Consider the following 144179-nt stretch of genomic DNA (forward strand, 5'->3'; position numbering starts at 1 on the left):
ACAGATTAAAAAGGCTTCATGCATAGAAGCATAAACTAGTTTATCTCATTCAGAAAGTTATATTAAGAATCAAGTTATGTTCACAATCTGTTATGTGTTAATAAGTTATATATAAAAATAAAATGTATTAGTTTCTATCACCTGATGCTTTTATAGTACTGAACTAGCAGAAGCCAAATAAAGCATTACAATGATTCCCATACCTACAGATGAATGAAATTTCTGCAGAGAATGGCCCCTGTTACCGGGAAGTAATAGGAATCCATATTCTCTTCCTTTCTAATTCACAACAATAAAATAAAGACCAAATAGTGAGTCAAGGCTCTATGCAGATTATAACATAATAAGTTTCCAAACTCCTTTGTTTTATTGTTTAGAAGAGAAAAACTGAGGAAACCCTGCATAAAATCAGGAAGGAAATAAAAATCATTGCAAACAAACTACACAAGTGGCTCTTCTAAAGTCCACCTCAAACTCTCACTCCATAACTGATCACAATGGTTACAGTAACTAAAACAACTTTAAAAGATGCCAAAATCCTATGCCCTGTATAGAGAAGCAGAAACAAACCATGACTCAAGGCTTTTGAAAATCCTTATTCTGAACATCTCCTGCTATGTGGGATAAAACGATGGTTGAAGTCATCAGGAGTATTCATCTTCCCAGTTATGCACACAGATAAGCACCTGAGTCAACTGAGACTTCACAGTCTAGCCACAATAAAATTAACTCTGATTGGTATTTCTTTTCTATGAAATAGACATAAATCTGTCTATTTCAGAAGCTGTAAAAGCTGAATTTACTCAAATAATAAAGGTGAACCTAACTCACAAAGAAAAAAAAAAGAGGCAAACTCATACAATGTATATATTCAGGAGACTAAATCTCTAATTCTAGTATTGAGAAAGTCTAATCCACCTGTCGGACAGTAACCCTTCCAAGAGTATCTGAGCATGTGGTTAGAAAAGTACTCATTACATTCAGGCTGGATAGAAATAGAACATTTAACAAATACACAGGTTTCACATAAAAAGCATGCAGGTTTTCCCTTATTTCCTTGAAAGTGGGATGAGATTCACAGCAGAGTCAGAACGATAACATTTGTCCATCCCAGGAATCTGCTTCCAGCCACCAGGGCCTTCTTAAACCAACAGAAAGAAACTGCACAAGATTATTGGCCACCTGTATCAGCGCTTTTAAGTGTATCCTCCTGTTCCTATGGGCATTCCTTTCTTGGTTTTGCTGTCTTTCCCTAGGAGGTAAAACCCCATGTCTTCTTATGGTCACCATGACCAAGACTACTCTCTACCCATACTTCCTTGCCTTGCCGAAGTCAAAGAATACAACATTCACTGCTCTTTCCTTGTCACCAAAGCCAAGCACCTCAGCAGAAAAAAGGTAGTCAGTGTGATCCAGTATGATTTTCCTTATATTTCCACACTTGCTCTTGCCTACAACTACTTGCTGTCACCAAGCTTGAGGAAAAATATCAGTATTCCAGCTTTCTTGGATGGTAATATCTTTGTTTATTTTTTTCTCTCTTTTTTGATGTTTCATTTTCTTTTTGATGATGTGCCAGTGTATTCTTTCAGTATTTCATCTTGATTCTTGAACTTGTGTGGCAAAAACCATTTTCAGATTAGGTGCTGAATGCCATCCCTCAGCTGAAGGTAACTCAGAGAGAATGCATAGGCCTGCTTTAAAAGTGAAATATTCAAGCTTGGAAAATGACAAGGAAAAAAAAGTCTTCTAATATAAGACCACTACAGAACTTTCATAACTAGGATCTCCTTCCATAAAGTGGCAGAAATTAATTAGGAAACTTTTTAGTATAAAAACAAACAAACAAACAACAACAACACACACACACACAAAACTGAAACTCAAACTCCTTCTAGCCCCAAATACTCACTCTTCTCTGCACTAAGTCCAGAAGCTCTGATGTTTTAGGATATTAATCTGTTATTCATCTGTTACAAGACTCCAGAAGCCAATATCAACACTCTTCTTCTGGATGTCTGAAATTTGACTTCCAATTACAAACCGCTTAACTATAGGAAGGGATCCCATAGATCTCAGAAGTTCTTATGGGAAAAAGGAAAGATCTCTCTTTAAGTATTTTTTTTTAAGTATTTGTTTAAGTATTTTGTTTAAGTATTTAACAGTAAATTCAAGTGCTGCATCTTCAAAATCCCAGGTGTGTAAATTTTTATTCTAACCTCTGAGCTCCAGGTTTTCTGGTCTTACGACAAATCCTAAAAGCATAAAGTAAGTGTAATGTGTAGATCAGTGTGATGTTAGCATCTGTAGCTCTTCTGTTCCTGCTGAAGCACCACCCTTATAAATCATACTGTAGCAGAGTCACCATTCCTCTCATTAATTGGCCTGTTATATAGGTCTGCCCAGATTAAACAACCCCATATCCACTATTGCCTTTCTACAATGAGGGAGGGAGAGTATCTTGGTGATGCAAATTTTACTAACACGTATCTGGTATTTGTCAGTGTCATGAAACTGATGGAAAAAACATCTACTGGGGATACTAGAAAACTGTTATGGAGAACCTCATTTCAGACTTTTTAATACTGCATAGGTGATAGTAACTCAGGATCTGAGAGCTGAATAAGAACCTCAGGCACCTTTAGGAATTTGATCCTCAGCCCCTTGAATGACCCAGTCCAAGGAGTTCTTCTTCTAGAAGTCTCTCCTTAAAAATAAAAAGGAATGGGAAAAACACATTCAACCCATGCAATTTTTTCATTGCAGAAAAGGCCTCTCTGATATAAAGATCATTAAATAAAAAGAGGAGCAAAGACACAATGAGAAAAACAGGAAAACTACTGGAATCCTAAAGACAACTGAGATAGCATGGAGAAAATTGCTTAGATAAGCCCAAATGGGTCCCAGAATAGGCTACAAATAAATAGCACTTATATCAGGAATCCATTCTTTTGCCATTTTTTAAGTCAATAGGCTTGGGATTGATTTTGCTCATGTTCTTTTATGTCTAAACACAATGTGTTAGCAGACTAAAAATATATTTTGTATGATATATTTCAGACACAAAAATACTCCAGAACTTTTCAGGCACATTTCACGCAGCTGCAAAAATTCAGCGAGCACATACTCATCTGTGCAACTTCCCTCTCATGTCACTTGGAGTAGAATTACTAACTTGCTTAAGGTTTGCAGAGTGGCAGAAAGTTGATACTTGGGTTTCAGTCCAAATAGAAAAAGAAACATTACTATCTGAGGGGTGACAATTGAGGGGGCAGAAGATTTTAAGGCAAAGTGCCAAAAGATCTCAGGCTGTAGAGATGCAGGCAATAACAGAAGACATGCAAAAAGAAAAAGAAACAGAACAGAAGGAAACTATAGACTGACAAGTCAAGCTATACCAAGTCTCTACTGTGTTTTGAAAATACATACAGACATACTTTCTCTTAAGTAAGAAAATATTTGACTACCATCACCCCACAAGGTGCTACGGAGTTCATCAGACCTGGGGTAAGAGGTCTGAAATGCCTATGCATACTTGGAATGATTGATTGATTCATTGACCTTCTTACGTTACATCACTGATCTTATTTCTGTCACTGAACTCCAAATTCTACATGTCACATTCATACCTGTAGATGTGAAGAACTCTGTGAATACAGAAGAAGACCTTAGCAGCTGGAGATAAAAGCATAGCCATCAGCAAATAGAAAACTGATCTATTTAATTGCTACATGAAATATACAAAAACACATGTATCAGAGGATGAGTAAGATTTTTATTCTTTCAGTTTTTAGTCTTGCCTTCCACTGAGGAAGTGTCATGTGGAACTTAGTAAGGGTAGAACCAAAAAGATTCTATAGAAATTAAATAAGTTCTGAAAAAGCAAGTTTAGACATATTTGTGGGATTTTTAACATAACCTTCCATTGGGTGACATGAGCACCTATGAAGACAGAAGACTGATTCAATCAGACAACTGTTAAGTTCACCAGTGAGGCATATGAGTACCCAGCTCATCCTCAGCACCAAGGGCCCTGCCTTCCCCCAAAACAACATCTATTATCCATGATGTTACTGTCTACCCTATGAAAACTCACAGTAAGAATACAGTTTGCTTCTAAAGTTTCTAAGAATCTTCTGAATTCCCAAAAAAAAAAAATCTTTTCTAAACATCTGAATTTCACATGGACATAATATACACTTCCATTTTATATATAACTGTTGACTTAATTAGAAAGCTGCCCTTTACCTAACATGAAGAAAAATGGCACTTAAAGCACCTCTAACTCATTTAGCTTTCTGTTCACTCATTAGCTGTACACATTTCTCACCTGTATTTTTCATTATTCACAGTAAGTCTATTTTTATGAGAGTATTTTGACAACTTTTTAACTGCAAATGTTCACTGATTTTCTGGCAGTCCTCTGTAGAATTTTTATCAGGATATGGTTCCCTGGCATAGTACCAACAGAACTCAATATTTGCTCTTCCAGCAGTTTAACTCAGTGTATTAATATCTTTTAAGGGTGCTTTAATCTTTTAAACTGCCCAGTCCTCAGCAGGTGCTGTTGATTTGTACAACTACATTGACCTCATTGGAGTAACAGCAAATAATATGTCATGGACTTTCCACACCTTGCTTAACATTCTACCAGGACTCTGCTATTAATGCTAGTTAGTTGATTTGATCACAAGGCCCTCTGCTGAGATAATGTGGTGTGTTCAGCATGACTAAATCATTACTACACTCATACACTTAATCCTCCCACACCTGATGACTTCTTGCTGGAACAGTCAAAGACAGGCCAATTTCTACTGAATGCCTAATGGTTTTATACTCATAAACTCATTAAGTCTAATATTATAGCAACATATTATTCATCTGAATTCAAGCTAACTTCAAACACAAGTTAAGAAACTTAACCAAAGTGTCTGCCCTGAAAAGTGTTGAACAGATAACTGCCTAAATCACCATGGCCTAAATAAGCTTTGTGAGCTGACCTTGGAAGAGCAGGCTAAGCACACACTGCTTTTCTTGACTCTTCAGTGTCTTCAATTTGCTGTTTACAAAGGCACATGGTCACAGTCTTTTCTTGGTTTCCTTCAAGTAAAGCCATTGATCACAGTCTCTGGCTCCTGTCAACTCTCAAATTAGACCTTTCTCAACACAGAAACTGCAACGTGTAACTTGCTTTACAAATGTAGTTCTTACTTTGTTTAAAATACTGCCAACGTGTATCCTAATTATTCCCTGATCATTGTTATGATTCTGCTGTTTAATGCAGGAGCAGTAACACAGACATCTCAGTCTCAAGTTATGTGTATTAGATCGTGTTCCAAATTTGCTACAAGACTCTCAGAAAAATGAAAGGATTGAGCAAGGAACAAATAGCACTGTTTTAAATAAACATGTGATTTTTTTAAGCTACTTTTTTAAGTCAGTCTGCAGAACTATATAAAAGCATGCATATTTTAGTCTTTTTAGAGCTTACTTTGGATTAAGATTGTTTCCCTGGGTGTTTGGCACTATTGTAACTAAACCAGTTGCTATATTAGACTAAAGAGATTCAACTTCTCCCTGCAGACAGGTTTACTCTCTTGACAAACTTGCAGTGCTCTAAATCAGCTCTGGGTTGTTAACAATGCAGGGACAGAACATCTAGCCCAATAATTTTGAGGCTTTTATTATCATTATTGGTCATAACCAAATAATTCATAGCGGCATTTGTGAATCTCTTTTTTTTTTTCTGTTCTGCAATCAGTCTATGCTGTTTTCTGGAATAATTGTTGTTCCCCAAGTTATTTGTCAAATGCAGTCTCACCTGGTAGATATATCAAAAGCATCTTCTGGCAGGTAGTTGGTAGACAGAATTTATATGCATGATAGGTTTCATCAGGCACACAGGGCTCAGGACAACTTTCTTATTCTATTAATTGCAAAACTATAACCACACGACAAGGATATGAGTCAGAACTCATTCATTTAATTGATCAGATAGGTATTTATTTGAGTGACTTAGGGAATTTTACCTTCTAGTCTTTCCACTGTAAAAATATGTGACACAATCATGCAGTTTCCATCCAGTCAGTACAGTTTAGGACTCTTATCAGGCCTGAACTGATGAAATATTTATTTTTTACACATATATTCAAAGAAATCTATTGTCCTTATGGAATTTCCTCTTCCTAATTTGTTAGGATATCTAGAGAAATAAAGAAAACCCAGGACAAAATATTGAATATATATGTCTAAAGACATATAGGGGACATTATAGGGGACAAAAGACACAGACTTTACTCAGCTGGAGTAGCTGAGTCTGCTATACAAAACTGAGTCAACTGCTGTAAACAAACCATTGGCATAATCAAAACCAGAAAGGTTTCCTTTAAAACCAGTATCGGCAGAAAGCACTTACCATTTTGGTAGGCTCAGACCATATGTCACGATGTTGGATTTCCTTCATTCACTTTTCTCCATTCCAAAATACTTACAAGTCCCTTATTAGAAAGAAATTTTCCCTAAGCCACATTAGGTATTTTTTGTTCTTGTTGTTCAGTGGATGCATTTCTGGTTTTGTCTTCTCCATTTCTTCCACTCCTAGCAAAACCAAGTATTTATGTACCCTCAGCTTACAGTTCCACGTGAGATATCCCCCATAGCTGAGTAATGCTTTTGGACATTTAGGTAATGCGTGAGGCTAAGCTACAGTTCTGCTTTACCCCCTATATATTTATTCAGCTTTTGTTAACGCATATTTTGTGTGCATGTGGGAAACAATTTAGTTTGCTATTGAAGATGACCCCTCCATGGCAAAAATTACTCTGAGACACTAGAACATCTCTCCCATTTATATCGAAATTTATCAGCTAAAATAACATCTTCCCAAGTGATGTTCCCAAAGAGCTTCCTGTTGTCTGCAGAAAAAGTCTGAAGTAGGAGACACTGAGCACTTCAAATCTGATCTACATTCCAAACACCCTCCAAAATTTTCATTTCTCATCAGCCCTTGTCAGCTATAAAAATACTTTTGCCATTAAAGTTAGGAGCAGCCAATACCCAGGATGCCAGCTGTTAATGTCACTGACATAATATCAGAAATGCCTTGCTTGCTCCCCTTGTGTAGTGCCGAGGTCAATTTGCCAGGGGCAAGCAGTACACAAATTCAGCAGCGGTAGCATTTGGCCTTCAGTGGTGTGTCAGAATCTTATTTTGAAAACTGAGTAAAGAAGAGGGCACAATTTTGTTTCTCTAGAAGCAATTCAGAGAACCATCTAAGCTCAGGGTGCCAGTGCACCCTGCAATTTCTTCTTTATTCCTAGAGGCATGTGTCATCAATAGCAGATTCCCCCTCTCTCTCTCTCTACCAGCTCACTTACAGAAGCTGCTCCACCGCAGAAATGACCAGGACAAGACAACTGTTTTCTTCTGGAGGCTTCTCATCTAAACTCTCTGTCGTCATATAAGCCTAACCAACTTCTTACATAACAATCCATTTAAAATATAGAAGGCAGGAAGGCAGGCTATCTGAAGAGCCTTATATAACAACCTGCCTTTCAAATGCACGAGGCTGCTTTGCCTTCCTTTTAAGTACTTCAGATAAAAGACAAAAATGCATTTATTGCCATGACTTACTGACAAGGGATAGGAGCACACAAGGCTTCAATCAAAATTAAAAAAATATGTCACATTCAACGTGTTATGATTATGTCCCCATTTTTGATGCTTTGGAGTCTTTCCTGGAGGTTTACACAACAGTGATTAGCTATACCATCTGTAAGGGTTATAGATGACATTTACTTTTACTCCAGGCTGCAAATAAGAGAGAAAAACCTTGACTTTCTTCCTACTCATAACAGAGCTCTTAGGTGTTTAAAGCAGCTTGTCAAAAGGATGTTTCAAGAATCTCTGGTGGTGCAAAAGTGGTGCTCTGTTTTCTCAGAGATGTTTCCTTCCCAGTAACACCCTTCTGTCTTCCTGTGACAGACTAGATTTGATAGCAAGAAATTGAAACTCAGTAAGGACTCATGGAGTGTATAATAGAGCTGAAAAGCACATCACAATTTCGAAGCCCGGGATTATATCAGAAAACCTGAGCTATCATTACCCTTTACATAGGATATACCTATACACAGCTATCCAGCACCATGTTATACATACTTGAGCTTACTCCAACACAACCTGTTTGTACAAAGGGAATATTTGACAATGGCATTAGCACTTGGGAATTTCATCAGTACATGGTTAAAGAGAACTTGTGCTTTTAAACATAGCCTTTATAAATATCAGACTCATTTGTAGTGAGCAGATGTGTAATTTTTTCAGTCTGAGCTTGCTTATAGAACATGATGAAAAACATTTGTCATATGTACACATCTGATTTAACTATTGCTTCTTCTGCACTATATAATCAGGAGAGCATCCAGCACCACATTACTTAACAACACCCTGGAATAGAACCCAAGCATCCAGTTCATCTATTTCCTTCTAAAACCACGACCTTGGGTGAATGCCATTCTCACTTGTACTTTATCTCATGTGTCAGCATTTTACAGGCATTTCCCTTCTGCCAATGTATTCTCCTATGTAAGCCTAATCCTGCCAAATTGCAGCATTATTTAGCCTTCTAAGACATTCACTTGCATCATGTATTTTTTCTCCTGATATAATTTTGAAGAGGACTTAGTTGTAATTTAGACTTTATTGTAGATTATACTTCTGCTGGATAGCCTGTTCTTGAGCTCAGATGGGTAGGAAAAAACTGCTGAACACCTCCTTGATACAGAAAAGTCTTATCTCTATTCATGCACATGCCTTTACTAGGGTATTTGACTCAGAAATATGGATTGGATTGTACCGCTGACACCTAGGACATCTCATACTGAAGCAAAGAGTGAATGAGGTGTGTGATCTCTCCCAGGGTTTCCCCACGTCTTTAACTCAGCACTATGCCTAGGCACAACAGAGCAGGTTTTGGTTTTGTTTAGTTTCGGATTTTTTGACAGTATGGCACGTCTTGAAGAACATTTCAACAAGAAGCGTCTTTAAAGGAATCCATTATTTGTCACACACATTTATACATATGCATGCCAGTGAGTTGTGCAGAAAAAGCAAGTAATTGGTGAGGCCAGCAGCCTGCTGCTCAATATTACAGCCAAGCAGAACTCAATCAACAGGTGTGGATACTATATCTGCCTGGGGGCTGGAAAGAATACTGTGCAAACACAGATTCCAAGGAGGTTTTTACTTCTGATGAAAGGTAGGGAAGGAGATTGCATGATGTCTGGATCTTCACAGGGACTCACATGCCTTTCAGAGTGGCATCCCTCAGATGCACCCCAGACAAGCTGCATCTTCTGCTAGACAGCTTCAGGCAGTGCCCAAAGGTATAAGCAAGCCCACAGACTTTCAGGAATCCAGTCATTATGACTGCAGCTGGAAAGATGACTCCTGCACAGATCAGATTTGCTTGTACCACAAATCCCTGTTAAAGCCAATAATTTGAGGAAGGTCATCGCAGTGCTTTGAGTAAGGGTTTACAAAATCAGTTCTTTAAACAGCAAATAGAAAGGATAAGCCCACGCTAGCTCTGCATGTCTCAGAGGAGATGAGGCAGTTTGCCAATTTTGCAGCCCTCAGTAAACTTGACAGAATTGTTTAGCTGGACAAATTGGGTGAGTTATCTCTTACACAGATGCTGTTGTGGCCTTTCCTCAGTTTGCTTATTCAGTCTTTTCCTGTTTTTTTACACCACCCTTATAATTTAACTTCGATAAGCACCCACGATTTTTCACTCCTACTCTTCCCCTTTCAACCTCACCTCTAAGTCTGAGGGAGCAGGAGAGAATGAACAGTAAAAAACATGTGATCTTGCCAGGGTCATGCAGTATGGGGTGCCCTCCTAACCTTACAGAAACTGAAGAATTTGCCTGAAACTTAAACAGTCTTTATTCATCTTTATTGAGCATTTACACCAAGTGGCCTTTTGAAGCCAATCGAAACAGTTCAAAGGCCTATAATCATTTTATACTCACAACAGAAGTGTGGGAGAAAAGTTCTAATGCAGAAGGCACCACAATGCCGGAAAAGTGGCAGGGATATTTTTTTCAAAACTATGGGTTTGCTCTGTGCGAAAGCACTCATCTGACCTTGCTACTCAAATGACATTGATATTGGTGACAATTTTGACACTCACTTCAAACAGCCTTTTCTCTTTCTTCTCCTTCCACATCCCAAAATTTTCACAGGAACAAAAGTGTCATTCTGGAATAAAAAAGCAAATACCTTCAGGGAAATTTGTATTAAATCCATCCTGGTCCTAAAGAAGTCCATGAAATGGCATTGTGTTTTCATGTGGGAATGTACTGAGAATGGCCATGGATAAAGGATCTACTACTACCCAGAAGAAAAACTGGGGGAGTAACTGCAAAAAGCCAGAAAAAAAAATCAATGCACTCAAGAGTAGTGACATACAGCACATGCACACATTGCGCTAGGAACTGCTTCCACATTTCTCTGCTCACGACTTGTCAGCTCAGAGAAGCTGGCCTCCAAAGCGGGTGGCTCCTTCCTCAACAACTCTCTGTGGATACTGGGATAACATATTTCTGGCAAATAGCTAGTGCTCTTTTTGTTAGAGATGAAGGGACCCTGGCCAGACGTCTTCTGTACCTGCAGGTTTGGAGTAGCCAGATAGCTCTTCCCTGTGCAGTTGGCTCCACCAGATTTTGACTCCAAGACTCAAAAGAAGACTACATTCAGCTAACCACTGGATTTCCAGATAACTATCCCCCTGAAATGAAGATCTTCTAAACGGTCTCTGTGCCATCTGTTGTGATGATGTAAGCAGAGCTGGGACCATTCCTATCTACTGGAGTTGTCCTCATCACCATCTTATTAACTATGAAGGAACAACACAGAAGATGTGACAACAGAACAGAAAAGACTTAAAAATAAAAACAACGAGCAGTGACAGAAACTTCAGGTAGTTACACCCAGAAGCTTAGTACTCAGCTGAGTCATTTGGTAACTCTCTACCAGTTGCAGCTCTGCTCAGGATTAATGTATCTCAAAGGCAAGAACAAGAGGGAACACTATAAAAGGACCTGCCATGAGAAAAACATGACTAAGTGTCAAACTCAAAATATATGGCACCAAGAAAATAAGTGGCAAGTGGGGATCTCATAGCAGTTTTATAGCTACTTGTTGAGGAAGATATATACCACCACCTCAGAAAAGAAGCAATAAAAACAATCAATCAGATCACTTACATTATCAGAGAAAGTGGTACTTTCACCCTCAAAGAAGCTCTTCCTTCGTCATTCAGGCACTGGAAACAGGTCTCACAGTAAGACTATACTCATACCTATATAGTTCCAGTGGTGGAAAGAAGCTGCAACTGAATACTAGTCACTTACTTTTTTTACATTTATAGGTACCTGGATGTCTTGAGATCTTCCCATGGTAGCATCAGTTTCAGAGAGGGGACTACCAAAATCAGAGGGGTTAGTGGGCTGTGTGCCACTATCTGGCAATGTTACAAGAACTCCTGCCTCCTCTGCTATCCAAAAGGGAGCAAAGATACAAAGTGGTGCACTGCATGCTTTCTTCACTGACTCTTTGAGTGTCATCTGACAGCATCAGAATTTATCCGGCTTTATACTGCCAGAAGAAACAAAATGGTTGTTTTCTTTAGGGGGAAAGAATTGTATCAACCTCTTTTCTGAGGCAGTAAAGCAGCACATAGCCATTACTAGTGAAAATCAATTTGACTTCAAAGCAGTTGTTTGGATTCACAGGAGGATATTGGCAGGCATTACTCTGGAGTGGCCAATGCACTGTTGAGTCACACCAGACAAGCACTACAGTGATGTGAAATTTTCAAAATATAAAACCTTACTTAGCATTCCTAATACAGTTTTAGATATCTGAAAGTACTTGCAAATTTCTTCTGGCTGGAAAACGAGTGTGGAGAACAGAAAGTAAGGAACTTCCAGACAACTTTTTTCCCTCCCTTGAAACAGCAATTCAAGAGAAAAACGTAGCATATTCAAGTGTTTGAAACTGCTTAGATAAAATGGGTGATCTAAATAGAAAAATAAGTCTATTCCTATTTCATTCTTCCTAAACCATTATTCCTGAATGGCTTATTTTTCCTAATTCTCATTTTTCAATAACAGTTCTGAAAAAAAAAAATAAAATAAAAACCCAAAAATTTTTTTCCAGGCTGACCCAAAATAAATCCCTCACATTCTCTAAGGCTAAAGAGATAGTCCTGGGAATGGAAACCCGGCATCTCAGGTAGTGACTTGGGTGCTTTGAAAAATGTAAGCAGCTAAAAAACGGGCAGATGAACGCGATATTAAGCAATGTGGCTATCACGCTCTGGCAAGCCCAAGAAGCTTCTCCATCAGAGGAAAGGGATCAGAGAAAGACGGACATGAATTGAAATGCAGCGATAACCTACTTCCAAATGAGCTAAGTTGCTCACAGGGAGCAAACCTTGCAGAAGGTCACTGTGAAACACACAGGATAATTGTTCTGCAGCCCAGAAAGCAAACAAAACAACTCTACTTCTCTACTTTAAAGAAATTACAATAAACCAAGCAAGCAGAAAGAGCAGAAGAAGAAATACAAGTGGTGATTTTAATCACATTTCCCTACAGCACTTTTCATCGCTGAAGGCTTTTCCCGAGCTTTAACTGTGACGCTCAGCCACTGATCAAGGATGACTAGTTTCTGTGGTCACCATTCCTCAGCAATCAATGCCACCAGCATTGCTATACTCATGGTTACCCAAGATGAAAATCGATTCAGAGGAGGTCCCTCCATTTGCCTGGATCTGCCTGGTCTTATTCCACTCAAATATTCAACACAGGAGAAGAGCAGAGTGGACATTCTGATCACAGCAACCACCACGAGAAAGGGAAAGGGGTGGGGTCAAGTCGGGGGAGCGGGAGTAGAAGGCAACCAGTCCTTTGTCTGAAGATGAAAAGACCTCAAGAATCTGTCAAAAAGCTTATTCTACTAGCCCCCTTCCAGGAAGGACCCAGCTAAAAAGCAGGATGCAATTGACACACAGCAGTTCCCAATTCTCTTGTCAGACTAAACAAATTGTGCTCTTTCCACATGCATATTTATGCAAATAAAGTAGAAAAACTAATGACACAACTTTCCAAGTCTCACATGTATATGCTTTGGCAGACTTTATGTCCTTTCTCATGTCACTTTCTGAAAATATTCCAGCCTCTTACAGAGCAGCACTTACCATTTAAATGTCTTCTTTTAAAAAAAGCCTAGTTTTAAGCTTTTTAGTGTATCAGAGGTAGTGTAGAGAAATTATTAACAGGAATATTTCAGCCAAGAATAAAAATAAGCACAAATTGCAAACAAGGCAAATTCATAATTTGTTGTTATAAATAATCAAGCTGAAAAGATAGTTACAAGGTCTAGAGCCATTTGAGTCAAGATTATTACATCGCCTGTGGAGTTCACCTACTCTGTATAGTTCAAGCTTCTAACCGTGACCACTTCCTATAACTTGCTCCACAATGAACTCCTGATCAAGAATTATTATATCAGTGGTCCCAAAAGTAGTGCTGCATGACCACCAGCAACAGCAGAGGTTTGCACTCTGGTCATAAATTATCCACAAATGAAAAAAAAATAAAGAAAAAAAAGATACTGAATAATTTCCCCTTATTAATCAATTTCTTGTGCAATTTTCAGAGCTGTTTCAATAATAGGTTTAATTACATTTTTCTGAAACTCTTGCTTCTTTAAACTACTGTCATCTGCACCCTAAAGCCAGAAAAAAGATCTGCTCCTATAATGAAGCTTCAAATAAACGACAATCTAGGGCTGCCTGTTAAGTCACAGAAGAGTAGCTGTTTCTTATAAAAATAATTCCCACATGAAAAACAGCAATTACCTAACTGTACAGCAGAGAAGTTATATGCTTATCAGTCTTCTTCCAAACTTGACAAAAAGAATGCAAATAAAGATTACGCCTCTGGAGTTGTACAGATCTCAAGTGAACTCACGCGCACAACTGGAAAGCAAACTCCCGTGGTGTTGTGAGGAAAAAAAAAAATTATAATATTTCACTGCACAGCGTGAAATTTATCATATTCAAAGCCTGTTCTCCCAGCCAATAATTCCTTATTGCTTGCTGAGGACACTTTGAACACCTATGTTAATATGATACACTCCTTCAAAAAAAAATGAGGAAAAAAGTCAGGAGGAACCTGGGTGGATAAGAGGAGACATCAAGAAATAAAAATGTGATTATGAGACTAGATGAAAAAGGAAGAAGATGGAAACAGGAAATTGTAATTAACTCTCAAATTTAGTATTAGAACACCATTATATATAGCAGCTAGTATAGTCAAGTCTTGGTCTATATACCACTGCTCACAGCTTTCCACCTGAAAACCAATTTGGCAACCACATATCAATTTAAACAAAGCAGTTTGAGAGAAAGACTAGCTTTGCAGGTCATTTGGAAGATGAGAACAGTAGGAGGATATGAAAAGGTGCTAATATGATGGAGATAAGAACATATGAGACAGAAGAATATTAGCACATCTGCTCAAGACCTTGGTAAGACCTCGCTTTGAAGACTGTGTACAGCTCTGGTGATCTCCCCTCAAGAAAAGATGAATTTAAACCAGAAAGCATGCAGTTCAGACCTGTTGTAGGGTAGTGACAACTCCTTTTATACAACAGGACAAAAAGTGCTTCCTTCTACACAGATTTTGTGCATACCAAATGAAGAAAAAAACAGCAACGTGTGCCTGTAGCCCAGAAAGACAAGCATATCCTGGGCTGCGTTGAAAGTGTGATCAGCAGGTCAAGAGAAGTGATTCTGCCCTTCTGCTCTGCTCTCATGAGACCTAACCTGGGCTACTGCATTCTGTTCTGGAGTCCTCAGCACAGAAAGGACATAGATCTGTTAGAGTCCAGACAAGGGCCACTGAGGTGACCAGAGGACTGGAGCACCCCCTCTGTGAGGACAGGCTGAGACAGTTGGGGCTGTTCAGCCTGGAGAAGGCTCCGGGGAGACCTTACAGCATCTCTCCAGTACTTAAAGGAGGGCTATAATAAAGCAGAGGGTGGGCTCTTTATTAGGAGTGCAGGGGCAGGACAAGAGGGAATGGTTTTAAGCTAGGAAAGGGGAGAATTAGATTAGATATTAAGAAGAAAATATTTCCTGTCAGGGTGGTGAGGCGCTGGCACAGGTTGCCCAGAGAAGTCGTGAGTGACCCATCTCTGGAGGTGTTCAAGGCTGGGTTGGATGAGTCTTTGAGCAACCTGACCCAGCGGAAAGTGTCCCTTCCCATGGCAGGGAGTTGGATCTGCAGGATCTTTAAGGTCCCTTCCAACCCAAACTGTTCTATGATTCCAAGAAAAGAAAAAAAAGAGCATTTCATGTATTTTCATAAAAAGCTGTGAGGATAGATCTCAAAGAAAGGGTTAAAACTCAGAGGAGAAGAGCTCTTTGAGTTAAAGAAGAGGCTAGCAGTCGGTCAAAGTAAACTGCTCATGAAGAAGTTACCGCAGGATTTCTAACCACTCCAGGAGTGAAGGTGTCGAACTGTCCTACGCGGGGCAGCAGACAGCAGGAAACCACAGCGCACTCAAACGGGGCTGAATCAGCGAGAGAAAGAGGACAGGAGTCCAATAAGCAGGAAACACATTCGAGTCTCTGTGCATCTCCCTTGTCGGTAGGCAGCCTGCACCTCGCTGCCAGGAGGGGCCGGGAGGCGATCTCCTCTCTGATGGAGAAGAGGGCATCCTCTAAGATCCTGGAGATTGATCATGGAGTGGAGATAAAACTCTGAGCGTGTTGGTGCCCTGATGAGAGCATCAAAGTCTCGGATCTAGGGATAGCACGGGTGTCTGCTGCCCAGGAATTAACCCAATTAGCAGAACCGAGACAGGGTAGGACATTCCCCAGCCTCCTGCAGACGCGGACCGAACGCCCACCGCGGCTCTGCCCCATTTTCCGTTAGGATACGGGCGTTGCATCATATTCACAATTTTAGAAAGTATCCTTGGCTCGCTGAACGGGAATCTCGGTTGCCACATGTTGCAAAATGATGCGGTTTGAGGCAGCATCGCATGAGAAAGGCATCGAGAGCAACCAGCGCTGCTTTTCCCCGCGGTTCCCTCCCGACCAACAGGAGAGGGACGCCCCCCCCGGTCCTCGTCCCGAAGCACCCGAGGGCTCTGCCCGGTGCTGGAAAACCGTTCCCGCACCGGCGCAGAGGCTGCCGTCGGGGCCGTCCCGGGACACGCAGGCTGCACGGAGGGAGCGGGCTGTCCCCCCAACCCCCAAACCCTCCTTCCCCCCGGGGCGGCCCGCGGGGACGGCGGCGACTACAAGTCCCGGCTGCCCAGGGTGGAGCCGGCGCGGGGCTGTCGCTCGCCGTCCCTCCCGGTGGGAGCGCAGCGCAGCCCAGCGACCGCACGCAGCCCCGCGGCAACTTTTCTCGCCTCCGGAGCCGGGCACGGGGAGTGCCCGAGAGGAGCCGGGCGAGGCGGAGTGGAGAGTGGGGGGCTGGAATTCAGCGGAGCCGGCAGGGGGCTGCGGAGGAGAGCGCGGGACGGGAGCGGCGCGGCGCGCTCGGGAAGGGGAGCGCGGTGCGGAGGGGGCCGGGGCGCCTCGCCGGCGGCCGCGGGGGGCGGTGCGGGGGCCGAGCAGCACCCCCCGCCCCCCCCGCCTCTCCCCGCCCGGCCCCGGCCCCAGCCCCGGGGCGTGGGCTCCGCGTCCCCATGGGCGGGGGCGGCTGATGCCGCTGCCGGCCGGGCGCGGGGCGGCGGATGCGGGCGGCGGATGCGGGCGGCGGGCGGGTCCCGGCCATGCGGCGGCCCGGGGTGCGCGGGGTCCTGGCCCGGGCGTGCCTGCTGCTGCTGCCGCCCTGCGCCCTGCTGCTGGCGGCGCCGCCCGGCGCCGCGTCCCACCCGCAGCCCTGCCAGATCCTGCGGCGCATCGGACACACCGTCAGGGTGGGGGCTACCCACCTGCAGCCCCGCGCCCGGCCGGGGGGCGGCCCCGAGGGGGAGCGGGGGGCGAGCCCCTCGCCTTCGCCGCGGGACGCGCTGCTGCTGGCCGTGGCCAACCTCAACGGCGTGCCCGGGCTGCTGCCCTACAACCTGTCCCTGGAGGTGGTGATGGCGATCGAAGCGGGGCTGGGAGACCTGCCCCTCTTCCCCTTCTCTTCCCCCAGCGCCTCCTGGAGCAACGACCCCGTCTCCTTCCTGCAGAGCCTCTGCCACACCGTGGTGGTGCAGGGGGTCTCCGCCATCCTCGCCTTCCCACAGAGCCGCGGGGAGATGCTGGAGCTGGACTTCGTCTCGGCGGCGCTGCGCATCCCCGTGGTCAGCATCGTGCTGGGCGAGTTCCCCCGGCGGAGCCCGGTAAGGCGCGGGGAGCCCCCAGCTCCGGGGGTCAGCGCGGAGCCCCCCGGGGACCCCGAGGGGAGGGCAGGGGACGGGGCGCGCTGGCTCGGGGTCTTGCTCCCCTCTCTTCTCCCGGGTGGAGGGGAGCGAGCATCCTCTCCCGGGAAAGGCAGAGCTCGGTGGAAAAAACTCGGCTGCGAGCCCGAAGTCGCGTGCCGCGTTAAGTTGTGGAGTTGGGAAACGGAGTCCGGGATCTGCGCTGCTGAAATGCTGCTCTTCCCGAGGTCCTTAGTTTGGCGCTTTGGAGACGGACACGGTTTCCAATCCAAAAGACGGTTGTTAGCCAAAAAAAACAAAAAAAAAAGCTAAATGCAGCATTACGGGTGTTTGTTTATTACTGGTCTGAGTGCTCTGCTCTGTCTCTGTTTGTGTGTGAGCACCATAAGTTGTTTACCAGATGACGCTTCTCGGGGAGGTTGTTGGCTGTAACTTGACTTTGCATTGAGCTATCAAAGCTTTAGGATATTCTTGTAGTTCATGTATCACTGCTAGATCAGGTTTCTGCTAAATCTAATTGCCTTAGCAGAGTAGTGGAGTCTGTGTCTGTGTTTGATAGTGTAGTTAAAATAGTAGAAACCGAATTCATTGTGTTTGCCTCTTAGGCAAAAGTAGTACTGTCCAAGGGGAGCTAAACTTTCTATCCTACAGAGATCGCAACTTTGTGTTACACACTTGGGAAAAAGATGATAGTTTGATGCCAATAATCGTCTTCGGGCAAAAGAGCTGGAAGGAACACTCCATTCTGTGTAGCCCGTGCAGGAGAAGTTGTGAGTAAAATGGCAGAAGCTGCCATTTAAGTAGCCAGGAGAAAGAGTTGTTTTATATAAAAAGCGATAGCTCAACTTTGCTCTGAAAATGTAATCAGAAAAAAAGATTACCAACTGGACTTGCTTTGCAAAAGCAAATGTGAAACCCAGCCTGGATCACTGTTAAACTTAGGTATTTTTTGGCTTCCATTATGCCAGAAAAGGTAGGGAAAGAAAGTCTGTACTATCCAGCTCCTAGTGTGTAATTGAAGGTGTGACTGCTGTATGCTGGCCTGAACTCAGCTTGTTTTCTCCACCTCTGCAAACACCACATAATTCGAGTGTCTGTAGATTTATGCAGAAACTCGAGGGTAATCACTGCCACTGAATGCTGCTGGTGGTGTGTATTTGGTGGCAGTAGCATCCATGTTTGCTCGGCTACGTCTGCCAGCCTTGTGGCTGTGCTTGCAGTTGTGCTGAAGCCAATAGCCAAAACTCTGTGAAGACCAGAACCTGAATCCAACATCTCCTTGCTCTGTCTGTTAAAGTTAGAATTATTTTCTCTTTCATCTTAGAGATGGGTGTAAGTTCATCCAAAGCTGACTGAGGACACAAGATGCATTAAACACATAGCACAGGGTTAGAGTTATTGTTCCTTTCCAGAGACTTCACAGCTCCTGCTTAACTTTCAAATTATTCTCAGTGAGGAGCCAAAGGGACCAGTCTGTCTAAATCACGACTTTGTCCTTAAGCAGACATTGCAGTGTCACTGTCTTCAGTGACAATGAAACCAATGCCTGACATTGAACATGTGCTGAGTAAAGTCTGATTTTTTTTGATAGAACAACAAAAATATCAATGTCTCAGAGTTGGCTTGGAGGGCTTGACATCTTTCTGAACATTTTTTTTTCATACCTTTGCATAATAAATACCATTTTAAGGCTAACTGTGGGGAAAATACTCCGACAGCCTCACCTCATGTACTTCCCAGAGTTACAGGACTTCCGACAGTGTGTTGGACCCGGAGGATCCCTGAAGTGTTGCCTTCAGCAGCCTCCGGTGTCTTACTGCCTGTTGCAGGAAGTGATTTTATGTCACTCAGTCCCATGGCAGCACTGGCATGAAACTACCATACCATGGACCTCCCACCTTAACGGACCCAGAAGTACAGACTGATTGACAATTTTAGGGGAGGCAAGTGTAAATGACTTCTTTGAAGGCATGACAGATTTTGCTAATAAGCCCTGCATGCAATTTTTCAGAGAAGAAAAGTCAGGAAGGCTGAGATCTAACCCTGCTTCAAAAGCGTGAAGCATTGGCCTCACTGGAGCCACCCTTCCCGCTGATAACTTGGCAGAACAATCCTCCCCTCCCTCCATAACACCACCTCAGCACACACTAGGGGGCTGCCTGCAGTTAGCTTTCTTCCAGACAGGAACAGAAGCAGACCTAAAAAGTGTTTGTCCTTGAAAAGCATTTCCCATTGTCTGCCATAATAAGGACTACAGCAAACATGCTAACGAGCATGGTGTTTACTACATGCTGTTTCAAGCTGCTTGTCCTCAGCATTCAGAATTTTTATTAGAATGATTTTAAGGTAGTGATGTCTAATGAAGTCTGATTTTCTGTGTTACACCAGAAGAGGAATATGTACATACAATGTTTGCACCATTGCTAAATGCTAACGTTATTGCTTCATACAGAAGTTTATAGTAAGCAGATATTAATTGTAACTGAAAAGTACATTCATCTTTGAAGACGTATTCCCTAACATGGCAAAAAGCAATACTTGAAACAGAAGATAAGTATCCGGAACTGAGTGTGTGTGAGTAATGTTGCCTCCGTGACATCTGATGATGCACCTCAAATATACCATCAGAGGAGATCCACAGTGTCACAGCTGGGCAGGTACTGTCAGCTGTATACCTATTCAAAAGTTTTGTGGTTGCTCAGGCATCTTTGTGAGTCTGTTTATCATTGAATTTTGCTTTTCTGAAGTTAAAAAAATAAAACAGCATACAGTCTTCCCCAATGACAATTAACAGACAGCGACCATCACAGAGTGCAGTACAACATTCATTTTCTCGCAACCGAAGCTTTTGCTGAAGGTTCGGGATTGTGTGTGGCAAAAGCTACACAAAGTAAAATGTGGCATACTTTTTTTCTATTTTTGTTTGTATATGTGATTTAATGACTAACATACACTGACAGTAAATCCTGACTGCTGTTGTGACCTGAAAAAAGCTGTTTACTTTTCTGAATTTACTGTCACTCCAGTAAATTTTTACACTCTTCATACGCAAAAGTAACAATTTTACACTTATTCAGCAAGCCAGAAAAGAAAAAAAAAAAGCCACTGGATTTCTTTACTACTAACATGAATGCAAATTCCACTGAAGCTTTGACAGATCATTGTTTTGGAAACAGCAGCTGACAAGAGTTGATGCCACTGAGATGAGGTTTGTTATGTATATTTGTATGAAGAAACACACTTATTTTTCCTTTCCAAGAATGCCAACGTCATTAATAATTTTTCCAGGGATGGAGCAGGGAACAGATCCAGGGAATGTGACCATCAATAAATACAATGATATCACTTCTAATACATTTCAGAGCTGGCAGTTTTGGAAGAATATCCCACAATACGCATTTTATAGGTGATATTATCAGGAACACAACAAAGATCTCTGAACTTCACAACTTAGGGGATATTTTCAGTGGATTGAATGGTTGGACTCGATGATCCGGTGGGTCTCTTCCAACCTGGTTATTCTATGATTCTATGATTTCAGGTAGATCAGTAGCTCTGTTGTCTTCTGTCGTGGAAAGGAATGTTCTCAGTGCAATGAAACAGAATAAAGTAAATCTGAGTCATCAGTCCCTGCATAGCCAGTCCGTGCTTTGTCTGGTGTCCTGAGGAAATGCAACTGCAGCACTGTTGATTACTGCTATGACTTCAGAGATGGTCAGAAGAATTAATAAATCAAACGAGAATTTTAGGTTAAACAGAGAATTTCCCGATGAAGGAGCAGGTTCAGCCTCAGAACAGATGCTGTAGAAAGAAACTGACAATTAACATTTAATTTTTTGTTTGGTTTTTTTGTGTGTGTTTTTTTTTAAAGAAATTAAGCTTTCTGTTGATAACAGCTTTATAGTTTATACATATCAAACCACGCTGGGTGGGGAATTGCACATCTCTCACTTTTGGAAATAGCCAGGAATATCACTATGTCTGTGGTATCCCCAGAAGTCTTACTAACCTGCAAGACACTGCCTGTGCAGAGTACTAGAGAGGACAGGCAGAAATTACAGCAGTAGAATGGAAATGTAGAAAACCTTATGTCCAAGTAAATGCGCAAAGACACTGTTTTCCCCTCCTTTAAGGCAAAATTCCATTTTTGCAGAGAAATATTTTTTATCAGGAAAAAAAAATGACTCTCATTTCCATGAGAGACTACAAATCACATACTGTTTGATAGTTCAGACTATCATTGTTTATCTGACTTAGTCCAAATGCTGGAGTTTGTATTATTTACTGTGCAGATGAGGAATATTTACTCAGTCTCTCCCTGTGATCACCAACCCTCTTCACCTCACACTGCATAAATAGTATGGCACATACCTTTTGTGCCATTCTAGAGGGTTTATGAGAGGTGCCCCATGGGGAAAAAGGAATGGAAATTGAAAGGACATGTTAACAAATGTTCAGCTGCTTCTCTTTCAGCCAAAAGTTGCTGTGCCATTTTGCTTATAGTGAGCTTTTGAAACTTGCATAATTTAAGCCGTATGTCTGCTGTGAAGTGCGAGTCCTATTACATTGTAATCTAATGTAAGGATGCTTTGTGTAACTAATTTTTACACTGTAGCCTGGTATCCTGTAGAGTTGTTAATTCTTTAAACACAGATTTCAGAGTCATAACTGATGTTTGCTGGCAGCATTGTGGCCCTAGTATTATGGGAGAGGTCTCCTTATTGTAAGAGTTCTCATTTAAGAAGTAATTATGCAATATTAGCTAACTGATCCAATCTCCTGCCTCTCAACACACTTTTTCCCAGTATCATACCTTCTGAAGTTGTTACTTGGAGAACAGTTTTACTTGTGACTCTGTGCTGTGTTGTATGTTGTCAGCTATGAGAGTAGCACAATTCTGATATTCCACTGTGTTGTTAGCTGAAGCCAATCTACCCGTTACCCTTTAAGTTGATAAATGACGTGTGTTGAAGGGAGATGAGTCCTTGTTTATTTTCTTGTCTATGGTCATTAAGCCCTCAAGTTTTATGAAAGTGGTGTTGGCTTAATGTTTGGGACTTGTATTGGCAACTTCTTTGTTTTGTCATTTATCACCTTGTTTAATGCTCAGAGTCTGTTTTCTCTGTGTGTTGCACCCTTGATAATACAAGAAGTCATCCTTGTATCCTAAACTATCAGAGTCATAATAAAAGCTATTTATAATGCCACTAAAGGCATCCAGTCCTATAAAACAGAGGTCTGCAGGCTGCTACCCATGAGGACTTTTTTTAAGGGGAGTCCCTCTATCAACAAGCTTTGCACAGTCAGAAGCATAGAACAATGAAAAGGGGGGGAAAAAAGTCTTTTTATTCCGGTTACAGTGTTTACAGAGTATTCAGTTCATCATGACTGCAAAAGAACCTTGTACAGAATGCGGGAAGGTGTTGAGAGTGTTTTGACAACCCATTGAGACAAAAAGGAGCCAGAAATCTGCTGGGATTTATTTTTCCAAGTAGCACTTTTCACTGCTATCTCCAACCCCTCTCTCTTGGAAGAAAGCCCCTCAGAAACCCACTGAATGTGCTGTCCCACCTCTGGGCTTTTGAAATTAAGGGATCCTGCAACTTAGAATGTTTTAGCATTGTAAAGGCAAATGTATACTACACTTTGAGGTAAGAGATTTATTATTTTCCCAAGTGTTTTGTTGCTTATGAAGGAGCAAATTTTTGAGCAGAAAAAGTGATTTCAAGCATATTAGTTCAGGAAGTTCCTTAGTATTCCTTACCAGCCAAGTATCAGTGAACTCTTTTAACGACAGGCTTCTTTCTTCAACTCCCCTAAGTTTTTATAGCATAAAGGTATTCTTATTTTATAGTATTTGTAATTTCTAATATAAGTTCTAACGCTTGTTTTTGACAACCACTATTCACAGCCTTATTCACTACCAATAATTTTCTGTATGCTCTTCTTTTCCTTTTCCTGGCAGTTGTGTTTTAAGGAAATTCTGGAGTTGGAGTGTCTGCTTATTCCAAGTTAGAGGGACATAAGTACTTGATATTGATCTAAGATATTGAAAACCTGATTGTGCAGCGTTATTTGAAATACATACACTAGAGCAATCTATCTCCAATGTAGCAATGGGTTATTACCCAGATTTACAACGTGCGCTGAGTCTGTAATTATTTAAGGTATCTGACTGTATGAATCCTTAGATAAAATTATGCCAATGATGACTTTGTTCTTGAAATGCATCCAATTCTGTCGAGTTTTATCGAATCACTTAGTCAACTTTATAAATTCTGTTGTATGCCCGTTTATATCAATTCCACTGGAAAAGGGTAGTGAAGAGTTAAGATTTCGGAAGGAGGTGGAGGGAAGGTGATTCCTGTAGTTAAATAATATTCTAGTAGACATTTCCTACATAAATGAAAAACAAATGTGTGTATTGAATTGATACAAAAATTCTGAAGCAAAGACACCTGCCTTGCAGTTTGATGTGCGGTTCTTTGTTAATCTTCTTCTTTGCTGTACTCGTGATATCACACTAGATTCTGGAGAAAATACCTGAGCTCGCTAATAACAAGATTTTCTCATTTCTCATCCTGTGCTGCTTCTCTGATGCAGAAACAACTGAGTTAATACCAAATTCAATACCATACATTATGTTTTCTTCTGTGTTTTTTTTTGCTGTTCTGGGTTCACAGAACAGCGTCTTCCTCATTGCATAACCTAGAAGAGTTCTTTCATAATACACTACATAAAGTCATGTTAATAATGAGTAATTAAACTATGAAAGGGTTAAATTGTTAATTATTATTTTATGGAATGGTGTGCATTGTTAAAAGAAACACCAAAGAATGCTTACCTGTATTCACTAAGTAAAAATTAAAATTTGGCCAAAAAAGCCAAAGTCAAAGATAGTCTGCTAGCAACTACTCTGTGAATACAAAAGTTATGGTGTCGAACAGGTTGTTAACAATGAAAACATTTTCTAGAAATGTCATTTGGGGTGTTCAGTATAACTTTCCATAGGAATTTGTCTACAAAAGTCAGAGAAAGCACCCTGTCTTTTCACTAAAAAACATGGCAGAACTAGGTAAGCAGAGCTGTAGAAATTATAAGACAGCCAAGGATCTTGTCATGCTAAATGTTATTTAGTTCAATGCTCACAATTAAATTCAAAGACTACTTAGAAATGTTCTCATCTAGGGTGTATTTCATGGTGTATTTATTAGTTAAGCCCGCGAAATATTGAAAACTCAGAGCATTCCCAGGTCATCAAATAAAATGTTTCTCTCAAGTGTTCTGTTCTTTTCCTCTGTGGATTTCTATGTAATTTTTTTAAAGTGAAAGAAATCCAGTCATAGCATGGTTAGAATTATGTATGTATTGTAATTAGTGGAAAAATGGGAAAAGTGCGGTTTCTTTTTAGATTCCGAATTTGTCTTTCAAAGAAGAACGATGCAATAAATGTGTGTTTCTGTAGATCTTCCTGAAGAGCTTTTCAGTTTGGTTGAACAAGAGAGAGTATACTGAATCTCCTGGTAATACCAGTAGCTATGCATTACAGACTTTTTTCTGAATAGCTAAAAGGAGCCAAAGGGGGGAAAAAAATAAGGACAGAAACATCAGCGACACGGGGAGAAAGAAGAAGAAAGTAAACTGCATTGAGAAAGAAAGAAAGAGGTGCCCTTCTCCATTTCCTGTTTTTTGTGATTCCAGAAGCATAAAAAGAAGGGAACTGAATTTTACATTGAAGCACTGTTCAGAAAGCTAGGATCACCAAGCACAGAATGAAAGAGTTTGTCCCATTCAGGGCTGAATTAACTAGCTGATCCCTGGCTAAGAACAGTTAGTTGCACTTCGTAATCCTTTCCCAAAAAATGGTGCTTACCTCCTAGGGAACTGCTAAGCCAACATCTAGGAAGCAGTAAAACGAAATGGGATGAGATCAAAGGTATAGAGACACATGCAGCATTGTACCAAGTAGGTACCTAAAAAGGATTTCCTAAGAAGTGGAAGCAAGTTCAGGCACAGTGGGTTTAGTATTACAGCTTTGGACTTAAGCAACTGTTCCTTACTTCTAGTCTGGTCCTGAAGGTCTGCGTGTTTTCCCAGACACCCTATAGATCAGTAAAATTGGTTCTCACCACGGTGGGGAGAGGATGTGCAGATGGTGGAAGCAACAGCAGAACTGGGAAAAAGATTTAAGCTTGCGTAGGCAGCAATGATAGATGATTCATTTATTAAGGGACTCACATTCAAGCAAAGCCATTTGTGCCAGGGACTCCTTGTTAGTGTGACTAAGAAGTTCACAATCTGGCCCTGAGTGCTTCACAGCTGTCACATCAAGCTGCCAGCATTACTCTTGGTAATTGTGGACAACTACGTGAAGAACTGAGATGAAACGTGACAGCAAGTGTACCACAAACCACAATAAACCATAGTAATCATTACGTGCCACCTCTGCATTGCAACCAAATGTTTTTGTAGTGCTGGCCATGGGAACTGGTTTTGCCTGTAGACAGCATTTTAAAATGTATGTGCATTCAAGCTTGGTGTTCAGCACTCATCCTGAGCTTACTACATCCTTTCCCCACAGTACAGTACAATACAGCCATTCATAAGCATCTTGCATCCCAGTAGCAGATACACTGTTAATATAAGCAGAGAGTATGTGCGTACTGCTGCCATGCTAACCAGCCATCCCTGTCTCTGCGAGGGGTATGAGTACATTATCAGCAAGTTGAGAGATGGTGCTGAACCTCGTGGATGCGCCCTGCTGCACAGCCTCTCTTGCAGTGGACTGCACCATGTGGAAGCAGTGAGCTGAGAGCCCTCAGGAGCTGACTGGAAGGTTTCTACTTCGTGCAGGTTTGAAAAGATCTGGTGTGCGGTGTGCTGGCTAATCAACTTTTATCTGGAATGTTTCTGTCACCTGAATCTGTATTGCTGCAGGCAGCAGATGGGAAGGTGGAGAAGGAGGGGAAAAAGAGTGAACATGAACACAGATAAAACACAGTAAATGGGGAAATTGCTGTAATCACTTGATTGTTATTATTATATAGGAGAAAATTAAATGTTAGAAATCAGAAGCAGGCACCATTTTTTCCTTTTCTTGCTACAGTGTTTTTATTACTTTTTCTTCAGTAGCTTTCATCTGTGATGATAGTTTCTAGACCCTGTTTTACAATGTGGAAAGTATTTGAAATGCATTATAAAAATCTATGGATGTGCTGCACAAGCATATTTTAAATTCTTAGTATTTCCCTGAAAGGCATGCTCTTCACTTCCAGCTTTTTTAAGACTGTGAAGAAAATTATTGCCCATGCTCTTCATAAGATATTTTACAAGGCTTTCTAAGTTAAGACAGAGTTAAAAGACAAGAGAGATCTTTAAGGAGGAGCTGAGATTTTAAGAATGAAGTTTTGCATTTGTTGCAAAGAAAGAACTTTTAGAACTTAATAGCTAGGAAGAGGAGCGGTATTATGCACCAGGCTGTCTTGATGCTGCTGATAAAGCAGTTGCACTCATCTTAATAGTGTGCTTACTAAAACCAGCTTTTTTATACATCAAATGAAAAGTAAGTGTTGTGAGTTCACAGTTTGATAATTTTCAGGTACTGTTTTAGATGAAAACGTAATTATTTATCACTTTCTCTGTGTAATGCTCACTCATATGTATCAGTTAAACATTTCTCTGTAGCAGTTGTTTTAAAGAATTTACTGTATTCAGTATAAGCAGCAAAACGTGAGAAGAGTAGATCTAACCTTTGCTTGGAGCTAATAGCTGCTCTTTTTTGAGAGTATACTGGACCTGTTCCAGCTGTGCTTTATATTTTCTTAGTATGCTAATACCATGGAGTTTATTTTACTCCTACATTGGAAGGGCAACAAGATGAAAGGTATGTGCCTGGGTTTCCTCTGTTCAAATTGTGTGTGATAGGTGCTAAACTGTTGAGCTCCAAGGGGGCAACTATATATCCAATAACAGCCTTGAGGCAAATATGGGTAAACAGTTAAAGCAAAAAGCATTGATTATTGTTGGTTTAAGTTTTGAGACGTGAAAGCTTCAGATGTCATTGCACCACGTTGCACTTGCCAAGCAGGAGTTTCCAGGAGCTTATTCTTATTTTCAGGTATAGAAATAGGCTGCTACCTTTAACACTACTGTTCTGGCCTCTGACTAGGATCTTGCATCAGCAGTCGACACTGAAGCCAAAACAATGATTATTCAGTCACCTCTGTGATCATCTTCTTATATGCAGGAAATATTTACGTAGTACAGAGTACTTACACATTTCTTAATTAAAACCTGCTTTTTTCCTTCAGATACACTCCTAAGATCTCTTTAGAGCATGTAATCCTTTTAACAGCATTTATTCATTATGCCATATTTAGTTTAATGTTATCTTTCATTGTATAAATAGAAAATCCTTCAGTGCAGAATACTTTGGGGAAAGTATTCCTTCACACTGAGAATTTCTTCAGAGAGAGAGAGAGAGAGATGGGTGATTTGGTCTATTTTGAATATTGATACCCAGAATCCCCAGGCACCCAGAAGTATTTTTCTGCTACACCATTTTCTACCTACTCTTCTATTTTCAGTGTGGCATGCTCATTTCACCCTTTCTTAATCCTGCCTGTTGGTCTTTGTTCTGAATTCCTGTCTTCCACCGCAGGATAATACAGATCCTAAATTAACAGTGACTTGACTCCAGAAAAAGATCTCAAGGCTTTATTGTGATACAAATGATCAGCAACATAAATTGCTCATCACTCACTGTTCATCACATTCTCTGAAGAGCACCAAAAATAAGATACTTGTTTATAAATAGCTTAGCCTGCTGGATTCCAGAGAAACTCAATTTCGTATCTTCCCACCATTTTGACAGTGCATATAAATATGTAACATGTAGTTATGTGAAAGTTAGCTGTGCTGCTATGTCCTCCTTGGGTGTTCACAACCGTTATGGGTTTATAGCAAAAGAATAAATTACAAATTGAGACCTCTGGTGGGTTACAGCACACCACATGATTACCATAAGAAAGATGCCTTTCTTGACAGAGAATTGGAGCTTGTTGCCTAGATCATGCTGCTCTTGTATTCCTCCCTAGAAGTGTACTTCAGGAACAAAATGAAGTGAGAATTCACAGTGAATAGTACATATGATAATAGCAGACTTTTTTTTTTTTTCCTGAAAACCACCTGAACTTTCTGGAACAAGCAAGAGCAATATACACATTAGGAATGACTGCATCCCAGAGCCATAAAAAAAATGTATGAAAGTGTTTCTGTTTACTTCACTGACTCTTCCAATCTAATAAACACAGGAACTGAAGATATACAATTGGAAGCTGGACCTTGCAAGTACCACAAGTGTTCAGTTTTGCTGTTCATTTCCTATGAACGTTTGTCGTAGTGTAATTTGATTACTGGAATGTTCATGAAAAGTAAATGTTGAGGAGAACAAGAACAGCTGAAGAGAATTTTGATCATGTGAGTATATATGTGTTGTTTCTGATGCAATTGCGATCATTAAAAAAACCAATATATTCAGACTTCCTGTTCATTTAAGTGTGGTATAACTTTGCTTAGGGTGAGGAACTAATTGAACAGGATCTGTGCGTCATTGTGGTATTAAAACTATTCATAACTGAGCTTAACACTTCTATCAACTTCAGCCTTTAATTTTACCTGACCTTGCCTGATTTTCACCAGAGTTCCCTTCACTTAAAAATCTATAAAAAGCCATTCACTGACTAGATCAAGGATAATTCAGACAATTCATCTTTTTTGTGGATCCATATTATGCCAGCACTATGAAAGCAAATTAGTTTCTTCCAGGAGTCATACAGAATTATTACAATCTTATTAGAGAATGGCAGGCAGCAAAATGTCTTATTATTCGCAGTAAAAGAGGAAGAAAGGAGTATACAGTCTGACCATTCAACAGGGGACTCAAATGGGAGATGCAGTCTTCTCCAACACTTAAAAATGTGTGGGAAAATGCACTGGTCTGAGTACTGGAGTTGTTAACTGATGTACCCATCCTGGTATGGAGAAGTCCAGCTGAATTTCCTTGCTTTGACTGAAGTATCCACTGGAAGGTTAAAAGTTGTCCAAGGCCGTCAAAATCAGCAGCAACACATTGCGTGTCTGTTAACAAAGTGCTGGGTCCACATTTGACCACTGCCCAATGTAATGACAGTGGGAGCTGTAGTGTAGTGCTGCAAGCATCCTTGCTTTTGAAGTGTTAACAGTGAGAGGAAGAAACAGTCAAGCCCTACTGTGCACCAGATCTTTATTTGACTTGACTGCTGCTTCTCGTTGCACAGCATGTCCAGGAGACTGACACTGCCCTCCTGGTGGGGTAATTCCCCTTGCCTTCGCCATGAGCTTGGAGGGTGGTGTTCCAGCAGCCTTCAGACCTCTTTGCCTGATGTGTCCCCTCCCCGTGTAGCAGTCCGCATGTATATCAGTCAATATGCTCACGCCTGTATAAAAACTTCAGTTATTTTAAGAGCGGTTTCCAGATGTTGCTTACCTGTCAGAAAAAATAAATAAATAAATAAATAAGCACACCTTCCACAGAAGTTCCTGCTTTCTGTGAGTGTCTATGCCTTTTATTCTCACAGTTGGCTGGCTTTTTCACGCCAATTTATTAATAAAACATCCTGATGTTCCGTGTTGTAGCTGGTAAAGTGTTTCAAGCAGGGAATTTTACAGAATATTTCAGTTGCCTTGCTCAGATAGCAGTGCAGCCTCCCTGTGAATGCCAAATATCAAAACAATATTACAACAAAATCCAGAGCTTACAACATTGCACCTTCCTTCAGCTCTGTTCCAGGTCACTGAAATGTATAGAAATATGATTAATCTTTTGGAAAACTGACCACGAATTTTGTTCATATGCCAGCATCATATAAACAGATAAAATTAAATGAGGAAGGAAAAAAAAAATCCTATTTCTTCAGGGAATACACCTTTTTTGTAATTGTTTTAAATTATAGATGGTGCCCCCCTGAAGCAGTACTATTTCCTACAGAGAGGGATAGCAGCATTGTTCATATATCCGTGCCAGACTCATAGGAGCAGTTCTGTCATCCCTTGCCTTTTGGTTGTCCTGAGGAATTGAATCTTCCTCTGCAACACTTCCGCTTGTTCAGAGAGTTAAAAAGAATTGATTAAAAAGAAAGTAGTCGATGTGAATTGCTTATCCCCAGGCTTGGTTCATCTGATTTTTCAGAGCCTTTACAGATTACCGCATGGAGATGGATCGACGCAAACGTCTTGCTAAGATTAGTGAGACATGATGCTTGTGTATTTTATCACAAGTGTTTATCCATGTTAAACTCCCAGGGCATGCTTCACTTTCAGTTGTTCTTACCCTCTCTTTTAGGGAGGATACAATCACCCACTCAAGAAGCAGAAATAGTGCATGACTAACTATGTCATGGAACAAATGATTAACACTAAGTAGTTTGTGCTAGCTGTTTGCAAACAATCCACCTGCTGACAATTATGCTAAAGCAATTTTGTGAATACCTAACTCAAAGTAATTTGCATAACTCAAGACTGGCTCCTGAATCATTAAATTCTTAACTTCCATCTTGTTTGTTAAATTCATAAATGTCATTAGTTCTTCTAGCCCATAGAACTGGTAGTGCTAGATTCAACTGTGATATTAGTCTACAACACTGGACTGGAAACAGCTGTCGGAAAGATGGTGGCTTTGACGAAAAGGGTGCTTTTCAAGATGAGTTACAGCTACTGTACTCTAAGAGTTTAAAAGCCACAAAATGTAGAGGAGGGCAGTCATGTGTAGACAGATCCATTAATACATCTGATGCTGTTGGATTTGCAGCTATGCATATAAAGACACTCCTTGCCTCAGCTACGCTCAGTCCACCTGCAGAGAGCTGTGATTGCTCATCAGCTGTCTGCTGATATCAGGGTTAAAGAGCTGACCTAGAGAAAGCATAGCATCCATTCGCTATATCATCATATGGGCCAGGGCAGGAAAAACAGAGCTATGAGGAAGAAAATGTCTCATATGTCAGTACGAAGCTCAAGCACAGACAAGAGTTTGTTCGTTGATTTGGTCTGGAGGATTCGAGAGCCTTTTTGGCTCAGGAATGTTCAGACTTAACCACATTCTAAAGCAGAAAGCTCTTATAAAATAAGTGCCCGATGTCCTTGGGTAACTGGGGCTTTGCAATGAGTGTAGAGGTTTTCAGCTGTTACAGAGCTGTACAAATCCTACATAACTTTAGGAAGAGATACATTATTTTATAAGAGGGGGATATAGAGGCAGTAGAAATTTAATGGAATTGCAGCAAAGAAGGTAGAGCCAGTATTGAAAACTAAATTTGTGAAGGCCTTTCCCCTCATTTCTGTGCTTCAAAGCATTCTTCCCATCAATAACATCCAACCTGTTAAATTGTTGCTGTTACTTTCATTACCTTCTCATGAAGGAAGCCAACCCCTGTTAGGCTGCCACGAGTTTTTTCCCCTTTCCCCGTCAAGCAAGGTAAAGTAGCAGCACCAATAATTTTTTGCATAAACAGGTAGAGTGAAGGACTTTATTTACAATGAAGTGAATTTGGTATTTAATTCCATCACAACAATGTCTCCAGCTACTTGTCACTAGCCTTTTCTGCAGCGGTAAAAAGTATATTAAACTTCCCCGCCACCGAAGGATAGTACAATAGAGCAGAAAGGAAGCAGTCTAGGAGGTTCCTGGAGTGCGTGGAAGACAACTTCCTTGCACAGGTGGTGAATGAACCAACAAGGGAAGGTGCCCTCCTGGACCTGCTGTTGGTGAACAGAGAAGGCCTTGTGGGGGATGTGGCAGTAGGTGGATGCCTAGGACTAAGTGATCATGAGATGATAGGGTTTTCTGTTCTAGATGAAGTGAAGAGGGTGGTTAGCAGGACAGTAGCATTAAATTTCCAGAGGGCAGACTTTGATCTCTTCAGAAGGCTGGTTGGCAAAGTCTCATGGGAGATAGTACTTAAGGACAAGGGAGCCCGTGAGTGCTGTGAGCTCTTCAAAAAGGAAATCCTAGCAGCTCAGGAGAAAGGCATCCCCATGTTCCAGAAAAAAAGCCGGCAGGGGAAAAAAACAGCTTGGTTGAACAGAGAGATCTTGAGTGATATCAAGAAGAAGAGAAACATTTATGGGCTCTGGAAGAGGGGACAGGCCTCTTGGGTGGACTACAGGAGGGAAGTGAGACTGTGTAGAGAAAAAATCAGAAGGGCTAAGGCTCAACTAGAAATCATATTGGCAAAGTCTGTGAAAGATAACAAAAAATCTTTCTATAAATATATGAATAATAAAAGGAGGAATAGAGAGACCATACAGTCCCTATTGGACGCAGAAGGAACAACAGTGATAGGGGATGAGGAAAAGGCTGAGGTACTTGATGCCTTCTTTGCCTCAGTCTTTAATTGTAAAGAAAATTGTTCCATCTGTGTACAAACCCAGGAGCTAGAGGAGCAAAATGAGGCTCCCATGATCCAAGAGGAGGTGGTCAGAGCCTTGCTAGCCCGACTAGACACCCACAAGTCTGTGGGGCTGGATGGGATTCATCCAAGGGTATTGAAGGAGCTGGTGGATGTGCTGGCCAAATCCCTTACCATCATCTTCCAACAGTCCTGGAAGACTGGGGAAGTGCCACTGGACTGGAGGCTGGCTGATGTTGTGCCCATCTACAAGAAGGGTCACGGGGAGGATCCAGGGAACTACAGGCCTGTCAGTCTGACCTCAGTGCCAGGGAAAGTCATGGAACAGGTGATCTTGAGTGCTATCATGAAGCACATGCAAGAGAACTGAGTGATCAGACCCAGTCAACACTGGTTCATGAAAGGCAGGTCTTGCCAAACTAACCTGATCGCCTTCTATGACAAAGTGACTCGGCTGCTGGATGAGGGAAAGGCTGTGGATGTATCTTCCTGGACTTCAGCAAAACCTTTGACACAGTTTCTCACAGCATTCTGGTTGAGAAACTGTCAGCCTCTGGGCTGGACAGGCGCACGCTCTCCTGGGTGGAAAACTGGTTGGATGGTCGGGCCCAGAGAATGGTGGGAAATGGTGTTAACTCCAGCTGGAGGCCAGTTACAAGTGGGGTTCCCCAGGGCTCAGTGCTGGGTCCAGCCCTGTTCAATGTCTTTATCAATGACCTGGATGAAGGCATTGAATGCACCCTTAGCAAGTTTGCAGACAACACTAAGCTGGGTGGAAGTGTGGATCTGCTGGAGGGTAGGGAGGCTCTGCAAAGGGATCTGAACAGGCTGGACCGCTGGGCAGAGTCCAATGGCATGAGGTTTAACAAGGCCAAATGCCGGGTCCTGCACTTGGGGCACAACAACCCTATGCAGTGCTACAGACTAGGAGAAGTCTGTCTAGAAAGCTGCCTGGAGGAGAGGGACCTGGGAGTGTTGGTTGACAGTGACTGAACATGAGCCAGCAGTGTGCCCAGGTGGCCAAGAAGGCCAATGGCATCTTGGCTTGTATCAGAAATGGCGTGACCAGCAGGTCCAGGGAGGTTATTCTCCCTCTGTACTCGGCGCTGGTGAGACCGCTTCTTGAATCCTGTGTTCAGTTCTGGGCCCCTCACCACAAGAAGGATGTTGAGGCTCTAGAGTGAGTCCAGAGAAGAACGATGAAGCTGGTGAAGGGGCTGGATAACAAGCCGTATGAGGAGCGGCTGAGAGAGCTGGGGTTGTTTAGCCTGGAGAAGAGGAGGCTGAGGGGAGACCTTAGTGGTCTCTACAACTACCTGAAAGGAGGTTATGGAGAGGAGGGTGCTGACCTCTTCTCCCAAGTGACAGGGGACAGGACAAGAGGGAATGGCCTCAAGCTGCACCAGGGGAGATTTAGGCTGGACATTAGGAAAAAATTTTTCACAGAAAGGGTCATTGGGCACTGGAACAGGCTACCAGGGAGGTGGTTGTTTCACCTTCCCTGGAGGTGCTAAGGGGCGTGGTTTAATGTTTGATAGGAATGGTTGGACTCGATGATCCGGTGGGTCTCTTCCAACGTGGTTATTCTATGATTCTGTGATTCTGTGATTTGCTAGTAAGAGCAGTATGCTGAGTTATTTTTGTCCATATGCTATTGAATTTCTCATTAACCCAGGGAAGATCTTGTATTTCTTTGATGCAGTATGGCTTTCCATATTTTTTTTAATGCTGCACTGTTTATTCAGCTTTCAAGCCTCACTAGCAGCTGCAGTGCTTGCCTCTGCTGCAGAGCTTGCCCTCGGGCTCTACATTGAACACCAGCAGCCCAACAAAAAGGGAGGGAAGCCTGTAAGATAGAAAGCTGTCTTTTTATGGTAGAGCTGCTACGTCCATGGCAGTTGTTGGGATCCATTGCCACCTGCAGAAATTTGTCCATATGGTGTATTTATGCAGGACCTACATGAGAGGGCTGACAAGGTGCTCTTGATGACGTGATACTGGGACTAACTGCACTTGCCACAAGCAGAGCCAAAAGGAAAAAGAATTACGTTACTTTGGCCGCTGCCAGTGCCTTGTGATTAATAGTAGCTTCTGGTGAATGATGTCAGATGGCGGTACAAATCCTCAGTACATCCAGATGGTCCCATCAAGCTTAGTGTGCTGTTTTTCCCAGCGTGCATGGTCACATACTTGCCTTCACTCTATGTCCACTATCACATACCATATACATGTGGATGTTCACAGTGCTTAAAGCTTACGAAGTATCAATTGCCACTATTCTACTGAGACCAAACTCAGTACAATGGAGGGATTAATAAGTATTATTTAGATTTCATAGTGATTTACAAGCTCTGTGAAATCACTTCATTGTTGGTCTAAATGTCCATGCGAGGTAGAGAGTAAGAGAAAACTTGGTAGCAGTAATCTGTGCAAATATTTGTACATAGTAAAAAGGTGATCATATTGTGTATTTTTTGTCAAGCATTTAGATGAGAGAAGAACACTGAGTCCTAACTAGGCTCTGTAAATGTTCACCTGATGTTCTTGCACATTATAAATCTAAGGATGAAACAGACATGGGTGATGATTTTTTGATGCATTCTCCCAAGTCTCACCACAATACTTGCTGTAAACCACTTTCTGCTCTGCAAAGGACCTACTACAGTAAAGTCTCCTTTCATGACTCTGTACCCAGGACTCTTTCAGAATTCGATTGTTAAGTAGTAGGGTGCTTATGTTCGTAGCATCCAAATGCTTGCAGGCATGGGGTCCTAATGAGGCGGTTATCAGTGTGAGAAGGACAGACCAGTGCACTCTAAGAATTGTAGTAGTATAAATGCCCAAATTATTTAACAATAACCCACATATAAATGGCTGTTTGTTACTTTTCACATTCTTATATCTATTGAGGCAGCTGTGCCTCATGCAGGAAAGAACAGGAGATTTGCATCCTAGATTCTGCTTCTGACAAAATCTTGGTATATGTGGAGAGGAGGGAGCTGGCCTCGTCTCCCAAGTGACAGGGGGCAGGACAAGAGGAAATGGCCTCAAGCCCCACCAGGGGAGGTTCAGGCTTGACATCAGGAAAATATTTTCACAGAAGGGTCATTGGGCACTGGCACAGGCTGCCCAGGGAGGTGATTGAGGCACCTTCCCTGGAGGTGTTTAAAATATGGGTGGATGAGGTGCTGAGGGGCATGATTTGGTGATTGATGGGAATGGTTGGACTCAATGATCTAGTGGGTCCGTTCCAGCATAGTGATGTCCTCCAAGAAATGTGACATAACCTCTTTTTTGTTTGTTTCTTTATTTTCCCCTCTGATCCCTCCCTGTGTAATAGGGTGTGAAGTACTTACCTTACTGTAAGCCTTACAATGGGCAGAGGACCATTTCACAGAGGGATGAGAAGCCTGGCCCTGACATGCTGATCTGTACCCCTGGGGCAGTGTGGAGGATGTTATCCCTATTTAGCAGAGAAGGGTTTGCTCACTAAGGGAGCAGGAGATTAGGCAGGAATTTCAGACTGGGTTGCTCAGTTTCCATACTCAACAGCCAGCCAGGGCCCTTTCCTCCTCCTCTTCCTGCGTGCCTTAGTAATGGGTTCTGTGCTGTCACAGACTTTTGTGGGTAGAGGCTGCATTTGAGAGTATTTGGTTTTAGTAATATGTTTGAATTCTAATTTTTTTTCCCTTGCTTACTCCCTGCCCTGAGAGCCCTTTACAACTCTTCTTTCTAATTTGCTATTTTCCTAATTAAATGCTGGGGTATTATATATGAAATGTCAAATGGCGATGTTTAGCTTCTGTTACTTATTTTAAGCCAAGCCAGTATATGCAAGAATTACCCTTAGAGCTGTGATTTAAAAGTCTAGCCTCAGCAAGATGCAGTACTAACTTAATCTACCCTGACCTCATTTAATAAAGTTAATAGATCAGTCTTTGCAAGCTTAATTCTCAGCTTTCTTTCATACAAAAAATCAATATAGAGCAAAACGCACCTGTAGGTAAATTTAATCCTGTGGAACCTGCCCAGAGCAAGGCCCAGCAGAAAGGGATGTGATGATGAGTTTATGCTTCTTTCTGGGGAACAGGACATGGGTCAGAATTAATTTCTGCTACTGCATTTTGCCGCATGGAGCTGTCATTTCATGCTCCATGCATGACTACATGCAGCACAACCCATGGGCATTTCCCTAACAGGCGGGGAATATAAAAAGAGGCTTACTGGTCACTGGTCATTGTCCTTAAGAAGCACCTCACGCCCTGCTAAAAGTCCAGAGAGTTCCAAAGCAGGCAGGGTTATTCTCCTCTGCCTGGAAGTGTTGCCTGAAGCAGGACAGCCCTGCAAGCCACATCCTGAACATCATTTTATGGCACTAGCTTAGAATGGACAGGGAAGGTTTGTTGAATTACCACCTCCTCCATTTGTGTGCAAGATCAAATCACCTAGTTTCACTCTGCTGAGCTGCAAACACTAGATAGGCTTGTACAGGCTGAAGGTAGGCACATAATAATTTGTAAAAATAATGAGATTCAGGTGCACAGTTACTGAGGGTGTGGGGAATGCAAATGCTCAAGAAGAACTGAAGACACCTTCAAGCCATACTGGAATTGGACTGGTGAGTGAAAATGGTGCTCTAGATTTTATTCCTTTCTGCAGGTGTTAATGATTAATAAAATCTAATTGGATTAAATGCTGCATTGGTGCACCCAGTGCTTATCAAAAAGGACAATAGCTCCTTTTGTAAAATAGATTCAAACTTCCTTTACCCATGTAACATAGGATCATAGAGTCATGGAATCATAAAATGGTTTGAGTTGGAGGGACCTTAAATATCATCCAGCTTCAACCCGTCTGCCATTGGAAGGGACACATCCCACTAGATCAGGCTGCGCAAAGCCCCATCCAACCTGGCCTTGAAAACTTCCAAGGAGGGGGCATTCACAACTTTCCTTGGCAACCTGTGCCAGAGGCTTATCACTTTTGTCATGAAGATTTCTACGTAATGTCTAATCTGAATCTTTCCCCTTCCAATTTAAACCCATTACCCCTCATCCTATCACTGCATGCCCTTGTAAAAAGTCCCTTCTCAGCTTTCTTGTAGGCCTCTTCAGGTAGTGGAAGACCATTATAAGGTCTCCCTGGAGCCATCTCCAGGCTCCACAACCCTAACTCTCATCCTGTCCTCATATGGGAAGTGTTCCAGCCCTCTGATAGTCTTCGTTGCCCTCTTCACACACTTCCTTAACCTTCTTATTTTGAGGATTCCAGAACTGGACACAGTACTTCGGGTTGGGTCTCATGAGAGTGGACTAGAGGGGGAGAGTCAACTTTCTTGACCTGCTGCCCACGCATCTTTTGATGCAGGCCAGGATATGGTTTGCCTTCTGGACTAAAAGCGCACATTGCTGACTTACGTTGAGCTTTTCTTCAATGGGCACCTCTAAGCCCTTCTCCACAGGGCTGCTTTCAATCACATTGTCCCCCATCCTGTATTGAAAAGATCAATTGACCCAATCCAGGTGTAGGACCTTGCACATGGCCTTGTTTAATCTAATGAGGTTCTCACAGGCCCACTTCTCCAGCCTGTCCAGGTCCCTCTGGATGACTTCCCGTCCTTCTGGTGTAACAACGGCACTACTCAGCTTGCTGTCATCCACAGACTTGTTGAGGGTGTACTCAATCTCACTGCCCATATCATCAATGAATATATCAAACAGCACTGGTCCCAGTCTGGACCGCTGAGGGACACCACTTGTCACGGATCTCCATCTGGACATAGAGCCATTGACCACTGCTCTCTGAATGCCACCATCCAAACAATTCCTTATACCAAACAGTCCACCCATCAAATCCTTTTCTCTCAAATTTAGAGAGAAGGATGTTGTAGAGGGTCGTGTCAAAAGCTCTACAGAAATCCAGATAGATTACATCCATCCGTGTCCACTGCTGTGGTCACCTCATCATAGAAAGCCAGTAGGCTGGTCAGGCAGGACTTGACCTGTGAGCAGAAATCAGTCTTCTCCTTACCCTTCACCTTATAGTCTACAGTTTTTTCCAAATTAATTTCTTTTTGTCCAGCCAGAATTTTGGTTATGCCTAAAAATACAAGTAATACAAGAAGTCTACTGATAGCCTGTTGTATATATGAAAAAGTAGGATTTTCTAGTGATACACTGCAACGTGTCCCATCTTACTGATGGGAAGGTGGAAGCTGCTATAACGGGGCAATTATGGGAATCCATTGCAGGAGCCATTTACACTGAGGAGTCTGGAAGGGGTGACACACCAAGTAGCCCAATGTGGAGCAAAAGTTGGAAATGTGCATTGCAATTACAGTCTTGTTTGCCAAATTCTCTTGTCAACTCTTGCGCTGTGTTAACAACACTCCTCAAGACCAAGGTGTCACAGCGAAAACTCCATGCAATTAACACGAACTCTAGAAACTCTTTCCATATGCAAAGGGAACAATTTGTTGTTAGTCTAATTGAAGTCCTAGCATCCTAATCAAAGTAGTATTGTTGATCCAATGATGCTAACACTTACAGGCAAATTATCAAAGTACTACAGCTCATTCTTAGTAGTGATGCAGTTCAAATTGTCTCACACACACTTTCCGTATGTTTCTTTTCAGGTGTTGGTTTCACCCTTCTGTATACCTTTTGATCCCAAGGTTAGCATCACAAATCCTCTTTAGGGATACAGAGCAAGCCTGTGTGTCTTTTCATGGGGTGAGCATTGTTAGTGGCAAGCCATCTGTGTCCCAAGATCTTTAAAGGTGGGAGTATTGTGTTGATTATGGGAGTTTCTTCCTCCCCTAGGATTGCTTTTGGTCACTTCTACATGTTTGTTAAGGCAGATGGCATGTCTGCTGTATTTGCCTCCCCATTTGTTTGCAGTACCACCTTGTATCCATATTTGTGTTATCTGGTGCTTATTATATATTGCATACTTGTTCTTTGCTGTCCCTAACCCAGTTTTACTCAGCTCCCAGGGCTGAAGTCTCCTCGTGCCCAGTAGCTGACCATTGGTGAGATGTGATTTTTAGCTCTGGCACGTCCTGTGCTTGCAGTGTAAGGCTTCTGCTGTCATCTTGTCATACCACTTTGGGGCATCCTTGATACAACACCATTTGGTTTTTTAGCAGCCTTTAAACTGTGGTTTCTTGATAACCCAAGTAACATTTTATTAGTGCAACCTGATCACACCTTGGTCTGGAGTTGTTAATAATCACTCTGAAAGACTAATTAGCCAACACAGACACAGAGTGCTTCGGCAGTTACTATTTTAAAACAGCACCACTGACATGTTACCAGAATTCTGTTACAACAACAGGGTCTTCCTGCATAGCACCTCACACATGAGGAGTGCCACTACCAAGGAGGCAGGTCTCATCAAGCCCAAAGAGCATGCATGCACTGTCTGCTCCCAGGTGCTGCCACAGTTTTGGCTTTGCTGCAGTCAGAAGTTGAATTGCCACCCACCCTCCTGAACCAAAAATGGGAAAAAAAAACCTTCGCCTGTGCATTGCCTGAATAGCACATGGGGAGACGGACTCCCTGCTTGGAAATTACTTGAAAATAGAGCCCTTCTGCCTGTTGGCCAGGATGTGAAAGGCACCAATGTTAGTGAGGTGCTTCTCAACAGAAAGCACACAAAGTACCCCTAGACAGCATGCTGAAGAACACTGACTTAGTTGAATGCCATGTCTCTTTAAGAAAAGAATTAAATTCTGCTAAGTGCTATTTTCAAACTTTCCAGGCTTATAGAGGCATTCAGAAGAAACAAAAAGATACACCTTTGTTAAACAGCCACTTGCAAGTGCATCCTGTGCATTACAAGTTGCATCCTTTTCAAGACCTGCTATGGAGTAGCTACAGCATGAATGCCAAATGAAAAATCCTGCTCACAAACATGACAGTCTAGCTGAGGCCAGTTGTAAGGAAATGTGTTAGTGGGAAGTGCTATTAGATAAAAGCCTGTGATGGAACAACTCAGTATCTCCATGCTCTTCCTGACAAGTGCTCATTTATTTGAGATAACCTAGTGCTGTGACAGTGTTGAGCTTCTAGAAAATAATACTATGCAGTAACAAGTTATCTATTGTGGCTAGTACTCAGCATCCCTTGGCATCACTTAATGAAACATTTGCCAGGGCTTTGCAGACATTGATTGCAGTACTGGAGTAATTGTGAGCGAGAGTCACAGGCATGGATCCATCCACCTCTTTCTCCCATTTGAAGTGTGCCATGGGGCAGAGGTGGTTCTCTGCAGTTTTGCATTGCCATTTTAGTGATGGAGGAAAGCCTGTCATGGAGAATTAATGCGGCTCTCCCTGATCTATTTGTATTAGCAATCATCTGTCTTAAAATTTTTAACTCTAATGACAGATTTTAGGGCAGGAAAAACTATTGGCTTTTGGCATCTGTATGAAATATTCTTTGTCAAACTTTAAATGTTGGATTTATTTTTTTTCCCTCCTGGAGCAAAGAACACCTTGAAGTTTGTGGAGTAATACTACTTATGATAATTTATAAGTGACCATGAAGATAAATAATGGCTTTTACTTTCCAAGAACAGCTGAAAGTTCATATTCTATACTGCCTCTTTGACCTTGTTGACAGCTGTATGTATTCAGATTAGTTTGGAATATTTTTATGTAAGCGTTAGAGATGCTAACCAATCTCAATTTCAAGAGAGAAATAATTTTCAGAACAAACTTAAGTCAAGATTTCAATTAATCTAACTCTTGTGGTTTTGTGGTTTTTAAAATCAACAGTTAGTGCATTTTTAGGATCTGCTTACAAGTATTGCCTGGATGAATGCCAGGGTTCTTTTGCTGCAGGAATCAGAGCAGTTCTGGCTAGTCTAAGCTAGTTTTTCTCTCTCAGAAGCTTTCAAACGGTCTGCAAAAAATCGCCTTTAGTGTGGAAACCTACCCTTTTTCTAACTACAGTTTTGGTCAGATAGGTGTGTATGTGGAGGCAGATGTGCAAGACAAGACAAAGAATTTGCAAAGTTGCCCTCTTTTGGGGCTGAAGCAGGTCTGGGATTTTCTTCCCCAGAGAAACAGAAGGCGGGATTATTCTTTCTAAACAGCAGAAGTACCTTATGACAGGTATTTTTAATCATATTGATGCTACTCCTTAAAAAGATGCTCAGGTTTTGATGGATCAGGGTCTAGAAGCCAAATCTAGGACTTACTGATGTCCATGACAAGGTGCTGGTAATTTAACTGGGATCAGGAGAGAGCTTAGGGGCAGCACAAACACCCGGATACAGCTCCTCTTTCACAAGGGAGAGGAGGCATGCATGCCTGCCCTGTGCACCAGTTATATCTCTGCGGAGGCTGCAGAATGGGTAGGGAGGAGGAAACCTGGATGGCTCACTGTCTGCTGTGGAGCCTGAGGGCGCATGGCCTCTTGTCCACAATCTCCTTTATGAGCAGAGCAGGCTTTTCACTGCAGCCTCGGGGGTGGTTGGGCAGGGTTGCAGGACCTCTCCATCCTTCCTGTCTTCTGCTAGCTGCCAACACAAAACCTTTTTTCATGGTATGGAAGGAATAAGCAATAGGAGTCCTGGTAGCCTCCTGGGTTATAAGCCTAAATTTTGTATTTTCAACGATGGAAGAAGATTCCCAGTGTTTGAAGCTGCAACATCAGCTTCTTCACAGCTGCCATTTAGCTCTGTTTGTAAAGCTGTGAGTTCTCACAGTTGCACTTTAAGCCAGAATGCTTTTTTATTTCTTTCAGTGGAGCTTTCTCTGATGATGGAATTTTAGTGTAATTATTTGTATATGTTTTCTTTTTCATGTTTCTTATCATAAATATATATTTAAGCACTGCCTTTGCCCCCAAGAGTCAGAGGGGAATAATATTTTCTGCGTATTATTTACTCTTACACTGTTAACATAAGAATATTCACATACACACTTTTAACTCTGGTAATTAAACTATCATAATGTCAAATGCAATGTCACTGTGACTATGAATAATTACCATTACAAATTTGATTGAAGAGATAAATGGCCAGATCCTTCAGGTTGTAAGTAAGTCCAGCTCCCAGCATTGGTGCTCTCAAGATTTAGAAGGGCTAAGGATGGATCTATAGAGTGCTGAAATGGAGACTTAAAAAATACAGCATTAATGAAATGCAAATTGTGTTGCAGTTGTTAGAGGAACCTTTTCAGGTGTCTCAGGTAATGAAACTGTAAAACTGCTCTGGTTGGGATTCAGAAAGCAAATAAGTGCTTATAGTCTCTGCTGATACATGGGAGTGAAACACATCACACCGTGTAAAGCTTAATATTCCATGAATGGCTTGGTCCAAAGCCCACTGAAAGTCAGTGGAAGATGGTCGATAACTGGTCTGAAGGTGATTAGTCAGAAATTAGGCATTCTCGGCTGTTTTTTACCCAGTAAAATCTGAAGTCAGTTGATCATGGCTGGTTTGTAGAACAGCAGGTAATGATGTGCAATAAAAAATTAAGCTCTTATAGACACAGAAGATTTTTTTTTTTGCTAGTGACACTACATAAAAGCAAATACATTATTAAAAATATATCACAGTTAACATGATTCAAATGAGGTTTAATTCTCTGTGTAATTTGAAGAAAACCTGATTGAAGTCATATCATCTTTAATGACAGCTTAAAGACAAATTTAAACAAAGCAATTGAATTTCCATGTGTGCCTTAATTGATAGTTAACTGAAATAGGCAAAATTTACTAATTTCCGAAGTGAGTTAATGAAGGAGTCTGCCTAAGAACTATAATAAGGATAAATGGGCACAGTTCAATACACCAGTACACAGAAACTATCTCATAAATCTCTGTTCCATGACAAGTACAAAGTTATACCAGTCTAAACCGTCATTTAAGTTGCCAAGAGCCTTTGCTATGAAATTATGCAGTCTCAATGATAGCTACTGAATGACTGAATAAACAATCTTCAGAAGTTCCTCATTAAAAAGCAGTAATTGTTTATTTTAAAGAAAGGCATATCAATACAAATATGTAAAAGCATAAAGAATACTACAGTATCAAATGATGACGTGTGATTTCTGTGTAATTTTTTTAGGGCCTTTATTTTCAACTGTGTCCTACAAATGACAAATACAGCTTTCAATATAAAATTAAGAAGGTATTAAATCCAAACATCTCCAAATGTTTCCACATCCTTTCCTAAAACGTCTTCTTTTGTACATATAAACTGGTGAAGTCAACTACCCACTCACTAGATGAGGCCAGAGAGCATTCTTCTTGGTTGAGCTGTGATACGCGGTGGTCTATCAAGTCTCCCCTTTCCTGAGTCCCAGTACAAAGCACAGCATCACCTAGCCTGTCAAGGGAGGTGATTGTCCTCACTACTCCACACTGGTGCAGCCCCACTTTGAGTCCTGTCTGCAGTTTTGGGCATCACAGTGTAAAAAACGGTATCAAGCTACTGGAGAGTGTTCAGAGGAGGCCACAAAGTCATTGAAGGGTTTAGAGAGGAAGCTGTATGAGGTGCAGCTAAAGTCACTTGGTCTGTTCAGCCTGGAGGAGACTGAGGGGAGACCTCATTGCATTTTTATGCTTCCACACAAGAGGAGGAAGAAGAACAGGCAGTGACTGGACCCAAGGGAATGGCGGGAGGATGTGGCAGAGGAGGTTTAGGTTGGATATTAGGAAAAGCATTTTCGCCCGGAGAGTGGTGCAGCACTGGAACAATGTCTCCAGGGAAGCAATAATGGCTCCAAGCCTGACAAGAAGTGTTTGGGCTGCACTCTCAGACACATGGTGTGAATGTTGGAATTGTCCTATACCGGGACAGGAGTTTGACTCGGTGATCCTTGTGGGTCCCTTCAAACTCAGGACAGTCTGTGATTCTTGGTACTGTGAAAGCAAACACTAATTGCTGTTCCTCCCCAGCATCTGCAGGGTTGTTTACATGGCCAGCTGAGCATTAGCTGAAAGTTGATCCTAAGACAAAACCACCTAGTGACTAAATTTTATGTGTATTATTGTATCAGAAAAAAATCTGAAGACAGGTTTGTAGTCCCAGTACACTTAATAAATAAAAGAAACTGTGTTTGCATCTTTTTCAGGGCTAAACATTTACCTTTCAAGCACAGTGACAGGGAATTCAGCAACTAATAAATCACAGTGGTGATAAGTGCTCATGTAAATGCACCTGTGGGTATTGCAGAGTGACAGATGAAGCACAGATGGTTTCACACCAGGAAGCAATTTTAAACACAGGCTCAGCTGAAGCCAGGTTATCCCAAGTCCATCTCCGTCTAGTGAAAGAACAACATCTCAGTACAAGAACAGTCTGTTGGACCACACTGAGACATCCAAGTATAGTGCATGTAAGGGAGGGATCAGCTCTAGAGCTGAGGACTAAGCCTGTAGTTGCACTGCTTGTAGCAGAGTCCAGCCCTGCAGCTAACAATACCAAGTCAAAAGGAAACTGCCTTCACCTGCTCTGCTGAGTAAAATTGACTCCAGTTTTCTGGCCCCAGTGCAGTTTTACTTTTCCTGGACTGTGTGCTTGGTGCTGTGTTAGCTCTGTGCCTAGTGTAATGCCCCATGACCCTAAAGTGTAGCTTTTACCTCTTGTATGCGTTTATCAGTTCAAAGTGTATTAGTATTGGAAGAACTGTGCTCTAAAAAAGCAGAAGTAGACTTGCATATGTGAGGCTGTATGTGTACTGGGCTCTGCATGAGAATATAGATGTCTTCAAAGGTCTAAACCTGCTGACTGAGATGGAGAGCCAATTCTCATGCAATTCTTTTTCGTACTGCCTACTGGGAGTGATCCCCAAAATGTGGGGATGGACCCAGGCTGCAGTGTGTGGTATGAGGAAGCTAATTGGCATGCACCAAAACCAGACCAGGGGCAAACTAAGCAGCACAAATGGTCACCTTTTTTTTCTGGGGCTGTTTTGTTATTGCTGACTTCTGCTGTTCATCAGGACATAGTTGTTTTTCTGCATCCAACAGAATTATTTTTTATACCTGTGCCTACACCGTAATAGACGTAGCACTATGCTTTGGATGTTATGCTTCTGAATATACGGAAGATACTTGCTCTTCCTCATACAGCTATGGTCATTTTGTGTGCTTTCATTTACATATGCATATGTTCTGTGCATGCTGAATGATTAATTGCTCTGAAATTAAGTAAGCTGATAGGCTTGCAAACTTCTGCTGATTGGAAGCAGGTCACCATGTAAAAAGTGTTTATGCTTTTGCTTGATCTTTGATAGAGAAGACATAAGGAAAATCCTCTTCTCTGTTTGCAATTTACCTGGTCATCTTATAACCTAATAAAAATATTTTGTTGTGATTCAGTTCACAGAGACTAATTTATTCAAATCACCTTCCCAAACCCAGATATTATGCATGATGTGGGTTTTTTTCCTGTACTTATGTATTTTAATTAGTAGGCAATGTTTTCCAGCATGGTACTCACAGATCCTGCACAGCTTCTTGTGTGTTCAATAACTTATCCTTTATAAAGAGTCAATCCTCTTGTGTGTTACTGGCAGTACCTAATGTACATTGATCATGGACCACGATCTATTTGATTAGTTTATTCATGTGTCTGTGTGAAAAAAAGGCCACAGGAAAAAAAAAACCAAACAAACAAACAGAAAAACCCATGGGATCACAAAAAGGCTGAGAGCATCTTCATCTGCAGTATTCTCTTCATCAAGCTCTGAATTTAATTTAAATTATCTGTTTGGGAAAACAGATGCTGAGTTCAGGTAACTGCAAATTAACACAATGAAAGATTGCTGCTTATAAATGGTGCTTAGCTTTTCAGGTTATAAATGGTTCTTAGCTTTTCAGGTTTTCTTTTCTTGTTTCACCCCTTACATCTGTATTGGAGAGAGGTGGGTTTTGTTTTAGTTAAAACTCATGCAGAATTGAGCTGTTGTCATATTACTCCAAATTCAGAATGACACATCTTAAGACCCATACAAACTAGACCCTATAATGAACAGTAAAATACCATTAAAATCAAAATTACAGCATTTAATATCAATTCTAAGCACAGTAAAGGTTTGATCCCTCTTACACACTTTAACTCGTAATATAAAAGAATGAAGAACAGACCGTAGTAAATTAATGAATAGAAAGATAAAATTCAGGTATGTGTGTAGGATAAAATACAGTTTGAGGGGGCATGAATGCAAATAAATGTTGACATAAGGTCACAACAATGATCTCATAAATCAAAAGATGAACTGAAACTGGCATCATAATTCACTTTTTTTTTGGACAATCTCATGGCTAGAATCAAATGCTGGCATAAAGTATAAGAACTTTTTTACCAAAGGTACGGGGAAGATTGTCAAGTTCTCAGTTGAAACCAGAAGTTGGAACCGTCTGTAGTATGATATCTGAAGGCCTGTTAGAAACATTTTGGTAAGAGAATTATTTTGTAGGAAAATGACAGAAATTGCATGGATTCTTTAATTTTTTTTCCTTACAGAATCTGTAGATAAAATTTAACTCCATTTTTGGGACCAGGGAAGGAGAGGAATAAGACTAAGGGAAAATTATTTATGGATGAAATAATAAGAAAGGAAGAAGTATTTACCTTAAGAGAACGGATGAACTAGCCTTACACCCTTCCTCCTTTTCTGGAAAAGATAAAAGCAAGGACAATGATGTGGGCAGTATAACAGGTGAAGTTCTGTTATAGTATCAGTGACGTGTTAAGAAATGAATATGGGATGCTTATTTATCAAATATTTTCCAGCTCAGAAATCACAGTCTGCTTATCTTAACCTCTTGTGCATTCAGTAACAATATCAAAGAATCAATATTCTCTTGCTTTATTGGCAGTACATGATGTGCATTGGTTGTAAACTGTGATCTGTTTAATAAGACTATTCGTGTCTGTGTAAGAAAAGGCCCAACTATTCTCTTCCTACCCCCCCTCCCAAAAAAAAAAAAAAGAAAAAAGTAACTAAGGGCTCTTCTTTATTTTTCGTATTGTTTACCAAAAAACATGTCAGCATCCAAAGAATTTGAACATTAATCTTAGGACTTAACCTGAACAATAAGGGTACACCCCTTCCTATCCCTGTTAGGCGAGCAGGAGAATCTTTGCTTGAGAATATCAAGAAATTCAAAAGTACAATTGAAAGGAATGCAGGTTCTCAGAAACAGAGTCATTACTGATTACTGAGGTTGACTCAGACTGTAGTCAAGGAAGCCCATGAATCATAGACCATTTAAGCTGGTTGTGTGTAAGTTTCCCTGTTTCTCACATACTTCTCTTGGTTGACAGGTAATTACTTTGAATTAAATAAGTGAGTAAAAATCAGCGAATTCGTTAATTAACTTGGGGTCCAGCATATTTCTGATCAACTGTCTCTCATATTTTTAACTACAGAATCCTCTTCACCTGCAGATGAGTTTAGAAAATTCACTGAGTTCTGATGCCGATGTCACTTTCTCAATCCTTGCAATGAACAACTGGTATAATTTCAGCCTGATGCTATGCCAGGAGGAATGGAATATCACAGATTTTCTCTTCCTCACACAACAGAGCTCCAAATTCCACCTAGGATCCATTATAAACATAACAGCAAACCTCACTTCAACCAGTGACCTTATGAACTACTTACAGCTTTACCTGGAGGGCATCAAAGATACAACTTCTACCATGGTGATGTTTGGATGTGACATGGAAAAAACACAAACGATTTTTGAAATAACCACCCAGTTTGGTATGATGCCTCCAGAACTTCATTGGATTATTGGGGATTCACAGAACGTGGAAGAATTGAGGACAGAAGGCTTGCCGCTTGGTCTTATTGCTCATGGCAAGACCACACAGTCAGTCTTTGAGCATTATGTACAGGACGCGATGGAGCTGGTAGCAAGAGCTGTAGCAGCAGCCACTATGATTCAACCTGAACTCGCTCTTATTCCAAGTACCATGAATTGCATGGACACAGATGAAAGGAATATCACTTCAGGGCAGTATTTGTCAAAGTAAGTTTTTGCTTTTTTTCTTGTTTTGTAGCTAATGTTTTTGTTACAGAAGAAAAATAATTTTCCTCACCCTCAGCACCATTGTCAGTGGCCTAGTGGTCCCTCATACACACATTTGTTTCAGTGTTGCCTCCTGCTTCATTACTTTTGGGCAAATAATGAAACTTAAACTTAGCCACAGAGGAAAACTAAGCCTGTTGAAGGCTGCTCCACAGTAAAGAACACATAGTAAACGTAGGCTAGGTTACAGATTATGCAGTAGAAGTGTCTTCTATTTGTGTTTATGGTTATAAGAGGGAAAAGCCAGGGCTAGTGTCAAATTCTCTGAGGTTTTGTGGTACCTGAAAGAATACAGAACATAGTAAGAATACTTATACTACTTACCAAAACAATCAGGGAGTATAAAAGCAGTTGTGTAGCCCTTGCTAATATGGTTCTATGGAAAAGAAACAAAAAAAAAAATCCATTTTGACCATTGCTGGTAGTGAGAGCTCTCAAAACTACAAAGCACTCTCTCTGTTACTTGATTCAGAAAGCTTCTCTTTCAGCTTCTGCTAAGAGTAATCCTGTAGAGCGCTGCCCATCACTATGTTGAAGTCATTCCCAAAACCACTTGGGGATTCTTCTCTAGAAATATTCTGAGTTTTAACATACAAGAGGAAAAAGTCTATGATTCTCTTTGAAAACAAACAAAAAAGTCTTTGCTAAGTATGTGAATTCATCAGCTAGTTTACATCCCATGACGGGATGATTGCATGTTTTCCCCCAGTTACACCCGATTATCAGTACAGATTTTGTTGAATGGAGCTAGGATAAAAACTGGGTTTGTATATTTGCAACTTTTTGTGAAACGGTACCTGAGATGTGCCTTTACAATAATAAGGCAACAGCACCACTCAAAACACAAGCATTTGAGAACCTAACGGTTCTTTAGTCAGCTCTCATCCAAAACTTAGGTGTCAAAAACTTTGTTTCCAAGTAGTAAAACAAGGCTTGGGAATAAATACTGAACTGGCTTGCAATATCCCTGGTGAATCCATTATATTAATTTTGTCTCATTATTCTGGGTATTTTAACTAGATCATACTAAAGTACATGAAAAGTAAAATTCAATAAGAGGCTTGTTAAAGTAACAAATATTTGAGGACAGGAGTTTTGCAAACAGACTTTTTGAGTGTTAAGGAAGGGACAAAGGAAAAACGGAAAGCTAATTGGAAGCTCTTAAAGGTATTCCTTCAAGATATTCATCAGAAGAATATTTCTTTCTACAGAGAGCTACTAGCTGTCTTATGAACAGTGACTGCTGTTAACTTTTGTTGTGTATTGAGAGACAATATGCAATTTGATATCTATGAAATTTCTTGTTCCTTCATCTGAGTACAGACGTTATGGAAAAGAGTATCATATGCTTAGCAATTGTATTTCCCTAGGCATCACTTATGAACCGTGTTAAAGACAAAATACCAGGTTAGATAAAACCTTATCCTGAATCACTGTAGCTATTTTTACAGCATATAAGGCGACAGATACTTGATGGCCAGTACCAATGTATTTGAGTTAGCAGTGTAACTATTAACTCTGAGTAGTACCCAAAATTTCTCAGGTGTGAAGCATCAGTGACTGGATTAGCTGTGACCAGCCTTCTGACTCATTGCATGAGTGCTTTTAGGCAAGTGGTATACTTCCAAAGATGAAACTTTTATCTGGTGCTTAATTGGGTGTTTACTAATGTGGATGTTTTTCCTGTCTGAATAGCCCCATCTGTCTTGATGTGTAGCCTTGGAGCTGCAGAGTGCGAAGGTGGAGAAGGCACAGTGGTACTGACCATCGCCTGCTATAATTGCAGTGTGTAGTTAAACAGAAGCACCACAAGCTGCCACAGCTCACACCTGAACTCTCATTGCCCACACTGCACTCATACATTGGCTGTGCAGACACTGAAATGACACCAAAGAGCAGAATAATGATTGTGAACAAGGCCAAGATCTGGTCCATGACAAAGCATGCTTTTATCTATATAGATACAGATGTAGCCTGAAAATTGTACTCATGTAAGTCTCCGTCCTTCATTCCTTTTACAGTGAGACCTATTCCTTGTTCTGTTCCTGCCTGTTCATGGGAGCATCCTTGTTGATGGAACAGGCATTAAAATTTTAAAGCTTCATCATCTTATAGGTATAACTAGTTTTACAGCTGTAACCCTGCTTCTTGGGTAATTTAATCAACCTGCTATTTGCTTGCGCATTTTTGCCTCCAGTAAACATTCCAAGAAAGATGTGAAGTGACCAAACCATCAAGCTTGAAAGAAAATCAAATAATGTAATTAAATCATTCTTAAAGGTACTACAAAGATCTCGCTGCTGGAGTATAGCAGTATTGCTAAAACCATAATGAACAGTTCTTAGAACAAAGCACATGAAAAATAAACCTTAAATGAGAAAATCAGAGAATCACAAAATCACTAGGTTGGAAAAGACCCCCAGGATCATCGAGTCCAACCATTCCTATCGATCACTAAACCATGCCCCTCAGCACCTCATCCACCCGTCCTTTAAACACCTCCAGGGAAGGTGACTCAACCACCTCCCTGGGCAGCCTGTTCCAGTGCCCAGTGACCCTTTCTGTGAAAAATTTTTTTCTGATGTCCAGCCTAAACCTCCCCTGGTGCAGCTGGAGGCCATTCCCTCTTGTCCTGTCCCCTGTCACTTGGGAGAAGAGGCCAGCTCCCTGCTCCCCACAACCTCCTTTCAGGTAGTTGTAGAGACCAGTAAGGTCTCCCCTCAGCCTCCTCTTCTCCAGGATAAACAACCCCAGCAGGCCTGTTCTCCAGCCACTTCACCAGCTTCGTCGTTCTTCTCTGGACTCACTCTAGAGCCTCAACATCCTTCTTGTGGTGAGGGGCCCAGAACTGAACACAGTATTCAAGGAGCGGTCTCACCAGTGCTGAGCACAGTGGGAGAATTACCTCCCTGGACCTGCTGGTCACGCCGTTTCTGATACAAGCCAAGATGCCATTGGCCTTCTTGGCCACCTGGGCACACTGCTGGCTCGTGTTCAGTACGTTGTCAACCAACACCCCCAGGTCCCTCTCCTCCAGGCATCTTTCTAGCCGCACTTCCCCTAGTCTGTAGCACTGCACAGGGTTGTTGTGCCCGAAGTGCAGGACCCGGCATTTGGCCTTGTTAAACCTCATGCCATTGGACTCTGCCCAGTGGTCCAGCCTGTTCAGATCCCTTTGCAGAGCCTCCCTACCCTCCAGCAGATCCATGCTTCCACCCAGCTTAGTGTCGTCCACAAACTTGCGAAGTGTGCACTCAATGCCTTCATCCAGGTCATTGATAAAGACATTGAACAGGGCTGGACCCAGCACTGAGCCCTGGGGTCACCACTTGTCCCTGGCCTCCAGCTGGATTTAACTCCATTTCCCACCACTCTCTGGACCCGGCCATCCAACCAGTTTTCCACCCAGGAGAGTGTGCGCCTGTCCAGGCCAGGGGCTCCTAAGCAGAATGCAGTGAGAAACTGTGTCAAAGGCTTTGCTGAAGTCCAGGAAGATACATCCACAGCCTTTCCCTCACCCAGCAGCCGAGTCACTTTGTCATAGAAGGCGATCAGGTTAGTTTGACAAGACCTGCCTTTCATGAACCTGTGTTGACTGGACCTGATCACCTGGTTCTCCTGCATGTGGTTCATGATAGCACTCAAGATCACCTGTTCCATGACTTTCTCTGGCACTGAGGTCAGAGTTCTGACTGGTCAGAGTTCTGACAGGCCTGTAGTTCCCTGGATCCTCCCTGTGACCCTTCTTGTAGATGGGCACAACATCAGCCAGCCTCCTGTCCAGTGGTACTTCCCCGATCTTCCAGGACTGTTGGAAGATGATGGTAAGGGGTTTGACCAGCACATCCACCAGCTCCTTCAATACCCTTGGATGAATCCCGTCCAGCCCCATAGACTTGTGGGTGTTTAGCTGGGCAAGCAAGTCTCTATCTTCCTCTTGGATCATGGGAGCTCGTTCTGCTCCTCTAACTCCTGGGTTTGTACACAGATGGAACAACTTTCTTTACAATTAAAGATTGGGCAAAGAAGACATTAAGTACCTCAGCCTTTTCCTCATCCCCTGTCACAGTTGTTCCATTTGCATCCAATAGGGACTGAATATTTTCCCTGGTCCTCCTTTTATTGTTAATGCCTTTATAGAAAGATTTTTTTGTTATCTTTTACAGACTTGGCTAATCACAGTTCTAGTTGGACACTAGATTTTTTCTCTGCACAATCTCACTTCCTCCCTGTAGTCCACCCAAGATGCCTGCCCCTTCTTCCAAAGTTCATAGACATTCCTCTTCTTTTTGGTGTTCCTCAAGATCTCCCTACTCAACCAAGCTGGTTTCCACCCCGCTACCCTGGCTCCTTTTCCAGAACATGGGGGTGGCTTGCTCCTGAGCTGCTAGGGTTTCCTTTTTGAAGAGTACCCAGCTCTCATGGGCTCCCTTGCCCTTAAGGACTGTCTCCCATGGGACTTTATCAACCCACCTTCTGAACAGTCCCAAGTCTGCCCTCTGGAAGTTTAATGCGACTGTTCTGCTAATCCCCCTCTTCACCTCACCTAGAACTGAAAACCCTGTCGTCTCATGATAGCTTTGTCCCAGGTGTCCTCCAACCGTCACAGCTCCCACAAGGCCTTCTCTATGCACAAACAGCAGGTCCAGGAAAGGGCCTTCCATTGTCAGCTCACTCACCAGTTGTGTGAGGAGGTTGTCTTCCACACACTCCAGGAACCTTCTAGACTGCTTCCTTTCTGCTGTATTGTACTTCCAGCAGATATCCAAAGATTGAAGTCTCCCACAAAGACAAAAATTAGCAATCTTGAGACTTCTCCCAGTTGTTTGTAGAAGAGCTCATCAGCTCCTTCTTCTTGGCTGGGTGGTCTATAACAGACTTCAATCACAGTATCCGCCTTCTTGTGGGCTCTGCTGATTTTAACCCACAGGCATTCGATCCCATCATCACCATAATCGAGGCTGAGGGTATCAAAGCACTCTCTAACACAGAGGGATACCCCACCTCCTCTCCTACCCTTCCTGTTCCGCCTGAAGAGTTTATACCCCACCATAGCTGCACTCCAGTTATACGAGTCATCCCACCACGTTTCCGTGATGGCAATGACATTGTAGTCTCCTTGCCCTACAACAGCTTCCAACTCCTCCTGTTTATGGCCCATGCTGTGTGCATTGGTGTAAATGCACTTCAGCTGGGCTGAGGAACCTTCAGCCCTCATAAAGGGAATAGTGCTCATTCTCAGTTGACTAGTCCTTGGAATATTTAACCCCTCAGTGCCAGTTTCATCCTTTCTGTCACTACATGTACCCAACCCCACTTGCTCTGTGGTGACATACCGATAGTCCTTGCCAGCACACCATCTCTCAGGCACTGGAGTTCCACTTCCAGGCTCACTCCTGACTAGCCCTGGCTTCGTCCCCCTCCCCCTTCACAACTAATTTAAAGCTCTATTTATGAGCCTAGCTAGATTTTTAGTAAGGACTTTAGTACCCCTAAGAGACAAATGACACAGTTCAGACTCATTGGTCAAACTGTTGCAACTGTCACAGCCTGTTGGTGTGAACATCAGCTCATACATGTTAACATAACATCAAGGAAGTCCATTCAGCTGTCAGACTTGAGGATATGGCCCTTCACCTCCCACATTGTTCCCCTCATTCATTTTGATTAATGTCCTGTCTTGCATGACATTCTTGTCTTTAAATTAGAGAGGTATGGATTTGATGGATGAAGCACTTGGTGGATGAGTAATTTGCTTGTATGGTCACACTCAGAGTTGTTGTCAATGGCTCAGTGTCCAAATGGGAGTCCTGCACCTGGGCTGGGGCAATCTCAAGCACAAATATAGGCTGGGCAGAAAATGCATTGAGAGAACCCCTGAAGAGAAGGACTTGGAGATGTTGGTGGGTGAGAAGCTCAGCACTAAACAGTGGTGTGCCAGCCCAGAAAGCCAGTCGTAACCGGGGCTGCATCAGAAGTGTGATCAGTAGTTTGGGGAACATGATTCTCCCCCTGTACTGTGCTCTCATGAGACCTCACCTTGAGTACTGGGTTTAGTTCTGGAGTCTCCAGCAAAGGGGGGCATGGATCTGCTACAGTGAGTCTAGAGAAGGATCACAAAGATATCACAGGGCTGAAGCACCTTCCCTGTGAGGATAGGCTGAGAGAGTTTGGGTTGTTCAGATGAGAGAAGACTCTGGGGACACCTTAGAGCAGCCTTTCAGTACTTACAGGGAGCCTACAAGAGTGCTGGGGAGGGGCTTTTAAGCAGGGGTTGCAGTGATAGGATGAGGGGAAACAGTTTTTAGCTGAAAGAGGGGAGATTTAGATCAGATATTAAGAAGAATTTTTTTCCTGTGAGTATGGTGAGGCACTGGAACAGGTTGTATAGCTCAGTTGTGGATGACTCGTCCCTGGAGGTGTTCAAGGCCAGCCTGAATGGGGCTTCAAGCAATCTGATCTAGTGGAAAGTGTCCCTGCCCATGGCAGGGAAGTTGGACCTAGATAATACTTAAGGTCCCTTCCAACCCAAACCGTTCTATGATTCTTGAGCTCATTTTCTTTTCACACAAACCTGTCAATAGCCCTGCTGGAAATATATTGCTGAGCTATTACCAATGTGTCTATGCAATATTCAGCACTTGTAATTCCCAAAGATTCATACTAGAGGTTACTGTTTCAAATAATTTAGTCAGATCCTCTTGTCTACTTCCTAAAATTATTGACTAAAGGAGGATTTTCCATGAAGTCCCTGGAATAAGTTTCACTAGTGCTCATACACCATATGCAAATGATTAGCAGCCATGGCTATTCATGTATAAAACAAAGTGTTGTTAAAATGCATCTCCTGTATGGTTCTCCTTGTTTGTTTTGATTAATGTCCTGTCACTACCAAAAATACAGAACATGCAAATCAGCTGCAAAAGTAAGCCACAAACTCAATAAGGTAGCGAAGTCATACATTTAAATGCTACTAAATCTCTCAGGTAACCGCTTCTAACACAGTTCAGCCACAAGACAGGTACAAAGGTTTTGATTCACTCTCATGGGCACACATTTCTACAGTAAAACTCAGGGAACAGAATGTGTAAATTCCACTTTTCTTATTCTACTTGCAGAGAATAAATCTAATGCATTATTCCATAGTTTCATCTACTCCCAAAACACCTGGTTTGCAGCATTTTGATGTGTCCAAGTCATGTTGTAGTAGCAACGTGGAGCCAAATTCATCAGAACTTTGCTAGCTTACTCCATTTGAGGACTTGTTTCCCTCAATTTTGGCTTTTTGTTTAAACAAATCTTCCAAAGTTTCAAAATAGACCCAACTGCACATGCAGTGTTTTTTCTTTTATTGTCATAGTGATGGCTTTAGCATATAAGCTAAGCAACTCTTGTAAGCAAGAAGTTGCATAATTGTTTACAAAGACTGAGAAGGAGAGATAAAAAACAGATATGTTTATGGGCACATAAAATTTTCCTTAGTGCTTGAAATTGCTTTCCCCTATAAACTTTATCTTGATAGTGTTCACATACACAAACATGCAAGTACACCATCAAATATACAACTCAGGGTAGGAAGAAAGGACTAGTCAAACAGTTGCAGACAACACTGATTAATGAAGTTACGGTATCATTTAGGTAACACTAGACTAAGTGGTAAAGGATTTCAAAAATTAGATCTACATTTATGTGTCTGTCTGGTTTACTAACACCTGCATTCATACTTAGTTAGGCTTTTCAGCCCCAAGTTAGCACATATATAGATCAATTGCTTCTGACAGTATTGGCTGTACTGTCTTTCTCCAAAATCAGCCTGCTCAAATACACTGCATAAGAAGGATTTTGAAGCCATCCAAGAGAAAGCTGTCTTGTACAGAACCACACTCAAAACTATGTTATATAGTTTCTTAAATTTATGCTTTGCTAATGATAAAACTGATTTGTTCTTGAGACATACACAGCCTGGAATTTTGACTGCTGAAACTCCATCAAATATCATCAAAACTCATCAAAACAAAAGGTAGAAACTGGCCAGAACTATGCATGCATACACAGATGCTGTGGCTTCATCCTTTTCAAGTCAATTTAAGGTTATTTTTTCTCTGCTCTAACTATTGATAAACAATTAGCTCTACTTAAAGTTTATGTCTTGCTTGTTGAGGCTGGAATGACAGCTATAGCCTTTATACTTCTTTCAATACTCACTTTTGTCCGATTCCCAGAACTAATGCATGGTGTTATATTCTACTATGACAGTTAAATGTACTGTCTTCTGATTGCCTTTTACTGAAACATAGGTGCCTGACTTACCTTATACCACGTTAGCAGCAATTTAATTCAGTTGTTTTTAGTGGAAATCACCGTACTAAGATTTACACAGTCTTAGAAGGGTCCTTCTACTGCCCCTGCAGAATGCATAGCAGCCTTCTTATCAACAAAGTGCAGTTCGACTGGTCAAGGTGTTTGCACTCACAACACTTTATTTCATGCTCACTTTCCTGCCCCTTTATCACTGTTATTTTAGCCTCTTTGATGATGACTTACTAGAAGCTGAATTCAACATACAGGAAGGATAACTACTAGCAAACATTGCCACCCAATGCAAAGGAAATACTTAACTTTATTCTGAATATCTCAGTGGTAAAAGATCTCAATCCAAAATGCGCAGTGTAAAACTGTCACATTTCATGATATCTGCTGCAATGTAAAAATTGCACTTTAAGAACTGTTAAGAACATTACTTTTGCAGATATATTAAATGTCTTTATTTTGTTAAGAGTTCAAACTGACTGTCCTAGGGCAAACATATTTCACTGAGTCACTTTCTTCATTTCTTCATAGTTACCAATAATTTACTGATGCCAAATTGGTGTTTTCAAATCCAGATTGGTTCATTTAAGAGTGCTTGAAAGCTGTTGACAGCACTTCAGTAGCCTATCTTATATAAGCTACATCATACTGAGATTATATGATTTTTCTTGGACAATTCATACATAATTTCCACTGTTCCATTTTCATACATATTTTGCTTTAGGAAACAGAACACAGATCTGGTGAGTTCAGCTTAGAACTAACGTGTTTCATTAATTTATGAGCCAGAGGTCATTGAAAAAAGAAATGGTGTTTTCTCACTCTTTTTTTCTAATAAATATAAAAAGTATCTTTCCTGAAGTGTTTCCATTTACATTAGATAAGATTTGTAGGAGGGCATTCGCAAGTACTTTAGTCGTAAATTAAGTGGTTTGTTCATCATGCCTAGGAATGCTATTAATGGTCCAGGTGTTCAACAACATCCCAACTCTGTTCTCTTAAACATAAATTCACAGTGTCTGCATATGCTTTAGCATGATGACTTCGGTTGTCCACTTCTGATTACTCTGCTTTCTCCTTGCAACAGGTTTCTAGCCAATACAACTTTTGATGGTCTCAGTGGCCACATTAAGGTGAAAGGCTCTTCCATTGTCAGCTCAGAAAACAACTTCTTCATCTGGAATCTGCAACATGACCCTGTTGGAAACCCAATGTGGACTCGTCTTGGGAGCTGGCAGGAAGGAAGGATAGTCATGGACTATGGAATATGGCCAGAGCAGGCCCAGAGACATAAAAATCACATGCAACACCCCACCCGGCTACACCTCAGAGTGGTAACTCTCATTGAACATCCATTTGTCTTTACAAGAGATGTAGATGATGAAGGTCTTTGCCCAGCAGGCCAGCTGTGCCTGGATCCTTTGACCAATGACTCAGCTGTTCTGGACAACCTGTTTGAAACCCTTCAAGGAGGAAATGACACTGTTCCCATTGAGCTAAAGAAGTGCTGTTATGGCTACTGCATTGACCTACTGGAGAAGCTAGCTGAAGATATGAATTTTGATTTTGATTTGTACATTGTTGGCGATGGAAAATATGGAGCCTGGAAGAATGGCCACTGGACAGGGCTGGTGGGAGACCTTCTTGCTGGCACAGCTCACATGGCAGTGACATCATTTAGCATTAACACTGCCCGCAGCCAAGTGATTGATTTCACCAGTCCTTTCTTTTCAACCAGCTTGGGCATCTTGGTGAGGACCAGAGATACAGCAGCTCCTATTGGAGCCTTTATGTGGCCACTTCACTGGACTATGTGGCTGGGGATATTTGTTGCTCTCCACATCACAGCTATATTCCTCACCTTATATGAGTGGAAAAGTCCTTTTGGTATGACTCCCAGGGGGAGGAACAGGAACAAAGTCTTCTCTTTCTCCTCTGCTCTGAACGTCTGCTACGCAATCTTGTTTGGAAGAACAGCTGCCATCAAACCCCCTAAGTGCTGGACTGGAAGGTTTTTAATGAATCTCTGGGCTATATTCTGTCTTTTTTGTTTGTCCACATACACAGCCAACCTAGCTGCTGTCATGGTAGGAGAGAAGATCTATGAAGAGCTTTCTGGAATACACGACCCAAAGGTAAAAGCATGTCTGTTGTTACTAATGAAGCCTTTTCTTCTTCCCAGTCAAAATTCTCTGCTGCATAATTTATGGTTTCTAATAAAATTAGAAGGCAATCTGTCTGCAAAACAGCAATTGCATTACAATTAGTTACCAACTGACAACACTCCAGAAGGAAGGTTCACTGAGAGATGATGTTCAAACATCCATAGACATTTAGAAGGCATTTCAAAGATGCCAAGTGAAAAGTAAGGTGAACGATTTTGGTGTTGCCCACTGTGGGAAGAAAAGTGGCTTCTACATGTGGATTAAGGGTTAGGTTCCAGTTCTGAAGTTCCTTTGGTTGTAGTTGTTTTCATGAGTTTGATGATTTGGGTCATCCTAAGATCTACTCAAAAAAAACCCAATAACACAGCATGAAGACAAAAGCACTGATATTCCAGGTAGGATTTTGTAAGTACTTCACAGACCATAGTCGTGCTTACTGAGACATTACTGGCAAAATTCTCCATGAGTGCTACATCAAATGAAACAGAATTGAAGTCTTGCAAAAAATCCTACCTTCTGCATCAAAACAGTGGAATTCATTTTATGAGTAGCCAGATATTTGATTTGCAATGTTTCTGCTGGGGAACTGTCACAGGGAGGAGGTCAATTATACCGAAGTAGTACTTTTTGGTAGGGCAAAGAAACGTGTTGAAGCAGGACTGCCTCTACACACACTTCCTCTTCTCCCAAAGCGGGGTGAAGGGATCTGCAGTTGGAATTAAAGTGTTCTGATTTCATTTGCCACTAAGTTGAGGTTTAACAAGGCCAAATGCCGGGTCCGGCACTTGGGGCACAACAACCCTATGCAGTGCTACAGACTAGGAGAAGTCTGTCTAGAAAGCTGCCTGGAGGAGAGGGACCTGGGTGTGTTGGTTGACAGCTGACTGAATATGAGCCAGCAGTGTGCCCAGGTGGCCAAGAAGGCCAATGGCATCTTGGCTTGTATCAGAAACTGCTTGGCGTGACCAGCAGGTCCAGGGAGGTTATTCTCCCTCTGTACTCGGCACTGGTGAGACCGCTCCTTGAATCCTGTGTTCAGTTCTGGGCCCCTCACCACAAGAAGGATGTTGAGGCTCTGGAACGAGTCCAGAGCAGAGCGACAAAGCTGGTGAGGGGGCTGGAGAACAGGTCTTAAGAGGAACGGCTGAGAGAGCTGGGGTTGTTTAGCCTGGAGAAGAGGAGGCTGAGGGGAGACCTCATTGCTCTCTACAACTACCTGAAAGGAGGTTGTAGAGAGGAGGGTGCTGGCCTCTTCTCCCAAGTGACGGGGGACAGGACAAGAGGGAATGGCCTCAAGCTCCACCAGGGGAGATTTAGGCTGGACACTAGGAAAAAATTCTTCACAGAAAGGGTCATTGGGAACTGGAACAGGCTACCCAGGGAGGTGGTTGATTCACCTTCCCTGGAGGTGTTTAAGGCACGGGTGGACGAGGTGCTAAGGGGCATGGTTTAGGGTTTGATAGGAATGGTTGGACTCGATGAACCGGTGGGTCTCTTCCAGCCTGGTTATTCTATGATTCTAAGTAATGATCATGAAAACACTCATGCAGAATGGTTTGTAAACAGAATGCACTGGTCCATGTGACACAAGAGTACTCATCCTCTTCACCTGACAGGTGCTTTAGGGCACAGGGTAACAACAGCAAATTTCCCTTGTTTGTTTGGCATTTTATTCACTGTAGGTGTGATTGTCTCATTCGCAGCTTTAGACTCATGGTATAACTGCTGGTATGTATCTTTGAAACCATCCACTATTAATTAGTTTCAGGTGACTGAATTGATATAACATTGTGCCATTGGAAAAAGTAATTTTAAGAACTCAAGAACTGATTGTTACATTGCTTCCTTACATTGTGTAAATAAGGATTACAGATGTCCTCCAAAAAGGAAAGGTCAAGCTCCATCTATTGTGTTAGTAAAACTTTGCACTTAGACTATTTACCATACAGTTTTGACTGTATGAATATGGCTTCTAACTCATGTTCTCCAGCACTATCTAGGTTGTTTCTCCCAAAAATATTTTAAATGATGAAAAGTGTGGTTGGCATGAGGCACTCTAATTAATGGTTTAAAGCAAATTGCAAACCTGCCCTTCCACTTCCAGAAGGTAGATACTGCATCAATAACTTAATCAATTTAAGCTGCAGAAGGCCAGGAATCATGTATTTATTTTATTCAAAGCATTCTGAATAAGCAAATGAGAGGTTTTGGCTGAAATTCCCCGGCTCTACGCATATCTCTGTTATTGCTGTGTAAGCCATAATACTGGCTTGAAAATAAGCTTTCTCCTCTACTCTTCAAATGGGCATCACCTAATCCATCAAATCACATCAGATTATATCCTATTTTTCTTCATCGTTATTGTGACCATGCCTGAAGTTCCTAAGACAGGTATTGGGAAATTTCTGCAATTGCAAGAAATGAAATTATTCTAAAACTGCTCTGTAAAGCTTGACTGTTGAGTTACAAAATTGAGTGCAGAGTATTGAAGCGTATCAGGTGCTGCAGACACAGGTCTTAGACCTGAACAGAAGCACTGATGACTCATGGTTAATAACCTCAGCGATCCCATTAAATCAGGGTCATTACTTGCCTTTCCTAGACAGGCACTTCTCTGCTTCTTGGACTAGATCTAAGCTGCTGAGCAGTTACCAGTTTCCAATGTGGAAATAAGACAAGGTCGTTTTTATGGGGGAGGATTACCTGCTATTAGGTGAACTGCAAAGTCTCAGTCTGTAAGAGTAGTTACAATAGTAAATATTTAATTTAACCTTCTGTCACACAAAGTCTCAGCTGTATGCCTTCATAGTTCTCCCTAAGAGTTAAAGCTTAGATTTAGGAAATATTTGGGCACAACAGTTGCACACACTACATTTAGTTAGTTGCTTAAATTTGGTTTTATGTGATTTAAAGATATTATGGGGGTTTTTTTCCAGATCTGATTACCACTTTCTTTTTAGTTGAGGAGACTCATTTCAAGAGGAAAGCAGCAGGATGCAGAAATAATCTTTTTAATTATAGTATGCTTTTAAACATTCCTCTGCTGCTCTCAGGATACATATGCCCCTTGTACTGTGCTTTTGAAATGTATTTTAAAAACAGAGCCCAAAATAGAGGAGCAACCTTCTTGAGGTGATGTTAGACATACTGTTACTTCAGGCTGACAGCTACAAACAGTAAATAGCATCTGAGATTGCAAGCAGTCAGGAAGGAAAGCAAGTTGAGAAAAAAAGAATTATAAGGGTTTTTTTAAGGTTAGAAACCTGGTATCTAAACTCATTATTGCCAGGTATATCTATGCTCTTTTTTCTGGTTTTTGAAAATACAAGGTTAGGTACAGCCTGAATAAATAGAATCTGCCTTTCTAGAAGAATTCATGTTTTGACAGCAGTGTTTAATTGACTGAGCAGTACAGTGTTTTAGCATTTGCTCGTTGAATCTCAGTAGAGGAAATGTGGTCAGTGTTGCTGAAGTTGCAAAGGTACAACATTTTCCTCAGAAATCAAAAGAAAATTAGTTGCAGTGCAACAGCCACAAGGTAAAGTCAAATACAGAGTTAGATATGCCTCGAATGGACCTTTTAATACACTAATGAAGTAGAAGTAAAAGTGAGGGAATATAGAAATGCCATCACTCTGCTGGAAGGAGGAGCAGCTAGTTAGGCAAGACAAAACTAGAGCAGAAGGCAAGCAGTGGGAGGCAGGAGAATGAAGTTCCTGGAATATGTCTTGAGTTTCTGCAAACTTGGTATGTATTTTCCGTTTAAGAATCTTAACAAGGGTGGGTCACTAAAGCCAAGCATTTGGAGTTTCCATCAAAGCTGGGAACTTCCTTTACTAGGTTACATTTCAGGTGACTTGTTAGAGTAGGAGTAAGTTGCAGATATGTTAAAGCAATGTCCTGCAGCCTTAAAATCTTAGTCTTCGGAGAGAATGGGAAGTTTAAGGCCACAACTGCCCTCTCTCCCTCATTTCCTAATATTACACATTCAGACTATCATCTCTTGCCAGTGGAAACTGGCATGTGCAGCCTTTGGGGCAGAAAAAAAATCTCTTGAACATGTTCAGTCTGTTATTTGAGCACAAGAGGATAGCTACAGAACAAACATACCATTTGTCCAAATGAACATTGCCTCAATTTCCTGATTCCCTCTTAAGAGACTTTTTGCAGTGCATGGCAGAGTTTGAAAGCTTTTGGATCATTTTGTACTGCTTTTATCCTTTCACTCATCTGAATCTCAGAGGCTTGTTACAGTTTTTCATGTAGTGTCACGTGTTTGGATGCACAAAACATTACAACATTCCTCTTTGTCAGAGCGCTTGGCAGACCAGGTATACTGTCGTACCAGTTGACTTCTTTACAAGGTCAGTTATTCAGCCTACAGACATGCAAACCAGCAGCTTGCCTTTGAGCTGGTCTGATCATTTGTCCTACCTATATATAATGGCCTGAAGACAGCTGGCTTGAATACTGGTGTCTAAACCTGCTTATCACCTTCTTTACTATATAGCTTCTTAGCCCCTTGGTGATGAAATTACACTCAGAAGGAAAAGTCACCACTCAATACTTATTCTTTGCTGCAGCCAATGCACATTTTCATAGTGGTAAGACTAGACTCCAACAGATAACTGTTTAAAACAGAGCCGGTGCTAGTGGAGCATGCAGATGGGGACAGATGAGTCTCGGACAGCTGGCCGCTGTCATCTCTTTTCTGATTTAGCAGGTAATTTTGCTATAAATCATAAAATCATAGAATGGTTTGGATTGGAAGGGGTCTTAAAGATTATCTAGTTCCAGCCCTGCTGTCATGAGCAGGGGGACACTTCCCACTAGTTCAGGCTGCTCATAGCCTCACACAATCTGGCCTTGAGCACTTCCAGGGAGGGAGCATCCACAACTTCTCTGGACAACCTGTTCCAGTGCCTTGCCACCCTCACAGGAGAAAAATTCTTCCCATAATCTACTCTAAATCTCCCCTTTTTCAGCTTCAAACCATTACCCCTCATGCTATCACCGCAGTCCCTGATAAAGAGCCCCTTCCCAGCTTTCCTGTAGGCTCTCTTTAAGTACTGGAAGGCTGCTCTTCTCTTTTTGTACTGAGCAAACTGAGTATGCAGCCTTGCAGGCACAGGCTGAGCAAAGAAGGGGTCCATTGATAAGTTAGGGACTCAGGGTACAAAATCCAGTATTCTTAACATTCTATTTCAGTAGCATGTATCTTTATGGCTGCTGTTTCTCTTAGACAGTCTTGTGACAAATCCAGATAGTTTATTTTTCAGTTTCCGGTATGGTTTCCATGAAGGAGTGCTATCTGTATGTGAGTAATCTAAGTCTCAGTGCCACAGACAGAGAAAAGAACAATGAGCCTGCAACTAAGGCCCAGATCCAGCAAAACTCTTCATTATTAAATCTCAAAATAGAGTCTTTTATAACAGTATCCTCCCAGGGACTGAGTTTTCTCAGTGGCAAGGGAACTTGACTTTTCTTTTAGACTTTTAAGGTGGGAGCACATGTTGAACATGCACTGTAAAGTCAGGAGCTTGTTGATCAGTTCAAGTTATCCAAGGCAAAATAATTGTGGAAGCCCAGAGGACAGAAGGAACATTTCAAGCATGCCAGCAGGAAAGCATACAACAGCTGAAGCTGAGGAGCTGGACAGATTTTCCATAAGGTGGTCCTCCAACGCCTGGCCTTTATTTCTGCTAAAAATGTCATTATATAATGAGCTTTTCAGGTGCTATCCAACCACTGTCACTTCTGTGATGGCTTTCAGCTTTTCTTTGCCATCTTTGGGATACATTTGAGTAGATATGCTTGTTAATTTACTGTGATTATATTTTTACTTCTCTGGGTGACTTTACTTTCTAAACACACTTTGACAATGGCGAAGTTCCTTTCCATATTGTATTTTGACAGAAAAGGTTGAACCTATTGAGATTCACTTAACAAAAAAGGGCTACACCTGTGAATCCCACCATCAGGAACTGCATTGTGTTATCTCGTTTAGCTTTATGTGTCTGCAGTGGAGACATTATGTACAATTTGCTCAGTTTAATACACATTTATAGTTAATAGTGAGAGTGAGACAAATTGGACTGCTGTTGAAGGCAATCATACATCAGGCTGAGATCACCCAAACCATTCCTTAAACTGCCAGCTTCTCTCCATCATGCATGATGATGTACTAGCATGGCCATCACTGATCTCTCACGAACACCATCGATGCCCAGGGAATAAATGCACCATCACTCTGACGAGTACCATCTAGTGAGTTCTCTCAATGGCTTTGGTCTGCTTGAGGATTAGCCCTCAGAAATATCTACTTCTCTTCCAATCCATTGTCTAAGCATTTGCTCTTACGAGTTGTCCATCTTTGCACTACAAAATTAAGCATTTTGAGTAATCCAGACAAGGCGTTTCTGAGATTTTATTACTCAGGGGTTCAATATGTGTCGTCACCACATTTTTTTCGACGTTTAAAATACAGAATGTGAGGATGCAAACTCTCATTTCTGATTTATGAAAGTCTCAGTTAATTCAGAGTTCTTGTAGCCATTATTATACAAGTAAAAACTTTCTGTTACATGTATTAAAACAATCCAGAAATACCATCTGGCAACTAACTGCAGATGAGCTTTAACAATATCAAACCACAGAGAAAGAAAGGTCCAACCACTTTACAGTCCTTTTTCATTATCAGGGGCACAATTCAAATGCCCCTGCATTTAGTGATATTTTCCCTCAAATTCAGCAAGCTTTTGAGTATGGCTGTAACCGTGGTGTGTTTATTGATGTTTTGTTCCTGAAAAAAACGGATATGCTCTTAAAGACTGCCATGGCCTTTCACTGCAGCACCTAAGATGAATCATTATAAGGAGTTCCACTTGCACTGCTATGTATTAAATATATAATGAAATAGTATGCATTTAAAGATGCATTAAATGCATTAAATTGCATAGCAAAAAATTAAGCAACAAACTCAGTGGGGTTACCTGAAATCTTAGTGCTCCCATGGGGTTTAGTGTCTATACAGGACTGCAGGATTCTTTTCTCTTTACAATTTAAAGAAGTTGGCTGAAAAATCTATAGAACATAGATTTCAATGCAGGAAGTTGTTGGACACAGGAAGGTCATGACTCGCAGCATCACAGCCTGCTAATTAATACATGGTGCTTTTCTGAGTGTTAATGAGTCAGTAAAAGATCTGAACTCAAAATGACTTTGTCACAGAGACCAGACTGAAAAAATCTCAGACAAAAGAGAAATTAAGTATCAAACTCCAGGCAGAATAAAGAACAGGTGTTGCAGAGCAATCTCATACAGGAGTGAAAGATGCATGAAATTTATGGAGGTAAAATCTGGCTTCTTTACCTTCCCCATGCAATTTATGGAGTGAACATTTGACTTGTGAGGTGAGCATCCCCATCACCTTGTTAAAGCTTCCTAGAAAAGTTATGACTTTGAAGGCTCAAAACGTGTCTAGTTTGGATTTTTATCATTCTGATATCACAGTGCACTGCATTGTTCTCCAAAACAATTTTCCTTTCTCATTGTGACTTGCTTTTCATGCCTTCTTGCCAGCAATTATCCTTTCAGTATCTTTGCATATTAAGCCCTACAGCTTCAGGTCTTCCCCTATGTAGAATGCCCTTGTACTGTCTCCAGCTGTCTTGGCCACACTTTACCTTGCCATTCCAATTGCTTGATCCAAAGACGCAGCAGTAGCGGTGGAAGAGAAGTCCTGCTGTCTTCATTCCATACGCTGTAAGCCGTGAAGGTTGTTCATTCAACACCAGAAGGAATTAATACGTTCTAGCATTTTCCCTGCTGTCTTTATGTCAGCTTCTCATTCTCAAGCTGCAGTATACCTATATATCATTAAAAAAACTCAGAAACAGCACCTGCATCATAGTTGGGGCTCAGACCCTTGTAAGAAATAATGCAAGGAGAGAAGTTTGAGGAGAAGCTGTTTCTGAAGTAACTGGCAAAGCAAAACAGAGAAGATGCATAAGGTTAATCTTTTCACCTTGCAGATGGAGGATCATTGCAGAGCTGACTTCACAGCACTGAAGATATTTATAATTGTTCACAAGTCACAGCTATTGTGATCTATAAACAGAGACCTGTGTACTAGCCTGGCTCACCTTCCTAGTGATAGAAGTCCTCAGTTAGCTCCTGCACCGATTCCCCTGGATTTCAGGGATGCCAAGGTGTCTAGCCATCGAGAGAAAAGTAGTCTGCATTGAGTACAATAAAATTTGACTGAACACCAGGTAAATGCAAATAATGTTGTCTGTATTTCACTGTGCAAGAGGTCAAGGCGTCCAAATAAGCCCATCATTTTTCTGTTACACTTTGTGCTTAACACACGCCTCACTGTTCCAACTGGATTCCAAGAAAAAAAAGAAAAATAACATTTATTTCCAACATTGGACCTGTCAGTAACAAAGGACTCCTTGTGTTTTACCTTCATTTGATGCTTTTGAACCAACAGCAAATAGCAGATAACATATTTAAGAAATTAGAGCTGTGCTGGTAGACACTTCCATGATCTGCAATTGGAAACCTCTTTGTCCTAGTAACTGCTGACCCGTTTGCAACATGAAACCATTGTCTGTTCTTTTCCTGAAAACCACAGAGCGCTAACTTAGTCTTAGAAATTTAGACAGTGTCATCACAGAGAACTGTGTCAGCCGTGGTAGCTGGGGGACAATGGTCATATGGCCAGGGGGCAGGAGGGTGGACAGCATTGCCTTAATAAATGAACTAGAGTGGGAGAGGGAGCAATTTGTAAGAGGAAGTATTTGGGAGATGATTGTTTTGAAGGTGAGATCTACTTGCACTTTAAGCTACTATCACATTAGATTTCCCTCTCCAGCCCTCAGTTCATTGTGGAGAACTGTGATAGCTTTTCATCCACAGATCTGACACTCAAGACTGAAGGACTAGAGGTCTTATTCAACAGAAATCCCCCATATCTCTTCAGCAGTTTGAGCATCTATTCAACCAAAAAGCTCTTTCTATTGCTTCTAATTTGATAAGGACTTCACCTGCCTTAGGCAGCATTAGCCCTGTTTTACAGGTAGGAAACAGAACAACATTCTTGATGAAATGACTCAGTCTGGAGCATTTTTATGGGTGCTTTGTGCTGCTGAAGTACAACTGGAAACAGTGATCTATTGATTGTTGGGCATTACATCCCTTTTTTTTGCTTGCCTCAGTCTATACATTTTCTGACAATAATTTACAGTTACTATCTTACAGTTCTCAGCTGTCATGGAATAAATTTCAGCTCAACAAGCATTCTATCCAGAAAACTCTAAATGCTGTTCAGAAACAGGGATAAACATAGCACTAAGTTCTTATTTATGTCCTTGTGGATGTTTTTGTACTAAGACACTGCCCAGCAACTCAATCAGCAGGGCAATTTTCAGAAATTTATTTACCTACCACATACTAGAGTCACAAATATTGTCTGTTAGCCATATAGCTTCTGCAGTACACTGAGGGGTAAAGCAAATCTTACAATTAAATGTTAGCATTCACATGGGGAGCATCAGTACAGAGGCTTTATATTTTTTAATAGAGAACTAAGTCACAATTTCTTTTTGTGTATGCTTTGTTGCAATGCAGGAGAATAAACCGTATGGCACTGTGCATTTGTTTCTAGATTGGAACTGCTTATTGACCTCAGTACAGCGGTAAAGATTTATGCCAGCTAATGACCTAGCTGAGTTGGATTCAAAGTGACAGGATTTTAACAAAATCTTACATTATACTGGCAAGCCAAAAGCAGCTCCACTGACACTTTTTGCAATGGAGAAGAGAAAGTGAGCTTTCAAATGCATTCTGCGTACACCATCTCCTGGAAGCTTAGTAACATTTCCACATCCCAAACCTGAACACATGGGACTGTTTCTGAACAAAGCCTCCACTTCCAGAAGTTCAGCTGTGAATTTTCATCTGCTGAAATTTGAAAATCATGTACTTAACTATGAATATTTTTTTTTTCTTTCATCTCCCTCTGCACCCCATAAACATTGGCTAGTTTTCAAAAATGCATGCAGATAGGTAGGGGAAAGGTGATTAACCAATTTCTGTTTGGTTTGTTTTCTTTTTTAAATCATATTTGTTTTGTTCTTTTTTTCCTGAAACTTTGCTTAGCACTAGAAAATGCATTTCTTTTATCAGTGGGGTCATGAGGTATCTATTATCAGCTAGGCAACCACTTAAATGTGTTGGTTTCATAACACAAGATAAAATCCTATTGCTTCATATACCAGTGAGAGGAGTCTCATTGTAAAACAGCAGATCTCTAAAATCATTTTCAATTTTTCACAGCAGAGCAGACCTCTTAATGTTACACTCCCCAGTGATTAACAACTGAAACTGAACAGTTTTTCAAGATTCTGCAGGAGTTCCCTGGAAGAGATCATGCTGGCATTAACAGCAATTCTGCTGATGTGTAAGATATCCATTAAACACTGCACTTGGTGTTTTGCCAGGTAACTGACAGTATCATGGGGCAGAGCTGCTGAAACCTTTCCATAACAATTTTTCCTCAGAAGTTGTTGGAAAAGTTAGAAAAGTGTTACCTGCCATGTTCCCGCTTTCTATACCCTGTTAAAATTAAAAAGCAGTATTGTAGGTGGTGGTAAAAGCTGAATCCATCTGTCACTGTAGGATGCAGTTCCTGGCACTGCACTGCACTGCACTGTATTCGGGGTTGCCCTTGTCTTATTTCACTAAAATAATAATTCATGGAGTTTAATTATGGAAAAGAGAGGCTACCTGGATGAATGAGGAAACCATTCTAATGATTTGGGATGCCAATTGCAAATTGAGTTCCTGAAGCATTTTTCCTGCAGCCAGCTGTCAAAATGAACAGAATAATCTTGAATCAGATTCAGTGAGACAATGCTCCCCATTGATCAAGTACTGGGAAAGCATTTCCTAGATTTCAGTCGCTGTTGGGTTCATTGCTTATAGAAAATAGCCATAATTTCACTTTGCAACAGTTGCTCCTTTGTCTCTTCACAGCTCCTAGCAAGCTCAAACTCTGTGGGATCAGAAGGCAATATTATATTGCCTGCTTTTTTGGAGCTAAGACCATTTTTTTGCTGTATTTATATGCTGAACACCTGAGTTTCCTACACACTGCAAAAATAGACAGCAACCAAGTGTCATGCAAACCTCAAAACAACAGTAGACATAACAACCAGGGCACCAAGGATGAAAAGTCTCTGAGCCAAACCTTCTAGCTTTGCAGCACTGAAAGCTCATACAAAAGCCAAGCCCTGCTAGAAAGACCTCAAAACCCAACAGCTCAACTTTGCAGTCTGTCAAGGTTAGCTGCTGGCAGCATCTCATACATTTCCAGTTTTAAATCACAACTTGTGTAGACTCTATCCCTGAGTCTTTTCAAGTGTGAGTCTAGGTGTTATCAGCCTCGCTGATGGAATGGCACCATATTATATAAATGAAATGTGCCAAGAAATACAAAATCCCTGACATTTAGGTTTGTATTTTCCTGTTTCTGCTCCTGTGGTTTTATCACATTGGTATTTTCATGCATAATTGGCACCTCAAGCCATGTATATATGCACATGCTCAATTCTTCTCAAGATCTTCCCAAATAAAACAAGCTGTCCACTTCCCACTCAGCAGATGTTTTAACAACAGAAGACAGAAACCAATAAGATCTGGAAGTAAGTTGCCAAGCCAAGGGAACTGGTAGCGGCAGTGTTTGCTTTTGACAGAAAATAGCGCAAACATCATTTGTCTAGTAGCAGGATGTTACACAAGGTACAAAAGACTCTGAGAAGTCCCAAAGTTTTTCCTGGCACTGTCATAGAAGCTGTGCGTTCTGTAGAGCTCTTGACTTTCCTTAAAAAGTACATGACCTCCCTGTCTCAGTGCTCAAGCCATGCAACAACCTTCCCACCTCATCAGCATTTAAAGGCATTCACATTACCCTTTGTTTTCTTACACAGTGTAAGAAAACATTATCCATTGTTTGTTTTCTTACCCATGGTATGTTTTATTAAACAGTTAAGAGTTGTTCTTGGAAATACCAACAGAGCCCATGCATCCCACAGTAGATATTGTCCTTAGAGGTCTCAGGAACAGCGTTGGTACCCCAATTTCAGATGGCATACTCACTTCCAAAGTTCTTTAGCCTTTCTCCTGTACCTTCATCCTGCAGTTCCCTGCGGCATTTCCTACTGCTCCCTCCCAAGAGTTCTGTCTTCACAGGACGTGGCTGATCTTCCTGAATCATCTCAGACCTGTGCAGCAAGGTCCTGGCATTCCAGAATCCTGAACCTGTGAGGTCAGAGTACTGATTCAAGACAACAGTTGCTTGACCCCTTCTGGCACTTCATCCCTCTGCTGAAAGGGTTTTCTGACTATCTCTTGAGTTTGCCCCACCTACTAATCCACATCACAACTTGACATTCAACAGCTTGTTCACAGTACACTGTCGACATTGTTCTAAAAATTTGGGTGCACCTAAGTAGAATGACCATTCATGGAGTACACCAGTGCTTCAGGTACAAAACTCAGATTACTCACATGAAATCCCTAACCTGCAGTCCTTGAGCTGCAAAAATGATACTGCTGGCTGCTACAGCTTTCCGCACTTTTGGGAAAAATGCTAACTGGCAACACTAAATGGCTTTATAACCCCTGAAAAATATTGGCTCTTAACTACTCAGCTGATAGATTCATATAGACACTGCCCAAGCCTTTGGCACTTGTCTACTACTCCCACTCAGCAGCTCAGCCAGCACAGTTTGCAGTTCACTGTGGTGCTGTGATTGCATTACTAGCTAACATTCAAAGGGCTAGTTACATGCTAACCACTAATGAGTCTCACATGCAGCAGCAATGCGTAGCTCCCATGCACTTCATGGGAGTGGTTACTTGGGAGTACAGAGTTAGTCTGCTGCCTGAGGAGCAATTATATGCTGGAGCAATGACTTTTCTGAAGAAAACAAGTTTCTTCCTTTGCTCCTAGGTCATCAGAAGGGATATCTGGCAGTTAAAGAGATGAATAAAGAGGGATATATAATCTGTACCCATAACTGTCTTTACATCTTGTTCAATGAATTGTCAAGCCAAGACTTCATCATCCTGTGAAAGCCTCTCTCTAAGTGTAAACAAACCTTATTCTTTGAATTTGTTACAGCCGTGGATGTCTGATTTTGTAGGGAACTTGTAAGGTTATTTAAGCTGAGTACCAGGAAAGCTGATTACTGGAGATGGATCTACAGCTACTGCGTTCATTTCTTTTTAATCATACTCAAATCACCAGCAAATCTTAAGGTATTTTACAGATTCAAAAAGTGTCAGCAGTTTGTAGTGCCCATTATCTGCCATGTGATAATTAATAAGGCAAGACTCAAAAGAGGACTGTGACATTTACCTGTCCTGAGGTTTCCATCTTTCCACAGAATCTTCCCAGGAGAGGACTATAGAAACTAAGGAGGCAGCAGCTGATAAGTCTTGTTCCCATTCCAACATTTTTATCTTCTCTTGAAGCCAGTAACCCTTAGCAATTTTAAGATCAGCAGTGATGGCAGTGCAAGTAGTCCATTGTCTGCTTTGAGGGGCATTTTGCACTTAGTCCACTGTTCTTATAGCTGCAAACAAAATTTTTCCTCATGTGGATAAACAGCAGTAAGAAGAAAATAGAAGCCCCAAGAGACATAGAAGGTTCAAACACTGTTAAGATTTATGCTTCGTAAAAGGAGTCAAAAGTCATCAATAGAGAGTTGCAGGCACATAATTAGGTTTAAGGATAAGCATGGATTACCAGAAGCAAGAAGAACATAGAATACAAAGGAAGGGTCACTACTTAACTTCCCTGCATAGAATTTCCAAGACTTACACCAGACATACGGTGGTGCTAGAGACAGGGTATTAAGGCAGATAGACTTTTGATCTAATATATATTCCAGTGTTGTTATCATTTGTGGTGAAATTTGATAACGTGTCCAACACAAAGCAAAGCATGAACAGTCTTTCACAAAACATTTGGTACAGAAAATTACATGGAGGTACAGTTTACTCTCTGCTTTGTATTAGCCCTTCTCATAGAGGATTAAATATTTAGCAAGATGTAGACATCAGTGACAGACTGAGTGAGGGATGCCTTCCAGTGAAGTCACATATCAGTACACATTTTCTGCAGGTCAGGTGTTGCACTGCAATTGGCACCACTAGTTGGGCCATAGGTATCACAACAAACACCTAAGTTGACTTGGAAGGTGGCAGTATGGTTCAGTATTGGGATTCTGCTGGTCTTTTTGCTCTCTCACTGGCTGTGAGGACTTGTGTCTTGTGACACAGAGTGCATGGAGCCCACTCCAAGCTCATTCTTTGAGAAAGTCATCTTTAATGTCTTGAGACTAGACCTAGGTTTGGGTTGACAGCATTGTACTGGAAGTCTCTATTATGTATTATCAAAGCACTACTTCCTGTTGCTTATGATTCTGGCACTGGAATGCTGCCTTCACAGTTCTGCACTTATGCACAGGTCTCATTCCTGGGTTATAACACAGGGTCCAGATTAGTAGAGTGCAATTTGGAAAGCGTCTGCCCACTTACCAGACGAAAATGACCAGAACAGTATTTTCATAGTTAGAAGGCATCAAAATACCATCCAAACCCCTTTTTCTGTTGCTTTTCAGACTGAACTAGATGACTGCGCACTTGCAGCCTGCTTCTTGTTATTCTTAAAAAAGCTGGGAATATTCTTTTATCCTTGGGGGTCATTGAGGTGAAGTATGGTAAAGGAATTTTGTATGGCTTTGTGTTGCCCTGCGCTCTGTTTTACATAGATGAGCCAGATGGACTGGCAGAATGCCTGTTTGCTTTGTCTTTGCAATGCAGAACATGGCCATGGTGAGATCATCTTTGCAAGCTGCTGTGAAAACTGTGAGCTTCCTGGGAAGCATATAGAGCATGACTACTTTATTTGGCCTTTGACCTTTTAGGGGCTGGTAGATTGCTGAAGGCTTTCCGATTTCTATGGTTCTGGCAACACTCAGCCATCTCAAGGAAGTGCTTGGCATAGTAGGGACACTGCTCCAGAGACAGTTGTGAACACCCAAACTACTCAGGGCTTCAATACAAAAGGTGAAGCCAATTGTGAATAGGAAAGGACACAGAACTGTAAAAATTGTGTATATGTGTATAGCCTGGTAGTCAACCTAACAGCCTGGGCTATGCTGAGGGGTATTCTTGCTGCTTTTTGCTGCCAGAGGAGACTATGTGGTGTCCACAACACTTCAGTCCTTAGTTTCACTGTGGAATATGGAAACAAAGAAAGCAACAGTTGGTGTTGTATGGGGTCTGAGCTTCCAGAGATTAAGTGGTGATGCTGCTCTTCTGCAGAAGACTAAACGTCATTCTTGAGGAGTCAACGATAAAAGACGTTCTGCCAAAACAAATTCAGACTACGGGTCCTTTACTGGCTATCTAGGGCCCCAGAAAGAGGATCAGAGCAAGCCTAGAGGCTTCTTATGACACTGGCTGAGACATTGACTGGTTTAAAGACAAGTAATGCAACTAAACATCTAGATTTGTGGGGTGCAGATTGTCTCAAGGTTTTCACATTTGAAGAAAATCCTGAAAGTGCACGAACAGGTTAATCAGTCACCTGGTAAGTATTTTCAAACTTTTTCTGTGATAAGGGAAGCTGACTACAGTAATATATCAGAGGCAGATCTGTGAATGCTGAGAATTTCTGACAAACCATTCACACATAAGACCAAGATACCAGTTGTGAAGGAGGCAATCAACTCTTCTAATCTGTTATTTCTTCTCCTTAGCTCCACCATCCATCCCAAGGGTTTCGGTTTGGAACCGTGCGAGAAAGCAGTGCAGAAGATTACGTGAGGCAAAGCTTCCCAGAGATGCATGAGTATATGCGACGGTACAATGTCCCTGCCACCCCAGATGGAGTAGCATATCTAAAGTGAGCCTGTGCATGCAACAGCAGATCTGGTCCCTCAGCCAGAGTGCATGGCAGTGAGATGGTGATGGATTTCCCACTTTCAGTGTCACTTATCTCACAAAACAGTCATTGAAGGCATTGTGGCAGATAGAGAAGAAAACATGTAATCATCTGGAAGGAGTGGTACTTGGAAAGCAAGCTAGCATAGCACCAGCTGAAGTGTTTCCAGTGGAAGCAATGCTTTGCAGTAACTGCTAGGCTGCTGTCAAACATGGGCAATGTATAAATCCTGGCAGGTTTCTGTGCTTGAGAGCTCTTCATCAGGGAGTGAGAAACTTTCAGGAAAAAAAACATCACCATCCAAGCAAAATTTGCATATGAGGTTCCTCAGCAACTTGAGCATGCTGGAAGGAGAGAAGTTTCACAGGTAGAAATCATAAAGCATTTATCATTAAAATGAACAAAAGAAGCATTAGACTGGTAAAAAGTAATCAACATCAAGTATTCTTGCTTTAGGGAATCGTGGTATCACTGTATTTCAGAGACTTTTTTGCTTAACAATCTGGGGTTACACAATTGATTCACTCAGTCAGGAAGCAGGAGAGGTGATAATAAGCCTGAAATAATTCATTCATTTTACACATGGGAGTTGCATAACAGATGGCCTGAGAATTTTTCATCAGAAGTTATTTCCTGTTTATGCATTTTTCCCAGGCCCGTACTTATGATAAATAAGATACATGATAGTTTCTTTGGATTAAACTGGAATCAGTCCATCAAAATCAATGAAATAGTGTGACTTCACATCAGGAGAAAACCCAGACCTTTAAGGTCACAAGAGTGGAGGGTGCTGTCCTTGGATCAGATGAGAACAGACACTGTGTCTGTTCTTCCATATCATCATTTTGTGCGAGCATGCTATCCATAAATGATTCTTTTAGTAAAATTCAGTCCCCTGTGTTCATGAAGACTGAACATAGTGAAAATCTGATTTGGGCAAAGGAAATCAATTTATCTTGTATTCAGGGAGAAAGGAGGAGAAACACCTTTCTATCAGTTCTCTTCCTATATTTTTGCTCTAATGACCTTAACCTTTAACATCACAAAGAAATCAAGATGGCAGTACTATTTTAGCAGTTTTTTAATCTTTTCCAATAAAGCTTTCTGTTACCTTTCAGTTGAGTGAAGTCCAGCATATTATAGCATTTTCTGTCTTTCAGATCAGTAGTATTGCACGGGAGCAAAATAAGTCTTGCGCCTGCTGTCCTGCTCTAGATGCACAAAGTTCGTATTTCATGCACAATTGCTTTCTTCAAAACAAATCCGTTTTGCATTTAAAATAGCAATCCCTGTTTTTGTTCAGTAATCGTCCAGAAAACTGCATAGATAAATGTTCAGTGAGCATCACTGAGCCTTAAACCATGAAGTGATTCTGTTTCTGACTTTGATGTTGAATACAGGCATGATCCAGAGAAACTCGATGCTTTCATCATGGATAAAGCACTCTTAGATTATGAAGTATCAATAGATGCCGACTGCAAGCTTTTAACTGTGGGGAAACCCTTTGCCATTGAAGGTAATAATCAGTTTTATAACATATTTCTACGTTTCACATGTCTTCCATTTGCTTCATTGTGATTTGGTATTCTGAATGAATGTATGCAGGTGAACCTATGGACTGCTTGAAGATCATATAAAATTCTTAGTGATTAAGTAGAACTAAGGTTTCATCCTTTTTTTGTGGTTTTTGAATTTTCAAATCACTTGTTCCCACTTTAAAGGTCAGGTTAAGATTCCCACTGAGTATGTGGCTAATTGAAGCTAAAGGCAACTACCATGGTATGTAGCCTCCTGCAGCCCTGATGTATTAGCAAGGAAAGGTTTGAAGGCAGCCTGGGAGCGAAGTGTGTCTGCTGCCTGCCTCCAGCACAGGTGAACACATTAACAGCTATTAGACTTCAGGAATCACTTTGATGATAGACAGCCAGTGAAAATGATTGAAGCTCTCTCTTACTCCCCTCCAAGGGCAATCACCTTGGACGGTCCCAGCGCACATTAAAACGACCTCCTTCAGAAATGCTCAAACCTGACTGAGGAAGGCAGTATGCTAAATGAAGGCCAGAGGAAGCTGAGCATTTTAATAATTTCAGCTACAGGTCACCAGCAATGGTCATTTTGTATAGAACATTCCTTTTTGCTATTCCTGGCCAACGTCTCCCATTTGAACTCACACCAGAGACCTGAAAGCAATCCATTTTCTTTTGGTTTTGTTATCAGGAAGGGTAGATGCACAGAGAGCTGTTCAGGCTGTAGCAGGATTTGTGTGTGTGCAGCTGCATGTTTCACCATGCTCATGCAACTTGATAAATCTTCCACTTCAGACAGGTTAGCTCTACTGAAGTAAACCATCACATTTCATGACTTTGAATCAAGTAAAGCAAATTTCAATATGGAAGAAACAAATAAACTACGAACTGTATGTTTTTACAGAACTGGACTTCAGAGCACACAATTGCAAAACACTTAAATATGCTGAAAATCCGGTGTTCATGAATCCTATCTGTGCATTCTCTGAAACCGTTCCATCAATGTTTGCAAATATATTCAGGTGGAAATACAGGAAAATGTACAAAAATCCGTAGCAATGGAGGCTATTGTGTTATGAGTATGCATATCACCACATCACTCTATCTCATTGAAAAGCAAGCCACTGTGGAGGCAAATATACCTCTCATACGTTTATGGGGGACTTTTTCTTTCTTCCTCTGTTGTTTCTGATCTTCTGGTTTTTGAAGAAGGCAGTCTGAAATTCTGAATTCTGAACTGAAAAACAAAAATCCACAGAGGACTAGAAAGGAATCTCTGCAGGCAGCTAGCAGGACATCTCCATGTGCCAATGCATGTCTTCCAGGCATTAATTGTATTTTTTATCTAATGTCAAAACCCAGATTCTGCAAATCAGAAGACCATATTTAGAATTACTGAGTTCATTTTCACTTACACTAAGTCTTTTACCAGCACTTTGAAGTAGTAAACGATGACACAGCTGTATTTATTGCTTTCTGAAAGTCCTTGTCACTGTCGGAAAAGCAAGAATGGAGATCATAGCCCCTGGGCTCTACACTGCTGTGTGACGACAGTACAGGCTGCTTTCGTATAATTACATGTACAATTTCTCATCAGAAAATACATAGGAAGAAAGTAAAATGCCACATCTGACACCACAGTCACATCCACTGCTGTAACAATGTAGAGAGATCGCAGAATGGTTTACCTGACATTAAGGCCCTTTCACGCTGATAAAACAAGGTGAAGAAGAAGAATCCGTGGCAAAGGCATTCAAAACCTTGTGTTTCTAGAGATAGGACAGGCTTATTAATCTATTATTACCTCCATCTTAAGTTTTTGAACCTCCAATTTAAGTATTACTTTTGTGTCCATATTAATTTTAAATTTGCACATCCTGTTTGTGTTAGGCTGCTTTAGTTTGCACAGCAAAAAAGTCTCACCTTAGCATTCTCAGTCCATGGTAAGCCAGCATCCAGGTTTGAGCTGGCTTGCTGAAGCAGAACATCAACTTCATCTGCCACACTGATAGTTGATAGCTGAAATGAACATACTGTACCAAGAAGTAAACAAGGAGAGAAATAATTGTAAAATTTTTCCTTCTAGGATATGGTATTGGTCTTCCCCCCAATTCTCCACTCACCTCAAACATCTCTGAACTCATAAGTGAATACAAGTCTCATGGTTTCATGGATGTTCTGCATGACAAATGGTACAAGGTTGTTCCCTGTGGGAAAAGAAGCTTTGCTGTCACAGAGGTAAGCAATGAACTTGGGTCACACAAATGAGGATTTGTGTATTGTGCAGTAGACATATACATGTGACAGAGATGGGCCGCAGCTGAAGGAAAGAAAGCGTTAGGCTTCAAAAGCAAGAGATGCTCATCGCAGCAACATTCAGATCAAAGCATGAGGAAGACATCAGTAAGACTGTGCTGCTAAGTTAGGCATGCAGTGCATGCATCACAGAGCACTTGTGGAGAAAACCAGGCATGTAAATATCAGAAAAAATCATCTGACATACTGTGCAACAAACCTTATCTGATTCCGCTTATTGTGTGTATCACCACCTACAGGATCTGTCAGTGATTCTGGACCCTCTCACACAGGAGTATAGCTAGAATAGCTAACACAGAGACCAACAAAAGCAAAAGAAGCAGAGAGAGTGGGAATTTAGTACATCCCAAATCTCTAATATAACCCTGACCTCTTCCTGACATGTGGCAGCTACTTGTACCAGAGATAGCCCTTCAGACCACAAACAGTCCACTGAGGTATCATTCTAAGCACAGAAGAGAAACAGTCTCATATCTAAGTAAATCTACAGGAAGTGGAGGTGAATCTCCATGGTGAATCTGTCTTGGTGTCAACTCAGAGGAGTTATACCAGCTTGTGGAAACTGCAGATGTTGGCCTTTATTTATGAGAAAAAACTTACTTTTACCAGAAGAATAGTTTTTTCATCATTCTATAGACTGTCAAGTGAAAAAAGGTAAAGTACTGAGGAATCAAATGATTCAGCATGTGTGAAGCTTAGAGCATACATTTAGCTCAAGGTGTTCCAAAATACATAGGCTATGTGTTCTCAGTGGTACAAAACCTACAGCCAAAAGTATGCCGCTTCCTTCTTGGAGTGTTAGCCAAATATCAAACCAATCCAACGTGTTGCTCAGGAGGTGGTAGCATCACCATTCTCCCTCAAAAGAGAAGCCCAGTTTCCTAGGGCTCTGACTCCAGCTCCTTAGTGGTCACCGGAATGCCTTGTCTGCAAACCTCTCACTGCTGACTAAATCACTAGAAAAATCTTCATTTCTTACAGATCAAGAAAAAGCCCTTTTTGACTGCTTTAATACATAGATTGTTGGGGTATTTCTGCATTGCTTATTACATGGTTAAGGTTTTCTTTAAGACTGTATCAGTATTAAATATATTTTAGCATCAGACATTCACAGAAGAAAATTATTTTTATTGAACTTGTTCGGTTTTTTTCTTGTGTGATTAATTCAACACAAGAAAGCACATATAATCCATATATTCACTGCTATTTCTGATCTAGCTAACCTGAAGATTATATTGTCATTGAACAAGAGAGGTACCTAGGGAGTTTTCTTTTTAAAGCAGCTGACATATCTGTTCCTGACAAGCACTTCACTCAATGACCTCTTGTTACTCTACATTTTAATACAATCTTTTGAATTAAATCTCATGGAAATTACTAAATTATAATGGCATTAATTACCACAACTGTCACAAAAATGAAAACTCTTACAGCAGAGACAAGCTTATCTTCTTAGTAATTTCTCAGTGATAAGACGTAAGGAGCTCCCTCTGATCATGAGATCTTACTCCAGTATGTAAGGCTGTATTCTCTGTGTTCTTAGAGAAATAGGGAAAAAACCCAAATCAAATCTAAACATCTTCCACTTTAAAAATATGGTTTTATTTAGGACTGTTTTTCTCCCAGAACATATATTTTCTCCTTTAAGCTATTGGTTTCTAGAGTGGGGTGCTTAGAGACCCTGAAGGTGTATGAGACAATCAGCTAGCGTGCAGGAAGAATATATTAGAACTGTGCTAATACATACATAAATATACATATATACATATATACATATATACATATATACATATATACATAACCATACATTTGGGGGGGCATGCTCAAAAAGCTTCTAAGAGAGGTGCACAATCAAGAGACGTTTGGAGGCCACTGCTCTAAGCCTTAGGATCTCAAGTCTGTCTCCAGAAACAGGATTTTTTTTTTCTGCCATAGCAAATATAATAATAGAGAAAATAAGCCCTGGCTTGGCAGACTGCACAAGGCTTATTATAAAATCAACTGAATTTTTCTTTTTGTGAAGAAAAGCAAACATGAGCAAAGATAAAATAAACCTCCCATTCAAACTGGAGAGAAAAAAATCTGATAGGCAGCATGTCACTTTTACAGTTACTCTTCTGAAAGCCCTTTCAGTTTAAAAATGTGGGGAAAGACCATACCGCATTCCTGCACAGCTATTGCTAATGCATTACATCTGAGTCAAACGCAATTCTTCCACTTCCCTAAATTTTCATTAACTCTTTGATGTTCAGTGATGTAACACTAACAGTCAGTGGTTTCCAGGTAAACCTTAAACTTCCCTGTGTTCGTGGCATGGAAAAACAATGACGTGGTTTAAGCATTCAAAGATTCCTCAAGGTCTACCAACAAAGTGATAGGAAAAAAGCTAATCCAGTCAGAAAAGAAAATTCTGGGTTTGTAATGTGAATGATCCCATCGACTTCCTTTTTTCCCAATACTGAATATAATCCTTGGGTTTTAAGGGAGGTTTTACGCATGGGGTTACAGCTGGAAGACATACTGTGCTTTAAAGTAGTTCAGTCTACTGAGCACAAGCTGCATGTGGTAGCCAGAAAGAAAGGCAAGTGTAGGTGCTCTGGGGCTGGTTATCTGACTGTAGTCCTTATTTGATCTTGAGTTGTACTAATCCAACATACGTAACTGTTTTTTTCTCCAGAGGCCAAGGTCCAATTGGTTGGCTCAGGTGACTGAACTGAAGGACTGTGAAAAGTCACTTAAAGACTTTGTCTTTGAACAAATCCTTGTATACTCGAAGGTCTCATACAAAAATAAAGAGCAAGCAGAAACAAAAAAAGCACTTCTAAGTCTGTGCTGGTGTGGGATAAGCCGTGCGAAGTCCAGAACTTCCATTCCTGAATTATTCTACTGCATCTCCCATGAGCATTCTTTCCTCTCCACCCACTCCTCTTGGCCAAGAACTTGCAGATTTTAGAACTGTGCAGTTTTACAGCTGGGGCCAAACTAAACAGGGCCAAGCAGCAGACACTCTTATCTAAAATATGGTTTGCCCATCATTAAGTCAAGAAACATGGGAATTATTCTTCGTCTTCTCTTTATGTCAGTTTGTATCGTTTACTCCTGTACAGCCCAGAAATCTCTGTTATTTAATTCTTTGCAGTCAGTCACAAGAGCATTCAACAGATTCACTGAAGTGTGGACAATGTTCAACACAGAATTAATTTTTGGCAAAAGTCTCAGCTTCTAAGACTTTGACATCGATCATACACCAAAGTAAGACCCAGCAATTGCCTTTGATAGCTAGAGTCAGGCTTTGTATTTTCTACATCTTTTTGATAAATTTGATCTGTGACACACTGCACCTGTTGACAAAGAATAATGCCCCAAGAATGGGAATATATGTAGGTGAAATATTGATCAGTGTAGCCTTTAAACGAGTGACCTATCCATCTCCTTTTTTCTGTCGCTACCTCATGAGGTTGTACCTGATTCTTATCCACCTGACACTCATGCCCAGCAGGGTTAATTTTTCCTTAGGTTTGTTTTGAGATTCATCTTCCTACTAATCTTTTTTTTTCTGATCTCATACTGGGAAGTTATAGTTCCCAAGGCAGAATTCACTGCTAGCAGGAAAGAGAAGGACTCCAGCTGGTCCAAGAAGTAGTGAGGCTTTGGGAAAAGGTAACTATGCATACAGTCTGTTTCATAGCTTTTAATCTACATTTTTAAAAATGTTGTTGTTGAACTGTCTGTTCTATTTCACTTGAAAGGACAATTGAAGCTCTTGAATTATAGACTGATTTGCATGTAGGCTGGCAGTTCAGTCATATAGCAATTAATACATGGAATAAAACCCCCATGTTTTTACATAGCAGAATCCCAACTATTAACACAAACTACTTACTGATGCTCACCTAAGTAGTATCTAATGTGACATTTACAGTAACAATATATGCAACTGCACAAATAACATCAGTACAGACTGGCCCCATTACTGAAAACCTACCACTTTCCACAGGTGGCACTGAGGAAGGCACAGTGCCATGCATCTCCTGCTGGTGCCAGAGAGGTCGGTCCACACTTCTAATGGTGGTGATTGGTCATTGACCAGCCAAGACAAAGTCCTTCCGTCCTGTATTCTTCTGTCATCAGCAGTGGGATGCGCTGATGGCACTCTTCTGGAGTCTTTGATTGAACTTGATCACTTGCCATGTCTTATGCTCGAATTGGTAATCTTTGACCTCAGTATCACCTGGAATGTACAATCAGACAATGTTTCATTCACCTTGCCATGGTTTTATCCAGTTGTCATCCAGCAAAGCATGCCTTTCTGCTCTGAGATTAACCTAGTGTCCTTAAAGGTCAACAGTTAGTTTCCTTTTTTGTTGTATCAGTCAGCTGACAACTCAATAGTTATTTTTCTAGCCATTACCTTGAAGCTGTGGTTTATATACGTGTCTTGGTGCACTACAGGTGTCAAGGGAAAGCTGTGCTTCACAAACAGAATGAACCGGCCTGTGCTCATAAATGAAAGCTGCGCATCAGTCACCTTTCACAGTACCTTGTTACCAGTGCATGAAAAACAAACATAAGGAACAAGAACAAAGATTTTTCTGCCAAAGCAATTTGCTCAGTTTGCATATATGCTGTCTGAGGATGAGATCTGGCCCTTGCTCAGTGGAGGACTGGGAACATTATGAAGAAGGATGTCACAAAATGACAGATGTTGCATTTTAAAGGAGTTGTCTCAATGTGGAAGAGGCAGTAGCATGTGGACTTGCCCTGGGGAAAAAAAGCATTTCCCACAATGGTCCTGAAGAAAGGAGCGTTTGAGCACTGAGTTTGACAGCAGAGTCAGGAGAAACATGTTTTGAGTCCCCTGGAATGAGTAATAGATTTAGATTCACCTGTCGAAACGGGAAAAAAAAAGAATCACTACCTGAGAAGCTGTTACTCCCAATTCACCAGCCTGTAATATCACAGAGGCAAACACCTTCTCAGTACCTAATTTGGATGATACGTGTATTGTTGTTTCCACTATCAACAAGGGTTGGATGATGGATGAGGTGAAAGAAAAAGATTTATTACAAAAGGAAGCATTTTCCAAGTTCTGTACAAAACTCCACACTACTAGAGGGGAAAGGGACTTGTCTTGCTAATGCGAGACAGTGATTTACAGTATCTTAGAATTTCACACTTGAAATTCTCACCAGTCCTTGCTAAGGATAGTCTCCCTGAAGAGGTTAAATATATACCACTACAATGCTGCCACTTCTATGAGAGCACAGAAAGATGTAAGGCTGAATAATAAATAAATAACAGTCTCTGCAGCTACAAGAAATGTACAAGAAATGCAAAGGGATCTGAACAGGCTGGACTGCTGGGCAGAGTCCAATGGCATGAGGTTTAACAAGGCCAAATGCCGGGTCCTGCACGTGGGGCACAACAACCCTATGCAGTGCTACAGACTAGGAGAAGTCTGTCTAGAAAGCTGCCTGGAGGAGAGGGACCTGGGTTTGTTGGTTGACAGCCGACTGAATATGAGCCAGCAGTGTGCCCAGGTGGCCAAGAAGGCCAATGGCATCTTGGCTTGTATCAGAAACGGTGTGGCCAGCAGGTCCAGGGAGGTTATCCTCCCTCTGTACTCAGCACTGGTGAGACCGCTCCTCGAATCCTGTGTTCAGTTCTGGGCCCCTCACCACAAGAAGGATGTTGAGGCTCTGGAGAGAGTACAGAGAAGAGCAACAAAGCTGGTGAGGGGGCTGGAGAACAGGCCTTATGAGGAGCGGCTGAGAGAGCTGGGGTTGTTTAGCCTGGAGAAGAGGAGGCTGAGGGGTGACCTCATTGCTCTCTACAACTACCTGAAAGGAAGCTGTAGAGAGGAGGGTGCTGGCCTCTTCTCCCAAGTGACAGGGGACAGGACAAGAGGGAATGGCCTCAAGCTCCGCCAGGGGAGTTTTAGGCTAGATGTTAGGAAAAAATTCTTTACAGAAAGGGTCATTGGGCACTGGAACAGGCTGCCCAGGGAGGTGGTTGAGTCACCTTCCCTGGAGGTGTTTAAGGCACGGGTGGACGAGGTGCTGAGGGACATGGTTTAGTGTTTGATGGGAACGGTTGGACTCGATGATCCGGTGGGTCTCTTCCAACCTGGTTGTTCTGTGATTCTGTGATTCTGTGAAATGCCACTATGTGGAGACAGGGACAGGCTTTAATATTGTTTAGTTACCTAAATAAAAGCATCATCATCAGTATGCTTTAGAGAACTTACTGAGATACCCAGATCAGTTTAGAAATCTGTCCTTTATATCTATTTATCCCTAATAAGGCTGGAAATAATTCCTTCTTCACAGAGGTTTTGCCAAGTTTAACTTCCTGACCTCAGTAAAGTTTTATAAGTCCTTGCAGGGAAAATTCTATCAAAAAGGATAGCTTACTATTATAGCTAACACACACAAAATATCTGTATTTAGCATTTGGATGTGTAGCACCGATAACTGTGCTGTGCTGCCAACCTGCAAAGTACCCACAAAAATCTTTAGAGGCCCATATTAGCCAGAGCTGGACCACAGGCGTATTTGATGGCTTAGTCACTGGTCTCACTTGTAGCAGGGAGTAAAGCAGGAGTTTTGCCCGTGAAATCCAATAATGAAATCTCTGGGAGCTGTGTTTTGACTCTGCTCCCTCCTTCAAAGAACACAGAAATATCAAACCCTTCTCTGCGTCCTCTTGCTTCTCTCAAGGCCCACAGGAAAAGCATATAACTACAGGAGAGACAGCAGGAGATGCTTAGGTAGGAATTGTAGATATGCATTGATAAATGAACAATCTCTCTAAGGATATATAAAAGATGCAGATATCTCCACTTCTGGTTTTCTATTTTTTGGTTTTCATAAACTGTCAATTTCCCCATTTGCAAGTGGCAAATAACAGAGGCTGTTGCCAGTGTAGCACTTAGCACCCATTTTCTGTAATCATCAGAGGATTGACTATGGTTGCTTGTTGCTTTAGAACCACCACATGGGTATAATTGAGTTCCTTCTCTAAAATGCAGAGAGCTCCCTCCTGAATTTATGATCACAAAGTTGGAACAAGGACTGTATTTTTATCCTAGGTAAATAGAGAATACACCACATTATGGGCTTTTATTGATTAAAAAAAAAAAAAACGGGAAAAGAGGGAAAAGAGATGTTGCAGTAGAGAAAGTCATCAGCTGGTTTTCTGTTGCTAGCAAAGACCTAACACACACCTCTAACCCCTACCCCTTCGGCAGAGAGTAAAGCAGTGATACAGAGTATCCATTTTATTTATATATGTACCTACAAATACATGTACAAACTACAGAATAAGTAGTGAGTTTGCTGCTCTGATACCAATCAGCATGAAGCTGTGAAAATGAGAGGTTCCCCTGCTAAACGTTTTCTTTTATTACTGAACATGTGTGTGGCTACAGAAATTAAGAGCAGCTGATAAATTGCCTTTTTACAATGGTATGTAAATGTGATGATATTGCTATAAATAATCACTCCGTACACTACAAGACACACTGCTAATTATTTCTCCCCTACTTCATTTACCCACTTAATTTAGTCTCCGAAGTTTCTCTCTACTGTGCAGCCTTTATCAGGCATCTCTTTGACTGTACTCTTTTCTTTATTGCTAGATGAAGTATTATTGATGCTTTGTTTTGGTATCTCCTTTCCTAGGAAAAGATGTCTTGTTTGAGGCAATTTCAAAAGCTATCCATTACAAGTGAAAAATGCATCTGAGATGCCAGTGCTGGAATTTCTTTCACCTGTTTCCAGGGAAGGCAGAAAACTATACTGCAGAGCTGACAGGACAGTGAGCCAGACCCTCATCAGCATAAATCAGAGCAGCTTTACTGAAGATAAGGGAGACAAGGGAGTTATTTTTCATGTAAGGAGCTGGCCAAGTGTTCCCTCTGCAGTGGTACTGGAGTGGCATCAAACATCAGCCTCAAGCTGGAGGAGACATCTCACGCATGCAGGAATCTCCACTGCAATTGCCACTGTTTCTCATTTTTACTATTATTTTTAATGGCTTCAGTCTTGTCATATTCCATTAAACCTAGTTTCTATTCTCAGAGCAATATAAACGCTCCCTTCCATACAACCTTACACTAGCAGATCAGGCCTCTTGACCAATCTTCCCTGCCTCTGAGGATACTTTTCAAGTAGCTAAGCAAAAGGACCTTGTCTAAGTGGATTCACCAGTTCTTGCCCCGAAGGGAGTTCATGGTAGTGCCTGCCCATGGTCTGTTACTCTGTATGTTACCAACAAGCAGTAGCCTGGGAGCATATATAGATAGGTGTGTTATTCAAGTGACTAAGCAAATCTATTCCTTTTTAATTATTATTCTATTTCTTGTTCACTTTATTCTTACATTTACTGTTAAGTCTACATCTCTAGTGAAGTTGTTTTATACTTGGTCCTGAATATCTTTTTGGGGAAGCAAGTGTTAATGTTTCTTGGAGTATTAGTATAAGCACATTTAACTGTTATGTTCAGCTAGTATGGATAGCAGTCATTTTGCTTCTTACAGATACTTTCATGTGCCGAATTCAGAGATAGGCCATGCTGAGGTCTTGACTATAAAGACTTCTGAGGAAAAGGTCACGAATGGGCCTTATTCTGCTTTTGTGCTACCTGGGAAAAGCTGGGCTTCATTGCCGATTAAAAGAAACAGGACAAGTAACACAAACCTCCAGTCAAACCCGTTGGGGCTTGAGTATTTTAAAGCATTACAACCTGTGATTTTCATATCACCCTCCTGTTCCTGGAACAACAAAGTATGGGTCAACCGGCTCTTGGCACAAGGAATGCCAGTGCTGAGAAGGAAGTTTTGCTTCTAGGTTGAATTGGTGCACTCTCAGCACCAGAAAACTCTTGTGCCAAGACTGACACTCTTCTACCTCCAATTCATTCTATTGTGGTTTTCCACTTTTCTTTCTTGGCTGCAGTAAGTTTCTTTAGGAATTGTTTTTACACCGCCATTATACTCTTCAACATCCTTGAAGCGTTTATGTACTGGTACCAAAATTCTCTTCCCAGAAATATTGCTCGGTGTGCTTCAGGGCAAGCAGGTTGATTTTGGCAGAGAACCCCCAAAAGAAGAGTTCTCACTCTGCTAGATTGCTGAAGCTCTATTCTTGTTAAAATTTGTGATATGCTAACTCATATCATTGTGTTTTAAAGAACAGAAATCCAATATGAAAAACAAATGAGAGAAGTACTGCTCACAATTGTTGAACAAAAGTACACAAAGGGAATTCTAAACCTTCAGCTTCAGTGGACTCATCACTAATCAACTCTTTGGCTTAAAATGACCTCATAAAAAGATTTTTCAATCACTCTGTGATTTATCTTTGAACTAAATCCAGTTTCTTTTCTGGATTACACAGCTATAATGGACAGGCCCTCCCACCGCCCAAACACCAAACTAACAGCAAGCTAAAGGAACACACAGGTCAATTATCCAGGGTGATGGCATTTGAGATACCATCTTCTGAACATAAAACCCTGCCCAAGCAATTTTCTACTCTTTTTCTGCTGACATGGTAAATAACGTTCTTTAATAGAAAGGTAGAAGTAGAACTTGCATTCTTGGAAACATTTCCAGAGTAGTCTAAGGGTAGTAATTACTAGCAAGAGGTTTTTAGTTATCGATAAACTCATAATAGAGTTATGGAGGCATAATAAAAGTAATAAGATTATACGTAACATGCAAACCTGACCCACTCATTGGAGTGAAGGTGTTTGTGGTACAGATTGCTGCTGTTCATGGTCTCTTGGTCTGCAAACATGATTAAAAACATGATTAAAGCCAATAAGAGACTCAAATGAAGTAAAGGCTTCCTACCCTATGTGAAAACGGTGGGGTAGCAGAACAAGGTGAGAGTGTACCTACTCTCCCTAATTGCAGCCGGGTTCCTATCAAGCACAATTTCAGTTCTGTTAGTGTAGGAAGAGAGGAGGTGCCATGTTTGTGCTACTATTCCAAAACCTTTTCTTCATGACCTTCCAGCAAGAGTAAAGCACAAAACAGGGAAGTTAATGATCAGTTCCCATAAAATATCATAGAATGGTTTGGATTGGAAGCGACCATAAAGATCATCTAGTTCCGATCCCCCTGCCATGGGCAGAGAGACTTCCCACTGTATCAGACCACCGAAGGCCCCATATATGAACAGTCAGTCATAGCTCACAGCTGATGAAGGACTTGCTCTACAGTTCATTGACTGGATTCTGTCAAGCAGTATTTGCTGTTACAAACACAAAGCTGCCACAAATACTGGATTCTTGTACATGTTCAGCACTTAAGAGGGAAACAGCAAGAAAAATAATTCCCTGGTCTTTGGCTGATTCTCCTTGCCGTGACAGGTCCTTCGCTCTGACTGAACACCAACACCAAGCTTTCTGCAACAAAGAAAGGCTTTGTTATGAACAGTATCCAGATTATTCTGTAGTATTTCACAACTGTCCACTCAGTCAGACCACATTTCCAAATGAGAAAACAGAAACACCTATTAAAATACTCTTACAGCCTGCTGCATTAACTTTTTGATTTTATTCACAGACACTGCAAATGGGCATCAAGCATTTTTCTGGACTCTTTGTGATGTTGTGCATTGGATTTGGCTTGTCCATTCTTACTACCATTGGGGAACACATTGTGTATAGACTGGTCCTACCACGAATCAAGAAGAAATCCAAGATGAAGTATTGGCTCCATACGAGCCAGGTATGTAATCAGAAGTAATCCTGTGATAGTCATGTGGCTGATTAAGAAAGCCTGGGCAAGAATAAGGTACAGAAGATTGTAAGAGCACTGATGATTGGCATTTGAAGTGTGATGGCAACATCTCAAATTTGAAGAGGCTTTTTTAATGATGGATAACAGATGAAGCGGTTGAAATACTGAAAATTACAAAGCCTACAGAAGGGTCCTTTCCATTTGCACATGTAACCTGACACTCTTCGGACACCAAAAGCAGCAATGCTACTATGCTGAACTGGCTAACCAGAACATTTTGCCTCACTGTTAACTGGGGAGGTTCATCCATGCAGGAAGTGCTGTATAATTTCCTTCATTATTCTAGGTAAAACAATGGGAGCAAATTGTAGTTGTTTGTTGTAAAGGAAGAGGTTACTCTGCAGCTAAAGGCACAAAAAGGAAGAGCTTCTGTTGCTTTAAAGCAGCAGATCTTTTAGGATATAATTGCTTGCCAAGATCCACATTTTTTTCTGAGAAATTCTAACACTGAGCATTGTTTGCGGACTATTTACCAGTCTTTCAGATTGCCCATCTTTCAGAAACTATGAGAAAATAAATCTGTTGTAATAACAAAGCACAGACATTGCCTGTATCCTTGAACATGCAAAATAATTTATACTCAAGTCCATCACACAAAGCCCAAATTGTTTACCTATTTATGGAGCTATTCTGAGTCTTGCTTTTACTAATTTATTTTTTTCTTTTCCCTCTAGAGATTACATCGTGCTCTGAACAGTTCATTTACTGAGGACAAACGTCAGCCTAAGAAAAAACGAGTAGAAAGGAGGTAGGAAGTTTGCATACCTTCAAATACAATCTACAAAAGTTATCTTGAAATTAAATAATGTGTCTGGGTATCTACTTAGGGATCTGATGCACCCCAAGATGATAGAACCTGAAAATAGGACACAAGATAGACATGATGAGGAAGGGAGGCAGAAATTAATTGTTTCCAATAGGAGGTATTAGAGCTAGAAATTTTGTTCTTTCTCAATTTCACATATGGCTAATAAAAGCACACCCATTCTAAAGACAGTCTTTTCAGTCTTAAGTTTGCTGCCCTAGTTTTTAGGTAATTATAATAAAACACTGCCAGATAACTAGGGCCCTGTGAGGCAGCTTCACAGCGAATGAGTGATCAAGCAGTACCTATGTCAGAAACCTTTTCAGCTTTCTAATTTTCTTAGAATGAAAAATAACAAAGCTGAGAAGACGAAAATGCAGTCCTTTGAGAAACCGCTGTCTCAAACTCTTGTTGGGGGAAAAAAGTATGTAACTATCTTGCCTTGTTTTCATAGCCTATGTCTTCTGAAGAGGAGACAATCTTAGCTATAGCTACCAGGAACACAAGGCATTTTATTAAAAGTATACATTTGTCCAGTAACTCAAAACTATTAATGAGCTTTTTAAAGACACATGCAGCAGTGTTGCTTTTCTACAGATAAGTTCAGTGACAGACTGTAGAAATGGAACATCTTCCAGAGTGTTGCTAGATATTTGGCATGACTGAAACCCATGTATGTGAAGGTATATTGTGTTTAGTTTGTCATTCCTGCATTAACGGCAGCAAATGTAAGTAGTAAACATCTCTGAGTTTCTAGACTGCCTCTATACAGACATGTATTTAAAAGCACATGTAATTAATTTCCTCTGCTCTTTCCCTCATCTTATTGCTGCACAAAACCCCATAGTGCGGCTCCTCTTTGCACACAGCAATTCTTCTCATTTGTATTTTGAACAGCAGTATTAGGAGCTGACTGTGCAAAACATGTCCTCCTGCTACACCCTTCTCCCTGGGTAATAGCGTTCATTCTCCCACAACTGGAGGTACTAACTCAGCAAGAGGAAGAGTCTTCCAGAGAAGGGGGCTCCCTTGATCACTAATGATACAAAAAGCATCTGAATTATTTGCCAGATACTGAGCACTGCAAAAGTTTTATAACACAAGGAGATGGGCATAAGCCCTATAGAGAATGGTTTGGAAGAGGAACCACATGAAAACTTTTTCAACATTGAGAGTTAAGATTTGCCGCTCCCCAAAGAAATTCTATGCACACAGCATCCTGCCCACATCTGTGTGCCTATACACCCATCCACCATCCTTGTGCTTCCCATGGTCTGAGCTGCAGTTTGCACAAGAGAAAGTTGATTTTTTTATTAACTCTTGCATCTCTGTTCAGATCCCATGTAGGGAACAGCCAGCATGCTGTGTGGAATACAGCCAATCTGGGCAATAGTCACCGGAAAAAATATATCTGCACTGATAAAGGACAAAATGAGGTTGCGATCAGACAGCACCAAGACATTCCCCTGGCCCAGGTGAGGAGAGAGGCTCCAGATTCATTAACAACCAACGGGAAAGCAGAGTCCCTCAATATTACTAGGACCTCAGTAATGCAAGAGCTTGCGGAACTAGAGAAGCAGATTGAAATCATCAAGCAGGAGTTGCAACTTGCGATGGACAGGAAATCAGAGCTGGAAGAATATCAGAGGACAAACAGGACTGCAGAGCCCTAGGATAGTATACCTGGGCCCTTTCATCTTTTCTTCCTTTCTCCTCTTCCTCTGTAAAATTTGTAACACACTTTTGTAATGCCAGAAAGAGGTGTGAAAATAAAGCAGGCAATATGCTCTTCATGAGAGCAGAATTGCAGCAGCCCACATCCACTGCCACCCCCCTGAGTTCTCCTCCTTTCATAACAAGTTTCTCATTCTCCTGGCAAACATCAGCCACTCTCAAGGAACGGGAGAAACAAGGAGCATCTGAACAGAGAGAGTTCCTAGTTCCTGCACTTGACAGTACAGTGAGGTTCCCACTTTTATAGCCCTTTCTGTGCATTAAGGGAAAAAAAAATAAAAATAAAGAAAAAGGGGGGGAAAAGAGGAAGAAAATTTAAACTGTTCATTGGAAGCATGTCCCTTGTTGGTATGTTTTTGTTGTGACTATCTATGAGTCTAGTCTCCATTCATGCTAAGTCTCATTATGATTGCCTCATTATGCCAGGTGCTAGTTCTGTGTTGGCAATCCCTTCCCTCCTGACACAGGCTGTGGTTTCATGAGACAAATTCTTAGTGGTAAATCCAGTACACGCCATTCCCTCAGCTCTGTCAGCACAAATGCAGATGTGGCTGATCTGTGACTGTGATAAAGGAACTCACCAAGCTTAAAAATAACTTGGCAAAACCCAAACCACCTCCTCTGTCTGCTTCTGAGCCCAGGTTCAGCTTCCACTCCCACCCAGAGAGAAGCTATGCAAACAGCTGTACAAACAGATGTGAGGGGATGGCTACATGGTGGCACAGAGCAAGTATGAGGGAAGGGAGAGGTAGCAGAACTTTAAATCAGTATTTACTGCCAAAGGTAAAGTATTTACCTATGTGAAACTACTCCCTTAATATTCTCTGTCTTCATTTGACAATAAGGTTCTATCTCACAGCCAAAATGACATTAAAAGGCTCTGGTCCATGATTCATTTGGATACCAAACTCCCGTCAAAGTCAAAGGGAGTCACCAAAGCCTCCCTGTGGACCAGGGCTTACTGTGAAGGAGGAGAGTTATGGTTTCAAAGGCAATGTACTGAGTGGAGCTCCCTCCCACCTGGATGATGAGAGGGTAAGCTGTTCAGCATCTGAATAAATACTGCATCAACCCAACTGGCTGTGTTATTTAAACAGGACTTCTGTGAATTTTTAAAGACTTAACAAACACATCTCATAATACACAGAAAAAGAAGGTAACACTATCAGAATTAACTCTGGTCTCCTAGGTATGTCAAAAGTCCTTTTTACCCTCCCTGTCTCTCCAGCCACTCATGTGAGTGTTGCCAGGGTCATGTTCTCACTAGGTATGCTTTAAAGGCTACAGGCAGATCTGGAACTGTATTGTGTAGTTTGAAAAAGGCATTCTATCTTTTTGTACCTTTAGCCTTTGAAAAAACACTTGCAAATGAAAAGCTGTGCATGGACTACTAAAAGCTGATAGCAGTGATGCAGCAATACCCAGACTAATTAGCCTCATCCAGAGTTCATATTCTATTCCCTGCTCAGTCCTTGGCCTCTGCTTTTGGGCAGCAAGTGTGTCTGCCTCTTGCAATACAGTTAGTAATATGGGGAAGAGTAATTGGGATGTAAAACAGGAAAGTGGGATAAAGAACCCTGCACATCAGATACATCTGAAAGACCTAGGATCTCCCTTCTTTCTTTGCTCCTAACAAGCTAGATGACATGGTACAAGTGGTTTAGGTTGCTTCTGTTGCCTTCCCTTAATTTACCTCCCTCATTTAGATAATTGGCATTTTAGGAAGAGATTTTTATTTGTGTAATATCCAGAACCTTACAATCTCAAACATAATTTGGTTAGAACAGATGAACACTCCTCTTTTTGCTATTATAAGAAAAATACTAGGAAGAAAATATTCCAGCCAAATTTTATCAGCATGTCCATTGTTCGTTACATCCTTATCTCTGCATGCATCAGCCCAGAAAAAGATTATTTTTTAAAGTAATTGAAAATGCTATATCTTATACAAAAATGTGTATGTTTTGGTTTAAAGTCCCAATCAAAACACCCAAATTTATAACATATCACTCTTAATTTAAAAACAAAAATTTAAGTGAAAAAACATCAGCCATTTAATGTTAAGAAAAGAAATATTTCTGACAGGTGTCCTTAGGGGCCACTGCTATGGCAAATGCAGAATATGGATTGATCCATATTACTGCAGTACCAACTAGGAGCCTTTTGGGAGAAGATCCAAGTTATTGTTGCCTAACAGAGACACATTTGGCCTGTTATTTTCTTATTCAACTATTGCTCCAGCATGATCCCATAGGATACAGAAAAAAATAGATTACCGTGGCTTTCTATGGTATGATGAGTATCACACACTGCCTGCAGACGACACAAGTGGAGGAAGATGTACTGGATACTAGATGGTTCTGGCCTGCTCACGTTTGTAAGGCCTTATGTTTAATTCCTCCCTCCTTAGACTAAGGGAGGAACTTAAATTCTTCAAAAATTTCATGCTCTCACATGTACCATCACATAAGAAGCAAAGCCCAAAGGGGAGAAAGCAAAACAGGTCATTGCTTACCAGCAGGTCACAACCAGTGGACTAGAACCACCACACTATTCTTAGGACTAGCTTGACCTTATGGAAGAGAACGGCATAAGATGAACTGGACAGCAGTCATTTCAAACACTTCCCAACTTCAGCTGCTACAAGGAGAAAATAACGTCAACTGACAAACTGGAATAACAGATGGGTTCTAGATCACCTAAGAACAGAGATGATTACTCTCCTGCTTTACAGAGGGTAATGCTATTGATATCAACTGGCCTGGGCTAGAACCAACATTTCTTATCCCCTGTACCAGATGGGTAGCAAGAAGCAAAATCAAAGAAAATTCCCAAGATTTGCAGTTTTATTTCAGTTTGACCTATCTGCTATTTTGTATTATTTTAAAAAAAAAAAAAAAAAAGAACCAAAAATAAAACACAAAAAAAAGCAAAACATATTCTCCCACACCCAACCAAAAAGCCCCACCCCCTAGCTTTCAGCTCATGATTCCATGTTACTTAGTTCATTATTCCACACTATTATGACACACAGCTGCCATGTTTATAGGCTGCTTTGAAATAACAATGCTCTTTCAAAATCCTACTGATTAAGCATAAAGATTTAAGCTGAACTTTTGTGAAACCACTCTTCTTTATATATGCATTTATGTATGTACACAGACATTTTTAGGGCTAGAGAGGCTTCTTCTTTGTTTACAATTAATTACTCTGGTTCAGACACTGAATTTAGGCAGATTTTTGATAATGAATACTTGTTACCCCTTCCCTTTTTTTACCCCAAAATAATTCCAATCTTAATGAACTTTGCATTATTTCCACTCATTTTGCAAGTCAAAACAGACCATCTAAATTCTCATTGTTTCTCAGTTTGAATAACTACTCAGTTTGAATAACTATAACTACCTGAAAGGAGGTTGTAGAGAGGAGGGTGCTGGCCTTTTCTCCCAAGTGACAGGGGACAGGACAAGAGGGAATGGCCTCAAGCTCCACCAGGGGACATTTAGGCTGGACATTAGGAAAAGAATTCTTCACAGAAAGGGTCGTTGGGCACTGGCACAGGCTGCCCAGGGAGGTGGTTGAGTCACCTTCCCTGGAGGTGTTTAAGGCACGGGTGGATGAGGTGCTGAGGGATATGGTTTAGTGTTTGATGGGAATGGTTGGACTCGATGATCCGGTGGGTCTCTTCCAACCTGGTTATTCTATGATTCTATGAATTATAAGCAGAGAAAGAAATTCAGTCACTTCCAAGATGAGCTTCAAGGACTCCCTGAGTTTAAATTAAGATATTATTTTAAAATAAGAAATTTTTTTTTCTTGTTGATGGGAGAAAATAGGAGTTTCCAAACATCATCTCTGAAACAAATCCAAGCTGTTTCGAATGTTTTTCTGCTACAACCAGACACCACCAGTATACACAAAAAAGATTCACGTCTTAATGGCTAAGGGTAAAGGGAATTGTTGTTCGCAGCTGTAAAAGGAATGCTATCGTGGCAAAGCTGTTTGAAGGTGCAACAGATCCTGGTTTTGACAAACAAGCATTTTTACCACAAAATCTACCATCACCATTAATATTCCTAATGGACCATTCTTCCTCCAACTTGACATCAAACTGCAATCCACGGAGCAACCATCAGGGAGAACAAAGATGGTTCTGTTTTCATTTCTTGTACACACACTGTAACAAAACTTCAGCCACGCCGCAACCTCTCAGCATCCCAGCTTCCACTTGCAAAGATAGGGTCATATGTTCCTTCTCACTTTTCAGGATTCATAATAATTTACAAGGCTTAATTCATACTTTCTGAATGTTTTCACAAAGACAAAAGTAATAATGCAAACTGTAAGACAGTGGGATTAATTACTTTCACTTTACTATTGTTTGAAAACTTCCTACTACAGGAAGGTAATACAGAGTTTACGGTTCAGGGAAGGGACACAGATGAGACAAACTTGGGACAGCTGCACATTCCAAGAAAATTAAGTTTACAGTAAAACCACTATTCCAGTTGAAGAAATGGCATAAATAAATAACTTCGCATTTTGGTTTCAGCAAACTTGAAATACAATCTTACACTACAGGGAGCATACAGACCATAACCTATCCTATGTCCTTTGACAAAATCCCCAACAGCCATGACAAAATGACTGCACAAATAATTCAGCATTTTGGTCCTTCTTTTGTGTCAGGAATAATGTAGTGAAGATACAGCCAAAATGACAAAGATTGCTTTTGCTAACCATTTTCTGAAAACAGAGCAAGGTAGGAATTCATCTCCTTTAGAAGCTTAGGGCTTGTGAAAAATGGTTCCAATAATTGGACAAAAGGCAGGTGCAAAAATACACTATCAGAGGCAAGAAAAACAGAAAAATAACCCAAACAACTTTTATTAGATTTTGTGCATTACAAGATTAATCTTTCTGACAAAGTTGCAACAAAATAACTCCTACAAATTCTTTCTGGAAACTAAGGACAATGACAGCAATGCCTCAAACTAGGGGAATATGTCCACATCAACCAGAGTTCATCAGTGGAATGCTATGTTCAAAGATCCTCCTACACCCTTCTCCTCTGCTGGATACCAAGATATGTGTTTGCTTTTGAGGGTAGGGTGGACGCTTACTAATGCAGCAGCATTCACAGATTCTTGTGTGACTCAGAAAGATAAGGAGTCACTCCACTGAAGTCTATAATAGCTGTTCATTCATTACTTGGCCCTTTAACTGGGAAACTAGTTACCCTGAAAAAAGCTACCATATCTTGATAGGATTTAATAATTAAGATCCAAAGCAAAATTCTCAAATAAAGGCTTCATTTATCCCCGCTGCACTACAGAGAGCTTCCATCCTGTCAAGTCAGGACTTCAGTTACATGTTCCCAACTTGGCAGTGTGGAAGAGATGGATGGGAAATGTCCTCTCCGGCACAGTGAGTCCTCAAGAACTGAGAGCAAGAGTAAAAGAAAATGGACAAAAATGCAATCAAGATCCAGAATCTGTTTCTTTCCATACCCTAACCACACTTCCCAGAAGAGACTGCAGATCAGCTGACAGAAGCACTGACTGCCTCAAAGGTGACAATCACAGAAAGTGAGAGAGGCTGGGTGGTCAGCATAAGCAGCAACTTTCCATCACTGCAGTGGAAAGAATCAACCGATGTAAATCCTATGGAAGTCGTTTGCACCGAAGGCAGCATTGCACTTGGGACACTTGCGCTGCCGGGTGTCATAGCGTGTTTTCACACACTCAAAACAGAAGACATGAAAGCACTTCGTGAGCACAGCATCCTTTTTGCGCATGTTACAGCAGGGGCAAGTCAGGCGGGCCTGAAAGACAGAAACATTAACAGTGAGGGTCCACTGTGTTGCACTAGGTATGTTAAAAGATGACTGAAAATGAAGGTCCTTCCATTCCTCATAAGAAGGTGGTTCCTTCAATGCATGACAAGTCTACAATGCCAGAGTAGAAGAAAGAGATGTCAAATACTGAAAACATAACCACAGAGCCCTTTGACTAAAGTAGAATTAAAGAGGAAAGCTGATAGAGACGACTACTCACTTTGTAATCCTTGATTTCTTCCATCAATATCTCATCACAGTTGGGAACCATGTCAGGCTTCTTAGTCGTCTCCAGCTTCCTGCGTAACCTAGAAATATCTTCCTACATAAAGAGAAGAGACCACATAAATGAGCAGTATTGTCTCTGTCACAGCCTCTTCACGAACCAAAGAGAGCTAGCACCTAGCCAACAGAGCACCTGGCTAAGTCATTCAACTTATACTTTCATCCCTGATAGCCCAACAGATTTATGACAGATTACATTACTATCTGATACCACATGCATCATCAGGTATCAGTGGACAAAGCCTCAAAGAGCCAAGATCTGATGAAGTTGAAATCAAAGTGAAACTTTGAAAGTTTCAAAACTGAAATCTAAATGTAGTGCAGCTGGAACTCACTCCAAGCTCAGCATGTAAGCAGACAGACACCAAAGCAGACAGATATTGCACATGATGTACCTACCTCAGCCCTTTTGAAGTTGAACATCTCTTTCTCTCTAGTTACTCTGTTTTCCACTATCTCATCCTGGAAGTCATGTAACTTCTTCTGAGCCAGCTCTAGCTGGGCTTTCAGATCATCAGCAAGCTGGGCTGCATCCATGGCCTGAAGAAGAAAACCAATTTAGAAGTACAAAACATGGAAATAAGAGCTCTAGTGATTTCTAATCTCTCTACCTAGTGATCCAAGACTGCTCACAGAATAATACTCAGGTTGTTGGAGATCTATTTTGTTCTAATTTTGGCACTTCCAGATGGAATAACTGGAATTACTTACTAAACATTATTTCAACAGCAAAATAGCTTTTTATTAACAAGTTCTAATCATTTAGCTTCAACATTCCTCTCTGTAGAGCCAATCGCTGTCAAACTGCAATATACGTCACTTAGCAAAATAGTAATGACCACATAATTCTTGTTCAACTATTTTCATCCTTCCACCTTCTACACTTCCCTACTAAATTGTTTAGAAGCAGTTCTATTGCTAAACTAGACAGAACTACAAAACGTTTCTTTTGTAATAATTTTCTCTCTTCACCAGTTCTTTTATCAACCTCTACCTGTCCCTGCACCAATAATTCTGTTAGCCAAGTTCCTTCATAACCCCAGATTGTCATATTAAACACAAATGATCATGCTAAATACCCTTCATCTTCTCTTCACAGTGGTATTTCTGCTTTTCTTTCTGTCTGTTTGATTCCTGCATTTCTACTAAAGATTTAACAACAAACACAGCATCAACCATGAGTTAGTCTTACTTTACTTATAATAAACCTACTTCATTGTTATTAGACATTCGTTATAAGTCTTAACATTCCTCAGCTACCATTTTCCTTTTACACACCCTATGTTGCCCATAAAAGCTTTGACCCCAGTTAACTTCATCTGGCTGCTGCCTCTTCTTTCATGATAAGTTTGCTTTTAAAGGCACCTTAGTACAGGTCCCTAATCAGACTTGCACAGAAACACCTATCACCTGCTCCTCCTTGTGAAAGGAAACAACAGTCTAAAATACTTTAATCAGAACTCTCTTCAGGATCCCTCAGCTTTCTGGTATACTTGTCCAAAACCAGGGAATATCAGGCTCCAAAATACCAATGAGCTGGGAGCCTTTCATGCTTCCCACAAGACAAGTCTATCATAGAATCACAGAATAACCAGGAGCCGAGTCACTTTGTCATAGAAGGCGATCAGGTTAGTTTGGCAAGACCTGCCTTTTGTGAACCTGTGTTGACTGGGCCTGGTCACCCGGTTCTCTTGCATGTGCTTCATGATAGCACTCAAGATCACCTGCTCCATGACTTTCCCCAGCACTGAGGTCAGGCTGACAGGCCTGTAGTTCCCTGGATCCTCCCTGTGACCCTTCTTGTAGATGGGCACAACATCAGCCAGCCTCCAGTCCAGTGGAACTTCCCCAGTCTTCCAGGACAGTTGGAAGATGATGGAATCTTCCAATCCAAGAGGAAGCCAAGCAATCACTCACTTTGCGTTTGTTCATTTCCAGGGCCTGGGTTCGGAGACCTAGTTCTTTCTCGCCTGTTCCAATACTGCTTTGCAATAAGTGTTCCTTTTCCTCCAGCTTACGCACAACTTGCAGCTGGGCATCCACCTGGAAAGGGGAGAGCAGAGGTACAGAAGAGCTGAAATGCATACTCTGTCATAAAGCTGCAGGCAAAAACTATCCCTGCCTCCCCATCACTAAGGAGCTTGCCTTCTTCTCCCTGCACACAGACACACTAGCTGTATCCAGATCTCTCTGGTGAACGCTTTTAAAACCTAGCAGTCAAATACTTGCAACAAAGACCCTTTATCTTTTGGAAGATGGCTTATAGAATAGCCATAAGGCAGTGAACACTTCCAGCTTGCTCACATGGGTGGCAGAATATATTTGCAGAAGTACCATTACCAGAGGAAAGTGACTTCCCACTTCCCTTCTCCCTCCTGCTCTCCATAGCAGTGAAGCTGTAGGACATTTTACAATCACACAGCAGTCCCTTGTTTCTTACTAAGACGGATCCCTTTGAAGTCTGATGCAGCATGTGCAGCTAGGCTGATATGGGCAATATTCCCTCCTGTATTAATTATGGCAGGGATACAGTTAATTGTCTTCACAGCAGCTCACCTGGTGCTACATTGGATTTGCAACCAAAACAGCATCAATAACAAATTACTCTTTTAGCTACTCCTGTACAGTGCTTGCACAGCATCGAGACCTTCTGTGTCTCATGCTGCCCACCAGTAAGTAGGCTGAGAGTGCAAAAGAATTTGGAAGGGGACACAGCCAGAACAACTGACCCCAACTGACCAAAGGGATATTCCACACAATATGACATTGTGTTCAGCAATATAACCTGGTAGAAAGGAGGAAAGGGGGAAAATGTTCAGAGTTATGGTATCTGCCTTCAGAAGTAACCATTACATGTGATGAATCCCTGCTTTCCTGGAGATGGCTGAATACCTGCCAGCCGATGGGAAGTAGTGAATAAATTCTTTTTTTGCTTTGACTGTGCACACAACTTTTCTTTAACTATTAAACTATCTCAGCCCACCAGCTTTCTCATTCTTGCCTTTCTGATTCTCTCCCCTATCCTACTGTGGAGGTGCACATAGACAAATGTGTGGAGCTTTGCTGCCTACTACAGTTAACACAAAACACCTCCACCTTCCCATCAGTTCTGTTGTCCTCTCGTTCTCCCTGGCTACCTGTGTCTTCAGCGTCAAAACTTGGTCTGCCAGCTCCTCCTTCTCCTCCTTCAGCAGCTTGTGGATCTGGTTGGACTTGATGCGTTCTGACATCAGCTTGAAGTTAGCATCATCCTTCTCCCGCAGCTGCTGCATCAGGCGGATGTTCTGCTCCTGCATGTCTTCAAAGGCTTGGCCTGTGACATCCATTTCTGACAGCAGGGCCTCCTCCTCCTGCAAACGAACCACAGGCTCTGGCAAAACTGCCCCCCTGTGCCCCCTACAATGATCCTGAACATTTTACTCAAAGACACCAGAACTAGCACAGATGAAGGAAGATAGTTCTGAGTATCACTGAACAGCAACCAGAAAAAGGTGCTCCTGCTAAGTGTGCACCACAGCAGAAATGCCCTTACTTAGAAGATGTAGAAAAGAGATGGTCATCTCCACAAGCATTCACGGATTATGGCTTGTATGCTGGCAGTCAGCTGTGGCACAGTCACTACCAGAACTGGGTAGAAATTGCCTCACAGCTGGTTGAATAGCAGACATCTACACTAGGTCAAGAATTCTACAGGTGGACAACTCAACATCTTCAAACTAAGAAGCTGCCAAGCCCCTTGAAGTCACTTAGGCTACTTCAACATTAAAGGAGTAAGCGACAAGATAGAACAGTCTTGTTCTTTGTGGAAAAGAATCCGAATTCTAAAGAAGTATATGTGAAGTCACTTGCCTGCCTCTCCTCTACTAAGGTGGGTCTCTTATCATTAGATAAAGCCTTTTTTCATGGAAGAAAGTATGTCACATTACCATACGCATGTATTAATTATATGAATAGTGCAGACACTACTTTTCATAAGAAATTGCAACTTCCTCCACTAGAGGCTGATTTAGCCATCTCTCATCCATAAATAAACATTCTCCAGCACCCCACCATGAGCTCTGTGACACTCTGGTGCTGCAGAGCTTTTTGTTTGGTGGTATTTTTGGGGCTGGTTAAATCCTCCCCTTTCAACAAATGAGGATAAAACTCCTATCTCTGACACATACATAGACAGAAATTCCTTCTCTTGGGTCATTTTCCTGGTGGTAACCTGAAGACAGTTCCTTCCCCAATGCTCCAGCCAAGACAGAACTCATCAGAAACTTCTCACCTGCTTAGCCATGGCTAGTTTCTTCTGTAAGTACTCAATCTGTTCCTCTACTGCTCGGATCTTGCGGAGAGCATCCTCATCAGCCATCTTTTTACTCTCCTTTTTCTCTTTGTCTTCCAATTCTTTCACCCTCTGCCTCAGTTCTTCCAGCTATGGAAAGGATAAACAGAAATGATACTAACACAAGCATATGGCCTGAACATTGTTAAAAGTCCATCTTACCCACAATTATCTGAAACATTGGAGAAACTGCCTCCAAAGCACAGGAAAAAAATCCCATCTCGACAGGACAGCGTGTTACTGGCACATGGACCAATAAGATGGTCTGTAAGCTGAAGATCTTGAGTTCAAAACCTTTGAAAATTCTGTAGTATCTTTTATGAGAGTAGGAATATCAGTCTCTTGTAGTTCTATATGTAGCAGTATGCAGACAGAAAACATCTGTTCCTTTAGGTGTATCTGGTCACAGACCTTTTCCAATGCAGACAGGGACAACAAGAAAAGAAGGAAGCAATACAGAAAGCATACAAGGACACAAACCTGACAGGCAAATGATAATGGAAACAGAGATGATAATCAAACCTGGTCATGCTAATCGATAGGAGTGTGCGAATGCTTATTCCAGCAAGGTTATCTCACTATGAACCCTCTCAATTTGGAAACTAAGGGGGTGAGGAGAGAAGAAGGAAACAGGAAACAAAATATGCACAGACACAAACCTGACAGAAAAACCTGGGAGACAAAGATAAGAAGCAAACCTTCCCTGTCACAACAACCAATAGGCTACCAAGACACTACAGGTCCACTTTGCAGCTGATAAGGCTGTAAACCAGGGGTAGATCCTGGACTGGGAGAGCTGTGGGAGTTGACAAAGCTGTACAAACCCAAGAGAGAGATGCAGGGAAAGGATACCAAGGGTTGACAAACTAGGATTGGACAAGGAAGAATATAAAAGGAGCCAACCACGTGTAAAATGCGGGCCATCAGCATACACTTGTCTGGATCAGCCCTGCGCATGATCACTGCAGCCCATCTTATCTACTTATATCTTCTTATTAAATATTTTCTTAACTACTTCTGCCTGTCAACCCAGAGAGTGTTATGTATGTGCCTCCACTAGTGACCTTCTACCAGCTAAAGAGGAGGAAGTGGACTTGCTTGTCTATACTTATGTTTTATTTGAGTCCTCTTTGTACCTGCTGTTGAAGGCAGTACCTTGTCTGCGGCAGTCTGACTGGCCAAGTCTATGTCCTCTGTATGTGTACTACCCTGGGACATGTGCTCAGCTTTGCTACTGGCTGAGTCCGCCACTGAGAGAGCAGCAGCAATATCCCTAAGCCTAGGCAAAGGGATCACCCCTTCCCAGAAGAGGACATACCAAAGTCTTCCTGCTCATCTCCAGATTATTCCAACCTCTCTTATGTGGCAAAGATAAGAAGACAAACAACCTCCACTTTGGAAGACAAAACCAACATAGTTCGAGTGCAAAATATCCAAAAAGAAGTTTTAAGTAACATGCTAAAGAGAAAAAGGGAAGCAAAATTATATTCACCTCAGCTTTTGCCTTCTTCTCAGCTGCCATCAGCTGCACTTTGTCTCTCTGCTCTTTAGGGGCAGAACGGTACATATCTAGCAACAGCTTCATCTCCTTCTGGCTCTCCTGGGCCTTCCTGTAGAGAGGGAGATACAAAACAGTGAGAACATAGCAGGAAACATAGCTGTTACGTATCCAGCATGAGAGTCAGAGCAATATCCTCTGCATCTCCCACATGGCATGCAATCCTCCATGGCTCATATTGCCCTTGTAATGTACAGCCAAGGAGTACAGGCTAGAGGCTGAAAAGAAACATGTTCAGTCACGCGTGCCTTGAAAAGCCAAGAGAAGTGGGGTAGAGAGGAAACAGTACCATAATGGTAAGTAAGAAACTATCCATCTCTGTTTTGGTACTGAGGCAAGACAGGAAAGGCAACTGTGTCCCTTATTAATAACCAGGGTTGTAAAGCTTTAATTCACGCTTTAGGCTGTCTTGGGATAAATGTTATGACTTTGTCCAAGCCATAAGAACACACGGAGCATGCCAGAAACCTCTCACTTCGCTGCAGTGACGTTAATCTCATAAAAGCACGCTAGACGTCACCTCACACAAACACCTCAGTTTGGGTACTACTAAACAGGAAATGGAAGAACAACAACGCTTACTTGAGCTCAGCCTTCAGCTGCTTGATCGCTTCAGCCTCCTTCTTTCTTCCATCTTCATGCTTCCCTTTCTCCTTCTCTTTGGACTCTCTCTCCTTCTCAGATTCCTTCTGCTTCTGCTTTTCCCGCTCTCGTTCCTTTTCTTTTTCTTTTTCCTTCTCTTTCTCTCGCTCTCTCTCTTTCTCTTTTTCCTTCTCTCGTTCCCTCTCCCTCTCCCGTCTCTCTCTCTCCCGTTCCTCTTCATCTCGCCTGGCCTTCATTTCATTAACATCTTCAGAAGCAGCCTTGGGGACAGACACTTGTGCAGAAGAATCATCGGGTTCCTGCTTGACCTCTGGAGGTTCCTCCTTTGTCTCTTCAGTGCTGGACTGCGATTGTAAGAGAGCACTACCACTGCGAGAGCGGATCTGTCATAGAATAGAAAGAAGACACGAAGAAAATACACCATTAGATTCCTATCCAGAAAGGTACCTTATTGCTCTTCCCATTTCCATCCAGACCCATGCTTGCATCCCCCCTTCATAATTGCTACTACTTTTCAGGGAGCACTATACAGCTACAAAGGAAAACCATTTATTTGGCAAGTGGAAGCAGTACAGTGCAGAGCTCTGTCGAAAATTACATTGCACCTCACATGCCATTTCAGAAAGGCTGATATAGCAGGCAAGGGTATCAGCATTCCCCCTTCTCCTGAGCACTTCCTGCTCTTTTTGGTATTTGCTTCTCTGATACCTTGCTCAAGTCAGACTGAGCCTCTCTCAGTTTGCGCTTGTATCTTAACACCTCTCCCTTCAGCTGGTGGTTGTGATTTTGGAGGCTGCTGATAAGATGACGCATCTCACGATTAATTGGGCCTACAAAAATAGAAACACAATTGTAACAAATCACACTTTTCCCAACCTTCTGTGAAGACTTTCATGGAGATGGAGAATAAGCTAACCTACAATGACAAAGAACCAAAATAAAAGTACTATCATTCGGCCACACAACAGAGCAACACAATTGCAGGAAAATCAAGCCAACTTTACATGCAACCGTAAGTCTTCGCTATTTCCCAGTTCTAATTTTGCCTTAACATTACATTTTTCTCCATTTTCCTAAGGCAAGTGCATCATGCTACAAAAAACCTCCCATGATTTATATGCTACTTTAGAAATAACTTACTAATTTCTTCTGATGAGATTTGAAAATTACTGGTTTCCTATCCAGGTTGTCATTCCAGGCTTGTAAACAAATTGCCCACATAAATATTTTTTAAGAATGCAAAATCTTCCATCATAAACCAAATTATTAGCAAAATGTTCGTATTTTGCAACATATAAAAGGAAATCAGACAACATGGAACTGTCTTCCCACAAAGTAAGTGAAAAGCTTTGTTGTTTGAGACAAGAGATCTGCCAGAACAAGTATTTAACAAAAACAAAGAATAAAATCAGGTGTTTTACTGAAATACAGCTTTTAACAGGCATTTGGGAGGGCTGCGTGTGTGTTTGTTTTTAAGTACAGCATAAAACTCCATACCTGCTTGTTCATTAGCAGCAAGTGTCTGTTCAAACTCTATCCTCAACATCTCATATTCTTTGCGGACCTGTGCCAGAGTGTCCTCTAGCTGAATAACCTCTGTGCGTAGTTTCTTGTGAAGGCTGACCTCATCTCTCTGAGGAGTAAGAAGAAGACAGAACTAGGTGCTGTGACCCTGGAGTACATCTCACCTCATCAACATGAGGTACCAGAACAGATGATTGTTGCCAGGAAGATAAATTTCCTGAGCACTCCCAGAGCCACCCAGACCCAGCACTAGTGGTCAGTGGCATGACAATATTCCCCAGCCTGATGGAGCAGAGTTGCTACCTCGATCAGTTCCACCTGTCGCTGGTGGGTCGTACGGGTGCCATGAAGCAGAGTGCGGGCCTCATCAAGATGTGCCTTCAGCTGGAGACTCTCGTTATACAAAACAGAGAACTGGGACTGCATGCAGCGATATTCTGGGGTCTCCTTCACAGCCTCTTCCACTGCTCGTCGCAGCTCAACCTAGTCAAGACACAAGAAAACACCACAGTAAAAAAATTGATCTCCTTATCTTTGAAATCTGTTTTGCAATGTGGGAGAAAAGTGAATCAAGCTGCCATAAACACAGACGGAAGAGGAACTTGGACAGCATTGCTGTCAAGCAGATGCAAGTGATGTGCTTCAATACCACTGTAAAGCCTCTACCTTCTCTGTTGCCCTAGGCCGTTTCTCTTGCATAGTCACATGACAAGAGGTTTTGATTCTCAAGTTCTGCAATAGTTTCTCTCAAAGATGAACTTGGAAAACACGATATACCTTCTTAATGGATTTACTGTAAAATCCTAATTGCCTACATCAATGGACAGATAGAATACTATGACAGAAAAACAGAGAAAATACATGTGTAAGTACGCATTATGTTAGCTTTCAACTAGTAAAAGACAATGTCTGAAAGGAGAAGAAATGAGAGAAAGCAGCAGCACGGAATCTGAATTTTCCTTACAAAAACATTACCAACTGATTGTGACTACCAGCAGGGAAAGAGACACATATATACACACACAGTGCTTAACACAAATTAAGAGAAAAAGAAAGTTGTAAGCCAAGTGGAGTTTCTCTCAAAATAAACTCACATGGATAAACAGAATTTCGATGTACCTCAAGACAGTTTCTGGACTCTTATCTCTGAAATGTAGGTTATCAGCTCAGGCTTTTCTTTTAACAGGTTAACACTTACTGATTACTAAGATAAAAATTTACATTATTCTCTTTATCATATATTTACCTTCTATAGGCACAACTTTTTGCATTACCACCTTTTAAGACACAAGAAACTCATACTCTTTCCTATCTATCCATTCTACCACAGTAAGGTTCATTGACTTTTTGAACAGCTTAGCTACACAACTTCTTTGATTTTTTCAGTTCTGTGGTTCCACTTGCACAGGGCAAGGGAAAGGTGGTAAGAGGTTCCAATGCTTGTAAAGAAATAAAATTAGTTTCAACTAGACATCATTAAAATGTGCTGAATAGACAAGAATGGAAAACAGGAACTAAGAAACCACTACAATTTCCAACGATGACCACACGGTGTCACCAATGCACTGAACTGCAAGCGCAGGCCACACACTCGCCAATTGTACCTGGTACAAAACTTAACCCTGCTAAAAAACAAGCACAGAAGAAAACAGTACTAGCGAGGAGATACAGTACAGTAAGACAGAAGGCAACCAACCACAAAGAACACTTTCATCCTCAAACAGGTTCAGAGGTCTTACCTTGAGTTTTTCATTCTGTGTTGTTACTTCCTCAAGATCCTGGCGTAGTTCCTCCAACTCATTGAGCCGATTCCCAGCAAGCTCTTTATTCTCTTCCAGCTCTGCATTCATCTCCTCGAACTGTTGGGGACAAACTACTTGTAAATCCAAGTGTTAATGTGTCTATTGAGGTTACTAATAAAGTAGCTGTTTCTACATTAACAGAAATTACAGACTCAACAGTAAGTTAACATTACCAAGGCAGACAGAGTCTACCTCCATCAGGTCTGTTTCTTAAGCAGTAAACTTGTACGCAGACAAAACAGCTTGCCTAGAGTCTCTCAGGTTTGTGACAAACGAGGTATCTAAATTCTGTACTGATCTATGGCCCTATGCACAGGTTCTCCTTTACTCTTTTCTTCTCCTTGCCCACAACCAAGCCCTTGACATTACCTTGCGGGCATTAATAGTGATTGTGCCCCCATAAAGGCTGCTCCCAGCTCCATACACCTTATAGCCTTTGGAATTTACCTGCAAAAAAGTCAACGGATTTCATCAACATCCCATTAAATGCCAAGACTGCTGATATCGAAGACAAAAATGGCACACTACAGATTCTCACTTATTACACCAATGCACCATATGTCATACATAACTACATACATACTACTACACGTCATACAAAACTACACCCTTTTCTCTGGCTTTGTGGCAAAAAGGTTGGTGCTTACCCGTTCCAGAACATCTGCTAAGTGCCGGTTGAGCCTCTGCTCCCTCTTGCGTATCTTGTCAATATCCCACTGAAGGTCATCAATCATAGTCTCCAGAACAGACACCCGTGATTCTGCTGTCTCCACTCGCTCTTGCAGCTTGGAGAACTGCAATCAAATGAGTATTTCAGTCAGCACATTGAACAGAATCAACATTTTCCGAGACTGCTCAATATTCATTTTTCTCTTATTCATCATACCCCAGATTCATGTGCTTTCCACTTGTCTTTTGCTGCGGTGACACCTTTGCTCCACTATGGCCATTCAGACTTATCAAGGTGTGCAGCCTAATCAGCACACAGTGCAAATAAGCAAGAAATACATCCACCATTACAAAAAGGACACTCTTTAGCCATGATATTGAAAAAACAAAATTATGGTACAGCAGGCCTTTCAAAGAAAAACACAATGTTATGTAAAGAAGTTTAACAAGTTCTGACAATAATAACAGCTACCTCAAAGAGCTTTCACTAACAGAAATGGGCCTTTTACCTTAAAAATATAAACCTTTAGCTGCAGCAATCTGGAGTAAATGGATTAAGGTGCCACACACACTCTTTCCCTCTCTTCTATATGCTTAACACTACGTTAGCTCTCTGCAATGCAGCCAGAAGCAGCTGGGAGGGGAGCAGTGTTCTCTTAACTATTTTTTCCTCTTTATCATCTTTGCCTCAGATGTTTTGGCTGTATTTACTGCTCCCCCACTGTAGCAAACTGCAAAGCTTAACCCTGCATCTTTGCAGGTGATTCAACATCCCAATGTTATATACAGCATTCTTCACATAAATTTTTGAGAGTTGTTTAAAGCAGATGAGTCAGAAAAGATCTCAGAAAAGGATGTAAGATCTGGCCATTGAATAACCCACACTGGGATTTTTAATAATGTAAATGGTAAAACAACATACATGAAATTTAATAGAAGCAATCCAAGTGTGTGCTAAGACTAGAGTTAATGGGGCAAAAATACAGGAGTACAGGCAGAGACTGGATGAGCATCCCAGTGATTACTGTGGAAGACTCAAACAGGCTTCACTGAAATATAGAGGGTTAATCCTTCAGAATTTTAATAAAGCACTAGCCATCAGTAGAGTCAAGGATCATTCCTGGATATCCAAAAATATTTAAAATATTTGCATGACTGACAGGGAAGAACCTTACAAAGTATTACTGATGTATTTTTGTGTAGTTATTTTGTTTGTGTTATAGAATGGTGTGTACAGATTTATCATATTCAAAATCTACATTACTTAAAATGTTAAATGCATGTAAATTCCATAGAGAATATGACCACAAAAGTAAAAGAAAGTCAGCAATAATGCAGGAAAACCTGCCTTCAACTGTTGCCAAGATTTGGACTGAATTGGACTGAAAGATAGCATTACTGCATATGTAGCAAAGCAGTTTCTGGCTGGTCCAGCATTCAGTGTACACAATGTTACCTCTCTAAATTACACCTACCCTGAGGATCTTGATCTTAAAAATATTTGGAATGCCGTGTGATCAGTCAATACTGGCCACAATACTATGAGCAAATTATTTGACCTATGTAGGGGAGGGGCAAGTAAAAACTTCCTCAATATATATAACAGTAACAAACTCTTGAAGAAACTTTGCATCAAAACACCAAGCTGGAACATTACCAACCAAACATTTTTGGAGTGCATTGGTTACATTTGAATATAATGTGCCAATAAGAACTAAGTGATATTCAAATTAATTTATCTTGTTCCACCAATCTAACAATTTATCTTGCACATGGACCATTATGATTAATAGAAACAGATTGATATAATGGAAAAGAAAATCCTTATTTACTAACAGCCAAATTATGGCACTGTATCAACAAGATAAGTTGCTATCAAACATGGGTATGATTAACCAAAAACCTTTATCACACTCTGAAAAGGATATGTTTGTGTCACAATTACACTGCTCCAATTCCTTAAGGCAGTGCAAAATTTGTTGTTGAGGTCTAAGAAAAATATTACAAACGAAAAAGTAAACACACCTTTTAATTTATAATTCTTTGACTGTTAAGTTACCACTGTATAATTATAATGTGTTCTACTAGTTCCTTATCCTTTGAGGAAAAAATACCATTGCTTTCCTCTAAAAATGAGTACCAAAATTTGGGATTAGTATTCCAGGTTGGATGGCTTGCTTTAAGGAAATGTTTGTGAATCTAGTAGTCAAACATGGGAATGCTTCAATGATCACTTCTGAATATGACATGATCCCTGCTATCGAGGATAACTATCATGGCATTTGCCATAATGCTCCTCAATATTTTGAAATTTAATAGGCATACGAGTGACAAAGCCAACGGGTGGAAATGACATATCCCTCCCACCCTTGAAGCTGCTGAAGAAGGCTGCTGCTTTGCTGAGCCACAGGGTGGAAAGGGACAAGACAGAATTCTGGTGGCCACTCCACATCAGCAGCCACATCAAAGCCCACATGTGCAGCAAGGATGCATCGGGGAGAATGAGCTAGCCACTATGTCTCCGTCACTCATTTGCCTATCAGGATGACCAAACTGGCCTCTGGGCACCCTCCTGCCCCTGCATATCAGCACAGGTATGTAGAGTTACACCAGAGTCACAGAATAAAAGAATCAAAGGTGACCCTGAAAACAGAAGTATTAATAAGATTTATTAATAGAAACCAATATATGTTGTACTTGGATTACTAATGGATGTGGAAGCCATAAGTTTTGTGTGCTGGAAATGGCTCAGTGTACGACCCTGGAGTTTTCTTGGATCCCTACACTGGTTCAGGTTGCACTGGCAGGGGGGCCAAAGTGACCCACCATGACTCCTTACCAGTGGTGCCACTGGACAAAAGGTAAAGGAGATAAGGAGCTGGGCTGGCTGATACCCTAGATGTTATCACTCCAGAAGGGACTATAAGAGCATGAGAGGAGTGGGTCATAATTGGAGCACCCTCTGAACTGGTCTGAGACCCCCACTGACGTCAACATAACATCATGGATCCAATCAGTCCGAGCACCTGAGTGTCTGCAAAACTTCACCTGCAGCAACCTGGTGGGAACATTTAAAAAGGCTTTATCATTGAACTCCAGAAAGGTTGTATAGTCCCTCACAAACCCTTACAGGATGCTAATATTGGTCTAGACTTAAACTTATATTCTCAACTTAGAGTTGTAACCTTATAGGTGCGTGACAATGGTATAGCATCAAGCAACGCCAGCATTAACAGTTGTTAAGGGAACTGAAACCGCTGAAACAAACACTGCCTATAACATCAGCCAAGGGGACTTGGCTGGGATCATCTTGTAGTTAATGCTGTTACACTTTCATACATGATGCAGAGAAACTAAGGAAATCTAAATGCCGGTCTCTTGAAGTGTCTCAGATGTTTACACAAGCACCTCAGCACCACCTTACGACTTCCTCTGCTCTGATTTATTTTCAAATTAAACCCATTCAACTCACTGGTTTGGTTATACTCTTTCATTCAGTGATGTAACAAGCAAATCGACCCAAATCACACAGGAAATTTATGTACAATTCACACAAAAAACATCCTTTCCATAATCTTTCTTCAGAAGGCAACTAGCAAACCTTGTTGTTCCTGTCCCTCTTTAAGGCAGTAACCTGCTTTCCAAACTACAGTAACCAGAAATTATTCCAAGCACAGCCCCAAAGCAGTTTTCTTTTTCTCTCCTTTTTTTACCTCCTGAGACATGATTCGATGCTTCTCCTGAAGAACATCAGCCAGCTCCTGCAGCCGTCCATTTTCATGGGAGAGGTAGGTATTAAGCTCCAGGACTGCTTCCTCCATCAATGAAATATCTGAAAGATGCATGAAAAAAAGGAAATGAACAGAAATCAAGCAAGATTGCTTTTAATTCTTAAACAGCAAAGAGAGGAAAAAAGAAAACAAAACAGAAAACATCTGATTAACTTCTGCTTACTGTATCTCTCCAGCAAGTGGTTCCCAAGGGTCTGATCTCCAGCCACACCAAGCTGTGACTTGCATTCACAGAACAAAAGGCTCATACACCAGATGACAACTACAGCAACTGAGAAGAGGTTTACGCTGCCCTAATGCCAATGCTACAAGAGTTTCAGACTGCCAGCTACAAACAGTAATGCTTCGTGACACCAATGCTAGACTTGCTAGAGCCCTCTGATCAAACCATATAGAACACTCTGGACAGAATGCGAGTCAACGGTGAGTTGATATTCCACTCAAATTTTCATTCAAAAAAATTAAATTCTAACCTTAAGCTAAGGATTTTTTTCAGACTCACTTGACTGTAAATTCAAAGTGCTACATTAATTTTCAGAAGTCGGTCACTTTGCTTTCTTCTGCAGAACTCTGCTTCACGTTCAAAACTGACAGTTACACTAGGCAAACCAAGACGTTAGATGGCTACTATCTTGCTCAAAACTCCGTAGAAACAGAGGAGCTTGTTATTCCTACACCTTTTACTGAACTGTAAGTGTGATGTCCAACATCAGTTTGCAATACTGATTTCACTTCTTGCAAGCATGAAGCCTTTTACACAGTAACTGAGGGCAGCTGGGTGATAAGGCTCAAATGTAATCTGTAAATTCTGAGGTGCATGAACACGCTACTGGAAGAAACAAGTCCTTTCCTTCACCAAACACATTGAGCAAAGTTTTCAGCCTTCAAACACAGAGACAGTTATGATAGCCTTCTGGCATGCAGTACTAGTCTTTATTACGGGTTTTGGTTATTGACAGTCTGGAAAGCTAAGTTGTTTTATTTCAGAAGATAAAAGACCACAAGAAGGAGCAGGCCTTAACGCTTACAAAGCAGAATCTCATCTAAGCTGAGGGAAGATGAAGATTCTTGAGTATCAGCCAGGAATTGCCCATCTCGGTCATACCTCCACTATTCAGCTTGTGGGTCAGCACATCCACTTTCTCCTGCAGCTTGTCATACATTGTCACAATCTGGGCAACAGCACGGCGTGAGGACTCTACACGCTCCTGCAGCTGAGATTCTATCTCCTCACTAGTGCTGCTGGCTAGAGTGGCTAGGAAGGAGAATGCTGGCTCCAGTCCTTCACCTGGGAACAGAAAGAGGTGCGAAGAAAGTTAATGTGCTCTGGCAAGCAACATAGCACTAGTCTTCACAATCAGAGAGCCTCTGTCAGCCTTCAGAAAGGGACATGGAAATTGTCCATGGCTAGAACCCATCTTTTCCACTGTCCACAGCTAGGTGCCTCACCTCGTTCCCTCTCATCTTTGCGCTCCTGATTACTGTCCGAGTCTGGTTCTGGTTCTGGTACCACCAGCGCTTTTCTTTCTGACAAAAGGTCTCCAAGACCTTGATCCAGGTCAAAGCGTTTAAGGATGATTCGTATATTTTCATCAAACTGAATGATAAGACAGGCAAGGCAGAACAAAGAATGGATGTGAATAAAAGGAGTGCAGTGGAACAGAACAGTGTATATAAAATAACAACACATGTGCCTCACCTGATTCCAGTATCGATTGATAATCAGCAGAGAGGCATCATCAGTGGCCTGCCGACGCTCCAGCTTCTCAATGTGCTCCCGTAGCTCATCTTCAATGGCTTGCCGCTGGTCCAGCATCTCTGCTAGTTTCCGGTTCTTGGCCTGCAGGGTCCGGATGTCCATCTCCTCCTGTGCAAAAGCACAAGTCAGGGCATAGTCCACACAAGCCAGATCACTGGGATTATACAGAAGGCTAAGAGGTACTTTTGTTACCAGATGAAAAAAAAGCAAGAGGTCGAGTCGGGGTGTGCAAAGAAGACATACCGTTGAGGAAATGCCACCAAGCTTAATGGTCTCCACTGTGGTCCCCGAATCTTCAACCCCTGCTTTCTTCTCTGGAGGCGCAGAAGGGCCAGGGTCTCCAGCTGTCCGTTTATTGCCAATTCCAGACATAGTGGCTGGAGCATATAGACTCCTGTCTTCTCTAAGTTCTTCCTGTACATTAAAGTATACTATTAAATAAAAGCAGCAACCACATATACAAACAATTAACTCAATTTAAAGTTTTTAACATACTGACCCATCACAGTAACAGGATGTCCCAAACAGTACAGACCTTATAACTCAAAAGGTTTTGGAAAATACTAGTCAAATGTTAAGTCTTAGAAGACACCACTAGGAATAGCATGGCAAACAGCAAGCTGATGGGAAAAAAAAATCCACTGCTTTGCAATGTTAAAATGGGAGCACTGTACCTTATCACACTCTTTGGGAAAAAATCCTCATGCAGGTTCAGTCTCAGCTTTTTTGATCTGTCTTTGTACTAACAAAAATTATCCAGGTTAGACTTTAGCAGGTAATCGAGACTGTGTATATATGCCACCAGCTCACTTCACACCAGCCAAACTGTTCTTTTTATATCAGCATTCAAAGTCAGTTAAAGCAGAAGGCAGCAACACCTTGAAGATGACCCCTGTAAGAGATTTCATAGAGATCTTACAAATCCTAAGGAACTGAACGGGGATTCCAAGCCAAGGTTTGCCAAGAATACCGCTCCTCGAATCCTGTGTTCAGTTCTGGGTCCCTCACCACAAGAAGGATGTTGAGGCTCTGGAACGAGTCCAGAGAAGAGCAACGAAGCTGGTGAGGGGGCTGGAGAACAGGCCTTATGAGGAACAGCTGAGAGAGCTGGGGTTGTTTAGCCTGGAGAAGAGGAGGCTGAGGGGAGACCTCATTGCTCTCTATAACTACCTGAAAGGAGGTTGTAGAGAGGAGGGTGCTGGCATCTTCTCCCAAGTGACGGGAGATAGGACAAGAGGGAATGGCCTCAAGCTCCACCAGGGGAGGTTTAGGCTGGACATTAGGAAAAAAATTTTCACAGAAAGGGTCATTGGGCACTGGAACAGGCTGCCCAGGGAGGTGGTTGAGTCACCTTCCCTGGAGGTGTTTAAGGCACAGGTGGACAAGGTGCTAAGGGGCATGGTTTAGTGTTTGATAGGAATGGTTGGACTCGATGATCTGGTGGGTCTCTTCCAACCTGGTCATTCTATGATTCTAAGATGCATTTCAAGAGTTTCCCTGTGTATCAGGAGAGACATAGACATGTCTAAAGAGTATTTATCCCAAAGTTAACGCAATCTGGAAAGTTCTGGACTATTAGTTAACAGACTCACAGAACAGTTGAGGCTGGAAGGGATCTCTGAAGAGCACCTGCTCAGTGCTCCTGAATAAAGCAGGGTCAGACATTGCAGGTTGCCAAGGGCCTTCTCCAGTCAGCTTTCCAGTATTCCAAAGGCAGAAACTTAGCAATCTCTCTGGGCAACCTATCTCAGTATTTTATGAGATCAACATGTTTTTTTGTTATCTTTGAACAGCATTTCTTGTAGTTCCCAAAACTACTATTTGGTAAAATAATACCACAGAATGAATCACAGAATGGTTTGAGTTGGGAAACTGTGAAGATCACCTCGTTCCAACCTCTATGCCATGGGCAGGGACACCTCCCACCAGACAATATCTAGTCTAAATTGGTCCCTCTCCAGTTTACAGCCTTTCCCAGTAGTCCTATCACTACATGCCCTTGTAAGAAGTCCCTCCCCAGCTTTCTTGTATGCCCCTTTCACATACTGAAAAGTTGCTATAAGTTCTTCTCAAAGCCTTCTCTTCTCCAGGCTGAACCTCAACTCTCTCAGCCGGACTTCATATGGGAGCTGCTCTAGCTCTCTGATCATCTTTGTAGCCCTCCTCTAGACCCATTCCAACAGTTCCATATTCTTCCTATACTGAGGATTCTAGAACTAGACACAGTACTCCAACCTAATTACTACTACTAGTCCAACCTAGTAGTTTTCCAACCTAACGATTCTATAAAGATTCTACGATCACCTTCATGGCCTTCTTCTAAACCCCTTCCAACAGTTTCATATCCTTCTTATGTTGGGAATTCCAGAACTGGACACAGTATGCCAGGTGGGGTCTCACAAGAGAGAAGCAGAGGGGGAGAATCACCTCCCTCGACCTGCTGGCCATGCTCCTTCTGATGTACACTCTTCTCTCCCAAATAGGCCACACTGACTCATTGGAGACGGACTGTCTCCCCCACCAGTGACTCAGTTTTGTCTTAATTCCCCTCTTATGGTTAAAACCCTCTTATATGGAGATGAAAATATACCTCGGCACGGCACTCCCCACACCTACCACTGGCCAAAAGCCATCAACTCAGACAACTGCCAGTCACCTGCAGAGAACAAACACCTCCAGGTCCAGCACGGAGCATCCCCCTCAACAATCTGGAACAGGCTGCCCAGAGAGGTGGTAGAGTCACCTTCCCTGGAGGTGTTTAAGGGACATGTGGACAAGGTGCTGAGGGGCATGGTTTAGTGACTGACAGGAATGGTTGGACTTGATGATCCAGTGGGTCTTTTTCAACATGGTGATTCTATGATTCTATGAATCTGTGCCCAACAACCACCTCTGGGCCCTCTCATAGGGTTCTGGTACCTCTCGTCAAGGAAGCCCTTCAAAGCTCATCAACCAGCTTCCTACACACACCGTCTGCTCTCTACAACTTCAATTATTTTTTTTTTGTCCACAGCCCTTTGGAGCTCCCCAAACACCTTTGAGAATCATAGAATCAGAATCACCAGTCTGGAAAAGACTCCTGAGATCATTGAGTCCAACCATACCTATCTGCCACTAAACCATATCCTTCAGTACCTCATCTACCTGTTTGTTAAACACCTCTAGGGACAGTGAGTCAACCATCTCCCCAGGGCAGCCTGTTCCAGTACCCAATGACCCTTCTCGTGAAAAATCTTTTCCTAATGTCCAATCTGAACCTCCCCTGGCACAGCTTGAGGCCATTCCCTCTTGTCCTATCACCTGTCACTTGGGACATGAGACCAGCACCCACCTCTCTACAACCTCCTTTCAGGGAGTTGTAGGCAGTGGTAAGGCCTCCTCTTCTCAAGGCTAAACAACCCCAGTTCCCCCAGCCATTCCTCATAAGACTTGTTCTCCAGCCCCTTCACCGGCTTAGTTGCTCTCCTCTGGACACGCTCCAGAGCCTCAACATCCTTCTTTTAGCAAGAGGCCCAGAATTGAACACAGTATTCAAGGTGCAGCCTCACCAGTGCCAAGTACAGGGACAGAATCACGTCCTTGGACCTGCTGGCCATGCTGCCATTGGCCTTCCTGACCACCTGGGTACACTCCTGGATCACGTTCAGTTGGCTGTTAACCTACACTTCCCACCCCAGGTCCTTCTCCTCCAGGCAGTTTTCCAACCACTCTTCCCGCAGTCTGTAGCACTGCACAGGGTCGTTGTGTCCCAAGTGCAGGACCCGGCACTTGGCCTTGTTAAACCTCCTGCCATTGGTCTCAGCCCAGCGGTCCAGCCTGTTCAGATCCCTTTGCAGAGCCTCCCGACCCTCCAGCAGATCGACACCTTCTCCCAGCTTAGTGTTATCGGCGAACTTGCTAAGGGTGCACTCAACGCCTTCATCCAGCTCATTGATAAAGACATTGAATAGTGCTGGACCCAGCACGGAATCCTGTGGGACACCACTTGGGACCGGCCCCCAGCTAAAGCAGCCCACTCCAAACGCAGGGAGCTTGGGGACCAGCCCTAAACCCTGCCCCGTGTGCCCAGCGCGGACCCCGCGGTCCCGTCACCGCCGGCAGCCTCCGGCGGGCACCCCCCGCATTCCCAGCCCGTCCCTGTCCCCGGCCCCGCTCTCCCCACACAGACCCGCACCCGCACCCGGCCCGGCTGCCATACAGACCCGCGCCCCCGGCCCGTGCCCCCGCCCCCCAACCAGGGCCCAGGCCGCCTCCCCTCCCCGACTCCCGTCCCGCCCCCAGACTCGCACTCCCGTCCCCCCTCCCGACCCCTGCGTCCCCACCAAAGCCCTATCCCTCCCCTCCCCAGTCCCCCGTCCCTCCCCGTACCCGCGGCCGCGCCGCCTCACCGACCCCCGCCGCAGAAACAGGCCTCTCCGCGCTCCCTCCCGCCCGGCGGAAGCGCCCTCACCCGTCTTGGAGGCTCCTCTCCGCGCCGCTTGCCCTCGCCCGACATGGCGGCCGCGGTGACGCCACCGCCCGGACCCGAGCCTAAGATGGCCGAGCCGGGGGTGGGGCCGCCTCGCCACGGGCCGCGGGAGGGCGCTGCGGGCTGGGAGCCCGCGCGATGACTATCGCGTCGCATGAATCTGTCTTGTGTATCATGAGATAATATGCAGACAATCTCCAGGCATAGATGAAAAGCCGGAAGGAATAAACACTCTCTTAGAGTTTCAGGAATTTATTGATAGGCTTGGTTCAGCTTGTATCAGAATCAAGAAAGTGGCTTGTATGAGAAACGGGGTGGCCAGCAGGTCCGGGGAGGTGATTCTGCCCCTGTACTCGGCACTGGTGAGACCGCTCCTCGAATCCTGTGTTCAGTTCTGGGCCCCTCACCACAAGAAGGATGTTGAGGCTCTGGAGCGAGTCCAGAGAAGAGCAACCAAGCTGGTGAGGGGGCTGGAGAACAGGCCTTATGAGGAACAGCTGAGAGAGCTGGGGGTGTTTAGCCTGGAGAAGAGGAGGCTGAGGGGAGACCTCATTGCTCTCTACAACTACCTGAGAGGAGGTTGTGGAGAGGAGGGAGCTGGCCTCTTCTCCCAAGAGATAGGGGACAGGACAAGAGGGAATGGCCTCAAGCTCCACCAGGGGAGGTTTAGGCTGGACATTAGGAAAAAATTTTTCACAGAAAGGGTCATTGGGCACTGGCAGAGGCTGCCCAGGGAGGTGGTTGTTTCACCTTCCCTGGAGGTGTTTAAGGCACGGGTGGACGAGGTGCTAAGGGACATGGTTTAGTGTTTGGTAGGAATAGTTGGACTCAATGATCCTGTGGGTCTTTTCCAACCTAGTGATTCTGTGTGATTAATGGCCTTGTAAGACTTAGCTGTTTTCAGTCAAGAGAGAACCTGCCTTCAGGCTACCAGCATTTATTGATGTGCTTAACTGACTTGCGAGATGTGGTTGTCTTGGGTCAGAAGGTAACCTGAAGGGAGCCTCCAGACATGGATGGATAACCTAAAAAAATAAACATTCTTTGAGGACTTACACAGTTCTTTGTCTAAAACTAGTCTATATACCCACTGCTTTTGTAAGATGGGCATCCCATTCAGAGCTGAATTGTAAAATGAAAATGTTATTGCCTTTGCTTGAAAGATTTTGTCCTTGTCAATATTTTACCAACTAATAAATGTTTCGCACATTGTGAAGGAAGAAATTATTTGTTAGAAATTGCTAACCTATAATGTATTTGAATACTATATATAGATTTGGGGATTTTAATACTAAAATGTAGTGTTAGCTTGAATAATAATTTTTAGCTAGCTGGTGCCTGGATACTTAAGGTTAAATAAGGACTTTTAACGAGGCTGCAGTTAGAAAGAACGGGAAAGAATGTGACTCTGTCTAATTAAGCCAGATAACAAGGACTAGCACAATGATAAGAGAACGAAGAACCAGCCAGGACCAGATGCAGCATTGAAGAGGTGCCCAAGAAGTCTAACAGCATGTGCAAGGAGAGTTGAAAAGTTCATCTGTGAGGAAGATCTACTGCCTTCATCTAGAGACTCCTGAAGACGAACCCCAGAGGGCAAAGTGTGTGGGCCAAAGGGAAGAAACTTACGTAAGTAAATTCCAGGAACTGATTTTAATAGACACAATTGTTCCAGGAAAAGTGATGAATATGTATGCTTTGACTGTATACAGCCTTTGTGAATAGTACTGGACATTGCACACACATTAGGTGGAGCAATCCGCTGCGTGCCCACCATGGCATTAAAGAATAGCTTACTTAATAATCAAATTTATATTCATTATTTAGTCTGGGTTTCATGGTATCAGCTGTCTCCCTCCAAATTCCCCTAGGGAAGCTGGCAGCTCATGGCTTGGGTGAGCACGCTCTTTGCAGAGTAAAGTACGGTGGCAGAGCCCTGAGCTGTGGTGTACGAGGTATGGACTCAGTTATTGCTGTAACCAGAGATGTTTATTAAAACAAAGAGATGCTATTTATACTATTAAACCCAGACGTTACATTCCGTTGTAATTTCTCATTAGAACTAAATAAAGGGCTACAGTGTTAAACGTAACAAGCACAAGGTCAAGGCACAGTGTAACAATTCTTATTATAGTTGTACCAGAGACCAAAACATGTTTTTCAATAGCAACTTTCTTCTCCTGCTAATTCAGCAGGTGGTGTTTTTTTCACTCACTGCAAGCAGACATTTTGTATCTCTTTCCTCCACCCTGAGTCCTGCTGAAGGAAGATAATCCAGGTCACAAGTGGTGTTCCCAGAGCTCAGTGTAAGGGCCAGTATTGTTCAGTGTTTTATCAGTGATCTGGATGAAGGGATCTGGTGCTTTCTTAGTAAGCTTGCAGATGACACCAAATTGGTGGGAATGTGACCTGCTTGAGGGGTGGGAAGCTCAACAGGCTGATCTGGACAGGCTTGATCAGTGGGCTCTCACCAATGGGATGAGGTTCAACAAGGCCAAGTGCTGGCTTCTGCACTGTGGTCACAACAACCCCGTGCAGCGCTACAGGCTTGGGGAAGTGTGGCTGAAAACCTGCCCAGCAGAAAAGGATCTGGGGGTGCTGGTCGACAGCAGGATGAACATGATCCAGCGGTGTGTTCAGGTGGCCAGAAGGCCAACAGCATCCTGGATTGTACCAGAAACAGTGTGGCCAGCAGGACCAGGGAAGTGATTGTGTCCCTGTACTCTGTGCTGGTGAGGCCACATCTCCAATGCTGTGTTCAGTTTTGAGCCCCTCAGTACAGGAAAGACATTAAGGTGCCAGAGCAACAAGGCTGATGAATGGTCTAGTGCACAAATGTTATGGGGAGCAGTTGAGGGAATTGAGATTGTTTAGCCTGGAGAAGAAGAAGTTGAGAAGAGACTTTACCACTCTTTACAACTCCCTGAAAGGAGGTTGTAGTGAGGTGGGTACTGGTCTCTTCTCCCAAGTAATAAGTGATGGGACAAGAGGAAATGGCTCGAAGTTGCACCAAGGGAGGTTTAGATTGGATATTAGGAAAAGGAGTGGTGAAGCATTGAAACATGGGAAGTGGTGATGTCTCCTTCCCAGGAGGTACTAAAAAAGGTGTTTACATGGCACTTTGTTACACTGTTTATTTGGCATGGTGGTGTTGGGCTGACAGTTGGACTGGATGGTATTAGAGGTATTTTCCAACGTTAATGATTCTGTCCTCGGTTTAAAGTAAAATTAGATTTAATATCTCCATCTCCACCCATCTCTGTAGAAAACCATGAAAACATTTGCAAACATCATCACACTGACAGAGTTCCCACTTGCTTTATCAGTTTGCAGTATCTCCTAAGCAGCTGTAAGCTTTTTGTGCAGGTGCTGGGGTTCTCCATCCCCCACCTCCACAGCAGCTGTCTCCTCGGGGAAATGCCAGAAAAGATATAGTCTCTACAGTGCAAATCACTATATAGCAAGCTGCTACGCTCAAGAGTAGCAGACTAACCCAGAGATATACTACAAGGCTTCAGGCTGAATGAACACCTGAGTTCCTGAAGGAAAAACAAAGGTTTGGGGTTTTTTTGTTTGATTGTTGGTTTGGATTTTTCCCATGAGCAGGTGTGAGAGCAGCTGGGATGGGGATGTTGACCAGCTTGGTTGAAGTCTGTATCTACACAGTACTGCAGCATAAAATACCGTATAGCAGAACCAGAAAAGTGAGTACCTCAAGGGATTTTTTTTTTTAAGTTGCATTCAAAAAAAAAAAAACCCAAACCAAAAAAAACCCAAAATATTTGCTAACGCATTTTCCACCCACAGCATTTCCTTGCAGATGGAGACCCCTTAGCCAAGTAAGAAACAGTTGGTAAACCATTGATTCTTGGTGCAGCCAGTCATGGACCAAACTGAAAACAAAATGAGCTTCTTTGGTGAATTGAATGTACCCCAAATCAGGTCTTCAAGTCAGCATAGCTTTCAGTCCTTGTGTTTCACCTGCATTTCCTTTATACTTGCTTATATTTTCCACTTTATGTATATTTTCTCAGGTGTTGATCCCATGCAGACTCACTTTACATCACACAGTAAAACTGTAACTGAAATGGGGACAGTCACAAACTTTTATTAATTTGGGGTCTATGTGTTTGTCTCAACACACCATGGCATTTCCTCGAAGAAGAAAGTAAAACCCATGTCCTGCTAAGCACCCTTCTGATCTTCTACATTCTCTTACCTATTACCATGCTTTAGATAAGCTCTCAAACTGATCTGTGAGCTGCTCCTCTATACGCTGCATAACCACTTAGTATTTGAACCTGCCTTAAAACAGGGTTTAAAAGGGAAGTTCTTGCAGCCAGCTAGATTGTAGTGCTGAAAAAGAAATGGCCATGCTTCAGGATACCTGTGTTGCTTTCCACATTGCCTGCAAACTCAAGATGCAAAGATAGCCCTCCTCCTCCCCTCTATTACCACTGATTTTACATAACTCCTGACAGTTCTTTCCTCTGGATGCTGAAACACCTGCTCCCCTCTGGTAGAAGGAGCTAGCTGTTCCTGTTAGTGGTGTTTCTATTTTAAATGTCACATCCTTTTGAATTGTTATGCAAAAACAATACAGCAGATATGGAGGAAAAATACAAGGATAAATACAAGTGCTAAGGAGAGAAAGAGGTAGAATATTAATACTTGAGATACTTTTGTGAAGAAACTGGGAGAGCCAAGCAGTGCAACATTAGTGAAGAGGATCTGCAGAGAACCTCCTACAACAATTTGTAATTATTTAGTCTACTAGGAATGTGACGGGTAGGTTTGCTTTTTCATTAAACTGGCAGGCTCAGCCACAGTCCTTCAACTTGCAATAGCTGTAAGAGAGATTTAAACACATACTTCATTCCAATCTACAGCTGCTTAAGAATTTAAATGACTGAAGCAGAGATTTTCTTGAAAAGGAAGGGCACTTCTTTTAGCATGAGCAGAGGGGAGGCTGGTATGAAGAAATATACCAAAGACCCAGAGATTAACTAAGTAAATAAAGTTGTGTAAGGAAGAGTCTACAGAGGGAGACAATTTTGATCTCGTGGTGTTAACGTGCTAAAGCTATGACCACACAAGGACACTCAAATTGACTGAGTCTCCTTGTGTAAACAAGATTTGCACAGCCCTTTGACCAGAGCTGTGCTGAGCATCAGTTAGTATCAGTTAGTATCTCTTGGAAATCAAAAGGATCTACGAAAATTCAAATAGTGACTCTCCCTTACATTGCAGTAGTAGCATATACCAAAGTTTTTATGAAAGCATTTATGAAACGTTGGCTTAAAATGTGTCCTGTGTAGTAAGGCAGATGTTGAGAAAAAATATTGGGAACTGTTCATATCTTGCTCAGATATGTCTAGACAGGCAGCATGCAGACATGTAGTTAAATTTGGAAGTCTGACACATCCAAGACAGTACCTAAAATGATCTTGCCAAAAAGGCAAGGAATGAGAAAAGACAGTAGAAGAAGAAAAGGCTGAGGCTCTGGAGTGAGATAAGAGACCAAGATTTGACTCTTTAATCCTTTGTTTGATTTGGGATGTTTTTGGTGTAGTTAAAAAATGCTGTTACGACTGTATTTTGGCAGCTAGGGTAGCATGGGTGGGGACGGTGGGGAAGTGGGAAGCCTGAGGGAATGAAGGGGGCTGACAGAAGGAAATGAAAGGACTGGGAAGTGAGAGGACTTGATGAAAAAGGTTGGTCTAACCTGGCTGATTTTAGGCGCCTCCAAATTAGCCAAGGAAGACACAGCTCTTTGAAGCAGTATGAACCCAAAAAATAGTACACATCAAAGCTCCTTTATCCCATCCCATCTTTTAACCAGCAAAACTGTGCTGCTTCCAAGAGCAAAGGCCATATGGGGGATTGCATGGTAGCTGATCTCTCTAAAGTCTGTTAGTGAAACTTGCTCTGAGGTCATGGCCTTTTATTACAGAAGGCTCTGGTAGGCTGGAAACTAGAACCACAGCAGTTACTTCATGATAACCCAGTGCCAGTTACCATAGAAGAGCTGGCACAAAACAGAGCTCGTAGTATTCCCCATAGTACCTTGCACAGACACTCAAAGACTACTAGATGAGACTGTGTAGTTTACAGGGAAGGAAAGAAAAGTCTCAAAAAAAAAAAAAAGACAAAAGTACTTCTTAGCAGAACATAGCTCCAAATAAAAGCTCCAGATCCTGTCATATGTATGTGCAGGTCTTTGGCTTTAAAGTGAATGTAGCTCTCTCCTTGGAAAGCCAACTACAATAAATAAATAAATAGGAAGAAGGGCTTAGACTGAACTTCCTAACGCCCTGAACTTCCTCATATAGTGGCTGCAGACTCCAAGATCATTCTATCTTATTCTGCTATTTTGATTTTGCTTTGAAGCAAAAATACAAACAGTAGTTTCAGTCTTAAAAGACATACCCTTCTTAACCACAGATAAGAGACACTTTCATATTACCAGTTTTCTATAAGTAATACGAAAACTAATTTTTAAATCTGACCTTTGAGGCACAAAGCTTCAGTCCTTGCTCAAATTTTGGTTCTTTGTAGTTTGGTTTGTTGTAGTAGACCATACTCTTAGCACAACTTTGTCTCTACTTCATTATGGCCACTTGGACTAAGTAGGTTCTTGCTTTGCTGTAAAAAGAAATAGTACTACTTTAAAAAAAAATAAAATCCAAGTTCATCCTACAGCATACTAAAATACTTATGACACACATCTGGGAAGGACTAGGAAAATTATATTTTTGCCTAGGTGTAGGAATGAAATTTCATTGTTATCTGACCAGAACTGGGCTGGATAGAAATGTTTAAGTGGCTTTTACGTTCTGCCAAGAAATTATTACTTATTTTTGTTTAGTCATGTTACTTCCTGAATTATCTTTCTCTAACAGAGAAACAGTTGATGCTATAAACTAAAGGGAGGCTATAGGTGTGAATGCAAAAGATAATTAAGTGATTTTATTTTATGGAAATAATGAGGTCTGTAAATCATGCCTTACCTACTTCCACTTCCTCTTTGGTAACTCACAAGCATGGCCCCTCATACTTTTTCCAAGTACAAGCTTTGCATAGGATCTACCTATCTAGTTACAACAGTAGCATTTTCACAGCTCAGTAAGTCAGAAATACAGTCTTCTAGAATAAGCCAAAGACTGTTTGCACACCACTCATAATGAAGGCTCTGAAGAACTAGACAGCCCTGGAGATAAGGTTTATCTGCAAATACTTATTATTCATCAGCAATGAAAATTACAGAATATACAAAATAAACTCTAGAGAAATCACTTACATCTTTATATTAGCCAACGTTGCTCTAGTAAAGATAGCAGGTTACCCTTCATGGACTACTTAAAGATTTTCAAAGACCATTCAGCTAAATTGAATTAAAACTGCTTAAATTTCAGATGATGCTGTCCCTTTAAATTGTGAAGCAATTTTAAAATAGTCATCATTTGATATAATTTCCTGAGATTCTTTATGTAGTTAAAACCTTCTATAAGTGGTACCCAAACACTTTCCAGATAGGCAGTCTGTATCTCTCATGCCAGCAGCGGACCTTCAGGTCCAGAAGTACACACTTAAAATTTGCAGTGAAAGAGAGCAGAGAAATAACTAATGTTCTGTGCTTCACTCACAAGCACAGAATTTGTTAGTGAAATGTGCCTAGTAACCATATAAAATAACTTTGCTTCATTTTGCAAGGGCAAATTAAAAACTTTCCAGCAGTCCTTGGGAGATAATTCCTGCCTGATCATCAGTTTGGAAATCTTGTGGTTTGCCTCTTCACCCCATTCTCTTTTTTAGCCTCTGCAAAAAAGTACGCTGTTCCAGACTTTTCTTCTATGTTGCAACATGGAGCAAGTAACTGAAAGTCAACATATTTTGACAGCTCATTTGGGGAGTCACTTAATTCTTTTTCCAAATTAAAACAGTTGTCCCTCTCTTTGAAATACTCATGTTGTGATCTACTAGAGTCAGAATGCTGGAGCAAGGCAAGTAGGAAGCTGGGTCACCAGGGTATATACAACTAAACTGATTAAGATACATCCGTTCCTTTGAATGTGATCACACTAGCAATCCTTCTGAAATTCTGCCATCCTTTAACACATTTAGCTCACACTGATCTTTTTTTGTTTTGTGCTGTGAACAGACCTTCCTAACAATTTGATCACAGAAAGAAAGGAAGCAAGCACAGAAAATCTTTGTATGCAATACTCTGTAAAAAGAACTGGACTACAGCAAGTGTGTTTCTGTCCTCTTCATATGTGTGCAGCTCAGGCAGAAGAGCTACAGGTACAGTATTCAAAAATTTATCTGCAAAATCAATTAGTTAGTGATATAATCCTAAAAGTGTGGAATGCAGCTATACACAGGAAGCTGTATAGAGTGAAAGCCTGGGAAATAATATGAGGAGCGTTTCATCCTGAATAGATAACCAACTGCATAGAACAGGATGAAAAGGAGATCAAAATATTTCAGCCTTTTCAGAGAATATTAATGTACCCTAGGCAGCTAAGCTGTTGTGAATTCATCCCGTTTAGAGTTGTATTTCATCTCACTACTGTTGTCTAAAGTCAAACACAATAGCCCTGACATATGAGCTCACTATGTCTCCAGTAAACAACAAAGGACTTCGAACACTTTTTGTCCCCAGTGATCATTATCAGGTCTAAAAGAGAAAAAAGAGGAAGTCACTGTATGTAATTTGGTTATCATCAATATTGTATACCTATACAATATGACAGCCATTAGAAATGTCTGCTGCTTCTAAAAAAAAGCAGAATGTAGGCAGGAAATACTTATTTATCTACTCTGTGGATTTTTTCCTATAAATTTGTAGCAAGAGAACAACAATATCTTAAAAGTTAGCTTATGAAGTGAACAGCCTGTAACTACAAGAATATACCTATTGTGCAGCTGACAGTACAAGAATAACTAGATATTTATTATATCTGGTAGTTGAGTGCAAAGGAATAAAACTGTCACTGCACTGCGGAACTAACTTCACAGAATGTTTGTAGAGGAGGCATTCACTGCCTCCACCAGTGACCAGGTTATACACATCCTGGTATGACATGTTATGCTGAACATACTATGCATTCCTCCTGGTGGAACATAATCACTTCGTTGTTTTGGGTTTTTTTTCCCCTAAGGACACCAGGCTTAGAAAATCTTTGTTTTAACCCTTCTTTTTCTCTATTCCTCCTCCTCCTCCTTTTTTAGCTTTGCCTTCTCCCCAACCCCTCCAGCTTTTTACTGCTTCCTTCCTGTCCCTAACAAATTTTGAACACACCCATCCAATTCCATTGCAACTAGCTGAAGGAAGTGTGACTCCAGTATGTTTGCTGCTAGACACTTCAAGCGGTCTCTTGTCAAGCAGCAAAACCCACATCTCCATCCAATTGAGCGAAAGCCTTCAACACGAGCTGAACGGGAACATGTACCTTTGACTTGTTGGCTGGATAATCACCACGTATACCTGAAAATCGAGTGTGCACAGCCTCACACCCTTGACTTTTGGTAAAAGCATCAAACGGGAGGACTACTGTGTGGGAGGAAAGATAAGGAAGCAGGAAGGGGCAAGCAACATGAAACAGGAGCTAAGGATATTTTGATAGTGATGCACAATGCCCAAATGAAACAACTCCATAAGAAAGTAGGCTTCTCAAATCTTCAATCCCAAAGACCATGAACTACTGCTCTGCTACTTTCCACATTGTGCAGGTATCTAAACATCACCCTGATAGTTTGTCCTGCTTCTAACACCCGTATTTATGAAGAGCAGGAGCTGTCCCTGATTTCAAGGAAAGCAAAACAAAGTATTAACTCCATTCCTTTGCACCAATGCTTGGTGCCAGGAGAGCTGTTACAGTGGATGGCAGAGGGGAAGGCTGCTTTGTCCACTGGAAATACTCAGATTTGATGCCTGGGCTGAACCTCCCTTACTTGGATACAATTCTCACCACATGATTATTTTCTGATTATGAAATTAAAGTATTGTCCTGTTACTGTACAGGCTGAATAATTTCAGAAGTAACTTCTTTTTCTGGGCATTTCAGCTTGCAGTTAGGTTACTGCATGAGCAGTTGTGTCCACCAATGTTCATCTCTGCTTTCCAGCCCCCTCCCTGCTGTGCTGACATAGTCATTTGGTGTGTGGAACAGATGAGATGAAGTGATCTGGGTAAGAAACAGTCCATCATAAGAAAAGGTTTATTTTTGCAGCCAGATTGGTCTCCCTTATGGCAATGCACAGCAGGAAACAGCACTATGATAATAATGAGCAATCAGGGATGACAGGCTGTTGTTTAAACTGTGCTACTGCCCCAAAAATCACTCGTGACTCTCCTCCCTCTGTCTTTTGGGTCTAACAGAAGCTGTTTTGATGAGATAAGTGTTTAAGGATGAAAGTCAAGCATTCCCTGAAAAGCAGGCAAGTGAGCAAAGTGGGAGCAGAGAAGACTACAAGGAAGGGCTTCTCACAAAATGACAATTAAAAAGCTATAAATATTTACTCCTGAAAAAAAGGCCTTCTGGCCCATTCGTTTTAGTTTATTACTGCCAAATTGTTCTGAAAACCCCATCTGAAATGTAATGCTGAGTGCAATGTGGTGTGTTCCTGCTCTGATGTCACTCAATAGTCCCTCTCCCACACACATACTGACACAGAAACAGAAAAAAAATTCTTTTTTCTCACAAATTCCGAAACTCTAACCCTGGAAAGAACATGCTAATGGGAATGTGTAATGTCTCTCCCACCTCCAGTACTCACATAGACCCTTTTGTTTCTCTTTTGTTCCAGTGCATCAATATTGCAGGTGCGAGAACATTTAAGTGGAAGGTAGAGTATGAATCACTGTCATTAAAAACCGGTAAAAAAGAGGCAGAGGTGATCATTAAAGAAGGACTTTGGAAAACAAATCACCTGAGAAACTATGATGTCCACTGCTTTCTGTGTTATTTTCAGATAGTAACATGCACTTAGGTAGCCCTGTGGACCTTAGAGTGTGCCCCACCTTCTCCTAGGGAAGCAAGTCACTACAGGAACCCAAATGAGATGCTTGATTATGTCATTATTAGAAGCATTACTATTACTATTAAATATTAGTATTTTCCCTCTTCATCCGTGTTGTCTTTGCAAGAAGCCTTAGCTGAGCGATAGATCTTGCCAGTCATAAGAACTACGGATCATGGGCATGCATAACTGAGTTCTCCTGTTCATTATGCTTATTAGAGGGCATAATATGAATTGAAATAAAAATTAAAACCATACATCATGCCAGGAGCTTCTGATTACAGGACTCGAATCTAGCAAAATTCTACCTGTACTAAACAGAACTATGTTTTATTGAAACAGTGCAAGGTGTTTTTTTTTCTTTTTCCTTATTTTTTTTTTGTTCATTTCCTGAATTTTTCCTAGAAGTCAGAGAGCTCACAGCCTGAAAATGATTTAGCCTTAATACATGCACTCCCTTTTTCTGGAGCCGCAGACACAAAACTGTGGAGTTCTTAGTATTCCTTACAATGAAAGACAGAAAACTTTCTCTGATGCATATTTCAGACAACTGTAGCTAGAAACATTTTGTATAATTAAGTATTATGGTCATGGGGCTGAAAGATATGTGTGTAGAACATGGAAATGAAGTACAGAGAAAAGGGAAAGGAGAAATGAGTAGGACAGAGGCACTTGTGGGTCAGCTTGATACGATTTTTGGATCCTGAACAGCCTGATACAGATTTTGGTGCAGCTGGCGAGCCTTCTCACCTCAACAAACACATCTGTAAAGACTGAAAGCTTAGCATTTCTACATGACATGGTTGACGGGCTCATGAAACAATCCGCTGGTCACTCTGAAGGGCTGACTTTCCGCCCGAGCGTGCCGGGAGCGATCCTTCTCCGCACGGCGATGCCAACAGCGGGCAAAGGGCCGGGGCGAGGCGCGGCTTCCATGGAACAGCCCGGGGAGGGGCCGGGGCCGCGCAGAGGGAGCCCGCCGGGGCAGAGCCGCAAAGGCGGGGCCGCACCGACCGGGAAGCGCACCTGGCACACGCCTGGAGCACACGGGAAATCCTGGATGGGGAAGGGCTTTGGGGAGGTATGTGCAGCCGCAGAGGAGCCTGCAGCAATTCCCAGGCTGGCGTTTCGCTGCTCCCGATGGAGCATTCGGGGACTACAGCACAGGAATCATAGAATCACCAGGCTGGAAAAGACCTCTTGGATCGTCGAGTCCAACCATTCCTGCCTGCCACTAGACCAAGCCCCTGAGCACCTCGTCTACCCGTCTTTTAAGCACCTCCAGGGATGTTGACTCAACCACCTCGCTGGTGAATGAGGGGCTCTGTCCCGGCAGTCCTTCTGGGGCTCAAGCAATTCTCTTTTCCACTCCTAACCTGCTTCGGCACACCTCCCACTCCCCGCCCCACTCTGTTTTTCGGCTCCTCACTCTTGCCATCTCCCCTTCCCCTCCTTCTGAGCATCTCTGTGCTGGCGTAGTCACATGTGCAGGCTTTGATGCCTTTAATCCCACCCTCACTGCCCAGGAGGGAGGAGAAAAATTTGCAGAAGAGAAGTGAGCAACAAGCAGAGCAGCAAGATAGAGCTGAAAGCGGAGCCGCCGCGGTGCGGGAGGGGGCGAGGCTGCCGGGCGCGAGAGGGTAAATCTCAGTCTCTCGGCGTGTCTCGGTCTGTCCCGGGAGGCTGGTTCGTGCTTTTCCTGCGGGGACTGCGGAAGGGAGGTGCCCCTGGCGTGGATTTGGCAGCGCCGTGCGGGGCCGGCTCGGGGTCGCGGGGCGAGGCTGCCGGGCGGGGAAGGGTAAATGCCTTGGCGTGGCCGGGGCTGTCCCGGGGGGGCTGGTTCGTGCTTTTCCTGCGGGAACGGTGAAGGGAGGGCCTGTCCTGCCCCGGCGCGTGTTTGGGAGAGCCGTGGGAAAGCGCTGTGGGTGGAGCGGGGTCTCCTGGGTCCTGCCGGCTGCGCCCGGGGAGAGGGCCACGAAGTTAGGGGTCAAGAAGGGCGTGTGTATGCCGGGAGCCGGCTGGGCTGGGCTGGGCTCCTGTAGCCGGGGAGAACCTCCGGGGAACGAGGATTTGTTTTGTGCTTGCTCTGAGGATGCGACTGTGCGTGGTGGCAAGCAGAAGAGGGGATGGCCAGAGCCTGGCCGGGCCTAAGGAAACAGCCCTTCCACTAGAGAAGGTGAAGGAAACTCTTTTAAGGAAAGGAGTTTAAACCAGCCAGCTTCCACCCTGTGCTTGGTGCCACTCGAAGGAGCCTTCCACTGGGTGTCTCCGGTAACAAGTCCAGGCAGGGAGGTCGAGGACTGGGCACGCTGAACTACCAACTCTGTCTCTGCTGTTTTGCAGCTATTTTGCAAGGAGGACAGAGCGCGGAGTGGGGATCAGCTGTTCTTATCTAACGCCCTCTCCTCTTTGACCATCATCACTAAGGTAACTGCTATTAATCCCTGTGCTTTAAGGGTCACCTTGTGCCACCTGGCAGCTCTTCCAAAGGGGAAGAGGAGAACCTGAGAAACCTAACAGATAAAGTCACTGACATTTAAAATTATAGGCTATAGAGACAGTTAGCGGCTGTGCTGGTGGTGCAAAACATGGCACTCTACTGATGTGCACTACAAGTTTGTAGACGGGCTGGCACTCGTAGGGTTGCCAAGAAAATGGTTTTGTGTACAACCAGTGGGCTGCTATAAAGTCTCACCAGGTTGAGCAAACATCTGCAAGCGCAAGGCCCAAGAGATGTGGAATGTGTGCAATCTGCTGCTTTCTTGTCTGTCTGACAAGGGCAATACTAGTAATAGAACAGACGACTTGTCAGCTATTTTATTTATCCCATTTTTCTTCTGCTGGCACTCAAACAGATTGCTAGTATCCCGCAGAACCAGGACATCCCATTTACCATGCCTTTCAATGCAGGATAAGTAGTCTGTTTATTGAATTGTGAGGGATGGGAGAAATTTTCTGTGTTCCTCAGACACAAGCAATGAATACAGGGCAAAAGCCAGTGGTGCTCATTAGCGCTAGTGGAGAGTGTTTCTTAGAAAAGAAATTATGCTTATCAATATGACTAAACATTTTTTTTCATTCAAACAAGGTAGACTCGCAATAGCCTGGCTGTTGCCTGGTGTAGTTTTGCATTTTTATTGTTACATAGACCTATCCCAACAAGAAACTCACAGCCTATCATCAAAGGCCTTTGTTCACAAAAATAATATCCTGTTGCTTTATTACTGTATTCTATTTTATATGGTTTTAAATGAAGAACAGTAAAGCTGCCACATTTTCTTCATTAGCAGCCTTCACCATATCTGTTTCCTTCTCTTTCCCTCTCCTCACATTCATATACTCATAACCCCAGTGCTACTGTCACAGATGAGTTATTAGGAGAATTCAGCATTGTGAGGTTAACTAAAAGGTTTTTTTATCAACTGAACAATGATCAAATAACAATCGATGACTTAATGATAATCAAATGATTAAGCAATAATTGGATGCTAATTAAACATGATTTGACAATAATTAATAATTAAACTTATGAAATTGTCATTTAGATCATTTTTCAATTACTATTTCAACAAGGATTTAAATGATGATTAGATGGCATTCAAACACTGCTACTTGCTATACTTATAACACCTAAGCTATAGCTGCCCATGTAAACGTCGCTAGCGTACAATATACTGTTAGGCCTAATGTAAAGCAAACTTATATCTCATTATAGATATCAGAAGCCAGGCGATGGGTCTCTCTGCCTTGAGGAATAACCTTGTCTGTGCTCAAGGAGAGGTCACCATGCAGCCTGCTGCTGTGCAGTAAAGCTCAATGAGCTTGGGAGGCCACAGATACCCATAGCATAAAGCACACACTTTGGTGTATATGCAGAAGTGCAGCTGCAGCACTACTTGTGACCCAGGCTACTACTGTTTGCTCGTGATAACAGGTGTTGTAGACTCCTTAGTTTCTGAGAAGATGTGGCCTAGAACAGTTCTTAGGTATTACACAGCAGGGCTGGCCTGTCCATGGTGCCCAAGTGCTGCCCTCTCAGCCAGAGTAGGTGCACCCATCACACCTACCCAAATCACAGATAGTTTGGTAGCTCGTCTAATCTACGCATTGCACTTTCAGAGATGGATGGTTTCCTATCAAGCCTCAAGGGCACAATTGTATCTAGAAACTGAACAGAAGAGCAATGGCAGAAGAAGCTAGTCTGCAATAGCTGTGCTGGGGTGGTTCAGTCTTGCTGCTCTGGAATAGCTCTTTCTGGCCTGGGTTCATGAAGATCGAATATTATTTTTCCTCAACTGTACAGATTGGTTTAATTTGCAATATTGGCTATTACTTCAATATACCCCATCTAGTAGCTGTTTTTTTTTTAAAATCCTGTTGTAGATATTTATCTGTGTGGATTACCAGTATGGTTAAATTATAAAATTCCATTTGTTCATGACAACAAAACCAGGCTGATATTTTGCATATCCAGGGAAAACAGATTCTTTCCTATCTTTTGTATTTTTAAGCTGAAGCTTCTTCACAATGAGTGTGATTTCGTCACAATGAGGGTGGTGAGGCAATGGCACAGGTTGCCCAGGGAAGTTGTAGATGCCCCATCCCTGGAGGTGTTCAAGGCCAGGTTGGATGGCAGGGATGTGGAACTGGATTATCTTTAAGGTCCCTTCCAACTCAAGCTATTCTATGATCCACTAAGGTAGAAGTTGCCTCTTGCTATATTTGCTAACAGTATCTTGCATGCAGAGGCCCTGATCTTACTTTAGGAAATAATACAAGCAGTTAAAATACAAATTATCTGTAGCATTTCTGATGGTACATCTGTCTCTGAGATTCCAAGAGCAGATAGCAAAAGGTAATAACTGATGCCATTATTAGCAGTGGCTTTAAGTTTTTTGTTTTGTTTGTTTGTTTTTTTTTAACTTTCATACTAAAGCACAAGCAGGCTCAACTCAAAAGCTACATGTAAGATTTTGGAGGGCTCCAGAGATATGTCTAAGAAAATATGCAGTGGGTCTTATACAGACAGTTACCAAATTCTCTAACAATATACCCTTGTTTTTGTGTCTGGCACAAAAGAAAATATAAATTTGTAGAGAATCAGATTGCATAGTTAATTTTAAAGGCATGTAAGCCTTTGGTGTCATCTTCTAAAAGACAGCTCCTCAGAAAACTTCTTGCTTTAAGTTTCTGTGTTAGGCTATACCTTGCTGAACTCTCCTCTCCAGGCTGCCTTCCTCTCCCACTAGATCTGAATACTAACCTTACTGCTTGGAAGCAGCAGGGAAAAGCTTTGCTTTCCCATGGCACCGTACAGCCAGGAGGCAGAGAGGTGGAAGTCAGCAAATATTGAGAATAGAGTCCCTTCAGATTTATGTGTCCAGGGAAAGTTAATACACATAAGAAGCAAGACAAAAGTTGGGGAAATAACTGTTATTAATGTTTATTCAATTTATAGCCTGTTTCATTGGTGGCATAGTTTTACCTTCTTAGTTTAAGGGAAGTGGAGAAAGTATATTCCAGCTGCCACATCCATGAATCTTGCCTCTTAGTTGGCAGCTTTCAGACTCCTGGATTTCTAGGGATGTATGAGCAACCTCTAAAAGCTGACTACAGGCAGATGAGAAAAGCAGGCCAGCCTATCATGAGACTTACATTCAAGATGCAATTCTGCAGTTTCTGGATTTCCTATCTGGACAGGGTTACTCCTAGTGTATGTGTGCATTTTAATTTTTCTAATAGTGCCTAAATTTCGTCTGCTTGAAAAGAAGTTTATATGTTCATTGGCAGGCTCTGAGGAATGGCAGATCAAAAATAGACACCTGTGCCGTTGATTTCTGCCTCCTCTGTCACTGAAGTCTTGCAAGGAGTCAACCCCAAACTCTTTCCACCTCCCTAGCTAATTCTTTAGTGCTTGAAGCTATCACTAACCTGTTTGACCATAGGAGAGTTATGTTATAGACTATAAGAAACAAAAAGTAAAGTTTTAGAACCTTACTTCTGAGAACTGACAGATGAAGGGCATTACCAGCATCCCTGGTCTTTGCCACAGGAGGAAGCACTTTAAGTGGAAGTTAAATGGAACAACCTGGCTTATTTGACATTCACTGTCTAGGAACAACGTAATAACAACTACTTTAAGCAGTGCTTGAAGTAGAACAGGTTAAGAGGTATATCTGGTGCCTCCTAGTGAAATACAATCAAAGAACAGCTGCTGAGCTCTTACCATTGGGATTCTGCTGAATATTTTTAGAAGCACGGCTCTTGCCAGTATGTTTTATATTTTCTGCAGAGCCCAGCTCCCAGTTTGGCCTCTAAGTGCAGGTGTTCAGACCTGTGAATGCTTGGCTTCTACCGGACACTACTGTTTTCATGGCAATCCTGAACACATTGCAGAAATATTATCTGGCACCTGACCTACTAAAAGCTGTCAGAAAACAAGAGAAATTATCAGATGTGAAAAGCTGGCCATCTGGTCCATTAACAGGGATCAGCTCATAGCAGGGACCTCAGGTTTCAGAAGCTGAGCATATCTGCACACAAGAGTCAGCTGTCAGCATGCATGTATGAAAGAGAAGGATATCTGTATGGCTGTTCATGACTGTGCGAAGCTGGCATCACTTTCCTCAGATTCAAGCAGGACTGTTTGCTGTTGCACTAACAATACCACAGCCAAGACAAAGCTCTTGTCTCTGCCAGAGAAGGTTGATTAGTAGAGGAGCCTTGGTCTTGAGGTTGCAGCTTGTCCACACGTTACGTTGGGGCGTAGAAGTGTTTTTCACACAAAGGGTTTAACTGGGGATGCTGCTACAGGATCAACACATAAGTCAAAACTACAGTTTGTGTGAACACTGTTACTACTACCACTGTTATGGCTGAAGTGGGGACTGTAACAGCTAGTCTTTCCCTGACATTTTCCGAGAGTCTACCTTTGTTTCCCGCATAGATGACTTTATGGCTTCTGACCACGTGACTCCATCCAGTGCTTTTTGTATTAGGAAAGGAATGGCTTTACCTATTGGTACTGAAAAGAAGTGTTGATAGGCAAAAAGGAATAATTTAATATTGAAATAATAAAGGAATAATTGCAGGCCTGTCTCCATAGAGCAGGCAGTAGAAGACAAATGCCTTCTTTTACATTAGCTATCCAGGAGCTTCCTGAAACTTTACAGCTTTGACATATGTAGGAAGCTTTGTTCTAGGAATTCCTGCCTGCAGGAATATCTCTGTGTAGCAGAGTTTGGCGCAGACAGAAAATCAGCTTTCTCAGCACAACAGACAGTATTCTGTACCCCAAGGAGAATGTTACTCATTCTTCTATTTTTCTGTCGTGTGTGCAGAACTTACTTTCTCCTGAACAGTGTAACTAAGCCAAGTAATTTGCAGACAACTGAAGATGGCATGTAGATTTGGAACCAGGTGAACCAGGTATTTCTGGAAGCAATCTTCATCATGATTATCTAAGTAAAGAAACAACATGAATACGTAGCATTATATCTCCACAGTTTCTAAACATGTCTAAGCAATGACTCAGTTCTGCACAGAACTTACATAAAAGTGGCCTCCACAGCAACCCTGTACATGGTTACAAAATAGTTAACATTCAGGATTTATACAGGTTTTCTAAACCACTATGGAATCTAATTCTGATTCTTGCTTTTCTCCTCAAACTTACTTTTTTCTGTTAGAAATGCCACTCAAATACTTAAAGAAGAGCAACCTTGATTCTTTTTTTTCCCTAAAAAGGGAGGAAAAAGAAAGTGACAGTACCAATGGTTTTCGAAAACAGAATAGCTTCTGTAAAGTCAGAACTATCCAATGACTAGAAAACAGACTGATGATAAACTTTGGATGCAAGTCTTGCAGATAAGATTATGCTTCACTTCTGTAAAAGCAAGAAATTTCTGTCTAGATTTGGAGCTCTTGTGTTCCCAGTTCTACAGCCAGAAAGTTGGGAGGAGTTCAGTGTCTTCCCTCTTTTTGAGATGCTTCAGCTTGGTTTTGGCACAAACTGCAGTGTTTGACCCACTGTAGTATGCTCCTGATCATTTTTAGCCTCTCTGTTTATTCCACTACCAGGTTAAAACAGGCTTTTCCTCTGCAAATAAACTGATGCAGAGCGTGGCAATCAATGTGAGTGCTAACAGCTCAGGCAGCAGAGGAAGCTCTGGAGAGAAGCAGAAGGGGTTGTTTTATGGTTGTTTTCCTTGAGGTGTTCTGAGTTGCAAAACTAGAGTAAGAGCTCTTAAGATACTGAGTTGGGTAATTGATGAGGCAAATCCAGAGCAGGTTAGATAATGCTTGTGAATATCACACTGTGACCTGCACAGCCGGCTTCCAGTCCTGTGTGCTTTTTCAGGTTTAGCTTCTACTTATGTGAAGCCAGGAGATACCTCCTGAAAGGATGATGCTTGCCTGCTCCACCGTACCTGCCAGGGAGCTGGGACACCAGAAGGTGGAGTCCCAGCACAGCTATCCCAGCAGGCAGGACTGGTGGAAGCTCAAAAGGGAGACCATCCACAGTGACCTGAGAAGTACATACATTCTCAAGGTGCAGGTGAGCCCGACCCTTGTACAACATGGTATGCAGAGTACCAAGACCTCAGGCAAACTTCCCTTTGATTCATCTGTGAGGCTGCAGCCCCTACAGCTCAGTTGGCTGCCAGTCCTGCTGCAGCAAAGACATGACACCCTCTGTCCTTATCCAGTAGAGGACAGTGTGTGAGAAAGAGGAGGTCTTTTTGTTTGGGAGGAATTATTAGTGCTTCAGTGTATATCCTGACACCTAGAGAGCTCACTACAGGCTCACAGATTTTGTAGCTCATATCTCCAGCATAGGTGTCAGGGGAAAGTATGCTTGTTTACTCTCTGGGAACTAAAGTACCTACTAACTCTTCTTTACCTCCTTTTCCCACGGGGGTCATCACTTTCAGATTTGGAGGCCAACTCAACAACAGTGCCAACAATGCTGTTTGCATCAAAAGGATGCTGAAAAGTATGCCAGTGTGAGCTCGTAGAATCATAGAGTGTCCTGAGTTTGAAGTTACCTACAAGGATCATCGAGTCCAACTCCTGTTGCTGCATAATACAACCCCAACAGTCATACCACACCATGTGTCTGAGAGCGTTGCCCAAATGCTTCTTGAATATTGTCAGGTTTGGCACTGTGAATGCTTCCCTGGGGGGTCTGCTCTAGTGCTGTACCACACTCTGGGTAGAGAACCTTTTCCTAATATCCAACCTAAGCCTTCCCAGGCACATCTTCCTGCCGTTCCCTTGGGCCCTTGCACTGGTTGCCAGAGAGAAGAGATCAGTGCCTGCTCTTCCTCCTCCCCTTGTGAGGAAGATGTAGAATACCATGAGGTCTCCCCTCAGTCTCCTCTTCAGGCTGAACAGACCAAGTGACTTTAGCCACTCCTCATATGGCTTCCCCTTTAAACCCTCCACCAACTTTGCGGCCCTCCTCTGAGCACTCTTCAGTAGCTTGATATCCTTTTTATACTGTGGCACCCAGAACTGCGCACAGAACTCAAGGTGGGACCTCACCAGCATGAAGCAAAGTGGGAGAATCACCTCCTTTGACCAACTGGCAATGCCATGCTTGATGCACCACAGGACACAGTTGACCCTCTTGGTTGCCAGGGCATACTGCTGGCTTATGTTCAACTTGCCTTCAACCAGAACTCTCAGATATCTTTCTGCAGGGCTGCTCTCCAGCCTCTCACTCCCCCATCTGTGTCTATACCCAGGATTGCTGTGTCCCAGGTACAAAATTTGACACTTTACCTTGTTAAACTTCATATGATTGGTGATTGCCCAGCTCTCCAGTTTGTCCAGGTCTTTCTGTAAGGCCTCTCTGCCCTCAAGAGTGTTGGTTAACTGCTCCCCCTAGTTTTGTGTCCTCTGCAAATTTAGTTAGTAAGCCTTACAATCCTGCATGCAGGTAATTTACGAAGATATTAAAGAGTACTGGCCTTAAGATGGATCCCTGTGAGACCCTGCTGGCGACTGGTAGCCAGCCTGATGTAACCGCATTTGAGCTCAACCTATTGGCCAATTGCTCAACCAGTTCAACAACAGAATATGGTTCTGTGTTTGTGTGTTCCCTTAATGTCTGTAACTAGTTAACAGAAAATGAGAAAAAGAAAAGCCCTGGATTTTTTGGTGAATAAACACATTTAAATGCCAGGTCTTTGCATCTGACGGATTTCAGCCCTTCATGTCCTGAATCACTGTGGCTTGGATGTGGTGGCTGAATTGCAGCCATCACCTTTATGACCTTTACAAAGTCCACTGATGCAATACAATGCAGTGTCTGTGAAATAGGATTATGTAATCAGAAAGAAAAAAAAAAGAGCTATATGGAAACACAAACTGCAAATTCTCATGCATCAGTGTGTAAATTTCTTATCTCTAATTACAGGAAATTTGGAAGCTTTGTGTTTCTGTGAATCACAAGATAGCACAGTATTGATACCAAAGTCTATCCAAGGATAGTTTGAGATCTCACAGCATGAAGTGCCTGGTCTCTAAGAAGTTTTAGAGTAACTCTTGTATGTTTTCCATTAATCTTAGTGGAAGACCTTTCATATGAGACTGTCAGATTCCTGTATGTCAACAGCAAGTGTTTCTCTTACTGGTGAATACAGGAATCTGTGACTATAGTAATGAAGGTGGTTTTAAAATAGTCCCAGAATTAGACCCTGCTCCATGTCTTCTGTGTCGTTTCTTCTACATAGTCCATTCATTTGAGACAGAAGAAAAGTCACAGCACTGATTTCTTTCCATCCACACATCATTTGCAGTGCAGAGAAAGAAAAAGGGTAACATTTTGGTCTGGGAGCGCCATTTGATGATTGGAACTTGGTGAAAGCAGAAGGTGAAAAATGGGAAGAACTCTCCACTGAATGGGGAGCAGTCAGTTATCATGAATAACTCAGTTCATAAAGACAGGGAATGGTAAGTACAAGGGAGAGCCATTAGCAGATTAAAAAGGGAAATTTCTTGCACAAGGGAATTCATCTGAACAGCCCAGTTGCCCTGATTTGATGTAAACTGTTAGGTGTTCATGGTGGCACAGAGAAGCAGAACGGAAAGGCCAAATATGGCAAAATCTGATTTTTGTGAAGGTGGATGTTTGCTTAAAATGTATGTATGCACAAAAAAACCCCCCAATTTTGCTTTAAATTAAAGGCATATATTTTTAAGTAACAAATTTTTAAATTAAATAATAAGAGTCAATGGCTCAGTTGCAACTTGTTAATCTTTCTGTGACTGTGTATTTCACAGGGTTTGGAGAGGAATAGGTATCTCAGAGAGAGACACACATAGATCACACTTAGAATACATACACCTTTACTGAAGTAAATTTGTGTCTTTGTTGTCTTGCTTCACACTCAAGGGAGTAAAGGGAAAAAGCATACATTTGGAAGCAAGTGGGCAACAGAATGGAAGCACATGTCATTCAACAGAGGTAAAAGTTTGTCTCTCAAATATGCGTTAGGCAAAGATACAAGAGGTCTGGCTTTGGCTCTTGCCTGTGACCCAAGTCTTAACTATGTCACTGTGACCATATAAGTGGTATCTAACTGGCCCTAAGCTTTCCATTTTCTCAAATCACAACCTTGCGACTCCGACAGTTCCTATTTCATTAACCATCTTTTTTCTTCTTTAGGCTTGGACAAGTTGTGCAGGTTTGGCAGCCACTGCTCCAGTGACACCTTTCAGTCCAGGGAGGATGCACTGAAAGTGAGGGCATGAGCAGAACAGGGGTGCCCTCCTGCAGTAGCCATGTTACACCAAGACTGGCAGGTGTATGGAAGATGGTGCTGTCGGTCCAGACCTTTTGTGCATCTCCTCACGCTGACTGTGGTGACATTTGGTGTCCTTGCACCTTTGATTTGCCACCGGCTTCTCTACTCATACTTCTATTTGCGGCACTTGCACCTGAACCCCATGAGCCAGGAGTTCCTGAAGCAGAACCAGCAGGAGGGCCAGGCTGCCTTTCATTACTTTGAGAAGTTACAGATACCAAATGCCTCCGAGGCCTCGGGTGGTGACGCCTTCCGGCCCTTGCTGCTGGTTACCATTATCACTGTGCAGAGGCAGTATGATTTCCACTATGTCTTGCAAGTGGCCTCCCACTTCCACCACCTCCTCCAGAAATGTGGTGCACGTTGCCAGAGCCACCGCATCCTCCTCTGTAATGTCGAGTCAGACCCCAGCAGCCATCAAGATGTCAGGCTGCTGAGCAGCTTCTTTCCTATTGTCAGTCGCTACAAAACTGGAGAGAACCCTGACCCTAGAGTGAACCAGTTTGAGAAGGAGAAGCAGGACTACATCTTCTGCCTTGAGCAGTCACTGCTGGTGTATAACCCAGAATACGTCCTCTTAGTGGAGGATGATGCCGTGCCAGAGGAGGAGATATTTTCTGTCTTGCAACACCTTTTGTTGGCCCGGCTCTCCAAACCATACCTCAGAGATGCACTCTACTTCAAGCTTTACCATCCCGAGAGGCTTCAGCACTACATCAACCCTGAACCAATGAGAATCCTTGAATGGTTAGGTCTGGGGATGTTTCTGGGGCCTGTGCTGAACTGCGTGTACTCCTGGGCAACTGGGCGCTCCAGCCTCAGCTGGCCCATTGTCTTGTTCTTTGGTTTGTACAGTATGGCTTTGTCAGAGCTGGTGGGACGGCATTACATGCTGGAGCTGCGCCGGCTGGCCCCTGCACTTTATAATATTGTGCCAGTCACCGAGTGCTGCACGCCTGCCATGCTTTTCTCTGCTCCTTCTGCCCACCGTGCCTTAGGTTACCTGAAGGGGCTGCAGTGCCGCCAGGGTTTTGCTAAGGATATTGCCCTTTACTCACTGCTCCATAGTAAGGGGGAGAACGCATACGTGGTAGAACCCAACTTGGTCCGGCATGTGGGAATGTATTCTAGCCTTCGACTAAACAATCACCCGAAACTGCTGTGATCTGTTCATGCTTTTCCAGGCACAAAGCCCAGAAGACTTGCCACTGAGCAGAAAATAGTGGGTGAATTCAGAGGCTCATGTTGGGCATCCTTTTCCACCAGATGGAAAAAGAGTCTTAAAAGGCTCTCTTAAAAGTTTCTTAAAAAATAAACTTATGTGCATCCAGGCCCCATTTGATATCTACTTGGAACTAGTCACTGTGCACCATGTGGGAAGGGAGTGGAGGATTCCAACTGAGTGTCATGGATTGTCTACTCTCCTTAATCATTCTTGGGGAAATGCTCTCACACCAATACAAACAGTTATACTACCTACTTTTTACATTTCTTACAGAAATCCTCAGCTTAGGGCAACAGAAACGTTAGGCAAAGTGAATATTTCAAATTTAAGCTAATGAGGAGGAAAAGCCCTTATTTTCCCATCCTACTAAGGTCTGATCTCTGCCTATTTCAAAGCCTTGGTTTTGAGCAGAACTTTCCAAAGCAGCAGTGTTTTATGTGAACTTTACCATAGATTTTATTTAGATTCCTCAAAATTTTACTAGGACTTCATTTGTTACTGTCTCCTCCTATACATCCTATCTGTACCTCTACCCATCCCACTCTCCAGCTCTGAAGGTAGGAACAGGAAAACAGAGTAACAGCCATTGATGTGACACAGCTAGGTCACAAATGCATGTTTTCATTCCTACATTACAGAAATTATAAACAACACAGAATGACTACTGTGTTGGTTAGTGTCACCACTAGTTGTAGAGCATCCAGGTCATGAGAAGAGGCCTTATCAGTTGCCGATTGGACTTAGGCATTCAACATGAATTACCTTGACTTCCTATCAGCCCAGAGGCAAAAGAAAGATTAGAGCAGGTGCTACTGTTGTGCAGGATCCTTATTTAATTTTAGA

General features: G+C 42.0%; 3 protein-coding genes across 5 annotated transcripts in view; 2 read left to right on the forward strand and 1 right to left on the reverse strand.

Moving 5' to 3' along the window:
* The first annotated feature begins 16790 nt into the window (after window positions 1-16790).
* GRIN3A (glutamate ionotropic receptor NMDA type subunit 3A) lies at window positions 16791-94087 on the forward strand. Its single transcript, XM_069880789.1, is given in 10 exon segments — window positions 16791-16834; window positions 16836-17418; window positions 48297-48901; window positions 58359-59406; window positions 75273-75418; window positions 76858-76973; window positions 79070-79221; window positions 89873-90037; window positions 90784-90857; window positions 92251-94087. Coding segments are annotated over 10 exon segments (3270 nt in total). The 3' UTR covers window positions 92588-94087.
* A 2917-nt stretch (window positions 94088-97004) lies between these two features.
* On the reverse strand, window positions 97005-119329 carry RNF20 (ring finger protein 20). 3 transcript variants are annotated; one of them, XM_069880791.1, is made up of 21 exons: window positions 119198-119329; window positions 115480-115697; window positions 115049-115219; window positions 114746-114913; window positions 114496-114643; window positions 114152-114334; window positions 112969-113087; window positions 109234-109380; window positions 108956-109033; window positions 108524-108643; window positions 107088-107267; window positions 106758-106893; window positions 105969-106090; window positions 105240-105643; window positions 104592-104709; window positions 103040-103189; window positions 101907-102119; window positions 100687-100812; window positions 99169-99309; window positions 98705-98806; window positions 97005-98472 (listed from the first exon to the last, which is right to left on the reverse strand). In XM_069880791.1, exons 3-21 carry the CDS (start codon window positions 115175-115177, stop codon window positions 98296-98298), a joined length of 2961 nt encoding a protein of 986 aa, XP_069736892.1. In that variant the 5' UTR covers window positions 115178-115219; window positions 115480-115697; window positions 119198-119329; the 3' UTR covers window positions 97005-98295. The 3 variants fall into 3 exon arrangements, with proteins under 3 accessions (XP_069736892.1, XP_069736894.1, XP_069736893.1); XM_069880793.1 differs by lacking the exon at window positions 115480-115697 and having other exon boundaries at window positions 119198-119221; XM_069880792.1 differs by lacking the exon at window positions 119198-119329 and having other exon boundaries at window positions 115480-115744.
* Window positions 119330-132635: 13306 nt separating this feature from the next.
* The window catches only part of PGAP4 (post-GPI attachment to proteins GalNAc transferase 4), a 12783-nt gene continuing 1239 nt past the window's right edge, over window positions 132636-144179 (forward strand). Inside the window, exons 1-2 of the mRNA XM_069880163.1 lie at window positions 132636-132725; window positions 141973-144179. The exon at window positions 141973-144179 is cut by the window's right edge and continues 1239 nt beyond it. Of these exons, the coding sequence (XP_069736264.1) occupies window positions 142089-143276 (1188 nt within the window). The 5' untranslated portion in view covers window positions 132636-132725; window positions 141973-142088 and the 3' untranslated portion in view covers window positions 143277-144179. The remainder of the gene's footprint in view (window positions 132726-141972) is intronic.

Source organism: Phaenicophaeus curvirostris, chromosome Z, assembly GCF_032191515.1.
Source record: "Phaenicophaeus curvirostris isolate KB17595 chromosome Z, BPBGC_Pcur_1.0, whole genome shotgun sequence".
NCBI lineage: Eukaryota > Metazoa > Chordata > Aves > Cuculiformes > Cuculidae > Phaenicophaeus > Phaenicophaeus curvirostris.

Bases quoted from the DNA above. Each gene is read 5' to 3' on its own strand.
- RNF20 (XM_069880791.1), bottom strand. From the start codon at position 115,177: ATGTCTGGAATTGGCAATAAACGGACAGCTGGAGACCCTGGCCCTTCT. The intron at 114,914-115,048 runs GTATGTCTTCTT...GCTTTTGCACAG, and splicing joins TTGGTGGCATTTCCTCAACG to GAGGAGATGGACATCCGGAC. The intron at 113,088-114,151 runs GTATGACCGAGA...TGCATCTTTCAG, and splicing joins CCACAAGCTGAATAGTGGAG to ATATTTCATTGATGGAGGAA.